This window comes from Ochotona princeps, chromosome 2, assembly GCF_030435755.1.
Source record: "Ochotona princeps isolate mOchPri1 chromosome 2, mOchPri1.hap1, whole genome shotgun sequence".
Classification (NCBI taxonomy): domain Eukaryota; kingdom Metazoa; phylum Chordata; class Mammalia; order Lagomorpha; family Ochotonidae; genus Ochotona; species Ochotona princeps.
The window spans coordinates 33366654-33499567 of record NC_080833.1 but is presented as its reverse complement, the minus strand read 5'-3'; the positions used below and the strand labels follow the sequence as shown (position 1 = coordinate 33499567).

Sequence of the window (132914 nt, the reverse complement as noted above, 5' to 3'; positions counted from 1 at the left end):
AGCCCAACACCGTGGCAAGGCTGGGGTTTGAACTTCTGATCAGGTTTTATTTTCTTGGCACTGGTTGCCCTGTCGGCTGCATTTGAAGCTGACTGAGGGACACATGGGGAGTAAGTAGGCTGCATGGCTAGGCCTCAGCGCATTGTCTGCCTGTAATATACCTAGTCTGTCCCTGGGTGCTGGGGCTGTACAAATTATCCCTGAAGAAGCACTGGCTTTGGAAGGCTGCAGTGCCTGGCAGTTGTCCCGGCCCCTTGGCAAAGCCCCCTGAGTCCCGGGGACCTCGCCTCCGCTGCACACTGGAGACACACCTCTCCCTGCCCTGGCACTCATTGCTAGCCTCTTGTCACCCCTGGCAGTTCCCAGAATAGAACACGACCTATGCCTGCAGAGTGTCTGCAGGGAAGCTCCTGCAGAGAACAGGGAAGGAGCCAGCGGTGTCCTGCTGCCCTGGGAATGAGCTGATGGGGTCAGGGGGAGGTCTGGTACCGGCGTGTGTGACTTGAGTCTGGAAGTCAGCAGCTTGGCTCTGGGGCTGGGACATCTGTGTCTTCCCAGGTGAAAGCCAAGTTTTCTTCTGGATTTACTAGGTTCAAATTCGCTTTCCTGGGGAAGTTGGGCTCCTATCCTAGACACTCCTAAAGGTCCCAGGAGAGGCTTTGATGCCTGAAGGAACATGAGAAACGACCATTCATTTATTTTTAAAATTAGAGTTATAAAGAGAGAGGGAGAGATAGAGATCTTCCATCTGTTCCTTCACTCCCCAGATGGGCTCAATAGCCAGGGATGCATCAGGCCAAAGCCAGGATTCAGGGGCTTCGTCTGGGTCTCCTATGTGCATGGCAAGGCCCAAACACTTGGGCATCTTCTGCTTTTCCTAGCTCACTAGCAGGGAGCTAAATGAGAAATGGAGCAGCTGGGACATGGATACATTCCCATATGGGCTGCCAGTATTGCAGGCAGCAGCTCTACCTGCTATGTCACAACACTGGCTCAACTTTGGGACAGTTTTAATTCGACAGATAAAATGAGATGTCCAGAGAGTTCTCATGGACTGCACACACAGTTCCTCCACTGTCAATATTTAACATGGGATAGCTGTCACCGTTAACACACCAATATGGATATAGTATCACCAAGTCTGTGGTGTATTTACATGTCATTGACTTTCTTTTTTTTTTTTTTAAAGATTTATTTTATTTTTATTACAAAGTCAGATATACTAAGAGGAGGAGAGATAGAGAGGAAGTGGAGCTGCCGGGATTAGAATCAGCGGCCATATGGGATCAAGGCGAGGACCTTAGCCACCAGGCCACGCTGCCAAGCCCATGTCATTGACTTTCACCCAAGTCTCTTTCTATTCCAAGGGTCCATCTACAGACATCACATTACGTTCAATTGCGTAACTCCTAAGGCCCTTCTTTGCTGTGACTGTTTCTTAGCATTTTTTTTTGTTTAATGACCTTGATAGTTTTGATGAATACTAGCTAACTATTTTGTCAGATGACTTTTTGTCAGTTTGCCTGATGTGTAGACTGAGGTTATAGATTCTGTAGAGGAAGACCAGAGAGGCAAGGTGCCATTTTTCTCTCAACGTATCAAGGGCACATAGTGTTAACACAATGTATCACTGTTGACACTGACCTTCATCATCCAGCTGAGGCAGTAGTCATCAAATTTCGCCACTGTCACTATTACTATTTCTTGATCATTGTATGGCTTGAAGGGAAGTCACTAGACACAGCCCCTACCGAAGGAGTGCGGATTCGTGATTCCCTTCCTCAAAGGCAGAGCATCTAAAAGAAGCACTTGGAATTTTTCTAAAAGGAAGATTTGGCTCTCTTCTTCCAGACTTGTTTATCCAGTTCATTATTTGTCTATGTCACTGTGGACTCACAGATATTTATTTCAGACATTGGGTTACAACTCAATAGTACCTTAGTTTGCTGTTCAAATTGTTGGCCATTGGAGCTCTTCCACTTGGCTCCTGTATCTTTCAGTAAACTCCACCAGTGTGGAGTCTACTGTTGTCTGTATGCAGCATTTCCCTAATTCCTGGCACCAACAGGAGGCTCCAGAATTATCTGGCGTATTCTTTTCCCTTTCTTTCCCTTCTCTTTTTCTTTCTTTATTTGTTTGTTCCTTTCTCTCTCTCTCTCTCTCTCTCTCTCTCTCTCTCTTTGTTTTTCTAACATTTACTTTGAGTTATACACACACAGAGATCTTCAATTTACTTATTTATTTCCCCGATGGTCTCAATGGCCAGAGTGGGCCAGGATCCAGAAGCTTTATCTAGGTCTCCAACATGGGTAGCAGTGCTCCCCAAACTTGGACCATCTTCATCACTTCTCCCAGGCTGTTAGTAAGTCATTCAATGGGAAATTGAGCAGCTGAAACATCAACCAGCACCCATATGGGATGCTGATATCACAGGTGGAGGCTGTATCTGTCATACTACAACATCAGTTCCCATCTGGTATATTTTCTGCTTCAGTCCCAGGAACAGCCTTTTCTGCAAGGAGCCCTGGTTTCCTGTGTTTGACAATGGTGTCAGAAACCCAAATCTGATGTGGTGTGTGTTTCGTGTAGCACTTAGAAGCTACTTGAAATGCCCACATTTCATAGGAGTGCCTAGGATTACATTTCTGCTCTGCTTCCAATCTACTTTCCAACTAATGTGCACTCTGGAGGTAGTATGATGGATCAAGTACTCGAGTCCCCGCCATCCACATGGGACACCTGGATGGAGTTCTGGGCTACCGGCTTCAGCTTGGCCCAACCCTAACTATTGTGGCCATTTAAGAAGTGAAACTAATGGACAGCATCTCTCTCTCTCTCTCTCTCTCAATGTCTCTCTTTCAAATAAACAAATTTATATGTATGTATATATAACCAGCGTGATTGTCTAAAGTTTCTGGCAAAATCTGGGCATCAAATCTACTCATTGTTATGAGGGAATAGCTGCTCTTAGGAGCCATCCGTAAGCACAGCAAGGAAATAAATGTGTTATGCAAACTCATGTGTACCCATATTAACAAATATTTTCATATGCAGTTATTTGTATTTTTATCAATCTAAGTACATAAGCATGACTCAACTCTAATCCATTACCATGTTGGTCAGGGTAGTGCTTCTTCTCTGATAATCACCCTAATCTTACATTGGATACAAACAGCATTATTCCTATTTTTAAATTTTATTTTATTTTAATTTGAAAGGCAGAGTTACAGAGAGAAGAGAGACAGACAGAGAGATCCTCCATCTGCTGGTTCACTCTTCAAATGGTGACAACAGATGGAACTGAGCCGATCTGAAGCCAGGAACCAGGAGCTTCTTTCAGATCTCCCACATGCGTGCAGGGAACCAATGACTTGAGACATCTGCTTCTCAGGCCATAACCAGGGAGCTGGGTTGGAAGTGGAGCAGCTGAGTCATGAACTAGTGCCCGTATGGGAGGTAGGCTCTATAGGCAAAGACTTAGCTTGCTATGCCATGTGCCAACCTCTTTTTTTTTTTTTTAAACAAAATTCTCAGTGTCAGGCTCTTGGCCTCATGCTAAGCCTTTGGCTGGGAGGCCCACAAACTCCATCCAAATGCCTGGGTTCAGGTCTCAGTTCTACTCCCAGTTTCAACGTCCTGCTGATGGGCATCTTGAGAGGCAGTGGTGATGACTCAAGTATTTGGGCCTCTGCCACCCACATGGGACATTTGAAAGAAGTTCCTGGCACCTGGCTTTGGCCTACCCTAGCCCTGGATGTTTGCTAAGTCAATATGCTAAGTCAAGCATTTGGTAAGTCAATTAGAAGATTGGAGGTCTCCGTATGACTCTATCCATATTCAAAATTAAAAAGGTAATGGGAAGTGGAATTAAAAAGTGTTTATAGGGCCTGGCATGTTACCTAGTGACTAAAGCTCTCACCTTGCACGTGCCGGAATCCCATATGGGCGCCAGCATGTGTCCCAGTGGCTCTGCTTCCCATCCAGCTCCCTACTTGTAGCCTGGGAAAGCAGTTGAGGACGGCCCAGGGTCTTGGGACCCTGCACCTGCATGGAAAACGAGGAAGAAGCTCCCAGCTCCTGGCTTCTGATCAGCTCAACTCCAGCCACTGCAGCCACTTGGGGAGTGAATCAACGGATGGAAGATCCTCCTCTCTGTTTCTCCTCTTCTCTCTGTATATCTGACTTTCCAATAAAAATAAATAAATCTTTTTAAAAAGGTGTTTATAAAAATATATTTTCAGGAGGCTGGTATTGTTAAACCACCACCTGTGAGAGTGCATCCCATATGCGTGCCTGTTTGATTACTGGCTGTTCAATTTCCCATCAATTACCTTGCTAATGCACCTAGAAAAGCAGCAGATGGTCCAAGTGCTTAGTCCCCTCTCACTCATGAGGGAGAGTCAGTTGGAGTTCTGGGCTTCTAATTTTAGCCTGGCCGAGGCCTAGTCAGTCATTTGGGGAGTGAACTAGCAGTCAGAAGATCTCTCTCTCTCTTACTCTCTCTCTCCGTGTGTGTGTGTGTGTATCTCCTTCTAAGTCAAACAAATAAATACTTTTAAATAGATCTATCTTTAAAAATAAATAAATAAAAATAGATATGTTTTTTCAGGGGCCCACATTGTGACACAACAGGTTAAGCTGCTAGATGTTGACTTTCCATATCAGAATGTCAATTGGAGTCTCAGCTACTCCACTTCTGATCCAGCTCCTTGCTAATGCACCTGGGAGTGAAGCAGCAGAGGATGACTCAAGTGCTTGAATCCCTGGCACACACATGGGAGACCTAGCTGGACATGCTGGTTCCTGGCTTTGGCATGGCCCAGCCTCCGCTTCTGAGGTCATTTAGGCGAGTGAATCAGCAAATAGGGTATCTCTCTTGCTTTGTATTACTGCCTAGAAAGAAATAAATCTTATACATATATTATAAATGCATGTATATTTCAGAAGTGAGTCACATATGATAGTGGGAACTTATCCATGATCAGAACTAAATGTACTTTATTAATATAATTAAAATTGACACACGATTAGTGGATTCACTTTTAGCATTAGGTTTCCAAACAGGTTAGTTGAAAGAACAAAGTATAGGGGACGGTGTTGTAGTGTAGCAGGCACCAGTATGGGCTCGAGTCCTGGCTGCCACACTTGTGAGCCAGCTCCCTGCTAATGTGCTTAGGAAAGCAGTGGCGGAGGGCCCAAGTCCTTGGACCCTTACATCCATGTAGGAGACTGGGAACAAATTCCCCAGGTTCGGACCAGCCAAGTTTTGACAGTTGTAGTCATATGGGGAGTGAACCAGTGGATGGAACATGTTTCTGTCTCTCCTCTGTCTATAAATTTCAAGTAAATATAAATAAATCATAAAAAAAGACCAGAGTGTAGCTCTGGTACTAGGGCTAGGGAAACTGGTTTGCCGAAGATCAGCAAAGGTGCGCCACTCCTGACAGAAAGGACAGAGAAGGCTGACTGCCTTTTCCCAAATTGGCTACTACAATATCTCCCCTTGCAGGTGTTCTCACCATGTGACTGAGCTCGGCATTTGGCCCACGGAGCCGTGGGCTTCTGTCTGCTCTCCTGCGATTTCGAAGGGATGACTCACTTGGAACCGAAAGAAGGCGGAGGCTAGGATGCTGTGTAGGTGAGGTCCGAAAAGCTGGGGCAGCTTGCTCATGTCGTGCTCACCTAGGCACCTGAGCTATAAACTGGGACTGCCAGGCAAAGAGACTGGCTGTGGAAGTCCAAACTAGCGCATGCGCAGACCAAGTGAGGAAAGCTTGGGGCCCATGCGCACAAACAGGTGCTTGATCGCCCCCAGAGCTCTCCGCCAGCCCTGTTAATAGTTCCTATCTGACGATTAGGTCTCGTCTCATTGGCGTTGAATAAGTGGGATCCACCTAGCTAAGACAGCCCAATTTCCTGACTCAGAGAAGGTGTGAGATATCACAAAAACAATTATTGTTATAGGTGCTTCACTGGAGTGATTTATTTCGTGGCGATATTTGATAGGACCTGAAATACATCTAAAATCTCAGTCATTAAAATCATGTGGAATCAACAGATGCATAGAACAGCAGAGGAAATTTTAGAAAGGGTCTGGCCCAGCGCCAGGTCATTGTAATCATGTTGAGAATGAACCAGCAGATGGAGGATCTCTGTTTCTGAACACTGGCCTTCCAAATAAACAAAATCAATCTAAAAAAAAAAAAGGAAAGAAAGAGATCCAATGCATGCAGGAATTCGCATGTCAAAGCAGCGAGAAAAGCAAGACAGTTTAACAAATGATGTTACAACAACTGGGTAACTATCTGTAAAGAAAATAAGTTGGGTTTCTGTTACATCACATATCAAGATAAACTCAAAGTGAGTCAAAGGTTTAGAGATCAAAAAATCAAGCCCACAGGCTGGTGTTGTGACATTCTGCCTCAGTCTCGGCATCCCATATTGGAATCCAGGTTGTTCTTCCAGTTCCTTGCTGAGGCCCAAGTGCTTGGGTCCGTTGCCACCCATGTGGGGGACACAGATGGAGTTCCAACTGCTTGCTTGCTTTCGTTGTGACCCAGCTGCTGTTTAGGGAGTAAATCAATGAATGGAAGATCTCTTTCTCTGTCTTCCCCTTTGAATCACTCCACCTTTCAAACAAGATAGAATAAATTTTTAAAAAAAGAGTAATATTGAATAAAACTGTAGCTACCATTTTCATCTATCAGTTTGGCAAAAATTCATGAGTTCTAGAGCACTTTATCTTGGTAAGGTTATGGGGAAGCAGCATACTCCTATGCAATGTGTGTTGGGATAAATCTCATGGGGACAGTTTAGGATGATCTATCAAATTCATAAATATCCTTTATTATTTATTTATTTGCATTTGAAAGCCGAGAGAGAGAGAGAGAGAGAGAATACCGTCCATTTCCTGGTTTACTCCTCAAATTTCTATAACCACCAGGGCTTGGTTGGGCCCAGGTCAGGAGACTGGAGCTCAGTCTAGGTATTCCACACGCGTATCAAAGATCCATGTCCTAGGATCCATAACTTGGTGCTTCCCAGGGTGTGTGTAAGCAGGAGACTGGATTAGAAGCAGAGCCAGGCACTCTGACACAGGATAGAGGCATCCCAGGCTTCATCTTTAATGCAGGGTCAGATGCCCAAACCCTTGATTTAATCTTCTATGTAGACAAAATCTGTATTTTGCAGCAATGGTGGTACAATTGGGAACTATTTGGGTGAAATGGTTAGGTCATCATCACACACACAAAACTGGTGAAATTCAGGGCTGAACCAACAGAGGTTGTGTTCAGAGAAGTGAGTGAATCTCTCCAACTTGGCCCTACCTCCCCCAAATCACATTAAAACCATTCCTTAAAGTGTCCCATCTGCTTTCTTCTGCCCAAGGAAGAGGTCTCCCAAGTAAACCTGCCAGACTGGGGTGGGTTACCTTGGTGTCTGTGTAATTATTTTTCAGAATAAATTGAGTGAGAGCCCTGTCTTTACTTCTTGGATTTAAGTCAAGCTATTGTATATAAACTCTGTAAGGTCAGTATGTGAAGTTGAATGCTGCTTTGTTTTGCTCAGTGATTTTAAAGGAAATGAATAGCTACAATATGCCTTTTCCCCCTCCAAATTACATTCCTATGTCCTCCAAAAGCATGCCCTTGTGTCTTAGCTCCCAGAATATTTTGTAAAGTATTTAAGATATTTCTTTGCTATGTGCAACCCCAAAGGCTAATGCCTTTGTATATTCCTTGTAAGTGCCTTAACTCTATTATTTGTCAAACTTGCTTTGTATAACCTAATAAATGTTGCCCAAACAACATTAGGAATTTTCTTTTTTGGTTAAAGTAAGTAGTACATTAACCATATTTTAAAATTCTGTCTTTTCCTGAAATCAAAGAATAATATACCATTCTTCAGCAAAGGAAAAGCATCTTTTCTGCCTAAAGAAAAAGAAAAACTGATTTGTTTTTTAGATCAGTAGTTGGTGAAATCTATACTTTCATTTAATTTCCACAATGAATAAGCCGTATTATCGATTGAAAAATAATTTTTTTGTTGTTCTTTCAGCAATTATCTTGGAAGCAAGAGGTCAAACTTATGAACAACAGGCTGAGGCTATTCTAGATATTTGCAAGTGAGGGTGTGTGTGTGTTCACTCTGGTCTGAAAAAATGTGCCAAGTGTTTGTGACAAGTTGTGATGAGGACAGTAGATTACTTGGAATCTATTGTGTTTTTTCCCTGTTGAAAAAAGAAAGCCTCTAAAAACAAGCACCGATTTAAAGGAAGGCCCAGTTAATTCAATGGAGGCTTTGAATGCAGTCCTTTTTACACAAACTGCATGACAAAGGACATTTGGTCTGAGTCTTGGGAGGCCCAAAGCTGGAATCTACACCCTGGCACAAGGCAAAGGTAGTTTGAAGCATAGGACTTAACTTGAAGCATAACAAATGGTTACTGACCTTGGCGAGAATGAAATTTACCCAGTAATGCAAACAGAGCCGGTTTCTGGACCCAGAACAATCCTCAGTAACAGTGGCCAACCGTGAAAGAACATTTCCAGGTACCAGGCAGGAAAAAAATCGCTGAATACACCTCACCGATTCTCAGACTTGTTACTGTCCTTTTGCTTTATGGAGCTCAGCTTTAATCCCAGTTTGATGCACAGCAGAAAGGTTATTTGTACCAGGTCTGTTAGGCTGTGCTACCTACATGGGAAGTTGGCTGAATGTTCCTGCTGGCATTGTGGGCACAGTGGAGTAAGTCACTGCCTATGCTACTACCACTCCACCATCCTACAGCGGAGCATTGGAATCCAAGCTGCTCTGCCTCTGATCCAGGCCCCTGCAAATATGCCTGTAAAGGAAGTAGAAGATGGCCAAAGGAGACTAAGGTGAATTCCTGGCTCCTGGCTCAGTCAGCCCAGCCCCATCTGGAGGAATCACTTGGTGGAGTGATCCAGCAGATGGAAGATTCTCTCTCTTTCTCTCTTTTCTTCCCTCTCCCTCTCAGGCATTCTGATTTCCAAATGAATAAATTATTTTTCCCTAACTCCCTTTCAGCACACACTGGAGGACACTGCCATCTACACACGTCACTCCCTCCGGTCTTAGAAAGTGATACAAGAAGCCCAGTTCTTGTGTACTTAGAAAGCATCCGTGATTTCATTCTGGGGAAACAACGAACTCAGCTCTGTGCTGTGTTAGGATGGAGTGGGGCCCTTTAAAAGCCAAGATCAGATCAGGCAGGGATTTTCAGGGCATCCTGCCTGTCAGTTTCATCAGGTCCCTGTGAAATCCTACAGCCAACAGCGCACCCCATAGCTGGAGCCACAAGTGACTCACTGTCCTTCTGCCTCCAAAAACAGCAAGCCTACTTAGCATACAAAGCACATTTTATGAGGGAAAGTTGCTCTGCAGGCTGCGGGAGGTAGGGGATTGCTCTCTGCTTGTTCCAGTTACCTCCAATAGTGGTTTGAAGATAGGAGATTGTAACAACGCAAGTCCATTAGCTCTCAGAATTTATTTCGAGGTTGCACAGGGATGATGATAAGGTTTGAAAGCAGCTTCTCAACTCTACCCTTTCCTTAACCCTTTGTCCCTGAGTGCTTTGCCAGCATCACCCTTGCCCAGCCCTGGGGAACCTGCCTACATGCTGTTGGAACAAGGCATGTGTGGGCTTCCTGCTTCCTGGGGGGAGAAGTCACTTCCAAGTGGCACCTGTCACTAGATTGCTACATGGGAGCTGTTCCAATCCCTGGGAGTACAAATGGGCACTAGCCATCCTCCGCTCACCTTCCTAATGGGTCTACATGAAAAACGAGAATGTAACCAGCCCTACTATACAAAGTTCTGGGAAGCAGTGTGGTGGGCAGTTCTGTCCAGCTGGTCTGCCACTTCTGGCTATTTGCATTGGACAAGACATTGCTCAGAACTGGGGGCAGCAATCCCTCCTGTGTCTGGCTGCCTCAGAGATAATGAGCCACGGAGGGCCACAGACTACTGTGTGGCTGCACAGTGTGGGGGTGATGTCTAATTACCTTTACCTAACAGCTGAGGCAAGTGGAGCTGGTGACTGGGAAGACCTGTCCTCTGAGCCTGGCTGTTGGTTCTCATGTGGCATCACTAGGAGGTAATGCCACTGACATTTCAGGGGCTGTGAGAGGCTGTGTACTCTCTTCCCCAGGGCTTTGGGGAACACCACAAAGATAGGTTCGGCTCCCTTGGGGAAACCGGGAGACCCAAGAAGCGGCAATCTCAAAAACCCTTGCTTAGTCTCAGGTTTCCTAGGAAACCCACTGTGGATGCATGCATGCTTATCTTGCTGAGCTGCAGTGTCCCAGTGTGCTGAACCTCAGGTTACTGGCTTCCGCGGCCCTTCACCGACTCTCACAATGCTGGAGTCCCAGCAGTAACAGTTGAGGAGCGAGGAAAGGCCAGCCTTCAGGGGAAGTGGAGGTTGACTGGAACAGGAAAGATGTGGAGTCCTCCTCTTGAGGACACAGCTATCACCCAGGGAAAGGCTGAGTCTTCCGTGGGAGAACAGAAGTGACCAGAAGCCAGAAATGTATAGCCTCCTTCCTCTGGAGGAAGGCTTTGTAGAAGAAGGTGTCCTTTCTTGGTTCGAAGGGAACATCACTTCATAGTGGAACAATCTCCCCGCACAGAGAGGAAAGGGTTAACACTAGTTCTGCTCTTGGAAGGAGCAAGTGCGCCCCCTGGAATTCCAACTATTCTTAGGAGCATCTGTTAGTACCAGGCTGGTCCGGTTTACAGGTGCATTTTCCTGCAAATGCAACCACAGTAAGACCTCTGGATTAGAAGCACAGTCTGATGCAGGAAGAGCTGGGACTGATGGAGGTATCTGGTGTGGGTGGGGATGAAGGCACCTAACATTTTTGCGTGCTCAGCTTCCATTCCCTGTTTTTCTGGTGGCAGAACTCCCTGTCCTTTGGGAGTGAGTTTCCTCTGGGATACATAAGTGACTCAGCAAGGAAGTGGTTGCTACCAAGCACTCCAAATGACTGTGAGGAATTGAACACCTGATAGTATTACTCACAGGAGCCAAGAGATGTGCCTGCAACAGATCTGAAAAGATGCTGGAACTAGGGTCAGAGGCTGGATTTGAATCTTTAGTGCTTCCAATTGTCGATGGAGCATTGACAATATCATTGCTAGGGGCTGGCACCACAGTGTAGTAGGATAAGCTTCCACCTGCAACACTGGTATCACATAGGGACAGCAGTTAGGGTCCCAGCTAATCCATTTTCAATTCAGTTTCGCGCTACAGTTTGGGAAAGCAGTGGAGGATGGCTCAAAGCCTTGGGCCCCTGCACCCATGTGGGAGACCCAGAAGAAGCTCCTGGCTCCCGGCTTTGGAGCGATGTTGCCCTCAACATTTGCAGTCATCTGGGGAGACCTATTGTGGGCTAAGGAGTTGATTAGTGCTGGTTGCAATGGGTATGAACAGGAACTGGGCTTGTGGCTAAAAACACCTAGACTAACTGGACTCATCTGTATCCAATATCCTGCTAAATGAGGATGTGGGGGGAGAGTATATAAGGAGAGGTGAAGGAGCAATAAAGCAAGACTTCGCAGAGACCATCACTGGTCTTCTGTGGGTGCTTTATCCCCAGACCCTCTCCCTGTCCACATTACTGGCTCTGCTGGCCGGAGCAGGCAGTGAATCAGCACCTGGATGCTCTCCCTCTGTTTTTCTATCTGTAATTCTGCCTTTCAGATAAAGATAAAATAAACCTTCAAAAAGCAGTAACAACATCAAAAGTGTCATCATTATAACTCTAAAGGCTGAATTAGTCACATACTTCCGATATAACAGAACCACCATTGATCTGTAGGTCCCTGATCTGAATCATGCTGGAGTTTGTACCCCAGAACTTGTCTTTACTATGAACCTCCCTCCCTGGGGAACCCCACTTTGCTGCTGTCTGCCCACTACCTTCTATTTTTTCCTCTTCTCTAGTACACCAGCAATTGAGTCTCCGATCCACACCACCTTTCCTGGGTTCCACATCCCTGTCCCCACTTGCCTCTGTGGCCCATCATTGCAATGACTCCCTTACCTACAGCTCAGTTATCTTCTCACTTTAGAACATGGCTCAGGGCCCGGCGGCGTGGCCTAGTGGCTAAGTCCTCGCCTTGAACGCACTGGGATCCCATATGGGCACTGGTTCTCATCCCAGCAGCTTCACTTCCCATCTAGCTCCCTGCTTGTGGCCTGGGAAAGCAGTCGAGGATAGCCCAAAGCCTTGGGCCCCTGCACCCATGTGGGAGACCTGGAGGAAGTTCCAGGTTCCTGGCTCCTGGCTCCAGATCAGCGCAGCACCGGCCGTTGCAGCCACTTGGGAGTGAATCATCGGATGGAAGATCTTCCTCTCTGTCTCTCCTTCTCTCTGTATATCTGACTTTGTAATAAAAATAAATAAATCTTAAAAAAAAAAAAAAAAAAAAGGAACACGGCTCAGCATCCCAACCAGTTAAATCTCTTTCCATCTTCCCCCACTGTGCACTTGGAGCGGTTGGAAGCAAATTTACTTTACTATCCCATCTGATGTTGTCTATTCACCCCAAGGGGTAAATTGATGCTGCCCGCCAAGCCTATTGCCTGGGGCCCCTTCTTGTTCCCATGCTCTGGGATGATGATTTTACATGGTCTCTTCTCTTCTCAGGTCACAGCACCCTCTCCCCGCCCCTTGCGCTCAACTGAGGACACTGCTTGGCACTGCTCTGGAACACTTTCTAAGACGCTTATCTCAGACCTGATGCCTCTTACCTGTAGAGGCTGCCTTCCTCCTGTGACTCAGAGGGACTCTCCCACTCCTGTCCAGGGCCACCCTCCCCCATGTACTTGACTCCACCTTTTGGAGTTCTTAAGGACTTCGTACTTTCCAGTTCCTCCTCTTTTCCTTCTGTGTCATCAAATTCCTGTTTCTTTTGTAGATTAAAAAAATTTTAATTTGAAAGGTAGAGGCAGAAGCACAGAGGTTTTCTGTCTGCTGGTTCACTCCCCGAGTATCCACAGCAGCTAGGGCTGGACCAAGCCCAAGCCAGGAGTCCAGAACTCAATGTGGGTCTCCCACATGGGTCACAGGGACTTGTACACTTCAGCCATCATCTGCCACCCTTCAGCGTATGCACTAGCAGGAAGCTGGATTGAAAAAGCAGCTGAAACTTGAACTGTGCACTCCAGTAAGGGATGTTACCCCAAGTAAAGACTTCACCAGGGCGTCACAGGTCCACTGCTCTCCTGAAGTGGGTAAACACACGGACTAAGCTCCTATAACCTCCCTTATCCCACACCATGCTCCAGCCTTCACCCTTTAATAATGTCATTCCTTAGATCTTTGGTCTCTGGGTCCTCTGTATTCTGGTTCAATACTCAAGCATAGCTACAGGTGGGCATTTGTTGCCACCTATATATTATTCCTATCATATTAGATTATTTATATTACATATCTTTGGTCCCCAGCAGAACTAATTTTGTCAAGGTTGCTGCTGCTGACCTCTGCTTTGCTGATTTCAAAGGTCAGTGCTCTATCTCAGTTGACCTGTCTACAGCATTTGGCGCAGCTGACCAAGCCCTTGCCCTTGAAACCATTCTCCTGGCAGGGGCCTCGATCACTTGAAAGCCTCTCCCACACTGTCCACACCCCGACTCCTTTCCGGCATTTCTGTCCCTCCCTGACCTCACTGCAGGTACATCCAGGCCACTGCTTGTCTTCCACTTCTTGAGAATCTCACTCTGATGCCTGGCTGTAAACCTATCAGAGTTTACAGCCTGGTGTGGTAGCCTAGTGGCTAAAGTCCTCACCTTGCATGTTCCGGGATCCCATATGGTTACCAGTTCATGTCCCGGCTGCTCCCTTGTCATCTAGCTCCCTGCTTGTTGCCTGGGAAAGGAGTCGAACACAGACCAAGGACTTGGAACCCTGCATAATTTTGGGAAGAGGCTCCCTGGCTCCTGGCTTCGGATTGGCTCAGCTCTGGCCATTGTGGCCACTTGGGGAGTGAACCAGAAGATCTTTCTCCCTGTATCTCCTTTCTCCCTGTATCTCCAAACACAAAAGTTTAATTTAAAAAAAGAAAATTAAAAAAATACAAACAAACCTGGGGCTGGCTGAAGTCCTCACCTTGCACACGCTGGGATCCTATATGCATGCCAGTTCATGTCCTAGTGGCCCCGCTCCCTATCCAGTTCCCTGCCGTTGGCCTGGGAAGGCAGTCAAGGATGGCCCAAAGACTTGGGATCCTGTACCCAAAGAGCTGGAGGAAGCGCCTGCTTCCTGGCTTTGGATTAGCTCAGCTCTGGCTATTGTGGTCACTTGGGGAGTGAATCAGCAGACAGAAGATCTTCCTCTCTGTATATTTGACTTTCCAATAAAAATAATTAAAAACAAAAAACCTATCTGAGTTTGTAGTTCCCACATTTCTGTTTCTAGCCTTCCCCCCTGCTGTATGCTAACTGCTGGGAGTGCCTCTCCATGTGTGTCTCACAGGCCCCTAACATGTCCGAGTCCTAACTTCTATCTCCGTCAGTTCCAGAGTCTTCCATCTTCAGAAGTGACAATACCAGGGCTGGCGCTGTGACACAGTCTCTTGTAGCACTGGCATCTCATATCAGTGCTTGTTGGTGCTCTGCTCCACTTCAGATCCAGCGGAGGATGGCCAAGTGCTTGGGCCTCTGCACCCATGAGGGAAACCTGGAGGAAATTTCTGGCTCCTGATTTGGGCCACGGACTCGGTCCTTGCCTTTGTGGCCACTTGAAGAGTGAACCAACAGATGGAAGATTCTTTGTGTAACACTGTCTTTCGAATAAATAAATTTTAGAGAAACAATGCTCTAAAAAATGACAGTTGAAGCTTCCAATTGCTTTGGAGTTATTTACTCTTTTTTTTTCCCCCTTAAATCTGACATCCAGTTCACAAGTTATGTTGGCCTCTGCTTCAAAGGCCATCTAGAATTAGAGCAGTTCTCCCATGTCCTCCTGGCTTCTCCGTAGCCACATCTCTGCCTGGATAACTACAACAGCCTCCCATCTGGTCACCTTAGCTCCACCCCAGCACCTCTACCTCCGGGTCATTCCTCAAACAGTTGACCCAGAGGGAAAGAAAATGACACCCCCTTGATGAAACTGACAGACCCTGCGGTGGCTCCTCCCTCCTCCCTTACTGACAGGGCCTGATATGGCTCTTCCCATTGCCCTTGCTGACTTTGTCCTACTGTCCCAGAACCTCCATGTGTGGGGACTGCCTCTGGCTGTTTTTCCTGGCTGTTCTTCCCTCCACCAGACATTGGCATGGTGGCTGTCCCACTCTTACTCCTAGCCAGGTCTCTGCTCCAACGTGCCCTCTGCGGGAGTTTCCTTCTTTTCTGACAAATCTAAAGTAACAGCCTGCTCTCATGCTCACAAAAGGCTGTTTTAGTTTTTTTTCACAGCACTTAACGTTATCTGAAACAATCTTGCTTATTCCTTTAGCTAGGCACTGTCCCTCATTCACATCAGAATGAAAACCTTATGGTGGCACCACCTTTCCTTGATAGCTGGCACAGAGCCTGTCACCTGGCTGCCAGGGCTGCCGGGGAAGGTTGTAGAGGTTGTTTCCTACGTCAGAGCTCCCGCCTGAGGGGCAGGCAGGAGTGACACCTAGCTCTCTGCTCGCCACACTGTGGGGGTGGGCTATCAGCAGGTTGCCATAGGGACCGGTGAGACTCTGCAATGGGCATTCAATACATAAACACTCATTGAATAAATCTGCCTGACAGATACAAGACTCCGGAGACCAGGAGTTCTCTGAAGTGAAAGGAGTTTATTGAGCCATTATCGATGCCGGCCAGCAGGGACGAACCAGTCCCAGAACAAGTTCCCAAGGCATAGCAAAGCTAGATCGCAGTGGGAGCTCAAGAGCCAAGGGACTGGGGCTGGCACCACGAGGTAGCATGGGCCCTGCACCTGTGTGGGAGATCCGGAGGAAGCTCCTGGCTCCTGGCATCAGACTGGCTCAGCTTTGGCAGTTGTGGCTATTTGGGGAGTGAATCACTGGATGAAGATTTTTCTCTCTTTTTGTCTCCCTTCTCTGTTAAGCTGCCTTTCAAAGAAAAAAATAAATAAATCTTAAAAATATAAAAGCTGGGACTTCAGCAGGAAAATTTTAGGGAGATTCTTCCTGTCGTGAGCCATGTAATAGTTGGGGGACAGGAGCCCCGGAGGCAGGGAAGGCTTTGGGATTTGAGAATGGTCTATCTGGAGCAGCACTCATGTCTCGCAGTTGGCTGGGCTGTAAGCAGGATGTGGTGGCACCCAGGACGCTGTTATATAGGAGCTGGGCTGGTGTGTTGACACAGAGTGGAGCATGTCACACCGGCTTCTGCTGCCTTTGGCCTGTGGCTAGTTACTGATGAGTGGTTACTCATTCCTCCCAGCCCATGGGGATTCACCTGAGGACAGCTCAGGCGTTCCCCCTCATGGGCGTGCAGACCTTTTCCTGGCTCGCTGTTGCCACCTTCTCACAGCCTCCTTCCCTTCATCTGGAAAGGGCATCACTAACCTCTATGTGGTAGCACAGTCACGAGGAGCCAGTGAAATTGGAAGCAGCCGCACATACCTTTATATCGAATGTGCATAATAGGCAAATCCTTTACTGGCTGCTGGAGTCTGAGAGGGCTGAGAGAATGGGTACAGTGGGTTAAGCTGCTTGGTGGGCCAGGGGCATCCTTTTGGGATAATGAATTGATTGAGGTCTTGAGTGGCAGTTGCGTAGTCTTCTGGATGGACTCACTTCTACTGCACTGTATGCTTAAAAATGACTGGCACAGTGAATTTGATGTGACTTTGATTGTGATACGCGAACAGTGCAATTTTAGAGAGCCCAGCATGGTGCCTGGGACACGTGTTCTGTGGACGTCAGCTGAATCCTGTGATTTCCTCTTCAGCTAGGAAAGTCACCGCCCCCCTCCTTGGCGCTTGATTGCCCAACCAGGCTTGTGAGCATTTCTCTCGTCTTCATTGATTCTAGCAGTATCTACTGTCACCATTTGATTAGATTTTACTTTTTTGTTGTCACCATTTTAGACCTTTGGGGGTCGACGGCAATTAGACGACACAAGCCCTCACCTCCAGGGTTGGGCTCATAGAGGGAATGATCACATGGTCAGGGCTATGGGGGAGAACCGGCAAGATCGCCCAAGCTGGTCCTGATAAAGAGGCCCCTGAGCTGGGCCTGAGAGGCGAAAGCTGGAGTTGTGGGGGGAGGGTTTGTAGGTAAGAGGAGAAGCAGGGGTCCCACAAAAGGGGAGCAAAGCATATAAAGCTTAGAGGGTGAGAGAGCTTGTAGGGTGTGTGTGGGGTGGGGTGTTCCAAGAAGAGAAACTAGTTTGGGGCTGACCCTGTGACATAGTAGGCTAAGCCTCTGTTGGCGGGGCTAGCATCCCTTCTGGGCACAGTTCATGTTCCTGCTGTTCCACTTCCCATCCAGCTCTCTGACTATGACCTGGGAGAGCATCGGAGGTTGGCCCAAGGCCTTGGGACCCTGCACCCGTGTGGGAGACCTGGAAGAAGTTCTGGCTCTGGCTTCAGATCAGCTCATCTCTGTTGTTGTGGCCATTTGGGGAGTGAACCAGCAGATGTGGGATCTGTCTGTCTTTCCTTTTCTCTCTGTAATGGATTCTTTCAAATAACAATAAGATACATCGTTAGAGAGAGGGAGAGAGAGACCCGTTTGAAGGGGCTGGAGCCCCGTGAAGGCATTGGTGCCAGAAGAGATGGGAGAGGTGAGAAGGGGCTGTGAGAGGCAGTGTTCAGATGCCATTCAAAGAGGCGCAGGGCTTTGCAATGAACCAGCCTCTGCGTCCCAGTGCAGGCCACGTGATCCCACTTGCAGCCCCTCTCTCTGCTGCCCTGGTTCCAGCCCTGCCTGGTGGCCCGTGAGAATGAAATGGAAGGCTCCCCTGCTGTTCCCTGAGAGCTGCCCTGTGACTGGCATGGGGCTCTGCTCAGTGCTCTGACGCCAGAGACTGTCACACAGGGCTCCATGCTGCAAGGACTCCCAGCCTAAGGGGCAAGGCAGTGCAGAACGCAGCCATAGCAAGTGCTCTGGCCTTGGGAGAGGCGGCCAGCTGGGGCAGAGCGCCAGTGCAGCGAAGGTGACTCCTAAACCGGATCTGAAGGACAAGGACGCACCAGGCCCTTGGAGGAAGACTAAGGTCAAAGGACAGGAGAGGCTGCTGCTGGGGTCCTGCTAGACCCACGTGGTCTCACACACGTGTTTACATTTAATTCTGGAGTGCCCTTCGCCCCTCCTTGGATCTGCCTGGGAGAAATGCCCGCCCCTTCTCCTCCCGGTTCCGGCCCACCGGCTTCACAGGCTTACAAAGCTCCCACTTCCACTCTGGACTTTGCTCCGGAAATTCGCCTGTTTATCAGGGCCACTAGCCCGAGCAGCTGCCTGCTGAGACTTACACCGTTTAGGGGTGGCTGGACCCTCTCCGGATGCGACACTGGGGGTGGGGGTGGATGGGGTGGGGCCTGCAACCAGAAGGTTCTACGCAAAACCCCAGGAGGACATAGGATGAGTTGTTCTCCCAGCTGCAGGCGCTTCTGGCTGCCAGCCCTCTCCCGCCCCAGCAGCCTCAGCCCCGCCCACCGTCTCCCCAGGTGAGTCAAGGCACAGCGCTGGCCCGCCCACCTGCCCAGGTTCTGCCGGCCCAGCCGGAAGCCACCTCCACGGACTGTGCACAGTTCCTAAGGTGGGAGCAGAGGGGAGGACATTGTGGGGAGGGGACGGCGGTGAAGCGGGGTGCCAGACCCTACACAGATTCCCCCACGGGTGTCTGGGAGCAGGAAAGAGGCTACAGATGGGTGTATTGGGGGGTGGGTGTCTGTCCGTGAAGGAATATGTGACCTGGGGGTGGGGTGACGGAGTGTGTGTGGAGAGGGGGAGGGCAGGTTGAAGGACTGAAACCTTAGGCCTTTTGGGGGAGGACATGGTGTCCTTGAATGTTGTCTTGGACGTGTGTGTGTACGCGCACACGCGCATGTGCATGTGTGTGCATAAGTCCATGACCATGTCCTTGAGAGGAACTCACAGGGACAGTGCAAATATGAAAGGAGTAGAAATAAAATTTTAGAATCACCAGATTGAGTTTAAGTCCTTTGCAGTGTAAGAAATTCTCACTGAAAAGTATTAACTGATTCATCTATTAATTAGGAAGGCAGAGAGAGACAGATCTACAGAATGCATGCTCCTGTCAGCTGCTTCATTCCGCAAACTCTGCAGTAGCCAGGGCTGGTACAGGCCAAATCCAGGAGCCAGGAGCTCTGTCTGGGCCTCTCACGTGGGTGGCAGGGACCCAAGTACTTGAGCCATCACTTGTCACCTCCTTCCGTGGGCTTTGGCGGGAAGCTGGGATTGGAAGCAGAGAAGGGACTCGAACAGAGGAACTCTGATATGAGAGTGCCAAACAGGTATCTTTAAGAAAAAAATGATTGAAGGAGAGAGAGACTTTCCATTTGATTCATTCCCTGAATGGCTAAGTTGGCCTGGCCAGGAGCCCAGAATTCTATTATTTCAGTCTCCCATGTGGGCGGCAGGGGCCCAAGGACTTGGGCTGTCTTCCACTGCTTTCTCAGGTGTGGTAACGGGGAACTGGCTCTGAAGTGGAGCAGCCAGGACTCCAGCTGGGGCTCTTACAGAAGGCTGGTATTGCCTGTGGCTCCTTAACCCACTGTTGCTGCAGCAACGCAGTGCATCCACCATTCGCCCTCCCTCCCACCCCCGGTTTTTGAGCACTTAGGGGGCAGGGGAGGTCCACCAGGTGCGTGCTTGCCAATGAATGAGTGACAGCTTATGTCTCCTTCCTAATCCCTTCTGCTTCCGTATATGCTTCTGTTTATTCACCTTCTTCTCCCCCCACCCCCATTCATCTCACAAATCTGGTTTTGATTGGGACCAACTGGGGGATCCTGGAACAACCTTACAGGCAAAACAGCCTGCCTGACTTGGCCTTGAAGGTTGGAAACAGACCGAGGAGGGGGGGTGATGTCTGGAGGGTTTGTGTGTGTGTGTGTGTGTGTGTGTGTACTGTGGGGTGACCCTATGGAGAGGTGGAAGACTTTGAGAATTCTGCTAAGGCCATGTGCTCAATTGCATTTCCTTGAGGCATCGTAGCTCTTGCGAAATTTAAACTCAGAGCCATGATGCTCTGAGAGTTAGAAGAGTCAGAGCCTGGGTACGAAATGCAGATGGTTGGACTCAGCAGGGGATCTTGTCATTCTAGAGAAGCGTGGAGGGGCCCACGATGAGGGAGCTTGACAACCTGCAGGGAGTAGCTGCCTGAAGAATGCGTTCTCTCGTAGGTGCTTCCCCTACTCGGCTACTCCACCCCCAGGACTCCTCTGAGTCAGGTGTTGCACCTGCACTTCCTCCCAGGCTGCACCCCTCCGCCAGGTATTTCTGTGCCCTTGCACTCTTCCAGGTATTCTTTCCCCTTCCCCCATTCAGATACACCTTCTCCGGGTGGTGCTTGTCCCAGAAAATTTCCTAATCCAGGAATCGTGTTTGCCTGGTGTGCCTTGCCCCTGGTGTGACTGCCTCCCTCTAGAGGCAGAGTGTGGGCCTCCAGAACACTCAGGAGAATGACCAGGCGTGGCAGTGCCAGTTACTGTCTCAGGAGCAGAGGCCAGGGTGGCGCCGGCTGCGTCTGGGGCTCCTGCCCTGGGTGGGGACCTGCACTGGCCTCTGTTGTGTGATCCCTGCTGGCTGAGGCTGAGTGCCTCTGAACAATGCTCTCCGCTGGCCTCTGGGGGCCGGGGCCTGCCTCCACCCCATGGCTCTGGGCTGTGGTGTCAGAGACTTGGGTTTGAATCCTGGAATCTTTCTGGGCCTCGGATCCCTCCTGTAGAATGTGGGAATAATGTTTCCACCCACCTTGTGGGGGTTTTGTGAGTGTCTGACCCGGCCCCGGCCTCTAGAATTTATTATTCCTTAGCAGCTTCTAGGGGCGCTGTAGCAGTCCCTTACAAATGCACAATTAACTGCTTGTCTCTCTTCTGTGGGTAGGAGGTGAGAGTCCTGGGGTTCAGTTGTCTGGTCCCCAGCGACTGTGCAGTGCTGTGCTGTGTGCCTGTGGCCATCGATGACACCTGCACCCGTGTGGTTTTTCCCCCCTAGGAATTGTCCTCTGGGTCTGCCTGGCCTACTGGGAGGTCTCCTTGGAACCAGGGATCTTTCTGGCAGAGGCCAAGGTTACTGGTATCCTCAAGCCTTTCCATGAATGAGGCAAACCAAAGTGAGTAACAGTGGAGGGTGGCTAAGGAGGGACAAGTTCCCCTTAGCTGCTGGGAGTGTGGGAAGGACCCTGTTGGTAATGCTGAGCCTTTCTCTGCAGCTCAGGTGGGGCCCTCAGAGTTCCCCACAGTGACAGCCACAGCCCCTGGCCCGGGCTCTGGAGGCCGGGCATGGCCTGTGCTGGTCGGAGTTCTGCTAGGTGCTGTGGTTATCTCTGTCCTCATTGCACTTGCTGCCAAATGCCACCTCTGCCGCCGCTACCGTGCCAGCTACCAGCACCACCCACTGCCCGAGACAAGGAGAGACCACCACCTGGAAGTGGGAGAAATCGAGGATGATGATGGCTTCATTGAGGACAATTACATTCAGCCAGGGGCTGGCGAGCTGGGGACAGAGGGCAGCAGGGACCACTTCTCCCTCTGACCTCTGAATTTCGGACACTCTCTCTTCCTTCCGTGCCTGACCATCTAAGGGTAGAGGATACTGTGGATGCCATTGGGGCAGGAGCCTCAAGCCTCAGGAACAGAGGTGACCAGGGCTCAAAGGCAGGCCGGGGTAGAGCAGCCTGCCCTTTCTGCACTCTGGCCACCAAAGTGATGATGCTTCTGTCCTTTCCCACTGTTCTCAGGGTGAGACCAGCAGGTGTTGGAGGAGACCTCTGTTGCTGGCTTCCCTCCCAGCTTAGCTGTCTTCACACTCTCCTGCCCCTCCCCTGCAGTGTTGCCACGTTGCTCTGCTCTCCCTGTCCTCCTGTCCACACTACCCTTTTCCCACATCCTCTCTGACCATGATGAAACCTTGTTTACAGGCGCCGTGTGGCCTGCTGACCTGCCTGCATTGCAAATGTGCCTGGGTGACATGTTTGCGCAGGTGCAAGCTGGCGCCAGGTTTTCTTCTGGCAACCGTTTCCTGTCAGTGAAGTGGGTCATCTGGCTGTGTTTCTCAGAGGGGTTGATACATCTGTTTTCATTTTGATTGGAAATAAAACGGTGTTGTTCATGTGTATTTGTCTTAGACTGGAACTTGTCACTTATTGCTAGAACACAGCCACTCAGGCATCCCCACCTCCTGGAAGCCTTCCACAAGTTCTTCTGTTATTATTTTATGTAAGGATTTGCTTATTGGAAAGGCAGAGTGACAGAGAGAAAGGGAAAGACACATTTAGAGAAGTCTTCCATGCACTGGGTAAGTACCCATATGCTAGTAGCAGCAGGCACTTGGTGGGGCAGGAGCAGCAGGAACTGCAGCTGTGGTAGTTAAGATCCCAGGCACTTGAACAGTCTTCTGTTGCCATGCCAGAGCATCAGCATGGACCTGGGTCACAGGCAGAGCAGTTGGGACTCCAACAGGCATCTGAAAGGAGATGCGAGTGTCCAAGTAGAGGCTTAACTCCCTGAGCCACAGTGCTGGCTCTTTGCCCTGTCTTTTCATCTTTATTACAATTTGCACTATCGCTTATGGTGGCTGTCCCCACAGCTAGACTGGATCACAGAGACCCCAGCCTTTGCCTGATTCTGTATCTTCAGAGTCTCACACAATTCTCAATACCCCCGTTGAGACCTCTGTATCCAGGAGTTTCACATCTATGGATTCAACTAATCACCAGTCAAAAATTATGGGGGAAACATTCTAGAAAGTTCTCAAACGTAAAATTTAAATTTGCCTTGTGTTGAGTACTACACTGTATCCATGCAAATAAAACGGTGTGTGGGCATTGTATTGGGTGTTGTGAATAATCACAGGAGGTTTAATAGACACACAGGAAAGGTGCCCCAGGGTTACATGGAAAAACTGCTTCAGCGTTTACTTGGGCATCTGGGGAATTTTATATCCACCAGGGAACTGGAAGCAACCCTCCTTGGATACTGGGGTCAGCCACGTTTGTTGAGTTACTTTGGGCTGAGGAGTGGGTGAAGGACAGGTGGAGAAGTGGAGATGAATGCAAGACTTTGTCAAGGACCTCCTGGGAGAGGGTGTTAGCCGCTGGTGGGGAGATTGAGCGAGCAAGGCAGATTCAAGAGGGGAGAGGCTTGAGCTCAGCACAGTAGCCTAATAGCTAAAGTCCTTACCATGCATGCACCAGGGATCCCATGTGGGCACCGTTCTGATCCCAGCAGCCTGCTTCCTGTCCATCTCCCTGCTTGTGGCCTAGGAAAGCAGTAGAGGATGGCCTACAGCCTTAGGAACCTGCACCCTTGTGGGAGCCCTGGGAGAAGCTCCTGGCTTTGGATCGGCTCAGTTGTGGTTGTTTTGGCTACCTGGGGAGTGAACCAATGGATAGAAGATTTTTGCCTCTCCTTCTCTCTGTAGATGTGCCTTTCCAGTTAAAAACATCTTAAGAGAGAGGTTTGGGGAGTCCTGGCTGCTGAGTTGCCTGACTTGACAGGGCAGGAAGCCACTGTTCCTGCAGCTGGAGGTCAGACGTGGCACCTCTGGTGTTTTGTCCTTCAATGAGACTCTTCTTGCCGAGCACTCCAAACCTGCAGGTGAGAGAATGCCACTGACCCACTAGGTTGTATGTCCACCACGGGCCTGGTGAGCTCTGACTGCAGGCCACATGTAGCATGGGAAGCCAGCCTACCTGTTCTTGGTCTTCATGAGCCAGGGGACTAGCACAGCTGTGTCTACTTAGATGAAGCATCTGGTTTTGAGAGAAGTCAGCAGAACAGGAACACGAGGGGATGGCTGTTGGAGTTAGGTGCTTGAGTAGAAGGCAGGGAGTCCAGGGGCACTGGAGCTGGCAGTTTGAGTAGTAGCCAAGGCAATGACAAGCTGAAGAGTAGACCAGGTCAGCTGGGACTTTGCAAGCTGAGAGAGAGCTCTTCCTGTAGCTTGAGAACAACCGAGGCCGTAGACAGTTTGGGTAAGAGCCTGATGTAATCACTGTAGAAAAGTCGCTCATGTTGCTGAGCAAAGACAGGTTGAAGGGAAGTGATGTGACCGAAGGTGTGGCACGGTGACAGAGGTCCCAGAGATGGACAGGAGGTGAGGTTGTCAGGTCTGGATAACTTGGGGTACAGGGAACAGAGAGGCATCAGCAGTGCTGTCCTAGGTTCTGGCCTGGTGTCTGCACGCACCCCTTGAAGAGCAAGATGGGGTTTCAATGTCAGGTGTGGAGTTTCCAGGTGGAGATGCCCAGGGAGAGTGAATCTCAGGTTCAAGTCCAATGTGCAGGCGTGGGTTTGGGGATGTTCAGCTGTGTGGTCATTGAGAGTGGGAGAGGGAGAGGAGGCGCTGAGGGAGCACTCCTCTCCACTCTCTAATCCACAGTAGGGAGCAAGCTCTGGGTCCCAACTAACATCTCTGCCACCCCCCAGGCCAATAGTTCCGCTCAACAAGTCCATTAGTCCTTGCCAAGGCTCCTCCCTTCTCACCATGAAAAATTTGTTTTCCAGGACACAGGGGAGCAGAGGACCTCGATCAGAACTTCTGATGCCAGGGCCTGGATGACAACACCTGTGGCATCTGCCCTAGGCCTGGTATCCTGTCTAGTACTTCTTTACAATAGCCCTGCCAACAAGGCAGCCTCGCCTTATAGAACAGCAGGTTGAGGCGTTGGCAGTTAACCTCACCCAGCAGTGATGTTCTTGTCTCATCTGGAAGATTCAGTAGAACAGAGAAGTGGCCTCTTTGTTGTTGGGTGTTGGATCCACTCCCACCTTGCTGGGGCTGTCTTCCCTCTATAACTCCCCATCCCAACTCCAGGAGTCTAGAGGCTTGGGGCTATAGGTTCCAGGTTTGAGAGAGCAGGCTATGAAAGCGCAAATGGGGTATACCTTGTTTGTGACCCCCTCTCCGCCAAGCCCCTGGGGTGACCTATGTCTGCGAGGATCTCATGGCTCTGGGGAACAGTCAAGGAGGCAGTCCCTGTCCTGGGCAGGAAGTTGAGCATGAGGAGGCTTGTGCAGATCCCATGGCGCCTAGGGAGGGTCCTTTAGGGACACCTGAGCGTCCCTTGGAATCCCATGGTCTCAGATAGGAGGTGCCTGGAAGTGACATGAGGTTGCTGGGGCTCCAGGGTGCAGGTCTCCAGGTGCCATGGCAGGGAAGCTCCCAGGAGGGACAGTAGGAACCTTGACATTTAGATCACTCTGTCTCTTCATCAGCCTCTTTTCTCTTTTTTTTTTTTTTTTTTTTTAAAGATTTTATTATTTTTGGAAAGCCGGATATACAGAGAGGAGGAGAGACAGACAGGAAGATCTTCCATCCGATGTTTCACTCCCCAAGTGAGCCGCAACGGGCCGGTACGCGCCGATCTGAAGCCGGGAACCAGGAACCTCTTCCGGGTCTCCCACGCGGGTGCAGTGTCCCAAAGCTTTGGGCCGTCCTCCACTGCTTTCCCAGGCCACAAGCAGGGAGCTGGATGGGAAGTGGAGCTGCTGGGATTAGAACCGGCGCCCATATGGGGTCCCGGGGCTTTCAAGGTGAGGACTTTAGCCGCTAGGCCACGCCGCCGGGCCCAGCCTCTTTTCTCTTCACCCAATTCCAGCTTAGAGTTCAGGGTCCAGTATGCCTATCTCCCCCTGGCCAAACCCTCAACATCCCTGCCCTGTCTTCTCACCATCTCATGTTCCCAGTGACCTCCAGCCTGAGACCAGCTGGAGAGTCAGGGGTTGGTGCCCTGCCCTCCGTGTGTTGCTGAGAAAGCCCTGTTGACTCTGGGTGATGCCTCCAGCTTATAGGTGCAGTGGAATTTCCTCTAGAACCCCGCTGTTTTGTTGGTCAGATCCCTCACCCATATCTGGCCAACCTTTGTTTCTTTCCTTTTTTTTTTTTTTTTTAAGATTTATCTATTTTTATTGAAAAGTCAGATCTACAGAGAGAAGGAGAAAAGAGAGAGGATGAGCTTCCGTCCATTGAGTCACTCCCCAAGCAGCTGCAATGGCTGGAGCTATGCTGATCAGAAGCCAGGAGCCAGGAGCCTCTTCCGGGTCCCCTACTTGGGTGCTGGGTCCCAAGGCTTTGGACCATCCTCTACTGCTTTCCCAGGCCACAACCAGGGAGCTGGATGGGAAGTGGGCTGCCAGGATTAGAATCGGCACCCATATATCTGATCATGGCATATGCAAGGTGAGGACTTTAGCTGCTAGGTTACCGTGATGGGCTCCTGACCACTCTTTCAAACTGCTTCCACTTTGCAGAGAGACTAGCTGGTCAGGTTCTGCCCCAGTTTCCTGCTGCAAAACCCACATCTCTCCCTCTTTTCTATTAAAATGGAACTGCAAGGAATATTGACCTTGTGGCAAAGCAGCTATAGTGCCAGCATCCCTCATGGGTGCTGGATCATGTCCTGGAGGCTCCACTTTTTCTTTAAGATTTATTTATTTTTATTGGAAAGGTAGAGTATACTGAGAGGAGGAGAGACAAAGAGGAAGATCTTCCTTCTGATGATTCACTCCCCAAGTGACCGCAAAGGCTGGTGCAGCGACGATCCGGAGCCAGGAGCCAGGAACTACTTACTGGGTCTCCCACACCGGGTGCAGGGTCTCAAGGCTTTGGGCCATCCGTGACTGCTTTCCCAGCCACAGGCAGGGAGCTGGATGGGAAGTGGAGCCACCAGGATTAGAACCAGCGTCCATATGGGATCCTGGTGCGTTCAAGGCAAGGACTTTAGCTGTTAGGCCACGCCGCCGGGCCCCCGAGGCTCCACTTCTGATCCAGTTCCCTGCTAATGTGCCTGGGAAAGCAGTGGAGGATACCCAAGTCCTTGGGCCCTCGCACCCATGTAAGAGATCCGGAAGGAGCTCCAGGGTCCTGGATTCATCCTGGCCCATTGCTGGCTATTGTGGCCATCTGGGGAATAAACCAGTGAATGGAAGATTCTAATGTTGACTTTCAAAATAAATAAATCATTAAATAAACAAACAAACCCCCTTTTAAAAAAAATGTAACCCAACTCCTCCATTTCGCCCCTTCCCACCCCCTACCCTATACATTTGCACTAAGATTGATTTTTTCTACCCTCTATAGCTTTAACCTTTTTCCCCCAAGTTACCCAAACATTTAATGAACCACATCTCTCCCATCTTTAAAAAAAGTACATTTGTTTATTGCTTTATTTCAAAGGCATCGGGGAAACAGACACAAAGGACAACCTTCCATATAATGGTTCACTCCCCAAATGCCCACAACAACTCAGGCAAGAATCCAATCCAGTGCTCCCACAAGGGTCGCCGTTACCCAGACACTTGAGCCATCTTCTGGTGACTCTCAGGGTGTATATGAACAGAAAGCTGAACTGGAAATGGAGTGGAGACTCAAACCAGGCATCCTGATGTGGGGTGTGGGTGTTTCTTGGGGCGTCTGAACTGCTGACCCAGTTGCCTGTCCCATTCCTATCTCAGAAAGCTTCTCTGGCCCCACCTTCTGCATTTTCAGTCAATTCATTCTCTTTGATTTTTTTTTTAAAAGAACTTTTGAAATTTTTATTTGAAAGACAGGTTTACACAGAGAAAAGGAGAGGCAGAGAGAGAGAGAGAGATCTTGCATTCATTGGCTCCAAATCCAGGAGCTTGGAGCTCTGTCTGGGTCTCTCATGTAGGTGGTAGGGGTCCATGCACTTGAACCGCCCTCTGCTATTTTCCAATGTGCCTTAGCAGGGAGCTGGATTGGACATGGAGCAGCCGGGACTTGGACTGGCACCCATATGGTATGCCACCACTGCAGGCAGAGGCTTAACTGGCTATACCAGAGCCCCGCTCTTTGACTTCTGTCTCCTAGTCCAGCCACCCCTTGCCTAAGCCTCCCTGACTCACACCTGGTTTATTTATTAATTCTTCCACTCATTTCCTTGATTTCCCTCTGAGGCAGGCAGTGATCACCTAAACACACAAGTCTGAACAGCCCATTCCTTGCTGACAACCCTTCACGGATTTCTTCTGGGCCTTGAGAAACAGCCCCATCTGCTGCCCACTCCGGGGCCCTGGGACTGGCCAAGGGCTGCTGGCAGCTTCCCCTCACCTCTTCCCTCCCACTCCTGCTCGGTTCTGCCAAAGAGCTTTGTCTTTTGTTTGTAGTATTTATTTATTCTCATTTTATTTGAAAGCGGGGAGATGCAGAGAGCAAGTGAGCTTTCCCCCGCTGGTTAACTTCCCAAACGCTGAAGCCAGGAGCCTGAAACTCAAGCCAGAAGAGCGTGTGGATTAGGAACATGGGTGTCCCAAAGCAGCTTTTTAACTGCTGCTGCAAGCACCTGCCCTGGCCAGGGTCCTCACATCTCTGAACCCTTGGTGCCATTCTCTTCCCTCCAGCCTTCCCTTTGCAGCCCCTCCTGCCTGCCCAGGTGCCTCACATCGCTCAGGGACCAGGCCTTTCTGGGGGCTGTGGGGCTGTTTCTTTCTATTCTCCCTGGGGCCAATCCTCATCTCTACACAGCTGCAGGCATGACCCCATCCTGCTCTGGCCACAGCACTGCCTGTGCTTCCAGCGTCCCGAGGACAAAGTACAAATTCCCCAGCTGGGCTGGCAAGGCTGTAGGACAAACAAGAACAAGGAGGAACGGTGGGTGGCTGCCAGGGGAGAGGGCCCCTCCCGTACTCTGTTTTCCCATGAAGTGGGGGCTCACCCAGCTGTCAAGCGGTGGGGAGTGGGGGTTAGCTGAGTGGAGATAATTCATGATGGGGTCAGGAGCTAGCCTGGGTGGGTAGGTGGGAACACAGTGTGACCTGGCTGAGGTTGGCAATGAAGAGTTCCCGGTGACCCTGGGCTGTGTAGGTGGATTTCTGTAAGAGCTACACACTGTGACAGCAGGTGCAGTGAAGGTAGTTGAGGGAATTCATCCGTGGAGGAGTTTGCTGGGAGCAAACGGCAGGGACAAAAGGACTGAGAAGTGGGTCAGGGGGTGGATAAGATGGAGGGCCAAGGAAATATGACCCTGAGGGAGAAAGCTGCCCCATCAGTTGTGGCTGCAGGATGCCACCAAGGGTCCTGGGGCCCTGCTTTCCTTTTGTTTTTAAGAGAGATTCTGAGAAAGAATCTCATCCATGCCACAGGAAGAAGGGTGCTCGGAGGCCCTTTGACAGCCTGGGACTTGGGAGACTAGAAGAGAGTTTCTGGAGTTGAGAGTGCAGGACCTCAGGAACAACAGACCAGGATCTATAGCAGGCAGCGGTCAGCTTCTTGATGCTCCCCAATTAAAGGAGGGTTCTTGTTGTGACCAAGTCTGAGTCCTCTCTCCACCCGACAAAGGACCCACCCGGTGTCAGGCTTGTGTTGGGTGCTGGGGATCCACGCTGAGTAAGAGCCAAGCCTCAATGGGATGAGCTCACCTCCTGATTCAGAGCCAAGAATAGCCGGTTGAGGTCCACAGTGGGGTGCTATGGGCCCAGATAAGGCAGTGCTCGCTGGCATAAGGTGTCGGGGTATTAGGGAGGACTCCCCAGAGAGGATAAGAAGATGAAGAGAAGGAACACAGCCTGGGAAGGCAGGAGCAAGTGGCAGTGGTACCGGGGCTCAGTGGGGTTGGCTCCCGGTGCTCATTAAGGGCAGAATGATGTTAAGAAACCTGTGAGAAGCTTGGAGCTGCTGTTTGACTTTCAGGCAGGTTTCAGTTTTCATTTGGGAGAAGTGTGGCAGGAGGAGAGGAGGGAGCACGGAGAGGGATAGTGATAAGGGGCTGTTCACCCACAGGCTGAGATACAGATAGGCAAGATAGGGAGCCAGAGAGCTCCTCAGGCCATGAATATTCTGCAAGGTTACCAGACCCATCCCTCACCCCAGGGCTGCTAACCTGGGTGTTGGGTCTAGGTCAAGAGCAGGAGATTCAAGTCTGTGTCTGTGTGATTCACTCAGGGAGAGCAGGGGTTTCGGGGTCTAAAGTGTTCTGGGACCTGCCTATCCTCTGGGCCTGACCAGGCCACCCTCCCTCTCTGTGCCTCCCCCACCGTCTGCCCCGTCTCTGTGAGGGGCGCTCACCCTTGCCTGTCCGAGCCTCTGAGGCTCTAAGGAGGCGTCCCTTAGGGAAGGGGCTCCTTTCCTGCCTCCCCAGGTGTCTCCTGTGGGCTGTGTGTAACTGCTTCTGGAAAGCAGAAAGTGAAGGTGTTGTTGTGCACAGCTTCCTACAGGGCAGAATATTACAGCCCACCCCAGGGAGGGCACTGCCAACCCAGGAGGGAGCCAAGCCTCTCCGGTGCCCAGGAACCCAGGCGCGGCCAGAGCAGTGATCTCGACAGGCACAGTGTGTCTAGGCTTACAGGCAAGACTCAGCTGAAGGGGGACCAGGAGGAGGTGCCATCCCCAGAGGAGCCAGCTGCTCACATCCAGCAGTCGGACAGCCCAAAGTAAGGGTGGAGGATCCTGGTTTCTGCCTCCTTCTCCCAGAGGGGAGCATCCATTCAACTGGTGCCAGAAGCCTGGGGGCTGGCTGAGGGGTCCTTCACAGCACGGAGTGTGGGGGTGGCAGGTGTGGGGCAAGGGTGAGGTCCAGATGCTAAGGACGATGGCGGTGGTTGTCATTTTATTGCACACCTGCCATGAGCCCGGTCCTTCCATTGGCCTGGCACTTGGCCTCATGGTCAGCGACCACAGCCCTATAGTCCCACACCTATGAGCTGGGCCAAGCCCCCAGCTGTTAGGCGCCAGACCCAGTTCTGTCCCATTCTGAGACCCCTGAGCTTTTCATGCTGCCCCAGTCATTTCCTCCTGTGCCGTCACTGGGCCAGCTTTGGAGGTGGGCAAGAGTCCTCTGGGGAGGTCCCAGGCAGCTGCCTCAGTGCAGGGTTGGCAAAGTCCAGAACCTTCAGGTATGGCAGATGTATCTCTGCCAAAGAACCCCTGACCCAGACAGGTGCCTGGCATCTCCGCAGACACAAGCATCTGGTGCCAAGAGGCACACGCTCACCTCCCACCTGGTCTTGATGACACACAGGCCCACAGGAGAGCTGATGCAGCCCCGGGGTGCGTCGATAAGCACATGCACACACATGAACGTTGCCCTGGGTAGGCTCGGGGACGCCAAGGCAGTGGTGGCAAACAGGGCTGAGGCCCTGTCAGAGGAGGTTGGCGATGCTGGAGGTAGTCCCCTGGCGCTGGCCGGCAGACAACTGTCCTGAGACACTGAAGATGCTGCCACTGCCGCCGTGTCCACTGTGGGTGGGAGGTGCAGTCACGCCAATGGGGGGACAGTACCCACTCACGCCCACCTCATACAGCAGCAAGCCCAGCAGCAGGAGTGCACCCAAGGCAGCCAGGGCAATGCCTACAGACAGCATGGCGGCGAGCGGCCGGGCAGGAGCAGGGGCGGCGGCCAGTCCAGCCAGGGTCAGGCCCGTGACCAGCAGCACCAGGCCACTTAGCAGCACCACGAGGGCATCGGCGCCCCCGCCACTGCGCAGCAGGGCCACATGGTGGGCCTGGCGGATGCAGTTCATGTCTTGGACGGCTGAGCTCATCAGCTGCTTCACCAGAACTAGCAGGGCCAGCAGACAGAGCACAGTGCCTGCTGCCAGACGCCATTCACCGGAACGGCTGCTGGTGGAGGAAAGCAGCACCACACCACCTGCCCCACAGCCCGCCACGAGGCCCACGGCCACGGCGAAGCAGAGCGCTGAGCGTCGCGGCTGCTGGGACCACCATAGTTCCACCTGCTCTGCCAGCACCTCTGGGGGCAGCTCCTGGGTCCTTGGGGCTTGGGCCTCTTGTCTAGACATGGCTTGCTCTGGCAGATCAGGGCAGAAGGTCAGTGTCAGGGTTCAGAGGGTGCAGATCCTGTCCTGGCAGCTGGGGGCCCGGAGTTCCACTCCTCTCACGGTCCGGGGTGAAGGCATCATCACCTGCTAGACAAGAGTCACCATGCCAGCTTCCCAGCCACCTGCCCCACAGTCTCACCAGGGAGCCTGGGGGCAGGTGCCTGCAATCCAACCCCTTTCCCTGGCTTTCCATGACCCCCAGGGGAGCTCCCTCCCCCCCACCCCCCTCCCCCAATCAGGGCATCCCCCTGTCCGGCCCCTGACCTCTTTGGCTCCGGCTCTCTTAGTCGCCTGTCCCATCCATGCTGGCCTGAGGGAGCTGCTGCCACAGTGGACGATGGGACTGACAGCGGAGATAAAGCCTCATTCAGGGTCCAACTCACATGGCCTCAGCTGTCACCGCTGGCTCCTGGGTAGGGAGGGGGGAGGGGGCTTAGGATTTAACCCCTCTGGAACTGGCCCAAGCCAGCAGTCTTTTCTCTCTGAGGCGTGCTTCTGTGGATTAGAATCTGACCCGTAACACCATCCCATGACTTACACTCCAGCCAGTGCCACAGCCACCGATTTGCCAGTGTGAGATGTTGGCTTCCAAATCCCCCTCTCTCCAAAGCCAATGATCATTGTGATGTCCTGCAGTCAACCTGCCTGCCAGGCTCTGTCCTGTGTCCCCCACCCCGCCCCAGCTGGTTCCCCCAGCCTCTAAACCTCCCCAGACCAGGCCCCTGCCCTCCTCCCTCACTCCGCTGCAGCAGCATCTGCACCTGCCCCCATCTCCCCACTGCCCTCCCTGGTTTCTCGGAAGCATTCAGGAGGGCAAGGGAGGGTTCTGGGGGATCCTGGGTGGCAGATGCAACAGAGTCCCCTTTTCAACTTCCTGGAGCAGCTGGGAACCAAAGCAATGAGCTGCAGGGGCAGAGGACCGAGAGCAGGGCCTGTGCTGCGCTAGGAGTGGCAGTGCCCGCAGGAGCAGGGTCTGGGACGCTGCCTGAGGTCACAGGCAGAGCCTGGGGCTCCTCACCGGGTGGGGCCAGCATGTGAGGGTTGGGGGCCTATCTTGGGGCATCTTCACTGTGGTATTGCAGTGGCGTCTGCAGCCTGCCAGGGCACCGAAGCATGTGCTTTGAATGAGTGAACCCCATGCAGCCCCTCCACTTTAGGACAGGACGCAGGACCTGAGTATCAGGTCACCCCAGGAGTAGGACAAGGTGGCCAGACACACAGGATCACACTCTGATCCCTCCTCCACGGCACACCTGAGTGGATGGCACAGGAGTTAGTATCCCCAAGCAGGTGGGGGAGGGGCTGTGGGCGGGGCCACGGAATCCGTTCCAGCGTTCCGTGGGCTGTGGCTTCAGGTTGAAAGTGCTTGCACAGGTGTGCTGGCACCGAGGGGCAGGGCTGGGGGTAGGGTGCGGCTCTCAGGGGAAAGGCTAGTGGGAGGAGGTGGGGGCGCCATGGGCAGAGGGGCAGTGGGGACTGTGGGGACTCACAAGAAGCCTGGAAGTGCCGGATCCGAGCCATGCAGGTAGGGCCGGGCAGGTGGGGCGCTCTAGCTCCGTTTCCGGGGAGGACACTTCACCTGCTTAACCTGTGCTCTGGTGAGCTTGGGGGTGGGGGAAGGATTAACAGGTGTTGTTTCCAGGGCAGGGCCTGAGCTGATTGGCTGACGTGTCGCAGCTCCTAGCGCTGGGCCGAGGCATTCCTGGGAAGGGAGGGGCCCCTCTCTGTTGCAGGCCCGGCTCCACACAGCCCGGGATCCCCAACCTCCTGTGGCTGGAATGCTGTCCTTCTGCACCGAAGCCGGTTTCCAACCCATCTCCCCACCCGCTGCCGAGCCCAACTTAGCTCCATCCTCAAGTCCTAACCCTGGCTGCAGCCTCAGCTCCAAATCCTAACGTGAGCTGCTGGTCCCAGTTCTGTTTCCAAATCCAGTTCCTCAGTCTTTTCCAAACCCAGTCCTGCCTTCGGCTTTGAAATTCAGCTCCACCTACATTGTATCTTCAGCCCAAATGCTGGACTTGGGTCCCATGATCACCAACCTCAAGCCCAGTTCTGGCCCCGGAATGCAGGACCACCCGATTCCCAAACACAGCTCCAGGGCCTCCATCCTATGCCGCTTCCATGGACTGGAGCCCCCACCTCCAGCCCCTTGCTTTTTTTTTTCCTTCAAAGCCTCAGCTGTGCCTGCCTAGCTAGGTCTGCCCCACCTCTTGGGGAGGTGGGGAGTCATGGTAGGGAATAGCAGTTCCAGAGCCAACGCTCAAGAGGAAATGCCTGCTCCTGGGGCTCACCAAGTTCCTGCTGTCTACCTAGACTGGCCATTGCCCCCTGGCACCTTGCCCTCCAGTCAAAACAAGTCTTGTTCAGCTCTGCTTGCTCTGCCTTCCCCTTTGCCCTTCCTGTGTGGGATCTGAGTACTCTCTGCCTGGGGTAGTTGTCACTTCCCAGCCTCAGGCTAGCCAAGTCTCCTCTTCCAGGAAGCCCTCGCTAATCTGCAGTCTGGTGTAGGCGCCTCTTGGGTGCATCCTTGTGTAACACCCACAGAGTGTGCTTCCTGCAATGTGCTTGACTGCCCTTCACTTATTCCCTTCACCCCCAATTTGTGGCTTCCAGGAAGGACTGGGAGAATGCCTGTTGTTAATTGTCACCACTGAAGTACCCAGCTCCGGGGAAGTAATCAATAAGTATTTGTTGACTGACTGGCTAAATCAATGAAAATGTGTAAGCAGAGAGGTGTATGGGGTGGTGATGGTGTGTGTGGGGGGTTGTGCAGGGGGCACAGGAGGCAAAGCTGGAAAGGCAAGTTTGGCCCAGGCTGTGGATGGTGCTCTGGGTGTCGTGTGCCAGCGTACTGCTGACCAGCGAGGCTGGGGCCTCACATGCCACGCTGCTGAGAGGGAATGGCAGCTTGGAGAGGCTACAGGCTGTCAGCCGTGCCCTGGGCCCTGCAATGCACACGCTCTTAGTCCGTTGTGTAAGACACGGAAAGGAAACATGGAGGCCAGTCCTGTGATGCAGTGGATGACGCTGTTACCTGTGGCACTGGTGAGACACCTGCTGCTCGGCTCCCCTTCGGGTCCAGACTCCTGACTCCAGTCTAACCAAGACCATTGTGGGACAAGAGGAGTGAACTTGAGGTGGAAGACTTTTCTGTTGCTGTGTCTTTCAAACAAACACACTTTAAAAAAAATTCTTATTTATTTTTATTTTTGATGATTTTAACATAATTGATAGGGTGATAAGGGCCAAGAGCTACAGGAAGGTGGGTGAGATCCCCATTTCCACATTCTCTCTTTTTTTTCCTTCCTGTATCTAGGGGTAGGGGGTGACAAGTACAGAAGCCACACCCAGCCTCCCAACCATTCCAGGGTCCGCGATGTGGGGCATGCTCTGAGAGTTCTGCTCAAATGGTTTTGATAGTTCAACAGTTCTGTATTGCTGCCGATCTTGCCACTCCAATCACAATGAAATCTCTCCAGACTCCACTGGCTGATATAGTTCACCTTAGGGTCTCTGTTTATCCAGGTATTCACTACTGACACTTGGCTGGGGAAGTTGCGGTACCAGGAAACACACACATCATAAAGAAACAGATTCAAGGATATGTTTCGATTGAGATTTTCTGTACATCCACACACAGCCTCTGCGCTTCTCTCTCTGTGGAGACAGCTGGGAAAAGTCATGACCCCACAGCAGTGCTGGCCCCGGAATCAGAACATGCGTTCTGGGGACCAGACTTTCTAACAGCCATGTGACTGACAATGAAGAAGAGACAGGTGAAATCAATTGAGGGGAAGGAATACATTTTGTACACAGGCCACTTATGCACGATTAGACAGTTCTGAGTTTGTACAAAGCCTTGACAAGCTGGTGTGTCATTCATACCTACAGGTGTGTCTCAGCCTGGATGAGCCATGCTTGCTGGTGGCTGTAACCTTTCTGGCTGGCATGGCTCTGCTGGCCTCAAGAATCCCTTAGATCAGACTGACCATGGACAGGGAAACAGCATGGGGCCCTGCACACACTGATCCTGCCCTTTCTCAGAGGAGCTGATGAATGGGGACCTGGCAGGGCTGACTGGCTATGACCCCTGCACATGTCTAGCATTGGTCTACCGTGCTGGCTGTGGTGGGAAGTGGGTGCAACCTCAGCCCAGCACAGCAGTCCCTGGAGAAGGAGCTGGAACAAGGCATCCCGAGAGGCCCCCCTCTGTTTTGCCTTCCCTTGTGGGTCTGACGTTGGTGGGGGCAAGCCTGGAAGCTTCCTCAGCTTCAACTTTGTCCTGGATCTGGGTCTTATCAAACGACGAAGAGCTGAAGTGGAGAGGCCGGCTCTGTCCAGGACGTCTAAACTCTGTCCCCAAAGTGGAGGCTGATAGGGTAGCTCAGCTGGGCACAGGTGATGGTGGGAGGGGGCAGCAGTGGGCGCAGAGGGGAGCTGTGGTTTCCAGCAGCTTCCCATGCATGGGGCGGGGTGGGAGTGCGGAGGGGTACCCTGCCAGGCTGGGGGTGGCTCTCTCTCTTCTGCTGTGCTCCTGTCTCTGACTTAGCTGGGAGTTGTAAGCCAGGTGCTGCAGGGAACTTGCTCTCGGGAGTAGGCAACATCCCTGCTCTGTCTGGGTCCCCCAGTGCTCTGCCTCACACAGGTGGTGACAGACCTATATGCTATGGCCTCATTCCTGCTGCTCAGGCTTCTGTCTGCCCCTGTTGCTTCCTCTGCCTGGGATGTGTTTGTTCCCCATGGATTCTTCAAGAATGTCCCCAGATGTCCCCTTCTTGGTGGGATTTTCTTGCCACCTTTGCTATAATTGTGACCTCTCCTAGCACGTACTTCCTGCCTTCCATTCATTGCTTTCATCCCGTGTTTCTCCGTAGCACTCCCACCTCTCTATGGGGCTAATGCTTCACTCCCATGTTGGGAGTGTGGTCTGTCTACCCTGCTAGCAGGCAGCAACGCACAGGGAAGGGTTTGGCTCTGTTTGCCAAGTCCCAACTCCCAGCACGAGCCTGGCATAATGCAGGTGCTCAGGGAGTGTTCTGGAATGAGTGGTGAGCAGAAAGAGGGCTCATGTGGGAACTGGGCAGATCTTGAGGAGGGTCACATCCTGGTTGCCTCACCTCCATGGCTCTCAGCCTCTTTGTTTGCAAAATGGGTACAGCACTAGACACAGTCTGAAAGGCCTTATGTGTGTGTGATAAATAATGTAATTTGTTTATCCAGCATGCATTTATTACATCTTTTCTCTGGCCCAGGTATTTTTTCCCTAAGATTTATTTATTTATTTGAAAGGCAGAGTGAGGGTGAGAGAGATAAGGAGAGAGATCTTCTGAATCATTACCCAAATGGCTGCAACAGCCAGTCCTGGCCGGTTGGAGCTAAAAGCTCAGGACTGCATCCAGGTCTCCCATGTGGGTGGCAAGGGCCCAAGCACCTGAGCCATCTCCTCTGCTTTTCCAGGTGCATTATCAGGCCACTGGATCAGAAGCAGAGCAACCGAGACTTGAACTGGTGACAGCACGATACCGGTGTTGCAGGAGGTGGCTTGACTTACTGCATCACAACAATGGCCCTGGCCGAGGCCTTGTGCAGGTGCAGAAGGTGTGGTGGTGGTCATTGTGCACCTGCCCTGGGACACTGGAGAAGCCTATGGGTTTTCAGTGAGGGATGCGTCTCCACATGGACACCCTTCAGAGTATGCAGCACACTCCCACGGAGCAGCCCCACCACAGGGAAGAGTCCAGCAGCCAGGGATGTGTGCTGTGACTCCCATTAGTAGGGGTGCCAGAGCACGGGTGAGGTCTAGACTCAAGCTAAGCCCCAAGCTCCCTCTGAACAACTGAAAATTGTTCCGTGCTGCATGTCCATTTGGCAGTTTCTAAAAAGGGAAGGTTTTTTATTATTATTATTTTTTAAAAGATTTATTTTATTTTAATTACAAAGTCAGATATACAGAGAGGGGGAGAGACAGAGAGGAAGATCTTCCGTCCAATGATTCACTCCCCAGGTGAGTGCAAAGGCCGGTGCAGCAACGATCTGAAGCCAGGAGCCAAGAACTTCTTCTAGGTCTCCCACACGGGTGCAGGGTCCCAAGGCTTTGGGCCGTGCTTGACCGCTTTCCCAGGCCACAAGCAGGGAGCTGGATGGGAAGTGGAGCTGCCGGGATTAGAACCAGCGTCCATGTGGGATTCTAGCGCATTCAAGGAGAGGACTTTGGGCCACGGTGCCGGGCCCAAAAGGGAAGGTTTTTTTTTTTTTCTTTTAAAGATTTATTCATTTTATTACAGCCAGATATACAGAGAGGAGGAGAGACAGAGAGGAAGATCTTCTGTCCGATGATTCACTCCCCAAGTGAGCCACAACGGGCCGGTGCGCGCCGATCCGAAGCCAGGAACCTGGAACCTCTTCCGGGTCTCCCACGCGGGTGCAGGGTCCCAATGCATTGGGCCGTCTTCAACTGCTTTCCCAGGCCACAAGCAGGGAGCTGGATGGGAAGTGGAGCTGCCGGGATTAGAACTGGCGCCTATATGGGATCCCGGGGTTTTCAAGGCTAGGCCACGCCGCCGGGCCCAAAAGGGAAGGTTTTAAGGCACCCTTTCTGTTGTCTGAACTGGCCTGGGAGGCTGTGCTGCAGGGAGGGGTGACAAGTCAGGGCTCTAGGCCCTGCGTCAGGTCTTTGAGGCCATGCACTTCCCCAGAGCTGCATGATACATTCTCCTTTTCTGATTAAATGGCTGAAGCTGATTTCCATCACTTGCAGCCCAAGAGAGGCACCCACGGTTCCTCTGCTCAGAGCTGGAAGCTCATGGTCTACATTTGCATGCCTTTAATGTAGGAGAGAGGCTCAGAAAGTGCCAGTCCAGAGGCACTGCCCCTGCCCAGGCCCAGCATGTACTGGATGAGTGATCCATGCACATTCATAAACACTAGTGGTTTGGGTTATCAGCCCAAGGCAGTCTCTCCTGGCATGCAGCAGTTTCTTGCCCTGTCTCTCTGTCTGCATTCTAGCACAGCTCTGCATGTTCTGGCTGTGTCTCACACATGCTCAGGGAGAATGGAGGCCACGCCAGGCCCCAAGATGCCTTTCCCGTCACTCCATAGCATCGACAGAAAGGGTACTCTACTTGGGTACATAGATATTCCCAGGTCCACATGGGAACAACCGGCTGGAAATGGCAGGAGGCAAATGGCTAGTCATGCTCTTTGTGAGAGGCAGTAGGGGGGAAGGCTGGTGTACGGCAGGGTCTTGGAAGCTGAGAGAACTAGATGGCAGAGGACGTTCACACTGGTGACCATGGCAAAGGTCAGCACTCCAGAACGAGGCAAAGAGGCCCAGAAAATTTTTGAGGTCTAAGAGAGAGTCTGGAGACTTGTATGCTTAGATGGCAGACCAGTATGGAGTGAGTCCCTGGAGGTCAGCAACGGATGGCAGCAGAATGGCAAGCGTGGAGTCCATTGCCCAAAGCCCCATTGCTTGGGTGACTGTAGGAGAAGTGACCATCGGGTTCACTGTGCCAATGAGGGGTCAGCTGGCTGAAGAGGCTTCAGGAAGGCGGAAGTGATACTAGTTGGGGAAGCACTTCCAACCTCTTCCCAGGGGCCAGGATGGACACGGTGGAGAGAAGTCTCGGATGCAGAAGCACAAGACCAAAGCCAGTTCTCTGACTTGGGAGATGTCAACATGCTGGTGCCCCTGGCCCTGTTGTCATTAGCACCGAGCAGTGTTTGCCCTGGGCAGTCAAGGAACACCCTGCTGTCTACAGGTCGAGGTGCCAGGCTCTGTTGGGTGGGGCTTTTCATTGGCCTGGACTTCCTCCTCCTCCTCCTCTTCACCTGTTGGCTGCCAGGTTCAAGTCAGGCGTGGGTTAGCTTGGCCTGGGACTTTTCAACTCTTCACCTGGTTCAGGCTCTCTGGGAGTCACGGTCCCATGCCCTCCACCCTCTGCTGTAGCACTGCCTTTGGATGTTTCTGCAGAAAGAGGCCTGAGAGCAATGGTCTTGCAGTTCCTCGGGCAGGCTGGGCAGCTGCCCTGGCTCCACCTATGCCAGGGACTCTATCTCTCATTGGGTGCAGGGACCCAAGCTCTGGCACCATTTGCTGTCTTCCCAGGAGCATTAGCAGACAGCGGTACTGGAAACAGAGCAGCCACGACTTTGACTGGCACTCTGGCTTTGCCAGCACAACTTAACCCACTGTACCACAATACTGGCCTCAACTAGCTACTTCCCAGTTGACAAATGTATCATCCTGGCTGTAGGGAATTTTTCTCCTCACTCTCAGGAAAGCTCCAGTGTCTTCATCTCTCTTCTCTTTCACGTTTGACCAAATCCCACCAGCCTGTAAGTCAGAAGAGTTCACTCCTCTCTCTGCCCAGGACACAGTCCTCCCATGCCTGGACACCCACCACCTCCACAGATACCCGAGTGACTACTGAAAGCAGCCCCAACTCTTGCCCTCATGAAGCTGTCCCTATAGGAGAGGTATGTGTGAGCCAGCCATGAAAGAAAACAATATGGTGGGTGTGATTTAGGTGGGGGTGGAGGGTAGTGGTCAGGGCCAGCCTTGCAGAGGGCATGGCTTCCAAGCTCAGATCTGCAGGGTAAGCAGTGTTAAGTGTGGGCTAACAGCCACAAACAGAGGAAACAAAGATGTGGAAAGACTCAGAGGCAGGAAAGATCTTGGCCTGTCTCAGGGACTGAAACGAGGCCAGCGTGGCAGGGGTTTGCAAAATAGGAGTGGTGATTCATGGACATTTGGCCCTGGACTCTGGACCGTCCTGTGTCTTTCACGCACCTTTAGGGCCACAAACCCTCTATCCTTGCTGATCCATCTACGCAACTCACTTTTGTTTGCTTGTTTGTTTGTTTGTTTGTTTACATCTTCCATCTGCCTGTCCACTCCCTAAATGCTCACAATAGCTGGGGTTGGGCCAAATCCAGGATCCATCTTGGTCTCCCACATGGATGGCAGGGGCCCAAGGACTTGAGGGATTGTCTGCTGCACCCAGGGCACATTAGAAGGAAGCTGGATCGGAAGTGGAGCAGCAGACTGAAACCAGGTGCTTCAATGTGGGATGTGAGCATCCAAGCAACAGCTGGCCTGCTGTCACCCTCTCCAGTCTCATTTTGGGGCAGTTTCTTCTGCAAAGGCAAAGTCCAGATGCCAGCTGGGAATGAGAGAGCTGGGAGTCCAGAAGAACCCATTACTTTTTTAAAAAAAAGTGTTTTTTCATTATTTATTTTTATTTGAAAGGCAGATTTACAGAGAAGGAGATACAGAGAGAAAGATCTTCCATCTGCTGGTTTACCCAACAAGTGGCTGCAAAGGCTGGAGCTGAGCTGATCCAAAGCCAGGAGTCAGGAGCTTCTTCTTGGCCTCCCATGCGGGTGCAGAGTTCCAAGGTTTTGGGCCATCCTCTACTGCTTTCTCAGGTCATAAGCAGAGAACAGGAGAAGAGGTGGAGCAGCTGGGACATGAACTGGCACCCATATGGGATCCCTGAGCATGCTAGGCGAGGATTTAGCCACTGAGCCATCATGCTGGGATGGAAAAGCCCATTTCTTTGGAAACTGTCTCCAAGTTTGAGCCTCTCGACAGTACCTGCTACCAGATCCTGTCTCCTGAGAGAGGGCTATGGATGGAGATAAGCTGGTGGCCCTGGCAGGGGGTGGACAGTCACCAAGCAGAGACCTTGCGAGGCATTGGGCTTCGTGATCTCTGCCATGCACCTTCCCCGTGTTACCCTTCTGCCTTAGGAGAGCCTTGCCCAGTGGAACAGCTGGGTCTGGGCTCTCACTGTGAAAACTAACCCTGGAGCAGCCAAAGTGTCAGCAGGGCAAGTTGGGGTAAGACAGCCAATGCTGTGGAGGGGCCAGGATTAGAACAGCCAGAGGGGAAAGCAGGGGCCAAAGGCCTAAACATGTGTTTGGGTATTAGGTGATGTTGGCATCTGTGGTGGAAGGCAAGGACTCTTGCGTTTATTCCTTCTTTCTTTAGTACATAAAGAATAATCTTTCCTGGTACCTACAGGTGGCTGACTGTCCCAGAATGGGGTCTGAAAAGATTACCAGGGGGAGAAAAGCTCCTCAGAAATACAGGATTTGGGTAAGGCCCTATAGAACAAACATGACCAGGCTAGGGAAACGTGAAAGCAAAAGAAATAAGGACAGAACCTGTCATCCTAAGAACAATATTAAGAACTGGGTGCCGTTCTTGGAAGTTTGCCAAATTCTTCATTCATTGTTTTCATCTCCCTAATGTTCCTTTTTTTTTCTTTAAAGACTTATTTGAAAGGCAGTTCTAGAGAGAGATGGGGGAGAGAGAGAAAGAGAGACAGAATCTTTCATATGCAGGTGCACCCTCCAAATGGTTGCAATGGCCAGGCAGGAGCCAGGAGTCTGGAAGTCCATCCAGGCCTCCCACACGGGTGGCTGGGCACCAAGTACTTGAGCCATCTTGTATTGCCTCCCCAGGTGTATTGGCAGGGAACTACATGGGAAGTGGAGCAGCAGCCAGCATCCCAGGTGGTGACCTAACCTGAGGCAACATAACACCTGTCCTCTTTCCCTCATCTTTACACAGCTATTAAAACAAAACATCTTCATTTCGCAAAGAAGAGAATGTAGGAGCCTCTGGCTGGTCCTGACTTGGCTGGCAGAGGTGGAAGCCAGGTGAGCAGGCAGCCCAGGCTGGGGCAGGTCTGTTGTGAGCTCTGCAGTGCCAGGCAGCCCTGTGCCCCAACAGGGACCTTGCATGAGCTGGGGGCTCCCTCTGCACCCTCCAGGCCTTGGCTAAGTAGGACAAGGGTCTGAGCAAACACCTTTTATTCTGAACACATTCCCAGGTCTTTGCAGTGAGAGGAAGAAGCTGCTGGGTAGGGTGAGGGCTGCAGGGACCCCAGCTGGAGTCAGCTCAGGGACATGCGTGGAACTTCTGCTGGTTGTGGTTGGAGATGTCTCTCCAGAGGGCATCACTGGGTCTCCACCTCAAAGTCCACCTCCGAACTGAGGGAAGGAAGCCGAATTCCAGCGAGGGTGTGGAGCCCCGGAACCTGCTCCTGCTCTTGGATTTGGTCCCGGAGACGCTGGATTTCAAGGCGCTGCATCTCAATGATTCTCCCAGTCTCTTCCTGTTCGTTCAGTCTCACGGTGGGGGAGACACTGAGCGTGTCCTTGCTGGGCACTGTAGGGGACAGAGCATGACCATGGGAACCTGTTTTGGGATCACCTGCAGTCTTTCCACCCCTTTCTCTCCCCTCGAACATTTACTAGACACCAATTCAGGATGGGGGTGGACATACTCAATTTCAGATGCTGGGGATGCAGGCACAAGTCAGCCACCGTGATGTGCAGCAGGTGAACACGGGGGTCATGGAGAGACACAGCTTGGAGTGACATGGCCCATGCTGAGCAGGACCCCAGCCAGGTCCCTCTCCTGAGCCTCCTGGTGGCCTGCCCTAAGGCCCCTCCTCCCTCACCTCAGGCAGGTGGCACTGCCCTGTTGACCTGTGAAGCCTTCCTCCTCAGCAGAAGCCCCTGTCCCTGCTCGAGTAGCTGCTTACCTTTGTTCTTGAGGATGCTCCTTCGACACTCAGTTATCCTTACTGTCTCAGGGTCAGCAGACATCTGGGGCAAGGTCAGGGTCCAGAGGGACCTCATGAGCAGGAGTTCATCCTGCTCCCCAGCATCCCAAGCCTTTGGCCAAATGCTGGTGACTTGGCTTCTATTTCATAGTGGTCCATGTTCCCTGATGCATCTCCTTTCCTGCCATGTCTAGGCTCCTGGACCTCACAGCATTTCTTTCTTTTTTTAAAAAAATATTTATTTATTTTCATTGGAAAGTCAGATATACAGAGAGGAGGAGAAACAGAGAGGAAGATCTCCTGTCTGCTGATTTACTCCCCAAATGTCCTCAACAGTTAGAGCTTTGTCGATCTGAAGCCAGGAGCCCATAGCCTCTTCTGGGTCTCCCAGGCGTGTTCAGGGTCCCCAAGGCTTTGGGCCATCCCCTACTGCTTTCCCAGGCCACAACCAGGGAGCTGGGTGGGAAGCAGGGCTGCTGGGATTAGAACAGGCACCTATCGGATCCTGGCGCATGCTAGACTATTGCGCTGGGCTTGTAGCATTTCTTTTATTCCTGGGTCTTGATCTTTCACTCTGTCCTTGGTGCTGGTTGCCCTGGTAACCATTGCTCAGTCAAGCTGTGCCCTGGCTCTGGGGCTTTGGGGTCAGATACAATATGCACAAACCTCCACGCATATCCACCTTCTAGGGGATGCCCTGCTCTCACCTCTTTCTGGTTTTGCTCACCTACCCACCTGCTCCCTTGGCCACTTCCTTTCTCCTGAGCATTAAAGTATGCTCCCCTTTGCATCAGGCTTTATACAAGGCACAGCTCCTTAGTCCACGGACTGCGTGGGCAGGCTCTTCCCACACATCGAGAGCCACAGGCAGCCCAGGGGCCACAGACTGCGGAAATTTACTTTGCTTCAATCTGTCTATGGAGTTTATAATTACAAACATTTTTTAATTTCCAGAAGTATCTGCTGGGGTCCGTGCAGTAGGTGTGGATGGCACGAAGGTGTGAAGAGAACAGCTCCCCTGCTTGGCAGGGCCTGGGGGAGCTTCCAGCTGTTTAGCAGGGCCTGGCGGATTTCTCTCTGACCACCTTGAAGCAGGCTCACCACCTTTTTGCATGGAAACTCAAGCACCCCACTAAGAATTCTGTAATCTGTTGAGGCATTGTTTGCCCCTGTGAGATGGCTTTTGCCACCAACCTGAGCTTGAGAGTTAATGTCACTGATAATGTCTTGGTGAGTGGGCTTTTGACAGTTTACACACGGGAGTACAATTAAGCCCATGCCATTTTTGGACACCTTATTGGGTACTTAACCATTGCCTCAGAATTTGGTCCAGACATGTAGCACTCCTTCTGGGAAGGGGCTTGAAAATATCCTAAGTATTAACGTAAGTGATGGGAGTGAGAGCTGAAACTGCTACGGCAGTAAATATAGTTATTGTGATCTCAAAGGCTAGCCTGTCTTTGCAATTTTTTGGAGCATAGAAAATGTAACTGTTTTAGCCGCTTTTATAATTTTTAACTAGAGGAATTAAGGATGCTTTTATTAAAGAAAAATGCTTTTGATTATTGTTTCATTGTTTATGGGGTTGTAGAGTTTATAGTTGTAGGGGGATTTAATATTTGTAACTTTCGTTTTTAGATTTCTATTTTTTTCCTTGTAAACTATTTTCCCATTGAATAATGGGCAAATTGTAGAAATAGAAATGTGGTAGGAATGTACTACTGATTAGCAGGTAATAGCATGTGCCTTGGCCTTGGACTCCTGGCTGCTGCTCCATGGCTACTGTTGAAGAATGAATAATGGCTTGCTTTGAAGAATATGAATACAGTGTTTTAAAGAATTATCTCTAGGGACACCTGCTTAGCCTTGAAGTGCGGACAGAGTGACCAAATGTCTGTACATGCCCCCTTAGTCTTGAAGTAAAAATAGAATAATTAGTTGCTTGTGCAGAAGCTTGTGAGGTTTTGAGTAAATAAAAAGGACAGCTTTTTCTTGGGCTGTTGTGAGAACGCAACAAGTCGTCAGTGTCTGTGTCTCTTTATCGCCGACTCCACGCACCCTTCCCGAGCTCCGAACTCTCGGCTGGAGCTGGACTCCGGCAAGTATCTTTTTTTTTTCTTCAAACTTGCCTATACAGTTTTTGGAAATTTGTTCTTTTCTTGTTTTATTTTCAAATTCCTTTTTTTTTTCTTTCAAAAACATTGAACCTTCTTCTAGGAATCCGACTAGCCTTGTTTTTTGTTGGCTTTATTCTGTAGCACTTGCTGTCCTCATTCATGGTGCTGTATTTTCTCTTCTTAGTGCTTCCTGGTTGTATGCCTGTGTTCTGTGGTACATTAGCTGTGGGAATTCATCAAAGTTTGGGTATCAAATGTACTTTTTTTCAGAGAGAATTAGCATTTACTTCTGCTTGAAACTTAGGGTCATTTGAAATTAAATTGTCAGCTTGGTTTGGTTGGGTTGAGTTGCCGGAGTGTGGGTTTAGGCTACAAATTCTCAAGCAGAGCTCTGTCCTGCGCTGTCCTTCCTCCCTCCAGGGGCAAGGCTGACCTTACACTTACCCCCCTGTCTTCCTGTGCGAGAGATCTTTGCCCCGCTAGCTACATGTCAGTGTCCTATTCCATTCTATGTTGATTTGACTGTATTTTTCTCTTCCTGGTAGGAAACTGGAAGGCAAGTATGCTTTTCCTAATATATTTTGTTTATTTAAGAATTATTATTTGTCAAAGTTATATATGGCCATGATTTAGAGTCAAATAACCCTTAAAGTCTTACTACAAATAACAATAACCTCACATTCCATATTTGAGTTCCTTTCTCAGGCCTCAGGGACAGTAAGTTCGATGACTTTAGCTAATTCTTCTGTTATTTATTTCCAAACCCAGCTGTCTTTGATGGATGTGCTTGTATTTCCTCATTTTCAGGCCCTTTCTGTGGACTCCTCCTCATGAAAGATGAGTATATCACTTTTTTTCAGTTCCCTTCCTGGCCCAGTGTGGAGTTCCCACCCTGCCATTCCTTGAATTTTGAGTGGATCAATGCTCAGATCAGAATTTACACTGTAATGATTTATGTAACTGTTGCTTACAGCTGAGCCATATGATACACACTAACTCCTTTTTCTTCTTTGCAAAATTTGCTTGCCCTGGAGCTCATTGTTTTATTTTTTTGTATCTGCCTCACTTGATGTGTACACATTGCCAATTCTTGTAGTGGTGTAAATCTTCTCACTAGATGTTTAGATTCCATCATATTCCACCAGCTTCATCTTTTCCAAGCGCCTTTTCAACTGCTCCTTCTAGACTGGCCGCTCTGTACCCCTCTGGCCAGCTGGCATCTTCCTTCACTATCGTCAGAGATTCCCCCGTGTCACTCCTGTTTGAATGCTGTGGCTTTTTTCTTGGTTTACTGCCTTCGTTGGGTGAAGAGTATCCATCAGTAGTAGCTCCTTGAGAAAGTGTGCACCAGAGGTACATTTCTTGAGGCCCTTGTATTACTGAAAATGCTTTAATTCTGCCCTCTCCCTTGGTGGGCTGTTTGGCTAGTATAGACAGCTGAATTGGGAATCACTTTGGAAGATGAAAGGCACTGGGCCATGCCTTCTGGTTTCCAGCTGGCTTCTAGCAAACAGCCATTTGTGGTGAACTTCAACACAACTGAGAGTCTGCGTTGTTGCTGATTCTTTTGTATCTTTGAATGCCAAAGGATAAAAGAGAAATCATTTTCCGGCAGTGCTATTTGGGTGATCACAGAATTATACTTTTTTTCAAATTAAAAAGAAATAAAAGATGATAATAAAATACATGTAACAGGAAATTTACTGTCTACTGTGTACAGTTTTGTGGCTTTAAGCACACTCTGATTGTTGTACAACAATTATCACCATCCATCTCTGGAACATTTCCATCTTACCCAACTAATCCTCTGTACTCATTAAACCCTACTCCTTCCTCTGTACTCCTCACCGCCTGGAAATGACCACTCCACTTTTGATCTCTGTGAACTTCAGTGCACTTCCGTGAAATTATACAATGTTTTCCTTTTGCTATTGGTTTATTGTTTTTTCTTTAAGATGTATCTATATATGAAAGGCAGAGAGAGGGAGAGACAGGAGAGATTTTGCATTCCCCAGCCAAGGTTAAAGACAGGAACTCTGGGGGGGGGTCTCCCGTATGAGTGGGAGGGGCCCTAGAACTTGGGTCATCTTTTGCTGCTTTCCCAGGTGCATTAGCAGGGAGCTGCACTGGAAATGCAGCAGACTCCAAATGGTGTCTGTTCGGGATGATGATGTTGTAGGAGGTGGCGTAATCCATTGCGCCATATGCTGACCACTTGTTCCTGGCTTATTAAGACATTAGTAGAGGCATGAGCATTTGGTACAGCAGTTAAAATATTGATTGATGCCGGATCCCATCCTAGAGTGTCTAGGTTTGAGTGCACTTCTGATTCCAGCTTCTTGCTAAGGCACACCTTGGGAAAAAGCAGACGGTAGAGCCAGAGGATCAGTCCCAGCTACTGATAGAGGAGATCTGAACTGAGATTTGGGCTTTTGTTTGGGTCTCACCACATCCTGGATGTAGCAGCACTCAGGGAATGAGCCAGCATATGTGAGATATCTCTCTACTTCAAGTTGAAAAACATCCAAATAAATAAGAGCATTTTAGAAGGACATTAGTTCCAGGATTCATCCTTCATGTAGCTTATGTCAGAATTTTCCCTCATTGTAAGGTTTAGTAATATCCCACTATACAAAAAGGTCGTTTGAAAGAGAAAATCATCCTTTGGTTCATTCCCCGGATGATTGCCAACAGCTAGGGTTGGGTCAGACCAAAATCAGGAGCAAGGAGCTTCTTCCGGATCTTCCACAAGTGCAAGTGCCCATACTCTTAGGCCATCACCCACTGTGTTTTCCAGTAAGGAGCTGAATTAGAAGAGGAGCAGTCGGGACAAGAAATGGTGTCCACAGGGATGTTGGTGTCGTATGTAACTTTAACCACTATGCCACAATGTCCATTTATCAATGGCCATATGGGTACGTCCATCTTTTGGCAGTTGTGAACAGTCCTTTGTGAACATGACATATACATGTATCTCTAAGTTCCCCGCCTTTCAATGTTTTTGGGTATATATTCAGAAGTGGAGTTGCTGCATCACACGGTCATCCTATTTTTTTATTTTTCTAGGAACTGTGGTGCTGTTTTCTTTTTCTTTTTTTTTTTAAGATTTATTTTATTTTTATTACAAAGTCAGATACACTGAGAGGAGAGACAGAGAGGAAGTGGAGCTGCCGGGATTAGAACCAGTGGCCACATGGGATCAAGGCGAGGACCTTAGCCACTAGGCCACGCCGCAGAGCCCCTGCGGTGCTGTTTTCCATCGCAGCTGTTTCATTTTTCATCCCTATCAACCCCTTTCTTACATTTGCTATTTTCTAATTTTTTACGACAGCCTTTTTTTGTTTTTTAAAGATTTATTTTATTTGTATTGGAATGGCAGATTTTACAGAGAGAAGGAAAGACAGACAGAAAGATCTTCTACTCACTGGTGCACTCTCCAAGTGACTGCAACAACTACAGCTGAACTGATCTGAAGACAGGAGCCAGGAGCTTCCTCTGGGTCTCCCATGCAATTGTAGGGTTCCAGGGCTTTGGACCATCCTCAACTGCTTTTCCAGGCCACAAGCAGGGAGCTGGATGGGAAGAGGAGCATCCACGATATGAACCAGTGTCCATATGGGATGCTGGCACATACAAGGCGAGGATTTAACCACCAAGCCATCGTGCAGAGCCCTGTGATGGCCATCTTTCAGTAAATAGTAGTATCTTCTTGTGGACTTGATTTATAGTTTCCTACTATCTTTTCATGTGCTTATCGGCCATCTATATATTCTCCTTGGAGAAATGTTTCAAGACTCTTGTTCAGTTTTATCTTTTGTTTTTGATGGTGAGTTTTTAAACTCATATTTCTCTGAGTATCAATTCTTTATTAGACATATATCCATAAGTTTTTCTTTTCTTTTTTTGTTGCATTTTGATGCTGTGCGTTTGGTGTCATCATCTACCAATGAAATAACTGCCAAGTCCTGATGCCTTTCCTCTGTTTTCTTTTGGGGATTTTAAGGCTTTAGTTCTCACATGCAGATCTTTGATATATTTTGAATTATCTTGAGTATCGTGCAAGCATAGGGTTCACTCTCCTCCCTTAGCATGCACATATTTAGTTTTTTGACACAACTTGTTGAAAAGACTTTCCAGCTGTCACTGAATGGTCCTGCCACCTTTGCTGACAATCAGAATTTTTTTCTGGATCTCAGTTCTATTACCTTGGTGTATTCGTTTTTCTTTATGCCAGTACCACACTGTTTGGATTACTGTAACTTCACTGTAATTTTTGAAACCAGGAAGTATAAGACATCCAACTTTGTACTTTTAAAAACTGCTTTGGCTGCTTAGAACAGTTTGGGCATTTTAGGATGGGTTTTTCTGCTTCTGTCAAAATGTCATTAGAATTTTGGTAGTGATTGCATTGGATCTGTACATCAGTTTGAGTAGTACTGGTATCACAAATATTAAGTCTTCTAAGTAGTGAATACAGATATCTCTCCATTTATGATGTTTTATCTCAGCAATGTTTTGTAGTTTTCATTCTTTTCCCTTCTTGGTTAAATTTATTTCTAAGTATTTTATTCTTTCGGGTGTAATAACATCCAAATGTAATTGCTGTTCTTTTCCATTTTTGTATTATTTACTGTTACGTATAAAAGATGTGGGTCTGTAGTTTCTTAAAAAAGATATATTTATGTGAAAGGCAAACTTACAGAAAGGAACAAAGGGAGTTGGTGAAGGGGTGAGGAGACACACACACACACATAAAGAGAGATCTATTGGCTGGCCACTCCTCAAATAGCCACAACAGCCAGAGCTGGGCCAGGCTGGTACAAAGAGCCTAGAATTCCATCTGGATCTCTCATTCGGGCGGCAGGCACCCTAAGCATACGGGCCATCTTCCACTGCTTTCTCAGCTGTATTAGCAGGGAGCTGGTTCAGCAGTGGAGCATCCGGGGCTTGAACTGGCCATTGATGGTGGCCGCAGGAGGGCGGAGCTTGCTTCTAACCTAGCAGTCATTCTGACTTCAGACTGGAACCCGGAAAGGACAGCAGAAATCCGCATACCCCTGAGGCAGCAGAGCCACTGCTGCACCGACACGGACACAAGCCGATATTCCTCACCTAATAAGGACCAAAGCGACACCTGCTTCAGCTTCCGTGTCAAGAGGGCTTTAAAACTCCCTCACGTTCCTTTCCTCGCTTTTCTGTTCCTCTGTAGTTCCCTTCTCCACATCTTCCTTTCCACTACACGGAGAAGAAAGGCCCAAGAACAGAGTTTCCTTGAATAAAGGCCATCTACATTCTTTCTACGCTTGGCTGATGTGTTCCTTTACAGGTGGTCATTGAATCTAACAGCCATCATATGCAATGCTGGCCTTGCAGGCAGTAGTTTAAGATGCTAAGCCCAATTCTGTTTCTGGGGACTGTTTTTTTTTTTTTAAATTAATTAATTATTTATTTTTACCGGAAAGGTAGCCTTTACAGATAGGAGATAGAAAGATCTTCTGCTCACTGGTTCATTCCCCAAGTGACTGCAACGGCTTGAGCTGAGCTGATCCATAGCCAGGAGCCAGGAACCTTTCCTGGGTCTCCCACATGGGTACAGGGTCCCAAGACTTTGAGACATCCTCGACTGCCTTCCTAGGCCACAAGCTGAACGGGAAGGGAGGCAGCCAGGATATGAACCGGTGCTCATAAGGGATGCCGGCACCAGGCCTGGGACTGGTTTTAAATATTCTATCGGATATGCAGTGCGCCCAAAAGCTTCTTATACAGATTTTCCTTACTTGTCCTTCTCTTTTCAACCCTCACCTACCTCTACTTCATGCCTGCCATGGGGAATTCCCGGGACCATGGGGCCTTGGGGGTCTCCATCAGGTTTCTCTTAGATTCTCCATTTTTAGTTTCCTGGCTTCTCAGTTTTATAGTTAGTTACTATGTACTCACCCATTTTCCAGCTTTCAAACTTTCTTGTCTTCTACTCCTTTAGTGGTCTTGGAATTCCTGTGGCTTACCTACGCCATTTTAGCAGCTTTTCATTTAGCTGCCTTTCATCAGCCAGTTCTAACGGTGTGGTTTTTGTCACTGCCAGTCAAGCAGGGGCAGCCATTAGATCTGTCAGCTCATCACTAAGTTTATGGAACCTTAATAACAAAGCCACTAAGGCCAAAATGGCGGCTTGGGGAATGACACTCTGTCTCATCCAAAGACAGAATGCTGGAAAGCTAGGCAAGCTGGCCAGTTCCCTTAACAAATGAAAGATTGAGCTGATTTGTTTTGGCGGCCGCGAGTTCCCAATCAGAGGTCAGACTCCAGTTTTTTGCGATCCCAGCAGAAAAGTGGTCATGCTCATCTCTGATTGTTATAAATGAAATCCTCCTGAACATTCAGTGCTTTGCTCCAGTACGAGCCATGGTGAGTGCAAGGAAATCACGGATCAAACAAGATGACAGAAGTTGACACTTGTGGAAGCCAGAGGATGCTTCCTGGCATTTCGTGTGTCTCAGCTTCTGGACGTGCCCATAAAGGAACAAAGGACCTGGCTGGGTCACACAGCAGCAGGGGAGGTCCCACCTGTTCCTCAGGGCGTGGGGGTGTGGGTTTTGAGTCGCAGTTAAGGGTTGTTTCGCAATTGTTCATGGGTCATCTGGGCTCTACCTCTGCGGTTTCACCTCCGCAAAGCCAAGTGTCTAAGTAATACAAGCCGTGTCTTCCTGTGGGGTCTGGAGGCTTCATGTTGCATTTTTGCCACTACTCAAAGGCGTTGATGTCTCAACTCCAACCCTTCCCAGAGGCAGCACAGTTATGTGCACACACGTGTGCACGCATGCACACCCCCCCACACACACCGTTTTGTAATAGTTTAAGATGTGCGAGAGGGTCTTGTGGGCTCCTCAGCTGCCTTCCCTCAGTGGTCACACCTTACATGACTACAAACCTCAGGCATGTGGGACTCCTGGTCCACAGCCCCAACAGAGGTTTCTGTTCAGAGGCCCCCAGGCCGTATTCCCACCTGTACACCCCTGGAAGACAAACTCCTGCAGCCACATTTTTGGCTTACGTCTCTGCAGGAATGTCTTGCACTCTTGGGTTTTGTTGCCTGTGCAGATAAGAGGTGGACACCTGAAGAATGTTTTTCATTGCCAGCAGGACTGTGGCTACAGTCTGTCCGTGGTTATGCAACACTTCTTTCTTAAGAAACCATGTGATAAGCTTCTCATAAAATTTAGTGCCAGGAAAAGGTCTGATTCTCCAGAAAAAAAAAAAAAAAAAAAAGAAAAGAAAGGAAAGAGACACTTGCTTTGTCACAAGATGAGTACCAAGTAGAAGATCTTTGATTCCCTTTTGCCCTGGCCATCAGAAATCCAGTACTCACTATTTTTTTAAGTAATCCTTGTCTCTCTCCCTTTAAACAGCTTCTCATTTTCCTTTTTGTCTTTCTGTAATTGGACAGGTCCACAACCCCTACTCCATAATTCCAAAATGCAAAAAATTCTAAAAATGGAACATTTTTAAAAAATTCATGGAGTGCTTCATGAATATTCATGTAAGTACTGAATACTAATGAGTTTGATTTCAGGGTGCTGTCCCAAACCCCTCTGGGGATGTTACATAACACACAGCACAGTAAGCTCTTCCTAAAATTGTAAGGATTCTGAATTCTGAGTGGTTCTAACCCTGAGGTCTGGAGGCAGGGGACTGAGGACTTAGGAGAGTCTGCAAGCACTCAGGTCTTCGGGAAGGTCATGTGGCCTGCAGAGGCTCTAAGCAGGCCATGGGGGGCATGACTTGATGGAGGTCACTGGTGATATTACCTGCCTCTGGAGCATCCTGTGGTCGGACTTTCTTGGTCAATTTCAGAGCTGCTTCAAGGTCATAGACTTGGGAGCGGGTGAACTTCAGCTCTCTGCGTAGCTCATTAATTTCCTTGATCAGAGAGACATTTTCCTAAAGGAAAGAGAGGGAGTGTGAATGGATGAGTGATGGGTGGACACAGGGCCCGTCCTCCTGGGGCTGGGGATCTGGCCAGGACCCATTGTTGGATCTTTATTCTTCTCACTGCTCAGCCTCTTGAGACACCAGGCATCATACTTCGAGTGGCCTCTGTGCCATTTTCATTCATCCACGCTGTTTCCAACACCAACGGTAGTGCTTTCTTGAGCACTTTCAAAATATGGACTATATGCATTTATGCAACCCAGTCACTTGATGGCTAGAGTCTATTATAATCGACTTTACAGAAGAGGGACCCGAGGCACACAGGCTATGTAACTTGTTCACATTACATAGCTAGCAAGTGGCAGGTCCAAGATCCCAGCTGAAAAGTTTGAAAGTACTATGCTACACTGTATTCATTTTCTTGGTCCAGTTCACTTATTAGACCTATATTTACAAGGTTTCCACTCAGCCCTGAGAATGAAGACAGATGTAAGCATGGGTCCTGCCCTCAACACGCTGTTTAGTGACACAGAACAGCAAACAGATAATCAATTTCCGCTATATCCAGCTGAGGTTATCTTATCTATTGGATGAAGATTCATCCCTCCCTTCCATAAATATGTGCATATGCTTTTAATGGTTTGTGGAAAATGGAATTAAACGATTAGTTTATTTCAGTGCAAACGTTCTTTTGAAATTCAAGCCTAGTTTTTTCGTAACATTTATTTTTCAAGAACCTCTGGAAGATTCCTTGTATAAATGGGTTCCACACATTTTTGCACCCTGGGACCAAGTGAGCCCTTTTCAAACATCTGCCTTTCACTTCACGCACAGCGCCAGGGCCCCAAGCTGGCACTTGGGGGTGCCGGTCCCTGTGGGCCCGTACTCAGCCCTTCCACCACGAGGCTTTGCTTCTGACCGTGCAAATGAACACCAGCACTTCCCATTCACGGAGTTTTCGAACTCAGTAGGTCCACAGTGGGTCCTGGGAATCTGCATGTCTGACCAGCTCCTGAGAGAGGCTGCTGTTGGTCCTCAGGCAGGACCAAAGCCCTTGAAGGCTGAGCCCCCCGAGCAGGCAAAGGCAAAACAGATGGATGCAGGACCAGCTTTGCACCAGGAGCTTTCCCTTGGGCCGTTGCCTCAGGAGCCGCAGTGTGGACAGGATGATCTCCTGTCTGAGTGGTGACCATGGACACATGGGCTGGGGACTCCCGAGACTCTTCCACTAAGCGTGGGTCTGTCCCTCTAGAGGTCTAATGTGTGGCTTCATTTCGTAAGGAAAAGCTTCTCTCGCTGCCTGTGAGATGCCCAATCCTTCTCACCACTCATTCTCCGAGCTAGGTTTTGAGCCTGTGGTTCTAGGAGTCCCTAGTTTTCCTTCTGTTGTCTCATCTGTGAACACCAACCTGCACCTTACCTTTCCAGATGCTAGCTCTCTGCTGGTTTCCTTTCCAGAAGCTTCTCCATGCTCATTCTGTCAGGAATGACACCATGGACTCAGTACCTGTGTACCAGGGGCAGGAACTGTGGACCCTTTCATGTAAGAAGTGCTCCATCCACAGATAAGGGATGGATGAGCAGATGAGTAACAATGCAACGGATGCCGAGCTGAGGTCAGATGCAATTCTTCACAGGGAAATTAGACTGAGGGGAAGGGAGGGGCGGATGCCCTCCCAAGAGCAGAGGGAGCCCCCAGAGAGCCACGAGGAACTCCTGGCAATTTAGCCAAGTGGCTCTTGCTCCACTCTTCCTGTTTGTCGGCTCCACTTCTCCTGCTTCATTCAATAAAGTCATAATACGATAAAGACGGGAAGCTCCAGCTCCCAGTGCTGCCCTTCGGCACTCTCCATTTGCATCTGCAGTCATTTTCTCTTCGGCGTCCTCTCCAAGGCTGTGTGACTGGATCCCACGGAGCTGGTGCTGGCGCTGGGTCTCTGGCTCAGCCTGCTTGCTGTGACTAGGAATCAGCCCGCAGCTTTTCTCCTTTTTCTCCTTCTTGGCCCCAGAATCTCTGTCCTGGTGGCTTCCCATCCATCCCGATCCTCAATTTCCAGGTGTTGGTTCCCTCTGTCGTGACATCTCCATGATACTTCATCAACTAAAGGGGCTCTCAGGGTACGATTTGCTTCTTAGTGGGACAAGATTGAAACCTCTGACTCAAGACCACCTTGTTTTCTGATTGGTCATCTTCCCACCACCTGTGGACCAGTGCTTGAAGGCTTCCTACTGTTACAGTATGGACATGAGAGGGCCTGCTTGGCTCTGGAGCACAGAAATACCCGGAGACTCTGAATCTGGGGCCCAACCCAATGTGAGGAAGGCTCCCGGGGGAGACAGAAGATGGAGAAAAGTCTTCCAGGCCTGGGGCCAAGTGTTCCAGGCAGTACATCAGATGCTAATAGCTGGATGATGAGAATAACGAGTAATAAATTATAAGTGTGAGGATAGATTGGATTCCTGCAAGATGGACAGCCCTGGGCACACATCACCTCACTTCTTTGTCTAACAACCTTATGGAAAACATATTACTTGAGTGATTTTATCTGAGGACACTTGGGACGGTGCACAGACCCTGCAGCGGGGGATGGTGGCTGCGTCCAGGGCATCTTGCTTCTCTGTGATGGTTGCCTTCTGCACTCTGCTTTCTCCCTTCCCACTCATGCCACCTCCATTCTGGGTTCTCCCTGCATGTTTTCTGGAGGGGCCTGTGTTCAGAAGTATCCAAAGGTCATGGTGAGGTCACCTGCATATGCTTTTAGTATCTCTGAGATTGAAAAATGCGAATGAACGTGGGCAGCTCTTTGGCATGGCAGTTAAGTCACCTGTTGGGACCCCTGCATCCGATGTCAGGGTGGGCTTGGCTCTCCATGGCTCCACTCCTGATTCCTGCCTTCTGCTGATGCTGACCCTGGAGGATAGCAAGTGATGGTTCAAGTAGATGGCTTCCTGCCACCCACAAGGGAGGCCTGGGCTGAATCAGCCATTCCTGGCTTTAGCTTGGCTCAGGCCCAGCCATTGTGGGCATCTGAGGAGTGAACTAAAGAATGGATACATGCTGTGTCTCAAGTTAAAACAGACAAGTAGATTAAACTTTGTGTTCCTGATCTCTCCATCCCATCCAGCTAATGGGCTATGGGGAAAAATCTGACCTGAGGTTGATCAAGTGGTCTGTCTTGGAAACGTGGAGCTCACGGCCGGGGTTCTAAACCAGGGCCTGTGTGCTATGTCGGGGCAGCTCTGGGCTTTCTTTCCCTGGCTGAGCTGTCACACACATGTGGTGGGCAGAGAAGAGAAAGGAATGCCTGTAGCACCCTCTACTGGCCTGCCCTGAGTTGACACCTGTGCCTCGCAATGTGGAAAAGCCAGCCAGCAGGGCCAGAACTTGGAGGTCTTGCCCCACTGGCGTCTGTCTGGACTCACTTAATGGGACTGTCAGCCACCTACCTGCACAAATGAGCCACCCGCGAATTCTTCTCCATCCTTCCTGCTTCCCTTCCATGCCCAACCTGACATTTCTGTTGGTCCCAATGTTACCTGTTTCTATCGCCTTTCCCTCTTCCCTTATCCTCAACTTGTCTGTCATCTCCCAGCAGGTGTTTCTGCCACATGCCCCATCCACCCTGCCAACTGAGTTCACTCTGTGAAACAAAAATTACACCATACGTACGTCAAACCTTGGGTGGTGCTGATGTATGGGGGCAAACTATGTACCTTGCCTGGCACAGAGAAGCCTTTACAACATGTCCCTCATCCTCCAACTGTCCACAAAGCCCCGAGGTGCACTCTGGATCTGCAGCCCCGTGACAGCCTCGCCCTCTGCTGTTTTGTTTCATTTCGCTTCCTTTCCTTTCCTTCCTTCCTTGTCTTTTCTAAGATTTATTTATTTTTAGTGGAAAGGCAGATTTATAGAGACAGAAGGAAAGACAGAAACATCTTCTATTCACTGTTTCACTGCCCAAGTGGCCACAATGGCTGAAGCTGAGCCAGTCTGAAGCCTGGAGCCAGGAACTTCCTCCAGGTCTCCCACATGAGTGCAGGGCCCCAGGCTTTGGGCTGTCCTCGACTGCTTTCCCAGGCCACAATCAGGGAGCTGGGTGGAAACTGGAGCAGCCAGGACATGAATTGGAGCCCATATGGGATTCCAGCACTTGCAGGCAGAGGATGAGCCAATGGAGCCATCATTCAGCCCTCTCCTCTGCTTACTCTGAGGCTGTCCACTGTCCACTTGTTCCCCGAGTCCCCTTTGCTGACCCTGGAGCCCAGTTCAAATGCCACTTCCCCCTCGGAAGTCTTTTGTGGTAGCAGAAGGCTACCTTCCCTTGGGAGCGCCCCGGCACTGGACGGAGCAGGTGCTGTTTGTGTCCGATGAGCTGGCTGAGGGGAGGGGCACTCTCACATTCATCCGGAATTCTCTATGGCTCAGAGTGCTGTGTGAGAAGCACCCTGGTACAATGTGGACTGAATGAATGAGATATGTCCCACATGTCTGTATGTCACAACCCGTCCTATTTCCAGTTCTGCTGTGTGCTCAGGAATGCAAGGGGGTGGCCCTGGGCTCCTATCTGAATACACAGATGAGGCAGTGGCCTCATTTTCTGTTATCTCCTAAGGAGTTGCTCTGGGATGCCACAGCCACCCCGACCCTCCACGGCCTTCCTGGATTGAAGCACTGGGACCTGCCACGTGTAGATACTGCTCCACCCAGTTCCTGACCGACATGTGCTAAGGTAGCAGGAGCCTGGAGCTGCCTGCAGGGGTGCCATGTAACTCCCTGGACCCCCAGGCCACGGACACCCCCTGGTCCATGCTCCCCCACAGGATTTCCATCTGGGTTCCTGATAAGTCCCTTGTGTGGAGAAAGAGCAGGCCAGGGCTGTGCTGAGCGGCCATGTGCACGCAGCCAGCATCCACAGCAGGGAGCGGCTCCTGGGAAAGTTAAGGCACCCCCCTCCCCAAGCCTCCTGGCAAATGAGCAGCTGAAGCAGCACAAGCTGGGTGCACAGCCCTGTATCCAGGTTTGCCTGCACTGGCCCTGCCACCTGGCCTGGCCCTGGGCCAGCCCATCTAGTGAGTTCAGGATCAAAGACGGAAATGGTTTTTATCAGCCACATCCCACCCACTCCCCGCCCCCAGGAGCAGGAGGATGTGTGTATGTGTGATGTTGTTGGACACTTTTTTTTAAAAAATCTTCCTAACTTCTTGCAAACAAAGTTCTTACATACACAGCCGCTCTGTGATGTCTCTGGCTGAGGAGGCGGGGAGCCACAGCTCTGTCCCCTGGGAACTTCTGTGGAGCCACAGGACCCCTGGCCCCCAGCCCAGCATACCAGCGCACAATGCTGCAGTACAGAAGCTCCCCCAGGATTCTCCTGTGGATGGGGGCTGTCTGCCAGCCACCAGGGCCTTCCTTCTCCCAGCCCAGCCCAGCACCCACTAGGGAGACCTGACGCCTACCCCAAGCAGCCTCGTGTGGCTGCCTGCACCCTCCTCCTGGCCTGTGGTCTTCCCTCAGTTCCTTCCTTTCCTCCTCCAACGGAGTTGGCTTCTGGACATCTGTTTGGCATGGACAGAGAGGCAGCCCTTGGTGGACCCCTTGGGCCTGTGCTCCAGTGGCAGGACACAGAAGACAGCTCAGTCGTGTCCCTGTGATGCCCACTCAGGCTGTCACTCTGCTCCACACCCAGCCTGTTGTATCCCAGAGGTCCGGCGGAGCTTGCTGGGATCCAGACCCTTGAGCACCTTAGCAAAGGCTCTGTGTGGGTGTTGGAGCCTAACAGGGTGCCACCCAGAAGGCCTGCTCCCGTGTGCTCCCAGCTGCTTCCATGGCTCAGGCACGGGGCAGTGAGCCAATGGAGGGGCAGCTTGCTGGCGAGGATGCACAGAACTCTGGTGGGAGAATCCAAGGGGCAATCCTGAGAACAGGTCCCCGTGGAGGTGGGAGTGAGGGCTCATTAAGTCAGAGTGAGGCCTACTCAGGCTGGGTGTGGCCAACTCAGGACCCAAAAGATAAGGGTGGGGAGGGTGGAGACAGGCGTGCCCCAGCAAGTGTGAAAAGCAGAACAAAAGCAGAAAAACACAGGTAGATGAGCTACGTTGGAAGCTCAAGTGCCATGGATGGAGATCTCCAGGGACCAAAGGCCGAGGAGAGGAGCGAAACAGGATGCTGGCGTGCCTCGATCGAGCTCGGTCAGAGCAAAGAGCACAGGAATCTGGTGAAGTAGGGGGCCTAGGTGGGGTGTGGGTGGCCATGCAGGTACTTAGAAAACCTCTTTGGTGGGGCTGGCATTGTGGTGTAGCACATAAAGTCTCTGCCTGTGATGCTGGCATTCCATATGGGCACTGGCTTGTGTCCTGGCTGCTTTACTTCCCATCCAGCTTCCTGCTAATGGCCTGAGGAAAAGCAGTAGAAGATGGCCCTGGTGCTTGGGCCCCTGCCACCCACGTGGGAGACCCTCATGATGCTCTTGCCTCTAGTGTGGTTCAGACCTGACCATTGAGGGTCACCTAGGGAGTGAACTCTGACTTTAAAATAAATAACATACATTTTAAAAAGAAACCTCATTGGTGGGAGGTGGCTCTTGGCCACCGTCACAGTCTAGAGATCGGGAGATTCAGAAGTGAGGAGCTGAAAGAAGCACTAGGGGAGGCTGCTGGGTTCCCGATGGGCAGACGCACAGATGGGAGCCTGGGCTGAGGGTCCAGCCAGGCGCAGCGTGGCACGCGGTACCTGCATGATGCGCACGTAGTCAGTGCGGTGCAGCTCGCCCTCCTTGACTACCTTCTTCTTCAGCGTGGCCAGGCTCCGCTCCAGGTGCTCCCGCTGGCGGGCGTACTCCTGCTGCAGGTCTGTGTTCAGCCCTGCGATCTCCACCTGATGGGTTGAGGGAGCTCTCAGCGAAGGGGGCGGGGAGCGGAGCCTGTGCAAGGAAGCGTGGGGCAGGGTCAGGCCAGGTGGCTGTTGGGGGTTGGGGAGCTCCAACTCACCATGTCTGCCCGCTGCACATACTTCTCAAAGAGACCCCGGACCTTTTCCTTCAGCAACCGGGGCTCCTGGATGTAGGCCACGCAGTTGTGAAGGTCCGTCTTAAACCGCTTGACCAAGGCCTCCAAGTCTCGCTCCTGCAATTAGAGACAAACAGGGTGGTTGGTGGCTGTGAGTGGGGGCTAAGGGCACAGAAAGGGACAACAGCCGCCTCATGTGGAACCTTCTGCTGTCAGGGACCACATTGGGCAGGAAGCCAGAGATGGGCTCAAGGCCAAGGGATAGAAGCCCTGAGACTTGAACACTCAGCTCCCTTCAATCCCCCCAGGAGGGGCACCTCACCTGTGGGAAGCTCCCTCTATGGGCCCTGGGCTTCCTTCAGGACCCCAGGCCTTTGGAGATGAGGACCCATGGCCACCCCTGTTCCTTTGGAGCCAGGGTAGGTGGCCATGTTTCTTCGTGGCAGCCTGATCCCCACCCCCCAGCCACTCACCTAGCGGTGTATCGTTCTTGGCAGCAGGAGTGCTGCTGGGGGTGGGTGGTGAGCCCCCTCCCCTCCCTACAACTCAGGCACTCAGGTTGGCCCACACTTGGGCTGGATGCCCTCCTTTCTCCATGCTGCGTCTGATACCTGCAGCTGCACCTTGAGCTAGACACAAGGCCTCTCCTTTCTCTTCATTCCCCTGGCCTTTTATCCACATTCTGTGGTTTCTGCCTTGAATCCTAAAAGACCGTGGATGGGCCTCAAATCCCCGTCAGTGGTGAAGGACCTCTTGGTTGGTGCTGGTAGCTCTGCCACTTCTAGCATGACCCAGGGCCGGGCCAGTGCTTGGCATGGAAGCTGGGAACATCCACCTTGATACTGAGAGGGAAGAAGGATGCAAAACCAAGTCCTGGCCAGGGGTTGCAAGACCTAGTTTCCAGGACTAGCTCTGTGCGTACTACCTAGCTGTGGGCACTGGGGGAAGGTCTTTAGCTTCCGAGTTTCTCTGGCCTTCCTTTCCTGACTCACGATGCCAACAGGCCATCCACCTTGGGTGTGTTCTGGTGACCATGGCCTTGAGCCACTGGTCACAGATGACCTCTCTGAGCACGTGCTTCCGTGGGGTGGACGGGACAAAGGCTACGGGTGTTCCCGTGAACCTTCCCTCGATCGTGTGACCCAGTGTCATTTCGGAGTTTCAGGTGGATGTAGTCACGTCCGTTTGCACGGGTCTGCCTGAGATCAGGCAGCACTGTCCGCAAGGAAAGAAGATGGGTTACAGCAGGAAGGATGTCCCTGCCATGGCCTGGTTTCGCCCCTGTCCCGCTGGACCTGGAAGGCGCCCACACCTTCTGTCTCTCTCTGCGCATTTCCTGGTCCGTGGCCCTGAGCTTCTGCCACAGTTCCGTGATGTTCAGCTCCAGCTGCGTGTTCTGCTTATGAAAGTGCTCCAGCTCGGCTTCCATCTACAGAGAACGAAGGGGGGGAGTCATGGTCAGGCGAGGAGGAGAACGGAACTGGCCTTGAGAGCTGGTGTCTTCCAATGGGAACACTTCCCCTGACTGCTTTCCAGTTCCCATCTGTGTTCTCTGGGCTGAAATCTTTCTTCTTGCTCTCACTCTCTCAACAGCTTCGGCCTGGGACAGGTGTTTGGTGTGGTGGTTAAGACACTCCCAGGAATGCCCGCATCCCATACCTAGCTTCAAACTCTGGCTTGCCTCCCATTGAGCTTCCTGCTTCTGAGCACCTTAGAAAGCAGCAGGGGATGGTACAAGTACTCAGGTCCCTGCCAGACTTGTGGCAGATGGCGACTGAGATCAGCTCCATCTGGGGAATGAACCAGTGGATCGAAGATTTTCTGTCTCACTCTTTGAAACTCTGCCATTCAAATAAATGAGATAAACCGTGAAAAGAAAATGAAAGCAGTAGAGTTGGGGCTCACACCCAGGTGCTCTAACAGGGGATGTGGGTATCCCGAGCGGTGTCCTCAGTGTCGTGCCAAGCACGGGGCTTTACCATGGCTGTATTTGTGTTAACCAAGGACGTATGAATGAGCTGGGGAGCTTCTGATCAGGAGAAAGCTGAGGATGAGCTCCCGGTGGATGCAACTCTGGCCAAAGCAAAGGAGGGATGTTCCACTTCCCTCCACATTCTTGATAACAGGGAAGCGTGCTGGCAATTTGTGGGGGAATGGGAAGTTCAGTGTGTCCTCGCATGGCTAGGTGGAGCAATCCCTGAGACCCTTTGGTCAGATTTCACAGTTCTTGGCAACCTCCCAGTGCACCAGGAGGCCCTAACGGGCCTCATCCCTATCCTGGGGCAGTCTTTCATTGTCTGTTAAAACACCCCCTTGACATTGACACCTGGCATGAAGGCAGCACTCAAAATGTGCTAATGAACAAATCGATGAGTCAATGGCTGTGCAGTGCATGTAGTGGGTGAAGGGAGGGCAGCGAGGGGTGTGAGCAGGGGCGGGAACAACCTGCCTCTGGGAGATAAAGATGGGCAGGTAGTGGCAGTGGAGCTGGCCAGAGCAGTTGGGCACACACAGCAAGTATGGGTGCTTGGGTGGCTACAGAAAGAATGTACCCATTATATAGGGCATCCAGCTGTCACAGGCTCAGAGGCGTGACTGTGATGGAGAGGCCATCTGTATCCTTAAGAAGCCTCCATTGTTTGTTGGGGCGGGGGAGAAGTCAGAGTTATGTGATGACTCAGTTGGCTAGTCCTCCCCTTCAAGTGCTGGGATCCCATATGGGCGCTGGTTTGTGTCCCAGTTAGTTCTTTCTCCCCATCTCTCCTTCTGTCTGTAAATCTGCCTTGCCAATAAACATACATAAATCTTAAAAAAGAAGAGAGACTATAAGATCACCTGTGCAGCCGGTAGAAAGCAGCCTGTGTGAGCACGGGGAGACATGTGGGCAGCACCCAGGGAAGCGCTGCTGCAGGCAGGTTCTGTGACAGGAGTGAGTAGCAGAGGACAAAAGGGACAGGAGACTTGCAGGCAGGGAGGAGAGAGAAAGCCAGAGGCATGGCAGCCTGGGCCTCCCTGCTGGCTCCCAGGGATGCAGGGTGGCTGTGCCAGGGTGCGCTGAGGACGGAGGCAAGGGAAGGGACTGCAGAGGGCATCAGCTGAGCTGTGTACGTCCCATGGAACACAAGGGCAGAAGGGTCGGAAGTTTGCCCTGAGTGCTGAAATCAAGTGCACGGGGCCCCAAGGGGTTTCCCAGGAGTAGGGTGATTGCACCTGCATCTCAAGGAGACTGATGCAGAGGGCTTGGTACGCAGGGCATGATGGCAGCCAGGCAGACCAGTCAGGAGGCTGCGCTCTGGCCTCCTGAGACCAGGCAGCCAACAGCTGCAAGATGGAAAGGCAGGTCTGAACGCTTACAGCCAGCCGAGTGCGCCCTTCTCTGGCCTTGCTGGGGGCAACAGCGGCAGGTTAGGTCAGAGTGGAAGAGGGACAGAAGTCTCTCCTCTTTTGCTCTGGTTTTTAGGTCAAACTTCAAACTTCTCTGACAAGAATAATCTGTTTCTGGTGTCCAGACTTCTGGCACAGGGAGTCACGTTGCCTGAGTGCTGGTTTGGTTTCCTGCTGCTGCACCTCTGATCTAGCCTCATGGCAAAGTGTCTGCGAAAGCAGAAGAGGATGGCCCCAATACGTGGGTCCCTGCACCCAAGTGGGAGAACTGGGTGGAGTTCCAGGCTTCCGGCTTTGGCCTCGCTCAGTCCTGGCTGACGTGGCTACCTGGGGAAGGAACCGGTGGATGGTAGCTGGCTTATAGTCTCTCTCTCTGTGTCTCTCCCACTCTCTATGTAGCTGCCTTCCAAGCCAACAAACTTTTTAAAAAACAATAATCTATTTTAGAGAAAAATTAAGAAATATGTCAAATGTAGGTGACAGGCTATACAGCCGGCGTCCCTTTCTGGGGTGCAGAGTCTGCCTCCTTTCCCCTGGGTGTTTATCACACTCAGGCATTCTCAGTGGGCTGGGCTGCAATGTCCCTGGCAGAAGGTGCTTCTGGCATCCAGTGGGCAGAGACAAGGAGACTGCTCCCACCCTACAACTCACAGGACAGACACCCGACTGTAGAAGACTGCCCACTCCCATATGTCACTGGTGCTGAGGCTGAGGAACCCTGTGCTAGGTGAAAGAACGCATGATGTGTTCTGGAAACCTCTCCCCTAGGAAGGAAGGGAAGACCCCTGAGTCAGCGGAGGACGCTGGACAAGTCCCTACAGAAGGGTACCTAGATCTCTGCTCCCCACAACAGTGGGGGCTTGAAGCATCCCTTCTATAGGAAAGGACACTGAGGGTCCTTGATTTCTGCCCCCCGCAGAAGGCACCAGGCCCAGCTATCAGCCTTGGCAGCAAGTGGCACCAGGGACAGGAGTGGGAAGCCTCTGTCAGAATCACTGCCAAGGGGCAGGCACTGTCTCTGCTGAGCATGAAGGCTGTGGAGACCCATCACTGCTGGACTGACACAGGTGTCGGGAGAGACATGTCAGTGTTTGGAAACCACCAGCCCAGCCTTAATCCCGATGGCAGATGTCGAATGAGCTGTGCTTTCCAGGGCCCTGAAGTACAAGGGCCTTCCAGATGGGTAGGCCTCTGCGCTTCCTTGTTTTTAAAAAGAGGTATTTATTCTATTTGAAAGGCAATTAGAGACAGAGAGACAGTCAAACAGCTTCCACAGCCGGGGCTGGGACATCGCTGGGGGCATTCACTCGGGCCTGTCTGTGAGTGCCCTGGAGGCCTGAGTGAGTCCAGGCAGCAAACGAGGAGGCCTGGCTGGGGGATGGCAGGATAGAGGAGCATGGGATTGACTTTCTTTAAAAAACTGGTCAGACAGGCATTGGCCAAGATCTGGATAACAGGGGCCAAGTTAGGAATCAACAAAGATTTCTGTGTTTCTACTTTGTCTCATATCAACTGTGGGCCCTACTGTCCTGTCAGCTGTTTTTTTTTTTTTTTTTTTTTGACCCAGTGAGAAAAGGTTGACAGGTGAATACACTGTAAGAAAATGCAAGGTGTGTGGGGGTGCCCGGGGGGCAAAGGGGACACACTTGTACATCATCGGAGACTCAGGGACCCTTGCGACTCACCCTGCTTTTCACCTCGCTCCTTTCTGACGTCCTGTTCACCTCCCAGACCACTTTCTTACTAACGCCGCCCGCCTGGCTTCTCATTCCTTCTCAGACAAAGCCCAAACACCACGGCCTTAGCCAGGGCCCGGACGGACACTTCCAGGTGGAATAAAAATATTGCTGAGTGGAGTTGTGTGCTTTGTGGCGATGACAGGCTAAAGGTCACACGGGTCTCCTCTGGCCCAGGGCCCAGCCACTGCAGCTTCCCTGTAAGGGCCTGGAACATTGCACCCTGAGGCGAAGGGAGGACCAGAGCCTGGCCCAGGCCTCTAGAGAGTGAGATCCTGAAGCCTTTGGCTTCCGAACAGCTGAGGCCCCGGCTGCCCATCTCTGCATCATTCTGATAGGTAGCGGCCGCACACAGCCGGGGCAAAGGGGAGTTGTGGGCAGAGCTCTCACCTCCTCAGGCCAGCCAAGAGCCCTGCAGGAGGCACAGCAGGTGCCGAACGGCTCTCACCTCCTCAGGCCAGCCAAGAGCCCTGCAGGAGGCACAGCAGGTACCGAATGGCTCTCACCTCCTCAGGCCAGCCAGGAGCCCTGCAGGAGGCACAGCAGGTGCCCAATGGCTCTCACCTCCTCAGGCCAGCCAGGAGCCCTGCAGGAGGCACAGCAGGTGCCCAATGGCTCTCACCTCCTCAGGCCAGCCAGGAGCCCTGCAGGAGGCACAGCAGGTACCAATGGCTCTCACCTCCTCAGGCCAGCCAGGAGCCCTGCAGGAGGCACAGCAGGTACCAATGGCTCTCACCTCCTCAGGCCAGCCAGGAGCCCTGCAGGAGGCACAGCAGGTGCCCAATGGCTCTCACCTCCTCAGGCCAGCCAGGAGCCCTGCAGGAGGCACAGCAGGTGCCCAATGGCTCTCACCTCCTCAGGCCAGCCAGGAGCCCTGCAGGAGGCACAGCAGGTACCAATGGTTCTCACCTCCTCAGGCCAGCCAGGAGCCCTGCAGGAGGCACAGCAGGTACCAATGGCTCTCACCTCCTCAGGCCAGCCAGGAGCCCTGCAGGAGGCACAGCAGGTGCCCAATGGCTCTCACCTCCTCAGGCCAGCCAGGAGCCCTGCAGGAGGCACAGCAGGTGCCCAATGGCTCTCACCTCCTCAGGCCAGCCAGGAGCCCTGCAGGAGGCACAGCAGGTGCCCAATGGCTCTCACCTCCTCAGGCCAGCCAGGAGCCCTGCAGAAGGCCCAGCAGGTACCAATGGCTCTCACCTCCTCAGGCCAGCCAGGAGCCCTGCAGGAGGCACAGCAGGTGCCCAATGGCTCTCACCTCCTCAGGCCAGCCAGGAGCCCTGCAGGAGGCACAGCAGGTGCCCAATGGCTCTCACCTCCTCAGGCCAGCCAGGAGCCCTGCAGGAGGCACAGCAGGTGCCGAATGGCTCTCACCTCCTGAATCTGCTCCTTCATCACCTTGATCTCATTCTCTCGGGGTTCTATCTGTTTCTTCAACTCCTTTATTTTGTAGTCCAGCACAAACTTGAATTTCTCTAGCTCTTGATTTTTCTTTTTCAGATCGTAAATTCGCTTCTCCTGGGGTGGGATGAGAGACAGAAGTGAGCGAGGTCACAAGCAAGAGCCCAGGGTGTGCAGCCCTGGGACTCCTGCTGGGGGATACCAAGGCTGCCCTCCCGCTGCCAGGCTGTAGCACCAGCCCCTGAGTGTCTGTATCAGCAAGTTCACTCACTCACTCATTCACACACAGGATGGGCTCAGCAGCATCTCCCAGCCTGCACTGCGGCTCCTTTACGATGTGGCCTCGGCCACACTGCCAGGAGGCAGGTTAAGTTCCCTTCTCTTGCTTCTGGCTGCACACAGGACAGGCTTCCTGGGGCTAGGACGGAAAAGCCAAGCAGCTTCCACCTGGGATGTGCGCTCTGTGTAAACATGTAGCTGCACTGAGACCTCCAGGCGAGAGGAGGAGACCTACCCAGCAGAGTCCCAGCTTGCTGGTCCCCCCACTGAGGGGCTGTGTGTGGGGGAGCAGCAGCCTGGCTCCCAGCCTGGCTCCCGGCATGCAGCTGTTTGAGTCCCACTCAGTGTCCTCAGGGGAGGCTCAGGACATTGCGGGAAGAGACAGGACACGCTGTCACATCTGAACCACAGAACGCATAAGCACAACAAGCTAGCTGTTGCTTCCAATCATTAAGATGCTTGGCAAAGTGAACGGAACACGGGTGTAGCCATCTGTCTAGTGGCTACTGAGTGAAGATCTTTGGCCGTGTGTTGGGATTTTATCCCGTGCCCTTAAGGAAGAAACATCAGCTTGGAAAGCAAGTTGTAAGCACATGTAAGCGTCAAATATGGTAAATGGTAGGTACTGAGGGGGGAAGCCAGGAGCGAGGCTGGAGGAAGCAGAGGGGGAAGGCCCTCCTGAACTGAACTGAAAGGGTTCAGTCGACACTCCGGGGCTTGAGGGCCCGAGGCTGGCTGCTCTGGTTAACTTGTACTGGACTAAAGCCCAGCTTTGGTTTTTGGGTGGGTGCCCCTGTGGCTGCAGGGAGACCAAGTGGAGGAGAGGCCAAGTCCCCACCCAGCCCTTTATAGAAGACTCTGCTGCCCCCTGCTGTAGGCAGTGGGGAGCTGCGGAAGCGAAGGGAGCTGACTAAAACACTGCTTGCTGGCTCTTGGGCAGCCCTGGTGGGGTGGGGGTCAGGGGTCGGGGAGGCCCTTGGGCCAGTTAGGAGGCTGCTGCACATCCAGAGCAGGCAGCCTTCCTCTTTCTCTGGTCAATATCCTCTTTGGAGAATCTGAAGACAGCTTTGACAACGCTTCTCTGCTGAAACCTAACCAAAACAAAGAGCCGGGGTATATACAAAAATACCTGCAGAAGTGACATTGGGTAACAGGCCAAATGCTCCTCCCAAGCCCCGTGAGGGGAATATCATCAAAGACTTTGCAAAGTTGGCTGGTCTGTGGAAGGGCCTGGTGCTGAAGTCCATGTGAGTCATGGGGGAGTCCTGCCCAGCCCAGGGAGCAGTGGCAGAGGGATGGACCAGGGAGGGCACACACCTTAGACAACTTCCTTTTCATCCTGAAGCTTTTTCTCAGAGCTGGTGTGCCCTGTAAAATGTGTCTTGGTCTTTTGAGTTCTCTGTGCAAAAAGGCATTCTAAAAAGCGGTACCAGCTGGCTAGGGCATGCTGCAGACACAGGGCAGGGCAAACCCAGGGGTCCCTTCTTTGGGCAGGAAGCCCTAGTGGGCAATGTGGCAGGCGATCGGTCCCCAATCCATGGAGATGTAGCCTTCTAGCATGCTTGGGGCAATGGGCCGGGGCCTTGGAGTTAGCTGCCTCAGCCTCTTATCCCTACAGATTGTGTGATCTTGGGTCTCAGCGTCCAATGCCATCACAGTGGGTTGCTCCTGTTCCTGGGGCTGCTGGCAGAACTTACCAGGATATGCTGTCGGTATTTAGCTCAGGACTAAGCTTACAATGGGCACTTCATCAACGGCTGGTCCTCACCAAGTTAAATGGATATGCCTCAGGAAGCCAGGGAGCCTCCCTCTCCCACTGCCACAGCTTGGGGGAGGCAGGGAGGCGAGTCCTCACCTTATCTTGAATGGTCTCATCTCGTTCCTGGATCTCTCGCTTGTGGCCTTGGATGTCCTTCTCCAGGGACTTAATGACTCCCTGCAGCTTCACCTGCTCTCCCTTCAGGAGGTCAATGTCATTGGTTCTCTCTTCAATATCCTTCTGCAGGCTGCTGAACTAAACACACACACGCCCCCCAACAAGGCTACTGAAGGTTCGGAACGCCTCTCCATGCTTCCCGACTGTCTCAATGTAAACAGCTCCCTGGTGCTGACCAGCTGGGGGCCAGCACTGCACCGCCCTTCTGGGAGAACGCCCAGCACTCAGCCCTTGGGAGGAGTGCTGGTTTGGAGGATGAAGGATGGCTTAGGGAACTTCCTAGGCCAAGTGAGTGAGGTGGTAATCCCGTCCACAACACGCAAGTGAGGATGGACTACTTGTGCGTCAGAGGCCCCAAGAGTGGTCCCTTAGTGGACCCAAAGTCCTCTGTGACCACACAGACCTTGAAGCATTGGGATCCATGGCCCATCAGGGTCATTGGATCCAACAGAGGAGCCATCTTAGCCACATTCACAAGGGGGCAGAGCCAAGTGCTCTCTGGATTTACCAGTACTGTGATTTCTAACAGCAAGGAACAGGAGTTTGTTTTGAGCTTGGCTCTTTCAGGGCTAAACGTTTTAGGGAGCTGTGTGACAATTCTATAAGGATCTGTGGACCAGATGCTCCACATTTCAGCCATCAGTGAACTAAAACAGCTGCCCCCACTACCTCTGTGAACAGAGCATCTTACATCCCACGCCCTCTTCCACCTGTTGGCTGGAGCTACCCATGGGTGCCCAAGAGCCCCTCTAGGCCAAGAGTTGGTCTCATCTTCAGAAGACCTTTTCTCCCCATTTCTATCAGAGGTTTAGCTCTGACATCTTGACTACTTCCCTTTTTCCAATAAGCAGGAGTCCCAAGGGTACCTCTCAGTGCACAGGGGTGTATCCACGCCCCTTGGGAAAGGAAAGGGATGGGGTTTGCCAGCCAGCAGTCCTCCCAGGGAACGCTCTGGAGTCTGCCTGGGTGTGCAGTGGTCATGGCTCTGCCCCTGTGATGAGGATGTTTGGGAGGGTCCTATGCTGGGGTCACCTGGCTGCTGACCCCCAGCTTGCTCTGCCATACTGCCCTTGCCCACCGCAGGTCTCTCGGGTTACCTTCTTCCTCATGATGCCTGTCTCCCCTTTGAGCCGGAGGTTGGCTTCCTTTTCATCCCGCAGCTTTTTCTCATACTTGGTTTTGATATCTTGGATTTCTCGGTCTTCATCTTCTTCAATCTGCTTCTTGGTCTCTTCAAACTCCCGCAGCTGCTGCCGGACATCTTCCTGTGCCTGGCTCAGAAAGAGGCCGGGGTTGGGGGCAGACTGAGGACCAGGGCACAGGGACCCGTGGTAACTCAGCGCTAAGGAGGTCTGGGAGTAGACGAGCTGCTGAGTCCTCTCGGGGGAACCTTATTGCAGAAATGCGAAGTGAGGTCAGGGATGCCTTCAGCTGCACACTGTCTTCCTGTAGGTCCTTCTGTGTGTCTTCCCATCTGCCTTTTCTCCCTCAGTACGTTAGACGTCAGGCTCCATCACTCCAACCACCTGCTCACCACGCCCCCCGCCTGGCTCTGCTGTTGCTGCTCCTCACAGGGACGCGCGGGCTTCCTGCAGGCGTCCCTTACAGAAGCCGCGATAGCTGCAATGTCACTTGTTAAAGCACGTGCTTGCCTCTCCCATTAGGCAGAAGCTGCGAGGGGAAGAAGCTGGCCTCTAGTGCCCACCACCAAGTTCCCAGTGGACAAGCCGCTTTGGCACACAGCACCTGCTTAATGAGACGCTGAATGAATGGATCAAGTCTGCTCGCGTTTTCCCAGGTCACCCACCCCTGCCCTTTCTGCTGGGCAAAGGGGAGGCAGAGGCTGAGCTGGGCTTGCTGTGGGTACCTCTTCCAGAAGGGTGGTTTTCTCTTGCAGTTTGGCCTCGTAAAATTCAGTCAGCTCCTCCAGGGCCTGGCTCTTGGTCTCATCGTTGTCCCGAAGCTGCTTTTCATATTCTTCCTGCATCCTCTGAGACTTGAGTTGCAGCTCCTGGTATTTCTCGTATTCAAGAAGCAACTTTTGATTGTTGGAACTTTCTGGAGAGAGGCAAGCAGGGCAGGTGGGTGAGGAGCACAAGCCTCGGAGACTCCCGGGAGCTGTGGGGACCTTCCCATCGCCCCCAGTGCCTGTCAGGGAAGCTGCCATGAGAGCCAAGGTTCAAGAGCCCTGTTCGGCTTTCTCACTTCCACCTACTATCATCTTATCTGGTGACCAAGCCCAGCCCCTCCTCCTCTGGGCACAAAGGTTTTCAGGAAGGCCCTCACATGCGTGCTTTAGGGTTCAGAGTCAGGGAGCGCATCCTAACTAGGAAAAGTATAAGGTAAACTGAGGCTCAGTAATGTCCAACGACTCCCTAGAGTACTGCAGGTGAGGAGTGTGCCTGGCAGTCCTGTTAGTCTACCAGGCTTGGAATCTGACTTCTCTCTATCTCCCACTGGCATGCAGTAGGGGCTTGCCATGCCTGAACGAATGAGTAGGAATCCAGGGATGATCTCAGACAAAGCCGTATTCCCTGGAATGTTGGTTGTGTCTGGGGGACCGTCAGGAGCGTTTGCTCCTAACCCACGTCTTCCAGTCCCGACCAGCCTGCCCCTCGGCCCACCCAACTTTTCCGGGAGGCTCACCCAGATCTTGCAGCTCTCGGCTTTGTTTGTCCAGTAGGTCCTCTACGTGCTCACGATGAAACACATCTTGCTTCTCTTTCTCTGTCTTTAAAACCTGAAAGGCAGAGCCACATCATCTCCTTTTTACACATCTCCACGTTATCCAGGGCAGGAACTGTCACAAGGACCACCTGTCTTCATTTGCAAGCAGTTATTTTGCACCAAGTGTTGCCCAATAAAGCAACAGCGACACTGTCACCTTTTGTTTCCATTCTGCTTTGACCTGGAGTTCCACACTCTCCCCACGTACAGCCTTGCCATTAAGTGGGGCTGTCAATGATGAGGTCAGTTTTGCACTTGGATCAAGTGGATGCTGGGATGACAAGGTGGGGTTCCCTTGAGACCTGTGTCAGTGTGTGTGTGTTATTGTTAGGGAGAACTTTGGGTGAGCTGCTGTGTGGGCTGCTAAGGAAATTCATTGCAGCCTGCGGAGATGGCAGCCCCAGGGCCTGATTTTGTACTTGGCTTAGGTTGGGCACCAAGTAAAGTCTGTTGACTGTATCAGTGAAATTACAAATCAATTAATTAGGGGCCAGCATTGCAGTATAGGAGGCTAAGCCTCCGCCTGTGATGACAGCATCCCATATGGATGCTGCTTTGAGTCCCAGCTGCTCCACTTCTTCTTCTTCTTTTGTTTTTTTAAGATGATTTATTTTTATTGGAAAGGTGGATATACAGAGAGGAGGAGAGACAAGAGGAAGATCTTCCATCTAATGGTTCACTCCCCAGGTGGCTGCAATGGCTGGAGCTGAACCAATCTGAAGACAGAAGACTGGAGCCTCTTCCGGGTCTCCCACGTGGGTGCAGGGTCCCAAAGCTTTGGGCCGTCCTCGACTGCTTTCCCAGGCCACAAGCAGGGAGCTGGATGGGAAGCGGGGCCGGTGGGATTAGAACCGGGGACCATATGGAATCCTGGCATGTTCAAAGTGAGGACTTTAGCCACTAGGGTATTGTGCCAGACCCTGCTCCATTTCTGATCTAGCTCCCTACTAATGCGCCTGGGAAAGCAGTAAAGGATGGCTCAAGTGCTAGTCCCCCGCCTCTGTGGGAGACTCAAAAGAAGCTCTTAGGCTCCTGGCTTCAGATTAGCCCAGCTCTGGAGTGAGCTAGCAGATGGAAGATCTCTCTCTCTCCCTCTCTCTCTCTAACTCTGCCTTTCAAATAATAAACAAATAAATATTAAAAACTGCTAAATGAATGAATTGATAAGACTAATAGGGATTTTTTTAAGTCAAATTCTTTGACTTAGGGGAATAATGCAAAGTAACACCCCTTGTGCAAAAAATTAGGGATTTTGCATGACAGCCCAGATCTGAGGAGAACAGGGGAAAGAGTGAGGGAGAACCTGGACAAGCGCATCTAACATACAGACTGAATTAACTTTATTTAACGTTCTCATAACGTAGAAATCAGCGATTCTGCCAGTTCTTCCCATTCTACTGTTTTTCTTGTTGTTATCTCATTTTGCTTTAAAATAAGCTTTTTTTCCAGATCACAAAAGTAACAGTCTCATTGTACGGATGATGGAAATTACAGAAAAGTATTAAAGAACATTTAAACTATCCATAATTAAAATTTACAGAGGCAATTACCCTTCCTTTAGTTGATTTTCTCTGTTTTTATTTCACCCAATTCATGCCATTCACTACAGTTTTACATTCCACCTTTACATTTAGCCCTCTGCTGTAAGCATTTCTGATGTCTTTGCTGTGCTTCAAAGTCCAATGTCATCACCAAGCGACTTACGGCATGAGCACAGCGTGGGCAGCCTGAGTTTATGCCAGTCTCATCTTGGGCAAGGTGGCAACTTTACATGTGTAGCTGTCGGCTCAAACAGACCTGGTTTTTGGTTTTCAGGGACTCCATTTCCTGGACAAACTTGTCCGTCAGCTCCTTCATCTTCTCAGTATAGTTCATATCCTTTAATCGAAGTTGATACTCATTCTCCATTTTCAGTTCTTCCACACGCGTCTTCAGCTCCAACATGATCTGAGCCTGTAGGGGAAGGCACAGCACAGAACTGAGAACATTAACAGTGTGGGTGACTTGGCTTCCTGACACCTGTGGCTTTGACCTGAGACCTGCGGCTCCACTGAGCACTGGACTACATGGATCTCAACTGGAACTCGTCGCCTCACGTTCACAAGACACCAGGCTAAATATGAGTGGACGCAATGAGCTTCCTCCTCTAGCCTCATAACAGGCATGTTCAGTGAGCCTGCCTGTGTGCTATGCATTGGGCCGAGACCTCTCTCATCTCCTTCGAATTGGCTCACAGGCCACTGTCTCCAAGGGGCCTCCTTGGATTCACTATTTAATCCTGGTCCCATTCCCAGCACTCACACTCTCCCCCTATCAAGCTTACTCTGCTCTACTTTTTACTATTTAATTTTTTTCCCAAAGGTTTACTTATTTGAGATAAACAGAAAGACAAGAGTTGGGGGAGGGAGGACTAGAGGGTGAAGAGTGAGGGAGGGAGAGAGAGAGACAGGGTGAGATATAGAAACTTTCATCCATTGGTTCACTCCCCAGATGGCTGCAAACAGCCACAGCTGGGCCGGGATGGAGCCTGCATCCAGGAGCGTCATCCAGGTCTCTCGTGTGGGTGGCAGGGACTCAAATACTTGGGCCATCTTCTGCTGCCTTTCCTAGCCATTAGCAGAGGGCTGAGTCAGAAGTGGAGCAGCAGGGACAGAAGCAGCACCCATAAGAGATGCTGGTGTCACAGCCAGACGTTTTACTTGCTATGCTACAACAACAGCCATTATTATTTCTTTATATCTTGGAACTTTCTAATATGAAGGGGTCTTCAAATGACTCATAGAAACTATACATTATGAAAGAACTGTGCAAGGGTTTCAACATTTTTCTGTATCAAAATAAAGCTTTGAATTCCATGGTCTATGGACTTGCTGAAGTACCCTTCACTACGATATGATTTGCTATTGATTTTGTCTGTTTCTCTCATTAGAACTTGAACTCAGAACCTTTGTTGGTTTTGCTCATTAATGTATTGCAAGTATTCATAGCAGTGCAAACAGTAGGCACTCAAAAAATAGATGCTGAATTGCAATTCCTGCCACCATGGAGCTTGCAGTTTACTGAGGTGGCAGAATAAATGTGTATCTAAAAATCGTGACAGCTGCCCAGAGCCGGGTGGTCCTCTGTCCTGGCAGCACGTCCTGCGCGAGGTCCAGTACGCCTGCACTGGCCTCACTGTCACTAGACCCTGGCTCTCCCGTCCTGTTGGCTTCCGTGTCTGGTGGCTCCCTCCTCCATTGTACTCACTGACAATGAGGCCTTCAGAAGACTGTAACACATACTCCCTCCCCTTCCTAACAGTGTTAATGAGAATCCAGGGCTTTCTTCTTTCTCCCTTGTGGTTACTCCCCCTCCCCACACTCCTTGCTGTCCTTTCTACCTACCTCCCCTACTGCCCACGAATGGCTGCTGTGCCTCCTGGCCAGTGGACGTCAGCACACGGGAAGGAGTGAGGTGACAGCGGAGCACACAGTGAGTGCCCAGTCAGGGAGGTGAGAGCGCGGGGTGCCAGCCAGGAGGTTGCATTGGGGTGGGCAGGAAGCAGCGGGAGAGCAGATGCAGACTAGGTCAGACGCCAAGGTCCCTGCAGGCCATGTGGGGGGCTTGAATTGTACCCTAGGTGGTCTCCGATGGTCCTCATCTTGGCAGGCTGAGCTGACTTCAGGGTTATAAGGACCTCTCCAATGGTAGAGCAGGACTGTTGGAGGTGGTGGGGATGACCATAGCCCAGGTGAGAGAATGGGAAGGGCTTCAGCTGAGGCGGGGCAGGGGAGCAGAAAGGATTAGAAAGACTGGAAGGAGCTAGAGAAAGGGGTGAGGGTGCGGGGGAGAAGACAGCAGGTGGAACCCTCTCCCTGGCTGAGTGGGCCGATCCCTGAGGGTTGGGCTGAGCCTGTCTGGCTGCCCTGCATTGTCCTCACAGCCTTATATGGGGCCAGGAACACATTGAGCACTAATAATACTCCTCAGATAGACAAACCAGCCAGGGATCTGCCTGGAGCCTGTGCGATCCCCTGCGGCTGCTGACAGGTCATGGGGGACTAGCTTATCACCTTTCCTCACCCCACTCTCCACACTGCTGCATGGTCCTCTCCTCTCGCCAAGGTGCGAACCCTACCCAGCCATTCCCTGCCTGAGTCTAGCAACGGGGACCCAAGAGCAGTGGTCACCTCTCTCCAGCTCCAGTCCTGCCTGGCACAGCCAACCGGGAGGTCTTCCTGATGGCATGGGCTCTTCTCCCTCTGCGCACTCTCAGTGTAAAAGGCCACTGGCCCTTTGTTCTGCAAGGCTCTGCACCAGGCTGCCTTCATCACCAGGTCTGGGCTCCTACAGCCTCTTCTTTGAGAGATCACTCTGCACACCTCTTTAAATGTACCAAGTCACCCTCCCAAAGCTACAAGCTTAATGACTTAAGTCTTTTAGCTCTGAAATCTCAGAGAATTTGGCAGTCCGGTAAGGGATCCCCATGCCCCAAGTGGCCTCCTCCAGTGCGTCTTACTCTTACCTTCTCTTCCATGTCTGTTTTGGTCACAAGCACCTCTCCTGCAAAGCCCACCTCCCGCTCTCGCTTGATTCCCCGGCCGTCCTTATCAAAGACCTTCCACGTGAACAGGCAGCCGTCATCAGCGGCAGTCAGCAGGAACTGGTCATCAAAGGTGAGCAACATCTGTGAGAAAAAAGGCCACACAGACAGAGGATGTTTCTGAAGCCACAGGTGACTAGGAGGCCATTATTCTGCAAGACCGCTCTCTGTGCGCAGCCTTGTAGGTAGGTGAACCTGGTCCTGAATGAGACAAGAAGCCCTCAAACAGTGGGAAGAAGCAGTGCTAGAGAGAGAGAATGGAGTCTTGAGAATCAATTCGTATCTAGAATGAATAAAGAAGTCTCAAAACCCAGCAGCAAGAAAACCAAGCAGTCGAGTCAAACAACGGATGGGGGCCAGTGCTGCGACACAGTGAGGGGAAGGCTCTTTACAAGGCCAGTTGAAGTCCTGGCTGTATTGCCTCCAACTCAGCCTCCTACTAAGGGGAAGGCAGCTGTTGATGGTCCAAGTACTTCTGCCTGTGCTACCCACGTGGGAGACCAGCATGGAATGCCTGGATCCTGGCCTGGACTAACCATAACAAGCAATCATTTGGGCAGTGAAACAATGAATGCAAAATCTCTCTCTCTGAGGCTCTGACTTTTAATTAAGTGAATAAATCTTTAAAAAATGTTTTTAAAAAGAAAATAGGTGAAGCCACATGTTGCACTTCAGCAAACTGAGCTGCCAGCTGCCATGCTGAAGTCCTGTGTGGTATGATCCCATCAGTCTGAGTCCTGGCTGCTCTGCTTCCCATCCAGCTCTCTGCCGACACACCTAGGAAAGCAGGAAAAGATGGCCCTAGGGCTTGGGCTCCTGCCACCATATAGGAGATGCAGATGGAATTCTTGGCTTTTGGCTTTGGTCTGGCCTAGCCCTGGTGACTGAGGCCATTCTGGGAGTGAACCAGCACATGTTCCTCTTTGCTTCCCTTCCTTCCTTCCTCTCTTTCTTTACCTTTCTCTTCCTTCCTTCCTTAGGTTTATTTATTTTTATTGAAGTCAGATTTATAGAGAGAAGGAGAGACAGGGAGAGAAAGATCTTCCATCTGCTGGTTCACTCCCCAAGTGGCCACAATGACCGGAGCTCAGCCAATCCAAATCCAGGAGCTAGGAAATTTCTCTGGGTCTCCCATGTGAGTGCAGTGTCCCAAGGCTTTGGGCCATCCTCTGCTGCATCCCCAGGCTACAAGCAGGGAGCTGGATGGGAAGCAGAACTGAGCTGATCTGAAGTTGGTTGCCAAGAGCCTCTTCCGGGTCTCTCATGTGGGTGCAGGGCCCCAAGGACTTGGACTATCCTCTGCTGCTTTCCCAGGCCATAAGCAGGCTGGATAGGAAGTGGGGCAGCTGGGATATGTATTAGTGCTCATATGGGATGTTGGCGCTTACAGGTGGAGGATTAGCTTGTTGAGCCACCATCACCCTCCCTCTTCCCCTGCTCAAACAGTATCTTAATGGCTGTATCCAATATTTGCCTCAATTTTGTAAACAATAATACATACATTTACCCTATTCTTGACAATCATACTCTGGGACATTTATCACAGAAAATCCTGTCCATGACAGCTTTAACTGTAATGGCCAAAAAATGGGGAGGGAGGAAGGGGGGAGCAAAACACTCCCCAAACGGTAAAGGGTTAGATGAGCAGTGAACGTTGACAGTGCGTTGCCATGGAATACTACTTGATGATAAGAACAGTTAAGCGATGCATACAGAAGACTATCCGGATGGTCTGTAGGCATTATGGTGACTGACAAAAGTCACTGTCCGTCAGAAGGTCACACACTGATTTCCTTTACACAAAACTCTCCAAACAGTGGTCTCCAGGGATTAGAGATGAAGGGGAGGGGAGGAGTACGTGTGACCACAGCTGGGTGTCATGAAGGCAACCTTTGTGGTGATAGGACAGCTTTCTGGTAGTACAGGTGACATAAACTATGCATGTGGTAAAATGACAAGCAAACGGACACAGTTCACCAGGTTTATGGTTTGATATTGTACTGTAGTTACACAAAAGGCACTGAATTATTGGGGGATAGTAGGTGAAGAGCATACACGAATTCTGTGTCATCTTTAAAGTTTTCTGTAATATAGGGACTGAGTTCTGGGCTCCCGGCCTTGGCCTGGCCCAGTACCACCTGTCGCAGGTATTTGGTTGGTGAACCAGTTCACTTCCCAGATGGCTACAGTGCCCAGGACAAAAAAGAGCAGCTGGGACTCGAACGAGCATCTGTATGGGATGCCAACATCACAGGCAGTGGCTTAACCCACTGCACCACAATGCTAGTTTCAAGGAGTATTATTTTTAAAAACAAGCATGTGTTAGTTTTATAGTAAGTGTTTTAGTCACAACACTTAGTAGATGTACAGGAAAGAGACCATGTTGTAATATTTACTTTGGACCCGAGGCCAGGTTCAGTACTGGAATGTTCTGTTTTATACTGAAAAACTCTTTCTTAGCAAGGATAGTATTTGCAGGCAAGACAGGATAATTTGGGACATAATTAACTTCAGGTGCTCATGCCAACCTGCAATAAGGAAGGCGCGAGAGAGGAGGCGTTTTCCCAGTGCGTGCTTGACAACGGCTCTGTTTAAACACAGATACTATTCTTTTTTTTGAAAAGATTTATTTTTTTTATTGCAAAGTCAGATATACAGAGAGGAGAGACAGAGAGGAAGATCTTCCATCCTTTGATTCACTCCCCAAGCAGCTGCAATGGCTGGAGTTGAGCCAATCTGAAGCCAGGAGTCCGGAGTCTCTTTTAGGTTTCCCACGTGGGTGCAGGGTCCCCAGTGTTTGTGCTGTCCCTGACTGCTTTCCCAGGCCACAAGCAGGGAGCTGGATGGGAAGTGGGGCTGCTGGGATTAGAACCAGTGCCCATATGGGATCCTGCCATGTTCACGGCAAGGACTTTAGCCACTAGGCTATGGCGCTGGACTGCAGGCCCTATTCTTGCACTTCATTAGACTATCAGTAACCTTTAACTGACTATTTACTGGTTATGAATTCTTGGCAACCACTTGGTGTGCCAGAGAATTCTTTGAAAAAGTTCTTATCATGGTAAAATCTACAGAACACAAAGATGATCACTACAATTGCTGTAAGTGTACATATCAGTAGCACTAAATATCTTGGTGATGTTTTGTAACCATCACCACCGCCATCTTCATGGAAATTCTGCATCATCTGAAATCCAAATTCTGCACTCATTAGGGCACAGCTCTCTCAAGCCCTTGGCAACAACCTCGCTGCCTTCTGTCTCTGTGAGCTGACTACCCTGAGTATCTCGTGAAGCAGAATCCTACAGTATTTGCCCCTGGTGACTAGCCTGTTTCACTTTGCATGACATCCTTGAGGCTCATCCCCGCTGCAGCACATGGCAGAACTGTCTTCCTATTTAAGGCTGGCACGGGTCCAGTGTGCAGGTACACCACATTATGCTTATCCTCCACCTGCTGACAGACATCTGGGTTGATTCCCCCATGTAGCTATTGAACACAGACACTACTTATTGAGAAGAAGGAATGGAAGGACAGTTTACAAATGTGTGCTCACGCTTTTGTCCCCAGAGGTGGCCTTGTGCATCCTTGGGGAGGGAAGGGAGAGAATCTCCTGGGCTATGACTCCTTCTAGTCCAGGTCAGTTTTCTGGAGAAGGGCCCAGCTGTGGTTCATGAGCAGCCAACACAGCAGCTGGGAGGTGTAATGGTGACTGGGTGTGTGTGTGCATTTATAGTGTGACATATTATTATGCATAACACTACGGTGAACTGTTATGTACATAAGCCTGCAGATATATTTTTGACTTTAAAAAAAATTCCTAGAAGTGTCTAGACAAAGAGTATTGACAGTCAACAGGTTGTTACTGGATGGATGGTGACGAGTAAAGAAGGAGAGAGAGACTGAACACAAGACATTGGGAGGTTGAGGGGATGAAGCTGTGATGCAATGGGCAGGATCAGGGACAGAGCCCACGCTCACCTTGGTGATAGGGCCAGCATGGGCTTGGTACTCGTTGAATTCTTTCTGCAGAGGTAGAGGGTACTTCATGGCACGAACGGTTCCTATAGAGGTGCCCACAAACATCATGCGCCCAGAATGGGAGATGACAATAGCTGTATAAACGACATCAAAGGCTGACATCTCTCGAAGAACCTGGAACACAGACAGCTCTGCTCAGTGTGAGATGCTGGCAGGTGCCTGTGGCATCCTGAAGTATTCCTCTCCTCTAATGGCACCCTTATGGGTCTGTATTACCAGTAAGCAAGCAAATAAATAAAGATTTTTCAGGGCAGGCATTTGATCTAGTGGTTAAGATGCTTACATTCTGGGGTCCATGCCATGGCACAGCCGGCTAACATTCCTCCTATGGTGCCTGCATCTCGTACAGGCACTGGTTCAAGTCCTGGCAGTTCCACTTATGATCTAGCTCCCTGCTAATGGCCTGAAAAGAAGTGGAGAATGGCCCACCTCCTTGGGCTCCTATACTCATGTAGGAGACCCAGAAGAAGTTCCTGACTCCTGGGTTCAGAATGGCCCAGCTCTGGCTGTTGGGGAGTGAACCAATGGGTGGAGCATTTCTCTTTCTCTCTCTCTCTCCTCTGTAATTCTGCCCTTCAAATAAAAACAAATGAATCTTAAAAAAAGATGTTCACATGCTACATCAAAGCCATTGCCTGGCTTTGACATCCAGCTCCAATTTCTGATTCCAGCTTCCTACCAGTGCAAACCCTGGGAGGCAGAGGTTATAGCTAATGTTAACTGGGTGCCTGGCACCCACCTGGGAGACCTGGCATGCATTCCTCTTGCTTAGCTTCAGCCCAATCCATTTAGCCACTGCAGGCATTTGGGGGGTGAACCAGGAGATAAGAACTCCATTTCTCAAATAAATACTACTAGAAAATGAAAAATGTTTTCCTAGTACTGAAGGCAGCTGGCACAGTACCTAACACATAAAGACATGGCATATTTCTTGCCTGCTTGACTGATGAATACAAAGTTCTAGGCATTGGGGACACTACCTAAGAAACTATCCCTTCCTGTGTGCATGCTGTAACTCACTCAATGCCTAAACCCTCTGATGTCATTACTGTTTTCTATATGTTTCTATTTTCAAGTTTTATTTTACTTATTTGAAAGGAAAAATGTCAGCAAGAGAGAAAGAAACAGATCTTTTATCTGCTGGTTCACTCCCCCAATGGCTGCACTGGTCAGAGCTGGCCAAAGCCAGGAGCCCAGAATTTCATCCTGGTATCCCATGCATGCAGCAGGAGCCCAGGCATTTGAGCTATTCTCCACTGCCTTCCCAGACACACGATCAGGGAGCTGCATAACAAGTGCAGTAGTCAGAACTGAACCAGCAGCCAATATGCGATACTGTGGGATGCTACTATCCCAGGTGGCAGCTTCACTCTGGTAGTCACAGCGCTGCTTCCTTTTCTAAAACATGTTCCCTCCTCCCCTTAGGATTTATGTGTATTTAAAAGGTACAGTGGCAGAGCGAAAGGCAGGTGCAGAGAAAGAGATCTTCAGTCTACTTATTCACTCCCCAAGTGGCTGCAATGGTAGGAGCTGGGAAGAAGCAAGGAACTCCACTTTGGTTTTGTAGGGGCCCAAGTACTTAGGTCACTCTCTATTGCCTTTCCAAGCGCATTAGCAGGAAGCTAGATCAGAAACAGTACAGCTGGGACTTGAACTCATGCTCTGATGATGGGATATTGACAGCGCAGGCAATGGCTTAACCTGACGTGCCACAATGCTGGCCCGTTATCTCTGCTTTAATGAGGATGACACACATGAGTTCAGAGATGGCAGTGAACCACCTCAACCCACACTCAGTGAGTGGGATTCTGGCTTGTTGCTGCTCTTGAGTGCTATGCTGTTAAACATCACAATGTGAGGATGAGATGATGGTTACAAATGTATTCAGAAAACTTTCATTAGCGCCCATTATATAAATAAAACTGTACTGTCAGAGAATCCATTAATTCCTTCATTTAAAAAGATTTAAATTTTTTAAAAAAGATTTGTTTATTTATATTGGAAAGTCAGATAGGAGGAGAGACAGAGAGGAAGATCTTCCGCACGACGATTCACTCCCCAAGTGACCACAATGGTCGATGCTGTGCCAATCCAAAGCCAGGATCCAGGAACTTTCTCCAGGTCCCCCACGCAGATGCAGGGTCCCAAGGCCTTGCGCTGTCCTTGACTGTTTTTCCAGGCCACAAGCAGGGAGCTGGATGGGAAACGGGGCCACAGGAACTAGGAATTGGTTCCCATATGGGATTCTGGTACCTTCAAGGTGAGGACTTTAGCCGCCAGGCTACCACACTGGGCCCTAATTCCTCTTATTAGTACACCATCTACTCAAGCACCCATGCACTGACTGAATGCTTGTTGTGGGTTATGCAGTGTCTCAGCTGGCTGAGATGTCAACAGCAGTGACACACAGCCCCGCCCTGAAGGATCTGTGTCCTGGTACAGAGCTGTGAAAGCTACCACAGAATGAAGACCAGGAGACTTGGGGGGTCTGTGGTGAGCTGCCATGTGCTGGGCTGGGCTTAGGCCAGGGGACACGGGGCCTGAGGTCCGAGGCTGCCCTGCTGTCTGTGCACTTGGTCGGACACCAGGCCCATCAGGGTGACAGTCACTGAGGAACGCCAGAGAAGCAGATGAGGAGAAGCTGCCACTAGGATCCAGAGAAGGACCCATCATGTTTCTCAAAAAAGATTTTATTTATTTTTATTGTAAAGGTAGATTTCTAGAGAGAAGGAGAGACAGAAAGATCTTTTATCCACTTGTTATTATCTCCCCAAGTGGCTGCAAAGGCCAGAGCTGAGCCGATCCAAAGCCAGGAACCAGAAGCTACTTCTGGGTCTCCCACATGGGCTCAGGGCCCCAAGGCTTTGGGTCATTCTCTTCTGCTTTCCCAGGCCACAAGCAAGGAGCTGGATGGGAAGTGAAGCAGCTGGGACATGAACTGGTGTCCATAAGGAATCCTGGCACTTGAAGGTAGGGGATCAGCCAATTGAGCCAATGGGCCAGGCCCATGAAGTATCCTTGCTAAATGCATTCTTCCCTTAACCACAGGGGGCCACATATCACCACTCTAAAACAGCAAAGTTCAGAGATTTAAAAAAAAAAATACAATGGCAAGACTAGGTGACATTAGTTAACTCCAGGCACTGGCCAAGAATGAGAGGGCAGGTGAGAGACCTTGTTGAATCTCCTGCCCAGAGGGTGGATGAGAGGTCAGAGAACAGGTGAAGCGGAAATGGAAGGGGAAATAAAAGGATGGTCAAAGAGGCACTGGGCAGAAAATCCAACAGGGAGGAGCCGCATGGCAGCCCACGAGCAAGGTGCCGTGTCCTCCCAGGAGCTCTGTGCAAGCATTCCTCCGGCACTCAGCACAGGAGCCTGTCTTCCACTTACCGAAGAATCCGCAATCTCTTTGAGGGTCTGGTCTGATCCCACAGCAAAGATAATCTTGGAATCAGGGGAGATGGTGACACAGTGGTAGCTGCAGGACTTGAGCACGCATTCTGTCTCCCTCTTCCCCGAGGACAGACTCCATTCGTACACAGCGCCATCTGTGCCACCGGAAATCAATTTACTGTCATCTGTGCTCCACACGACTGAACGGACCTGCAGGGAGGAAGACATGGTCAAGTGTGCAAGCACGCACACACACGCGTGCGCACACACACACACACACATACACACACACATACACACACACAGGAAAGGGGCGGCATTCTCCAGATGCTCCAAAGTCTGGGACTGCATGGCCATCCCTGGTACGGCCCTTCTGTAAGCACAAAACACAGTGTTTTGGGAATGCGGATATTGTGTTTTTGCATATGCCTGTAAAATTCTAAAGCTGAAACACTCCCACTTCTTTCTTTATGAACATGTGGACAAATTATAACTGTTTCTTCGTGCTACAATGCACTGTTGCTGCTTTCTTTCAAAACATTTGTATTTGGAAATAATTATGTGTTCACAGAAAGTTGCATAGCATAGAGGAAGTGGACTACTGGAAAGGCACACTAAAGACCTCAGTTGAGGGCCTGGTGCATAGCCTAGTGGATAAAGTCCTTGCCTTGCCTGCCCAGGATCCCATATGGGCACTGATTCATATCCTGGTTGCTCTATTTTCCATCCAGTTCCCAGCTTGTGGCCTGGGAAAGAAGCAGAGGACAGCCTGGGCACAGTGGTCTAGCAGCTGAGTCCTCGCCTTGAACACTGCCAGGATCCCAAAAGGGCGCTGGTTCTAATCCTGGCAGCCCCGCTTCCCAATTGAGCTCCCTGCTTGTGGCCTGGGAAAGCAGTTGAGGATGGCCCAAAGCCTTGGGACCCTGCACTCACATGGGAGACTTGGAAGAGGATCTGGGATCCTGGCTTTGGGTTGGCACAGCATCAGCTGTTGCAGTCACTTGGGGAGTGAATCATCGGACGGAAGATATTTCTCTCTGTCTCTCCTCCTCTCTGTATATATCTGACTTTGCAATAAAAATAAATAAATCTTAAAAACCAAAGAAATAGATGACAGCCCAAAGCCTTGGGACCCTGTTACCCATGTTGGAGATCTGGAAGAAGCTCTTTGCTCCTGGCTTTGGATCAACCCAGCTCTGGCTGTTTCCACCACTAGGGGAGTGAACCAGTGGATGGAAAATCTTTGTCTCTCCTTCTCTCTGTAAATCTGACTTTCCAATAAAAATAAATAAATCTTGAAAACAAAAAAAAGACCTCAGTCAATCCTCTCCCCAAAGGATCAAAGCAATCATTTAAGGTGTCTGTCCAGAAGGCCTACAATAAGTGGGGACACATTCAGGACAAGAAGTCCAGTCTTGGTAGGAACAGCATGTGGCACTGGAGTCACGACTCCCACCATTCCTGGTCCAGCCTCAGAAACTTCACTGCTGGGTTCTCTGGGAGGGCTTGGCCATGGCAATGATACCCCCTTTCCCTGTAGCACCCGTTTCTGGGCTATGGCCTCCCCCAGTTAAGAGCAAGTTACTGGTATTTCTTATCCTTACTCTTGCCAGATGTTGCACAAATTCTATTCCCAGCAGGCATAACCAAAGGAACCAGATCTCCCTTGGCCTGGCCAGCCTCTCATTTATTGGCAGGAACTCTGCTCAGAGCATAGCAGGCAAAAAAAACAGTGCTTCCCAAGTGCTTTTGCCTCAGTCTGCACATGGTGGGGATGCTCCACACTCTGGGGAGTGAGGTGCAAAGACCATGGGCTTCCATTTACCAACCCCTGTCTATCCTGGACACACCACTGCTGCAGTGGGGATGTCATTTCTGGTAAGGCAGGTCCCTCACTCTGACTGGAGCAGTCTGTGGCTATCATGCCTCAAGACAAACGTCAGTCTCTCTCTCTCTCTCTTGCTTTCCTTCAGGGAAACCTGGAACAGAACATGGAAAAGTTAATGCCTATGGGCAGTGAACGTAACAATGCAGATCTTGCGAGAGAGTAGCTCTGCGTTACAAGCAAGATGGCAGAGCAGCAAAATTTTAATATAGTACTTGGGAAAGACTTTTCAAGCTCACAGACAACTCCGGGCTGAAGGCTGTGTGCAGGTGCCAGGCTATACCAGCCAGGAGCAGCCATGTGTGATACGAAAAATAACATGAGAGTATCTCCTAGCTGGTGAAGACCCCTTGATGCAGGATGGAGCCTGGGTGGCACAAACGGGTTTAAATGCAGCATCTGATCAAACTTCCAGGAGCGCTTGTGACCAGGACCACATCCTAGGAGGCTAGGATTAAACATAAATCACTCCTCCCCCGCAGCTAGCAGACAGCAGCCATGACCAAGGCCGCCCCTTCTCAGGGACAGAGAGGGAATCGCCAACATAGCAGCCCCTGGCTGAATGTGGAGAACAAAGCACAGACTTCCTGAATCGTCACAGCTGCCTCCGAGGCACAGCTGGCTAAGGGGTTTACGTAAGACCTGTGACTAGTAAGCAGCCTAGGCTGTGCAGGAGGAATCTCCATGACTAAAACACAAAAAAAGAAACAGTCATCATTGGCCAGGGGAAATAACTTCACAGAATCAATTCAGCAAAATCACTAAACAAATAAAAGCCAAACAAATAACCACCATCACCATCCTTTGGGAGCACATACCCAGAACTGCTATAATAGATTGTCCAGTCAACAAAAAAACATGAAATTTACAATTTCTATTTTTCTTCCTGTTGCTGATTTTGTTTTGTGGCTTTTCATTTAAGGGGATGTATAGTAACTGTGTAACGGAGACTCTCATATCCAGATGTGAGGATACAATGCAGTATGTGTTTCTACTTTCAGACAAACATGGACTCCCAACGAAACTGTTAACTATATCTTGATACTAGGATGCTGGACTCTCTGCCATTGTCCATGCCTGCAATGATGAACATAGGAGTGTGTATGAAGAACTATACTATAATAATGATATAGGGGAACTCAGTGAGGGGGAAAGGAATTGGGGAGGGGATAAAAGAAATCCCAGGGCTTACGGAACTGTGTCATAAAATGACAATAAAAAGAAGTAAAAAACCATGAAAAATACAAAGAAACAAACGATAAGCAAACTCCAAAACCTAACAAGGTAGTGTGACCAATAAGAAAATACAAACAAAACAGCAACAGAACTGACTTGAAGGCATCCAAGTGGTAAATTCGGCAGATAAAGATGTGTACAGTGAACAAAAGGAAAAATGCTTAAATAATTAAAGGAAGGCAATGAGCTTTTGGTGTAGTGGTTCAATTACCACTTAAGACAGCCATATCACACATCAGAATGCCTGGTTCGAGTCCTGGCTCCTCTCCTTCTAATCCAGCTTCCCATAATGTTCAAATAGCAGAAGACGACTTAAGTACTTAGGTACCTGCCAAGGCTAATGGCCAGGAAAGGCAACAGCGGAGGGCCCAAGCCCTGGACCCCTTGTGCCCATGTGTAAGACTGGAACAAGCTTCTGGCTCCTGGCTTTAGACTGGCCCAGCTCTAGCCATTGCTGCCATTTGGGGAGTGAACCAGTAGGTGGTAGGTCTCTGTTTCTTCTTCTCTCTCTGTAATTTTGCCTTTTATATAAAAATAAATAAATGTTAAAAAAAGAAAGAAAAATTGGGGCTGGTGTGATGGCTCAATTGGCTAATCCTCTGCATGCAATGAAATTTTCTGTCTTTCATCTCCACTATCAAAGCTATGCTTAGTTCCCAGCCTACCTTGCATCCACACTTCCTAGCTGGTCTCTATCACTCCATTTTTCTTCCCCTCTAACCCATCTTCAATACTGATTACAGAATTACCTTTCTAATCATATGAATTCCTCTTTTAAGTCCTTTCAATTGTTGTTGTCTTATAATCAGTTTATTCTGATATCTATTAATTGTATTGTCTCAATAGCTTTTGAATCCATCTCCTTCATTCCAGCTCCACCATGCTCCAAAAAAAAAAAAAAAAAAATACTATCATTGATTATGTAAGCATCACAGACTCCTACCTTTGGGGCCGGAACAATGGCCCAATTGGGCAATTTTCCACATCCAAGTACTGGGATCCCATAGGGATACCAGTTTGTGCCCAGGGTACTTCACTTCCCATCCAGTTCCCTGCCTGTGGCCTGGGAAAGCAGTTGAGGATGGCCCAGTACCTTGGGCTCCCTGCACCCATGTGGGAGACCCAGAAAAAGCTCCTCACTCCTAGTTTTGGATTAGCTCAGCTCTGGTCTTTGTAGTCATCTCAGGAGTGAACCAGTGGATACAAAATATTTCTCTCTGTCTCTTTTCTCTGTAAATCTGTCTTTCCAATGAAAATAAATCAATATTAAAAAAATATACTCTTGTTTCTTTCAACATATTCTTTTTTTTTTTTTTATTGTTAATTATTTTGCATTATGTGACAGTTTCATAGGCTCTGGGAATCCCCCCCTCCCTCCCCCTCCCCTCCCCCCGGTGGATTCCTCCACTTTGATGCAGTATTACAGTTCAAATTCAATCAAGATTCTTTCATTGCAAACATATACCAAGCATAGAGTCCAGCTACTTATTGTCCAGATTGGTTGAACAGTTTCTTGGGGAGACCTTTTCTGGTCTGAAGTTTGAGCTGGCAGAATATCATCACAGTCAATTAAGAGTCCCAATATAACATCAACAGCAATTTGCAATGTTATGGAGTTGACATGGTTTTGAGTAACCAGTGTATTAAAAAGAAAAAAAATAAATTAAAAAAAAAAAAAAAAAAAAAAGGAAAACAAGTCCTAGCCACAACCTATGATTAGCTCATTGACATTTCAATTTAGTTCATATACAGGACCGGCTGCTCTATACCTTAAAATGGCCATAAGGCACCATTCAGCTGTTTCGTGTCCATTTCATCTTAGTATTTAGCCAGTTGTTGTGTTGAAGTAAAATTTTGCTGATCTTGACAGATTTTAGGATAATCCAGACTGGCTTGTAACTCTAACAAGATATATGTCAACATTTTAGGTGCAGAACATTTTTTTTTTGGGGGGGGGGTGTGCAGGAAAATCCCCAACATCATGGTGAGGAGTAAAACTAATCTTTGTGACCCACCCAGCGAGGCATGAGCCAATCCATGCCAGCTCTTTCCTGTCAGATTTCAAGTTCTACTTTCTGTTGTTTATTTATTTTAGGTTTTTTTTTTTTATTTTTTTTTTATTTTGTATGATTGTGTGTTTGCTGTGAGGGGTTTTCGAAGTGATCCCGATGGTCATTGCGAGGGAGGAGGGGTCCAGAGGTGGAGCCAGGCTCGGACCAGAGAAAGCTCTCCTCCCTGGTCCCGAAGGACGTTTATTGTTCTTCTGTTTCTGCAGACCACTCAGGGCTTCTGGTTGTCTTTCCGATGACGTTGGTTTCTGCACGGTAGTGTTTGGACTTCTTCCATCCCCTGTGGAAGCTCCGGTTGGGGGTGGGTGACCTCAGAGTACTCGGCCTCCGAGGGCATCCAATTCCCTGTGGCCTCCTTGGCAGTTGGGATATAGTCCTTGTTGCTCGTATTAATAGTTTGTGGTGAAGGTCTGGGAGTCTTCATGGTTGGAGAAGATCTTCGCACACGACATAGGTGATAGAGGGCTAATCTCAAGAATATACAAAGATCTCCAGAGAAACCAAAACACCAGAACAAACTGCTCAAGAAATGGGCACGGGAAATGGGCAAACACTTCACAAAAGAACAAACCCAAATGGCAAACAAGCATATGAAAAAATGCTCAAGTTCCCTGGCAATAAGGGAAATCCAAATGAAGACAACAATGAGGTACCACCTAACTCCAGTAAGGATGGCACACATACATAATACCACCAACACTTGCTGGCGAGGATGTGGGGAAAAGGGAACCCTTCTCCACTGCTGGTGGGAGTGCAGACTTGTACAGCCTCTATGGGAATCAGTTTGGCGAATACTCAAACAACTGAAAATCAACATACCATATGATCCAGCAATAGCACTCCTTGGGATATATCCAAAACATCTTCTACTCAAGAAACCAACATGCACGCCTATGTTCATAGCAGCACAATCTACGATCGCAAAAACCTGGAAGCAGCCAAAATGCCCATCAGTGGAAGACTGGCTAAGAAAGCTATGGTTCATCTACTCCATGGAATACTACTCAGCTATTAAAAAAAACGAAATGCAATTCTTTGTGGACAAATGGGCCCGACTGGAATCCATCATGCTAAGAGAAATGAACCAATCCCAAAAGGTTAAATACCACATGTTTGCCTTAATCTGAGATGAAAAGAGAACAACTTGGAAAATAGTACCTGTATATTGTAATATTAGTGCAATCTCTAACAACCTGTATCCAATGCAATAAGATAAGGCGATATAATCTATAAACCAACAATTAATGTCAGAATACTTAAGATCTACATCGAAAATCTGTAAAACCTACTATACCCTCAATACGCTATGTTAACCTGTAATGGGGGGGAGTGCAGGGAAATCTTTCAGGACCATAAAAAGAGTGAGAAAAAAGTATAATATAGCCTATCAAGATCAAATCTGGTAATTCATAGATAACAGACTCAAAGCGGCACTAAACAACACTAAAACTACTATACCAATGCATGAGGGGGGAATCGGGTGCGATCCTGACAACCTCTTAACAGGAGGTCATGTGCGTGGAGCAGGGGAGCACTCCAGAGTGGAGCAGGTGGTAAGGAGGAAGCTTGGATCTCAACATATTCTTTACCCTGCAGCCAAATTAGTCTCGGAAGACTAATGCAAATCTTATCATTTCCTATTTTGAAAGTCCTCAGTAATTCTGCTGGTATGGGCAGGCTTGTGAGAGTCTAGGAGTGTGGGCTTGTAGGGGACCTTCGGTTAGTGCCGGCTGTGGCATGTGGGGACCTGGGGATTTGCTCCCAGGCAGGTAGAATGAACCTGGGTAATTCTGCACGTGCTTGATCCCAAGTGGGGTTGGGGAGAAGGGAGAGCCCTAGGTTAGCATGCTAGCACGGTGTGCTTGTGGGCTGGGTTGGGGGAACTGTGAACCCAATTGGATCTTGGGTGGGCAGAGGGGTAGGGTCTACCTCAGGCCAGCACATATGCCAAGGGCTTGAGTCCCTGGGGGGCAGGCAGAACTCCAGGTCAACACACCACCCTACTGGAAGACTGGGCTTCAGAACATTGGGCTGGGGAACCCACGTGCTCTTGGTGCAAGGAATGTGGCTTGCTCAGGTAGGAGGCTATGGAGATGTGTGGGAGGGAGGACTGCTGAATAAGTATGTTGTAGGTGAGGAGTAACTTCTGTGGGTCTTCCACAGATAAGACCACTGTACTTGTAGCTAATCTAGGGGGCTAAGACCCAGTGGTTTGGAGGAGGGAACCTGGAGGAACTTTTTGGGTTAGATTGATGCACACACTGGGAGACCTGAGCTGGGATAGTTAGCACTGACCACCGCTGACCATCACCTACCAGTGCACACTGAAGCTGGGGCTGGGGGCCTGCCTGGCAGGGCTAGATCACAGTACTTACCAGTGAGTGCTAGAACAGGAGAAGGTTAATGTTAGGGACATCAACCAGCACCTTAGAGAACCAGGTCTGGGTACAGATTCTGTGGGGGCATACGTAGGCTTACCCATGCAGAATTGCAATATCAGCTGGTTTGCTCAAGAACTGGGGGTGGTGACAGGCTGAGCTAGGCATGATCATGAAATCCTTCGACACTCATGGGACCTGGGGTTGGGAATAGGCCAGGCTGGTTGAGACTATAGCACCCATAGTTGTACCCAAGAATAGGGTGTGGTGTGGATTGGCCTGCAATACCCACCAGCTCACACAAAGGCCAAGACAGAAGAGGAATACTGTGGTGGGTAAGGGCCTAGCACCCATTAGCACATGTGAGATATGGGTCTGGGAGTGGGCCAGATTTGGGCACTTGGGGAACTCCCCTGGTGGGCTATAGTTTTTGCTGGTAAGTCTGACAGAGGCCTGGGTGGTGGTCAGGCTGGGCAAGCAAGCTCCACTCGTCAGCAAGTGTGTGCGCTGGTTCTAGGGGGAGAGGGAAGACCAGGCAGGACTGGGCCAAATAGTAGCACCATGACATGTGCAGGAGTCAGGATGGGTGTGGGCCACGCTGGGCTGGGCTAGGCTGTCATACCCACCAGTTTTCATGAAAGCCAGGGATGGGGGCAGACTAGGCAGGGCTAGGCTGCAGCACAACACCACTGAGAGTTGGGAAAAGGTGGCTGGGATGGGCCAGGCTGCAGCATCTGATGGCAAAGGCCAAGACAAGGGATGGGCTATGCCAGACTGGGTCAGAGCAATTACCAGCATGTGCAAAATCTATGACTGAATAGTTCCCACTGGTGAGTGCAAGAGCTGGAATGGGGGTGGTCAAGTAGGTTGGACATGACTGCAGTGTGTCTTGGCAAGGGTGTGGACTGGGTCTGAGGTGTGTCAAACTGGGATAGACTCCAGCACCTGCTGCTGCTCACAAGAGCCAGGGTGGGTATAGGATGGGCTGGGTTAGGTCTTGGCACCTGCTAAACCATGTGAGAGCTGGATCTGAGGGTGGACCAGGAGTGGCTGAGCCATAGCACTCAAAAGAGCTGGAATGGGTATGAGCCAGTTGGGCAAGGCCACTGTTCCTGCCAGTACAGAAGGTGAGCCAATTCAAGATGGACTAATGACCCAGCAATGTGCATGAGATCTGCCATTGGGAGGTGATCTGATAGAGACGTTTGGGAAACTCCTCTGTCAGGACACAGTCCCTGCAGGTAAGCACCAGAACCAAGACTGGGAGCAGCTCAGACTAGGCCAAGTTATAGTACCCACCAGTACATGTGTGGGTCAGGTCTGGGGGTAGGCCAGGCTAGGCTAGTTCATGACACCCACTGGCAGATCTGAGAACCAGGACAGGGTTCAGGACAGGCTGGGTTGGGCCACAACCCCAGCCAGTTCAAATTAGGGCTGGGACTGGGGGCTCTCTAGGTAGGGCTAGGCTGTGGCACCCAGCAGCATGACCTGGAACTGGGGGCAGGCTGGTCGAACTGCACCCACTGGAGAATGCTGTGGTGAGATGGGCCATGTCAGATTGGGTCACAGCACCCACCAGCACACATGTAAGAACCAGGGTGGCGTTGTGAGCCCAGTAGGGGGCAGTGAGATTCCCTTGCTGGGCCATTGCTCCTGCTGTTAAGCATGAAAACGGTGACTGGGGCAAACAACTGCATGTGAGGTGCTTTAGAGTAGAGCCAGGATGGGCTAAGTGATTGTAACTACTAGTCCATGCATGAGGCAGAGTAAGTGTAGGCTGGTTGGGCTTTGCCGCAGGATCAGCCAACAAGTGCTGGGACTGGGGGCAGGTACTGTCAAACTAGACTACAGAACCACCTGGAAAGTGCAAGATCTAGGGCTGGGAGTAGAAACTGTGGCACCTTTCTGATGGGCTGCAGCTCCTACGGGTGAGCATGAGAACCTGGGCTGGGGGTGGACTTGGTTGGATAGGCAGTAGCACCCACCAGCATATGTGTGGGCTGGATGGTGGGATTGGTTGGCCTGGCTAAGCTGTAGCATCCATGGTGTGTACAAAAGCTGAACAGGATGTGGGACAGATCAGACAAGTCTGCTGCACATACCATCACGTGCAGGAACCAGGACTGGGTATGGGCCTGGTAAGGTTATTGGGGGTTTCCATGAATGGGCTACAGTTTCCACTGGTGTATTTGAGGGCTGAATGTGCAGTTGGCAGAGTTAGGCTGGGTCACAGTATTCATTGGTTTGTATGAGATGGGGCTGGAGACAGAACTGACCAAGCAACTGCAACCACTAGTGTGTGGGGGGCTGATGTGGGTGAAGGACTGAGTCGAACCTTGTATTGGCTTAACACACACAGGAGTCACATTTGGGGTCATCTCAGATGAGGTTTCTTTGAGGATTCCCCCAACTGAACTGCTAGACTCAGAACTTGAACCATGGGGAATATTGCAGGATCTGTGGTCTGACTGTGGAGTGTGTGTGTCAGAACTGGGCCTCCTTGATTGTTGAAGACAATGCAGTGGACAGTATGCCCAGATGCACAAGGGGATATGGGGCCTGTAGATGACATCTAGTACCATAGAAGATGGAGAGCAGAATCAATCGGACAACTCTCCCAGCCAAGTGTTGGTAGTTAGTATCTGGGTGAATGGAGACTAAGGTGGACTGTGTCAGCCAATGCACCTGGGAAGGACTTCCTCAGCCTTAGAACAATGAAATCAAGAGCATCTGACTATTAAACCCACTTGGGCAAAACCCGTGCAGCATGCTCCACATCAGGGACCCTGGGATGACATTAGGTGGCCATTTCCTATCCCTGGGTACTAAAGCGTTTAGGATGCTGGGTGTGGCTTCTTCCTTTATCTCCCCTTTTCCCCAGACACAGGAAGAAGAAAAAGAAAATTGGAAACAATGGTCTCATCTACTTTTCTCTATTCCTCAACTCTTCCCACTCTAATCAGTGGTCTATGTAGGCATGCATCCTTCTCAACTATATAAACATCATCAAAAATAAAATAAAAAGTCCTCAATTACTTCAATGAAGGACCATAACATATAAAGCTCTTATAGGGCTAAAAAGGTTCCATTTAGCTAGGGTCATGTGAACTTTCCCAATCTCAGCTCACACTATGCTTTCTTCTGAGACCTCTGTCTAGACTCACAGACCCTTCTGTTTCACCTGCTAGCCTCAGATCCCCATCCACAAGGATTCTCTCCACCAACCCTGACTGACAAATTCCTATTCATTCCTCCAGAACCAAGCCTTTGCAAATACATCTTCATTACTTCTAATAAGTCCTCATGTCTTTTTTCTTCATTGAATTAATTACAATTTGTAATTAAATTTGTGCAACTGTTTGATTGTTTCTTTCTTCAAGTAGACATCGAACCCTATGAGGAAAGGAATCATTTCTCTTTTGTTCCCTGGTAGCCCACAGCTGGCGCAGCGCTGGGTTCAGTGCCCTTACTGTGTGGGCCTGTTCATTCACTCACCTTCCCTGTGTGGCCCTTCAGGTTGGAGATGTTCTCCAGGCTCGTGGTGGTAAAAATGTGGATCACATTTCCATTGACGGCGGCAAACAGGTGGCCTCCGTTACTGAAGCAGCACTACAGTGAGAGCAAGCAAGCATGACAGCAAGGGCAGGTCATGATCAAGGGTGGTGGCAGAGGGAAGGAACCCCAGAAATCCCATGGAACCTCATGTATAATTTTTCAAAATATGCACTATTCACAAACTTGTTGTAGATCTCTCATACGCATTGATTTCCAACTGTCTTGCACCACAACAACGGTTATCTCCTAATTCTATTTCCATGTCCTTTTTGGCATCCTTCCTGAGGACTGAGAACCGGAAGGCGTTTTCAGGTACTCTGACTATTCTCGAAGCTCACAGGAGCTGAGATGCTGACACTGCCTTGCCCACCGAGCATGAAGCGGCCTGGACAGCAGAGTACCTGTTCAACCTGCAGATTTACTGATTCAGAGTAGGGAGCAGAGTCCCGAGATCATGGTGTGTTCCTGCAGGTTGAGATCTCGAGTGTGATGTGATGGGCTGCTCATTGCCTCTCACTGGTGATGCTTATTTGCCGCCCTTAATCTCAATTTCATCTTCCTAGTGGTGACTCTGATTCTGAAATGACTTGTACTTACATATTTTTTAAAAAGATGTATTTATTTTATTTGGGAATCAGAGTTGCAGAGAGAAAAGGACAGAGATCTTCTATTTACTGGTTCAAGCCTCAAACAGCCGCAATAACCAGAGCTGGGCTGATCCAAAGCTGGGAACCAGGAGCTTCTTCTGGGTCGTCCACATGGCCGTAGGGGGTCAAGACTTTGAACCATCCTCTGCTGCTTTCCAAGGCCATTAGCAGGAGCCGGATCAGAAGTAGAGCAGCCAGGACTCAAACTGGTGCCCAGGCGCAGAATTAGTCTGCAGCACCATCACAGCAGCCCCATGACTTTTATTTTTCCATATCAGTCAATATTCCATAGCCACAGGGAGGATATTGTCACAGTGAGATCTCATAAGGTTTGGGTTTCCATAAAATACTTTGGTGGGTAAACGGTAATGGGAATAGGGGGCAGCATTGTGGTACAGTGGGTTAAGCTGCTGCTTATGACACCAGCACCCCAAATTAGAGTGTCAGTGCAAGTGCCAGCTGCTCTGCTTCTGATCTGGCTTCCTACTAAAGTGCTTAGGAAGTCAACGGATGATGACCCAGGCACTTGGGCCCCTCTCACCCACTTGGGAACCCTTGATGGGATTCCTGGATCCTGGTCCCAGACTGGCCCAGCCCTGGTTTTTGTGGCCATTTGCGAGAATCAACCAGTGGGCAGAAAAAAAAATCTCTTACTCTTCCTTTCTGTCACTCTGCCTTTCAAGTACAGAATGAATCGAAAGAAGGAAAGAAAGAAAGAAAGAAAGAAGGAAAGAAAGAAAGAAAGAAAGAAAGAAAGAAAGAAAATGCAAATAGAACTGGATATTTGATGAGTTTATAGGAGAAGAATTAGATTTTTTTTGTTTGTTTTGGAAACTACTAAAGTTTCCAAACTGCTACAGGTCCTCTGACCTACAGTGTGTTAATTCTTTTTATGAACTGGATGCTCATCCCCAGTGGTCCTTACCTCTTTGCATCCTCTAACAGAGTATTCTTTGAAAGAGCGGATATCATCAATGAGTAGGTTCATAAGGCGGAGTTTGTCAGCAAACCCTACTACAACGTAGTGCCCAGATGGGTGAAGGCTGATAGAATAAGCTTCTTCTTGGTATTCCTTAAACAGTTCTAGGGTGCTGTGAAGAAGATCAACTCTTCAGTTACGAGCCCAGCCCATTGTATCCTCTGAGTCCTCTGCTGTATCTGGTATATATTGCTGCCATAGCATTTGGATACTTTATTGCTTGCAATGCTTGATTTCTCTGTTTTCTAGATGCTGTTTACTTAACGATAATGTCCAACACTGAGTATGAGAACCAGTGCTGTTCAATGATGGCAGAGACCCAGCTGTTGACATTCTAAAAACCACAAGTTGTGTACAGACATTTTTTTCCAGCAGCCCTTGAAACGGTACACAGGAATAAAACAAAAACCAGTGTGGGGCTGATAGACAGTGTTAGGGGCCAGGAGGACAAAATCACCAGGGAGCTAGAGGGGGCTGGAGTATTGACTGATGAGGAGGAATAAAAGGTCTGAGTTCCAAGGTGCAAAAACCATATTGGGGGGGCGGGGTTGAGAGGACAGGAGAGCCGGAAGGACGTGGGAGTTGATCTTTATGTCCTTAATATCTAGGACAGCGTCTGGCATGCAGAACGTATTTAAGAAGACCACAAAGTTATTTTCCAGCTCATACAAGATAAATCAAGTAGTAGACTGGCTGACTTGAATTTTAAAAATTTTATCATTCTTCTTCTTACTATTATTATTTGGAAGAGTTTGAGAGAGAGGAGAGACATACAGAGAGATCTTCCATCCACTGGTTCACTCCCTAAATGGCTGTAACAGCTGGAGATAGACTGATCTGAAGGCAGGGGCCAGGAGCTTCTTCCAGGTCACCCATGTGATAGTGGGGGACCCAAGGACTTGAGCCATCCTCTGCTGCTTTCCCAGTCCATTAGCAGAGAGCAAGATCAGAAAGTGGAGCAGCTGCAACCAAAACCTGTGCCCATATGGAATTTCGGCATTGTAGACAGAGGCTTAGCATATTATACTACGGCACTGGCCAGTGACTTGAAAAAGTACTTTTCTATTTATAGCTTCCAAGTAATTAAGTTATTTATTTATTTTAACGATAAAATAAAGAGAACATATTTTAGGTATTTTGAAGATGCAATTCTAATAACACAATGTTTTCCTTCCTCTTTCTGTTAACTTTTAAACCCCTTTAATTAAGGGCAGGCATCATGGTGTGGGAGGTTTAGCCACTGCTTAGGTTGTCAGCATCCTCTATAACCACATTGGTTCAAGTTTCAGTTATTTTGCTTCCAAATCAGCTTCTGTGGCTGGGAAAGCAACAGATTAATGATTCAAGTGGCTGAGTCCCTGCAACCCCTGTGAGAGACTCGGGTGGAATTCTGGGCTTTTGATGGGGCCTGGCCCAGGACTGGCTGTTGCAAGCATTTGGGGAGTGTTTTGATGGGGCCTGGCCCAGGACTGGCTGTAGCAAGCATTTGGGGAGTGAAGCAAAAGAGGGATGACCTCTCATCCCCTCTCTGACATGCTGCCTTTCAAATAATAATACAAAACAATTCACCAAATTTAACTGAACTCCTGTATCCTACAGCAGCAAAGTCTTTTATTCCTTACTTTGATTCATAATTCCAGATGCGAATGGAGCGGTCCAGAGAACAGGTGGCAATGAGGGGTTTGCGGATGCAGGTAGCTAGACCAGTGATGGATGCTGAGTGTAACGGATACATCAGATACTCAAAGTGAGCGGGCTCCCCCTAGAGAAATCATACAGAATGAATTTGAGCAGAGTCATCACAAGGCTGGCTTGTCCTCCAGCACTAATTAACAGCTGTTAATATTCATTAGCCTGGGGACACAGATACTAGGCTATGGAAAACTGTTTTTGCATTATGCATGTTTTCCTATGCCGCTATTCTTTTCATGACAGTAAAACATTTTATTCTTTGGCTAGCCTAGAAGTAAACTTAACCATTGCTCTACTGTGGGACCATTTAAGTGATTTCCACTTTTTCTTTAGAAGTAACCTAACACCCTTGCATCCTTTGTGTCTCGATTACTTCCTTAGCACACATTTCTGCAAGTGGCATACTGGGTAAAATGGTAGGAATCATTTTAAAGATCTTCATAGGTGATGTCCATTTTTTTCTCCAAAGAGACTGTACTAATTAGCACCAGCAGCGAATGACAGCTGGGCGAGTGACCTGAAATTGAGGGGCTCCAGAGCATACCTGAACTGGCAGAAGGCATGTACTTGAAAGATTAATTAAGGCTGTGCAAGCTGAAGAGCAGGAATACAAACGGATACAGAAAAGATGAAGAGAGTCTCAGATAAAGGATGAACCTCACGAAGAACATCAATTTCTGTATAAAGGGATCAGGAGAGGAAAAAGAGGAAGAACCCCCCAAAGTGCTGCAGTAAATATTGCCTGAAAACATTCTAAATTTGTTGAAAAAACACTACTGCATACTACATTTTACAGGAAGCTCAATAAACTCAAAGTAAGAAAAGCATAAAAGAGATTCACAAGTGTTTACATTATAGCAAAAACTATGAGAAAAAGAATCATGAGCTATCACTTTACTTCCACCAGGATGACTGTATTCATAATAGTCAAGAGACGTGAACAACTCAAAAGTCCAAAGTCAGTTTTCAGACAGACAAATGTTTAATATATTCATACAATGGGATGTTTGGCTAGAAAAAGGAATGAAGTGCAGGCATATGCTCCAATATGGCTGAATCTTGAAATCATACACATATTTGCTGTACGATTCCATTTATGTGAAATGTCCAGAAAAGGCAAATCTATGGAGACATAAGGAAGATGAGCCGTTGCCTAGGGCTGGGGCAGGTGGGTGCACTGGAGAAGAGAGAGAAGAGCTAAAGAGTATGTGTTGGGTTTTTTTTTAATGACAAAAATATTCTAAAAATGAATCTGGTAATGGCTATGCGCCACTGCAAATGTACTAAAAACTCATTAAGTTATATACCATTGATACATAAATTGTATAACTCATAATCATAAAATTGTAACTCAATAAAGCTATTATTACTATGAATGTATTAAAACTCATTAAGTTGTACACTGCTAATATATAAGTTGTATAACTCATAAAATTATAAAATTGTAACTGAATCAAGCTATTAAACTAGACCATGAATGCAAAACACACTGAGATTCTACCATGATTGTAGGCGGATTCCTTTCCCTGTTGTTCTGCCAGCTATTGTCTTCATCTTCTGAATCCAAGCTTTTAGGTACATGCAAACTTAAATCACAGTATCTCATTGTTAAAGTGACCCTGAAGTACAAAGTGATCTTTGCTTTAATGTTTTTGGTTGTGACCTCTGCAATGTGTTTGCTATTCCAAAACAAACAAAAGCAGCAATAAGCTTTTTGTGCGCATGTCTTTGTGCACACAAATGAAGCAGTAGCTTAAATGCCTCAAAGTGTAATTGAATTGCAGGATTTAAATTCAGTAAGACAATGCCAGTGTGACCCCAAAGAGGCTGCAGCAAGCACAGCCTCGCTGAGTGCCTAGTACATCTGCACGAACACCTTAGAGTTTCTTTTGCTCTGTTAGGAAGCAGGTGAAGTATCTCACCCCTAGCTAATCTTTCTCAAAATTGACCCAGTGGGTGACCAGCCCTGTAGCAGGTGCACAGGCCAGGTGTGGGAGGAGGTGCTGCTGGAGCAAACTCACCTTGCTGATCTCTGTCAGAGACATGGTGATGCTGTAGAGTTGGTTCTTGCTAGTGCTGGCGACCAGGGTCTCCTCCGAGGGGCTGAAGCTCATGCAGAGAATGTCCTGTTTATCAGACTGACTCGGGTCGTTGCTCTGTGGGTCCATAGGGATCTGGCCGAGATGTAAAGCAGCATCAGTACTGCCCCTGCAGCATCGGTGTGGCTAAAGGCTTTCGGGGTTTTCAGCTGGCTTACAGACCCTTAGACCAAGGTGCTTCCAGGAGCCTCCGCAGGTGTGGAGAAGGCAGAGCCTGTCACCTCTGTGAGTTCTTAACACTACCATATGTCCTCCACAAAGTGACAAGTGTCCAAATGATAGGACAACAGCAAATGTGACAATGACTAATGTATACATCTCAATTAGAGATCTCCCAAACTCAAAATGAGCATTTAAACCCCACTCTCAGGGTGGGCATCTGTTCCTGTGTGAGATGTCCACATCTCATATTACAATGCTGGTTCGAGTCCTGGCTATTCCGCTTCTGATCCAGTTCCTGCTAACCCACTCCCCAGAAAGGAGCAGATGAGGCTCAAGTAGCTGAATCCCTGTGGGGCACCTGGATTGAGTTATTGGCTCCAGGCTTTACCCTGGCCCTGCCCTGGTTGCTGTAAGCATCTGAGGAAAAAAACAATGGATGGAAGATCTTGCATGTGTTCTCCCTCCCCTTCTATTTCTAATGAAATGAAAAAAATAATAATAATTTAAAAATCGACCTATCTCGGGCTCGGCGACGTGGCCTAGTGGCTAAGGTCCTCGCCTTGATCCCATATGGCCGCTGGTTCTAATCCCGGCAGCTCCACTTCCTATCTATCTCTCCTCCTCTCAGTATATCTGACTTTGTAATAAAAATAAAATAAATCTTAAAAAAAAAAAATCGACCTATCTCATTGCTGCCTACCTGTTGGAAGCTTCGGGCACAGGTCACCTTGCCCTGGGATATAAAAGCACATTGCAGGCCAGCAGAGGGCTCTGTGACAGCCATTCACCCATGTGGGGTGGGCGACAGGGCAGAGGAAAGAGAAGGGGTCTTCTAGCTCCTCCCAGCAGTTCCTGTTTCAATAACGTTTCATAGTGTTCTCAAGCAGATGTTATACAATTATATTTTCTTGGGGCCAGTGCTGTGGCTCACTGGCTGATCCTCCACCTCCAAGTACCATCATCCCGTTGGTGGGCTGGATGTGGGTAGTCCTGAGATGCACCCATGGCTGTCAGGTCTGCCACACTGGGCAGAGTGGGCACCCTCAGACCACAGACCTTGTCCATTCTGACTGCAGAGTGCCATGCATATAGTCATTGTCTCCAGAAACATGAACTGCTATGGGAAGAGACCATGTCTGACTTCTATCTCAGGCGCCAAGCATGGGTTCTGTGCCACGGAAGGTACATGATGGACGCATGGTGAATGAGTGGGTGAATGAACCATCACTACTTCTCAGTATCTTCTGCTGGATTCCCTTCCTGTATCAGGGGCTGAATTAGGAAATTCAAGTCTTATACTCGGGCCTTTTCCACCTAATCAGTGATTTTGATCTTTCAGTGATTTTAATTAATATGAATATTCCAAGGAAAACAATGCCAAGTAGCAATAATTATAATGATAAACACTCAAAATAATAAAAATCAAACATTAGCTATGCAGCAGCCACACGCTAGGCACTCTGTGTGTGTGTGTGTGTGTGTGTGTGTGTACTGATCCCATTCCTAAACCAGAAATCCCCATCAAGTACTGCACCTGAGCTGGGTCTCTGCAAAAAGGTCCACTTTTCACCATTCTTTTTCTTTTTCTGTTTTTAAAGATTTGTTTATTTATTTGAAAGGCACAGTTCTAGGAGACAGAGGGAAAGATCTTGCATCTACCAGTTTACTCCTGAAATGACCACAACTGCTAGAGTTAGCCCAGGCTGAAGCCAGGAGCTTCATCCGGGTCTCCCAGGCAGGTGCAGGGACCTGAGAATTTGGGCCATTTTTTCACTGCCATCCCAGGTGTATCAGCAGAGTTGGATGGGAACTGGAACATCCATGACTCAAACTGACAATCATATGGGATGCTGCTATCACACGGAGCAGCTTACCCTGAGGTGGCACAACTCCGGCTAGCTTTTTGGTTGAGCTCTAAGCATCCACCACACCTAAGCCTTTGCACTACATTTAAACACCATGAGCTCCCAGCATCTACCACGGAGCTTGGCATTTGATAAATAATAAATATTTGGTAAATGAATAAACAAACAAAAGAATGAATTCTTTTGTGAGCAAAGTAAAGTGACATCGCTTCTGTCCTTTTCCCTTGGGTCCCACCTACTGCTCTTACCACCTTCCTATGTCTGGTCCCTTCCCCAGACATCAGCCTCAATTGCTGGGCATCACCTCTAAGTATTCCTTGCTTCTGACCTCCCATATCCACTCAGGGAAAGTCCTAGAGACTGAACCTCCACAAAGGCACTCCACCTTCCCCATATCCCTACCTGATCTTAGCCTTTATTTGCTTTCGGCTTCATTAAAAAGACTCTCTTCACCAGTTCCTAACAGCAGCATCATAATTTCTAATCATTCTCTGAGCAGCAAGTGGCCAAGCCCTGCCCTTGGTGGGGGAACTGGGCTGACCTTCACCCTGTTGCTAACAGGAAGATGGGTTATTTGTTCAAGGTACTGTTAGGTCCAGCCCCTTAACCCCAGTCTGGCTCACCTGCTGTTTCTATCCATGTCAAGCCCATTACCCCCAGAATCACCTCTGCTAACTACAGGGCGAAGGTTCCTTCTCTTGTATTTTTGCCTTTCTACTCAAAAACCTTGCAGGTTGCCTGTTAATTCCACACACAGCCCTTGAGCTGGCCCCCAAGATCTTTCACGAGCCCCAGCTCTCTTCTTCCGCTTTCAGGTGACTTTAGTCCCTGTCCACTGGGGAACAGAACATTTCCCAAACATACCACCTGTTACCCCTCAGTGGTGACAATGCTTAAGCTGTTCCCTCCATTGTGAGTTCCTAATTGTTTTATTTTTAATTTTTTAAAAAGATTTATTTATATTTCTTGGAAAGGCAGATTTACAGAGAGGACAGAGAAAAAGAACTTTCATCTGCTGGTTCATTTCATCTGCTGATTCAAATGCCCACAGCAGCTGGAGCTGAGCCGATCCAAAGGCAGGAGCCAGGATCTTCTTCTGGGTCTCCCACATGGCTACAGGGTCCCAAGGCTGTGAGCCATCCTCCTCTGTATTCCCAGGCCACAAGCAGGGAGCTGGGTGGGAAGTGGAGTAGCTAGGATACAAACTGGTGCCCTATGCGATCCCAGTGAATGCAAGGTGAGGATTTAGCCACTGGGCCATCGTGCCAGGCCCCTTAATTGGTTTCTTGCTGCCTCATGTTCTCAGCCTTCCATGATTCTCCCTTAAACACTGTTATCAAACACAGGGAAGCCTTCCTGCTCCTTCCTAAGCAGATCCTCCCACCCCGCCCCACCGCCTCTATACCACCCTGTGGATCTCTGTTCCACACCCATTTGCTGAAGGCTGACTGTGTGCCAAGAGGTCTGTTGGCCACTAAACATGCACACAGGTCATAACAGGGAGGCTGTGGAAACTCTAAAGTTCAAGAGGAAACACAATTTGTCTAAGTTCTCTCCCAGGATTCAGACTCAGATCTTCCTCCTTTAAACTCCAAATGTGAGGTCAGAGTTGAGGCGCAGTGGGTTAAGCTATGGCTCACAATGTTGGCATCTCACACTGTAATGTCAGTTTGAGAACCAGCTGTTCTGCTTCCCATCCAGCTCCCTGCTGCTGCAGCCTAGAAAGGCAGGAGGTGATGGACCAAGTGCTTGAGTTCCTGCTGCTCACATGGGAGACCCAGATGGAGTTCCTGGTCCCTGGCTTCAGCCTGGCATGACTCAGCTGTTAGGGAGTGAACCAGCATATGCTTCTCTCTCATGCTCTTTTTTTTTTTTTAAAGATTTATTTTATTTTTTTTTTATTACAAAGTCAGACATACTGAGAGGAGGAGAGACAGAGAGGAATTGGAGCTGCCAGGACTAGAACCAGCGGCCACATGGGATCAAGGCGAGGACCTTAGCCACCAGGTCACGCCGCCAAGCCCTCCCATGCTCTTTTAAATAGGTAACTCTTCAAAGGAAAAAAGAAAGAAAACCTACATCCTAATACCTCCCTCAGGAGGGACCCCACAAGTCACCACCCGTGTGCAGCCCTCTGCCCCACTGCAGTGTCTTGCCACAACACTTGCTGCTAGACAGCCAACGACGTAGGGGCCACCCTGGTTGGACATCTTTTCTCTCTTCCCTCCTTACCCGGATTTCCCTGCTCTCCCGGTAGAAATCCTTCTCTTCTATCTTCTCAAATAGCAGAACTCTCCCTGGCCCAGCAGAGCAGGCAAAGCCCTTGGAGTAGGTGGCAATGGCAAACACCTGGGGCATGGTGAGCTGGCTGTAGTTGCTGGCTGTCTTGACCTGCTCATAGGATGGGACTGGGGAACTGGCAGGCGGGAAGTCGATCAGGCTGCAGAAGGAAAACAGCATCCATGGCTTCCAGAGCCAATTTCAAGGAGCAAGATGGAGGGCTGCCCCTGGGTGGATTTGAGAAACTACTTAGTGATCCTCACTCCTACAGCCAGTTGCTGTCCTTAGGCCTGCAGGTGCCACCATTGAGAAGAGGAGCCTGGGAGGCTACTCATTCACGTACAAGGGTCACACCCTGCGTGGCCGTGGCAATGGCGGCCATGATCATAAGTGTTGTCACGTTGCTGGAGGATGGTTATCCTCACTGAACTTGAAGAGATGGTTCCGAGTGGTTTTACCAACATCACACAACCACCAAGTAGCAGGGCTGAGATCTGAATCCAGGTCTCTGTTTTCTTTTGTTTACATGTTGAATTTTTGTATTTATTTCTAAATATTTATTTGGCGTTTGACTGTTCACAGCTCTGGAAAATAATGGTCAATAAGCCTCTTCAGAAGCTTACAGTCCAAGGGCAGGTATGCTATAGGGCATAGCTGAGTGCAAAGGTGGACAGCTGGTCAGCAGGTAACAGGGATGCAATAGGTGTACGTTTCTGAGATGAGCTCGGGCTATGAGCTGGGACCCACAGGATGGGGTGGGAGCCATGGGGAACAGCAAGCACCTGGCCAAGCCTGGAAGCAAGATGGTACACAGAGTGCATGCAGGGACAGAGGTGAGAGCAGATGTTCCTTGTAGAAAGACGGGTGAGAGCAGCAGGCATGTGTGGGTTAAGCTAAAACAGGGGACCTGTATTCTGGGACCACTATTCAGCATGAACCAGAGGGCACAGGGACTATATAATCACAACCCAAAAGGGAATATAGGGGAACATAGCAAAGAATGCACAACTGGGAAGTTACTGAGGAAGGATCTGTGGGATGCCATTGGGTGGAGGGCCCAGGGTGTAGGGTCAGCTAGACCTGGGTTCGACTACCGAGTCCTCTGTAAAAACAGCACTGTGATCTTGGGTGAGTCGCTTAACCTCTGAGTTTGTTTCTTTGTCTATAAAACAGACCTAGATCCCTGGTACTCAGCAAGACGCCCTGTTTGGTGTACAACCTATATAATCAACAAAGTAGCTGCGCCAGCTACTAGAAAACATTGTTTTGAAAACCTATAATTTTCGAAGATCAGTCCTATTACAATGGTTACGAGCCTGGATCTTAAAAATTAAAAGACTCGCATCCAGGCTAAGGTCCTACCAAGGCTGTGCTCGAATATGGAGGAATAATAGAGAGGAAGAGGGAAACTGAACACACAGCAGACAGAAGGGTGGTGAGTGGGTTTTTTTTTTTTTTTTCCAAACATAGCTTTCTGGATAAAGCTGTTAGTACAGTGAGTGTGTGGGGGCCAGCACAGGGTGGTACCCTTACCTCTCTGATTCCTGAATGATGTCTAGGTTCTTCGAGCCACTGGTGGTCTCCTTCACCATTATATTTGTCTCCCAGCGCAGATCTCCGGATTCAAAGAGGAAGAGCTTGCCCATGTCGGTGCCAACAATAATCCTGTCCTCAGACACCCAGGCGTGGGCTAGATAGTTTTGTGGTTCTCCTCTCTGAAAATTGGTCTGCTTTAGAGTTCCTTCAGCAAAACGGAGCAGCTTAAATATCCCACTTCCAGTGACACAAACCTGTGTGTTATCCTGGGGATTGAAGCTCACCTGTAAGACGTGAATGAATAAACAAACAAACAAAAAAAGATTAATCTTGATGGAATGTTTTCCCACTCTACTCATAAACATTTATTTCAAGTGGCTCACAAATCCCTTTAGAGATTATAAGAGCATATAATTTTATACCACATTTAATAAGGACACACACCTATAACCACTGTATTTAGTTAGCTTATCCCTACAGCAAATATGTGGGCAAAGCTATTTATCAAAGAAGGAAGTAGCTTATTTTGGCTCATGGTTTAGGAGGCTCATGGTCCAATAGTGTTCATGTCCTCCTGGCTTGAGAGACCGTGATGGCAGGGCGTGTGCAGAGAAAGGATCCATGGTAAGCCAGCAAGAGAGAAGGATGAGTCTTGACTTGGGGGAGTATAACCAAACCTCTTGCAACAACTATTTTCCAAGAGCATGGCCCCAAACACCCAAGGACTTCCCATCACCTCCTAATTATGTTTCCTCCCTCATAGCATCATCCATTTCTGACTCTGGAAATTAGCTATCCATGTGAGTTTGGGGGCCAATATCCTGTTCAGACCACAGCGGGCTTCCCAGTCTTAAAAGGGGAAATCTTACAGATTTCTGCCAAAAATCACAGAATGAACAGGTTTCTGTTCTAAGAAAATTCACAAAAAATTCAGCTACAGAAGCAAACAGAAAACAGAGGGCTGGCAGGTTTACACAGTCCTGTATAATCGAAGGAAACCACAGGTCAGAGGTACCATGTGCTCTTGCATCAAATGAGCTGCTTCAGCCTCCAACCTTATCCCAGTGTACAGTGAGGGCCAGGCAACCTGCTGTCCCCTACAAGGGGGCGCTGTGGCTTTTTCATCCACATATTTCCACTGCTGACCTCACAATAGGCATCCTGTAAAGTGGTTGTTCAATCTACTTCGGAGGAGGTACTCTCTGTTTCCAATGAGGTTGCTTCATTCACTTTGTCATGGCCTGGGTAGAACAGCCTTTCATTTCCATCGGATTTCTGTGATCACCTTCTGATTGCTTAAGAGGTGATCCTGATCACCAGGAAGGGAATTCACAGGACCATTGACGTGTGTTCTGGTTCAGATGTACTTGTTTCCCTGTCAACCTTACAGGAGCTGAAGACTGAGTTTGTGCCTGCAGCACGGATTAACTAGGTTCTCTGAATGTGAACAGAACTGGGTGGCTGGACACGCAGAACCGAGTACTAGATCCTAGCCTGGGGTGACTCTACCATGAGAAAGCCTCCCTTAGACCTCCTGCCGAAGCAGTCCAACAGAAGTCTTCATGTTGCCCTCAAACCACAATAGGAAATGCTTCTTCCCATAATAATTACAACTTCATCAATATCTTCCTGAAGACCTGGCATTTTACACTACATTCCTGGAACCTTCCCACTGCCCAGAAATACCTCTGGAAAGAGGCCAGGGCTAGACAAAGAGAGAGAGAGAGAGAGAGAGCGAGCAAGCGTTATTCATCTACCTCTGGGTCCACCCTGTGATCCCAAAACACTTGTGGGTCACAGGAAAGAGGTTAGAATGAATCAGGGAATTCCTGGCTCTGCGCATTGCCTCTTGGAACTTGGGCGAGCTACTGTATCTCTTGGAGCCCCAGTTCCCTCTTCCGTGAAATGGGATAATAATAATCAACACTTTACGTGGTTAATCAACACTTTATGTGGTTACTGCAAGAGTAACTGCTAAAATGCAAGTAATAAATTAATGGGACCCAGATGAAGGTCAATAAAAGACAGCTCCTGCCAACTTTTCATACTTGGCATGGATGTTTGGTTAAGAGGTACCTGATAGATGGGGTTGTTCTGAACGTCGGTTCTAACAATGGCCATGACTTTCTGCTTTCCCCACAGCCAATAGACAAGGTTCGACTCTGGAGGTGATGTCTGAGTCAGTAGGTATTTGGAGTCTGGGGAAAAAGCCATACTAGTAAACTTCTGAACCGGGAAATCAAAATTGTTAAGGACTTTGCGTTTCCGGCAGGGGATGGATGATAGTTCATAAATGGTGACGGTGGGCTTTTCTTGCACAGTTTCGGAGATGGCCAGGTATCGCCGGTTCGGACTGATGGCCAAGGCCAGCATGCCTTGGCTCTTGTCTGAGCCTGCAAACAACAGGTGAAAGGGGATTATGAGGGTCGATCAGGCTAGCACTACATTCAACATGAGCCTGGTGCCACAAAGAAAGGCACACAGGTGGTACATATCAGTTCATGGCAGTGTCTTGGCATGATGATGACCAGGATGGGTAATCCCTGGAGGCTGAGGTGGGAGGAGGCAGGAAAGCCTGAGTCAAGCGTGGATGCTGTAACAGGTACAGCACAGTGGGAGAATCACATGGTAGGCAATGGTGCTGCCCATGTCAGGTGGCTCTCTGATCTTGCCTGGAGCGGGCAATAACAGCCCCTCCGAGAGGCCTTTTTGCTATGACTGGCCAACTGCCCACATGCTTCTTCTGTTCCTTGTGAACTTTCCTCAGGTAGGTGATTTGTAGGACAATGGGCAAGTCTTGGCCAGGAGAAGGAGACAGAGGGCTGCTGCAATGGTTGTATGAAGCCTGTGGTCTCCTGCAAACCGAGAACAGAAGCCCTCGGTGCCCTCTTTTCTGGGATATACAGGTGTTGTCTGGAGACAAGGCAGTTTTTGTCATCCATTAAGTAGAGCCTGGGGCAAGGATGGAAGTGCAATCGGGATGCTGTTGATTCTGGTGCTCCCTGGGCACTTTGGCTTTTATGGACCCCATTACTCATTATTAAAATTGATTGGTTGGTTTAAAAGGTAAAGAAAAAAAAGAAAGGGAGGGAGTGAGAGGCAGGGGCACTGGGACTGCAGAGGGGAGGAGTGGAGAGTAGGGACCATTTGGTAATAAGTGAGGAAGAGGAATGACTCTTAAAATAGAATGCAGGCTGGGGAAGTTAGGAGCAAAAGTGAAGATCACACCCATTGTCTTTTGGTTAAAATGACTCATCCAGGGGTTGAGGTAGTAGGCATGCCAGCATCCCACAGGAGCAAAGGTTAAGTCCAGGGTGCTCCACTTCCAACCCAGCTCCCTGCTAAGGCACCAGGGAAGGCAACAGATGACTCAAGTACTGGGGCCACTGCTACCCATGTGGGAGACCTTGATGGAGCAATGGACTTCTGATTTCAGCTTGGGTGTTGTATCTGGATAGTGAATCAGTGGATGGAAGATCTCTGTCTCTGTAACTCTGCCTTTCAAATAAATACATAAACCTTTAAAAAAATAACCCATCTGTCCAGTGCAATGGCCCAATTGGTTAATCTTTCACCTTCAAGCACAGGTAACCTGTATGGGTCTCAGTTCATGTTCTGTCTGCCCCACTTCCCATCCAGCTCCTTGTTGTGTCCTGGGAGAGCAGTGGAAGATACACATGGGAGAACCAGGAGAGGCTCTGGCTCCCAGCTTGGGATCGGCTCAGTCCCGGCTATTGAGGCCATTTGGGGGAGTGAACCAAAGGATGAAAGATCTTTCTCTCTGTAAATCTTTCCAATAAAAATAAATAAATCTGGGCCCAGCGGCGTGGCCTAGTGGCTAACGTCCTCGGCTTGAACGTCCCGGGATCCCATATGGGAGCCGGTTCTAATCCCGGCAGCTCCACTTCCCATCCAGCTCCCTGCTTGTGGCCTGGGAAAGCAGTCCAGGACGGCCCAATGCATTGGGACCCTGCACCCATGTGGGAGACCTGAAAGACGTTCCTGGTTCATGGCTTCAGATTGGCACAGAACCAGCCACTACGCTCACTTGGGGAGTGAATCATCGGATGGAAGATCTTCCTCTCTGTCTCTCCTCCTCTCTGTATATCTGACTTTGTAATAAAAATAAATAAATCTTTAAAAAAATCCTAAAAAAGAATTTGCTAATAAAAATAAACTTTAAAAATTATTCAGCTCGCTCAAAGGTGTCAATTTTGTGTATTTGCTTCTAATATGATTTGATTTGTTCTAAAAAGATTTATTTGAAATGTAGAAAAAGAGAGAAAGAGAGACAGACTTCTTCCATTTCTTCTGTCTTCTAGTTCACTTCCCAGGTGCCCACAACTGCCACAACTGGGTCCGCCTGAAGCCAGGTGCCAGGAATTCCACTTGACCTCTCATGTGGGAGGCAGGAACTCCACACTTGTCCATCTTCTGTTGCCTCTCAGGCACGTTAGCAAGAGACTGGATTCTGATCCTGGCGGCCCTGTTTCCCATCCAGCTCCCCGTCTGTGGCCTGGAAAAGCAGTCCAGGAGGGCCCAAAGTGAGGCATGGTTGAACCAGGGACTCTTATATGGGATGTTAGCCTCCTAAGCAGGGAATCAACTTGTGCCATAGGGCCCTCCCCAGTTTGATTTGAGAATTTTCTCATTTATTATTATTGTTTTTTGTTTGCAAAGCAGAGAGACCCAGACTTCTATCCTCTGGCTCACTCCCTAAATGCCTGCAGGAGCTGGGAACCCAGAACTCAGTCTGAGTGTCCTACACGGATGACAGATCCCCAAGTACTTAAGGCACCATGTGCTGCCTGGATGATGTACAGTAACAGGAAGTGAGATCACAAGCGCACGAGCTGGGATTCAGACCAGGCACTCTAATATGGGTTATGAGCCTCCCAAGGGAGCAACTCAACTGCATTGTCAACAGACTACCCTGTGGTTTAATTTCTTTTAAATAGAAGTCTTTACCTTGGGTTCACAACAGTGGAAGGCATAAAGTAAGGATCTAAATTGATTCCAATTTCCCAAATGCCTTGTTAGTTGTCCCAGAGCAATTACAAACACGACATTTATGACACTGAGAAGTTATATATTTACATTCATTCGATTTACTGAGGTTTCTGTACAAGGGACACAATGCTTTTTTGTAATCCTTCTTGTGCTTGGAAACCTGGCAAGATGATCATAAGGAAACAGGAGGAGGAAATGAAAATGATAAATTCTATTTTTTGGTATCTGGTGGGAAGGACATATGGCGAGACTTTCTGATAAAGATGTCTGGAGCTGGATGTGATTGTAGGGGTAGTGGGAGTGACTGACACAGGGAGGGAAAGGGTTCTCCAAAAAGATAAAACGGAGCATGGGCTTGCCTACAGGAGGCAAAGGAGAACGGCTGGTTGCTCCTCCTGTGCTCTGTGCCAAGCTGCTAACTAGCATGCCCTCCTTGCTGATGTGGTGTGAATGCACCTGTCTCCACAATGATGCTGAGGGCTCCTGTGAGGCACAGCCTGCAGCTTTCCTGCCCTCTCAAGCACCAGCTCAGTAGGTACTTCCCCTATGTTGATGGCGTTCTATGAAATGTTTTCTGTTTTACCCGGCTGATGGCTTTCTCTGTGAAGTCTTTTCTCCTCTCCCATGGATCTCCTCCAGCCTTCCTGGAAACTCCTTCAGAGCTTCTTGTGCTCATTCTCTGGTCTGCTTCTCTCTGTGAACATGCTCACTCCCTGGGGGACTCTCACCTTTTCATTTCTTCTTTATGCTGGTGACTTCCAAATGCTCATTTCCAGCCAGGACCTCTCCCGTTGGAGCCTAGACTGGGAAATCACACTGTTTACTTCTCCCCATGTGAACACCTACCTGGTAGGTGTCTCAGTCTCAACACATCCACAACCCAACTGTTTCTTTTTTTAGTCTTAGTCTTCTCCTATCAACAGTGACTCCATCCTTCTGGATGCCTGGCACAAAAGCCTGCTCCTTTTTCTTATCTACTCCATACTGGTCTACAGAGAAATCCTGCCTTCAACAGAAAGCCAGGCTTTTATTTCATCTCTCTTTACTGCCCATCCAAACCTTGCTCTCAGCACCCTTTTCCCTCACCTGGATTACAGCAAGTACTGCTCCCCACTTCCTCCTTTAGCTCTCCTCAAGTTTATTCTCTGCACAGTAGCCAGCAGATCCTCATCATGTCCCTGTGCTCAACACCTGAATGGCTTCTCATTTCACTTACAGTAAACTGGACAGTCCTAGATGCTGCTGCTCCCTATTATTTCTTTGGGCCATCTTCTGCTGTTTTCCTAGGCACATTAGCAGGGAGCTGGACTGGAAATGGAGCAGCCAAGACTCGAACCAGCGCTTGTATTGGAACACCAGCAAGGAAGGTGGTGGTTGAATTTGCTGCACCACAATGCCAGTCTCTCACAGGATGTTCTTAAGAAAATTTTGTTGAGTGAACAAATGAGTATGTCTTAACCTCATCCTGACTCTGGGCCGAGCAAGCAAGGCACGGTCTCCATTGCATGTGTGAGGAGAGTGAGCCTCTATTAAGCTCATAAAATGGAGAGCTAGATCAAATTTAGATCTCATGATTTCATGATCATCATATTCTTTAATTCAGCTCTTTCAGATGCCACCCTCTGTGTCCAGGATCTGGAATTCTCTGTCCAAATGGTACAGAGTCTGGTAACAAACTCAGCACCAGCTTGTTCCAATAGGTCTGTATCTACCTTTGGCCTAGGCCTGAAGGTTGGTCAAAAGGTATTTGTTTATTGAGCATGTGAGTGGAACTGGAATCTATGGATGGGGAGGAGCTGCACGCATGCAGGCATGTGATGGAGTTCCCTGCATAAGGAAAATGGTCCAGGAAGAAAAGTGTGAGACCATGGGCACAACTGGACCAGGATCTTATTGGATCCATTAAGCAGCAGGTCAGATACAGCTGAAGAGACAATCCGAGAACTGAGATGAAGGTAAAGGAATGACCTGGGATGCAACAGAGAGGCTAAGAGTTGGAAAAATCAAGTAAGTAAAACACATGGAGGAGCGAAGATGGAATTGAGCTGGTGAGGAGTTTCAGGTGACAACAAAAAAGATTCTATATTTCAAGTAACAATTACTAAACATTTCCTAGAATCATTGAGCAACATTTTCTAGGATCACTGAATCCCAAAGAATGCTTAGGAGGATAGAAACAGAAAAAAACCCCACCTTCTGTGACCACCTCATTGACATTTCAATTTTGGTTTATACACAACATATAACATACATAACATAACATGTTATACATAACATCATATCATCTTAAATTAAGGCAAACATGGTATTTAACCTTTTGGGATTGGCTCATTTCATGGTGGGAGGGTTTGGGGAGGGGTGGGGAGAATCCAAGCACCTATGAAACTGTGTCACATAATACAATGTAATTAATGAATTAAAAAGAAAAAACCCCACATATTCATAAATGTGTGTCTAAAAATAGACAGAATTCTTAAAATAATTGAGAAAAAAAGAAGACCAGAAGACTTCAATGGCTAATATCTTAACATGGTGACAAAAGACAAGGCAAAGCAAGCAAACCATAGAATATGATCTATAATGTGATGATAAACATTGTATACTTGGGCAAGTTATCTTTTTAAAATGAGAAGGAATAAGGCCATTTTCAGACAAACTACAACAGAGAGCATTTACCATTAACACACTATTACTAAATGCAGAGGAAAAATGACCTCAGCTGGAACAATTGATTTGTAAAGAGTAATGGCAGGCAAAGGGTTTAGTCAAGATGAGATCAAATACAAACAAATGAAAACACATATAATTAGGACCCAGTGCAGTGGCCTAGCAGCTAAAGTCCTTGCCTTGGACACGTCAGGATCCCATATGGGTGCCAGGTCTAATCCCAGCAGTCCTGCTTTCCATCCAGCTCCCTGCTTGTGACCTGGGAAAGCAGCTGAGGATGGTCCAAATTCTTGGGACCCTGTACCTGCGCGTGGGAGACCCGAAGAGGCCCTGGCTCCCGGCTTCGGATCAGCTCAGCTCCAGCCATTGTGGTCACTTGGGGAGTGAATCATCAGACGGAAGATCTTCCTCTCTGTCTCTCCTCCTCTCTATATATATCTGACTTTGCAATAAAAATAAATAAATCTTAAAAAAAAAGAAAATAGATGTAATAAAATCCAGTATATATTTGGGGGGGTGCAGCATAGCAAATCACAAAGGAAAGGAATTGCTTAGCCTGGTAAGTACATTGAGCAACAACCACAGGGAACATCCTTCCCTTTGAGATCAGAAACACAAGAGGCGCTGCTCATTTTCCTTGTCCCTGGAGGTATTCACCAGTACATCAACACAAGAAAGAAGCAATAACACTATCATTATTTATACATGATGTGGCAGTCTGTGTCAAAAACTCCACAGAATCTCCCGAAAAGTAATCAGAATTAATAGCAGCTTAGCAAATATGTTGGATGTAAAAATCAAAAAATAAAATTCCACTGCATTCAATACGGTTTATTCCAACAGAATATTACACGTTGTTTTTTATAAACTTGACCTTATCAACAGTAAAATATTCTGTCCATCAAAAGACTCCACATGGACATGAATATATGTTAATTAAAACCAATTTTAAAATAGTGCTAAATTAAAAAATAAAACAGAGACAGAAAAATCAAGGCCGAAAGTACTAGGCTAAGTTATTTGCAACTCACAAATGTGACAAATGTTGGTATATAGAATATTTAAAGTGTGCCCCAAGAATTCATAAGGAAATTAATAACTTCTGCCACCAAACAGAAAAACAAGACTTACAAAAGGCAGTTAACATAGGTCTACATAGAAGTCCATAAACATGTAAAAATATATTTTCTCATTAGTAATACAGAAATACAATTTAAAGCACCATGTCTTTTCTCAGCTCCTAGATTAGCAATGTATCAGGAAATTGTATGGCAGTAGGGGACGGTGGGCTTGTGCTAGAATGGAGACCTTTCTGTACTTCTGGCAGGAGTGTGTGGTGGCTGTGCATCCCAGGGCACCTGGGCACATGTGGACACACATACAAGAATGAGTAGAAACGAATACAGGTAAGTGTGCAGTAGTATGGTTCATGACGACAAAAGGCATTTCAGAAATGTCCTCCACCATTAGAACGATGATAAACTATTCAGGGCATTACACTCATGCGATGGAGCACGATACAACAACAGACTGAACTCAGCTTTATGATTCAAGATGTATGAATGTCAGGGCTGGCATTGTGAGTCTGTGATAGTGGACTCCCACGTGGGCCCTGGTTTGTGTCTTAGATGCTCTACTTCTGACCCAGCTTCCTGCGAATGTTCTGGCCCAAGTGTTTGAGAGACCTGGAAGAAGTTCCTGGCTCCTGGCTTTGCATAGGCCCAGCCCTGGCCATTGCAGCCTTTTGGGGAGTGAACCAGCGGTAGATCTCTCTTTCTCTCTGTCTCTGTTAACTCAGCCTTTCAAATATAGAAACAACTCTTAAAAAACAAAACAAAACAAAACCAAAAAAATCACCAGACTTCACTGTAGCGATGGCTTAATGACTAAATCCTCACTCTGCGTGTGCTGGGATCCCATGTCAGTGCTGCTTCGTGTCCTGGGGCACTCCACTGCTGACATAAAACCACACTGAAGATGCATGAAAAAAGATTCTTCATATTCTTGTGAAATTACAATAAAAATGTATTTTAAAGTTAGCACTATTTTATATGCTGGGTGTGGTCGACCATGATTAAACGATGCAAGCCGACATTCACAATACTGTCCCTCCACATTCACAGAGCTGCATATACCTTCAAACAGGCCAACAGCCAATTTTTCAAGGATGGAAAGGGCTTTACCTGGAATGAATTTTTGCCATTTCTGATCCACATTGTACTTCACGCAGTGGTTTCCTGAAGGAAACATAACAGTCTGCTCGTCGAAGAAGAAGATATTGTTGGCTACGTGAGATCGAAGGCCAAAAACATGCAGCGACTGGGCTACCACGCTGGACATGGTTTCTAGTCAGAGCTCTGCTGAACACAGCACACAGGTAAAGTATGGAAGCGCTCCGCCCACCCGGACAAGCCCCGCCCCATGACACGCCCATCGCTGGCCCACACGCCCCGCCCAGGACGCGCCCCTCAGCACCTCACACACCCGTCCCAGGACACGCCCCGTCCCCGGGACACGCCCATCGCTGATCCACACGCCCCGCCCCCTAGGCGCCCTTCCCTCTTGCTCTTTCCGCCCTGACCCTGCTCCTTTTCCTGTTTCCTCCACTCCCTGGCGTTTTCCAACGTCTCCTCATGCTCCAGGCACTTCGTCCCACCTTTCGCTTCTCTCTGGGTCACCAGATCACGTGCTTATCCAGAAATCTTACCCTCCCGGATCTCATGCAACTCGGGCTCTTCCGAACGCGGAGGCGTTCCTATAGTAACGGCGTACCGGAAGTGCGGGCTCACGACCGGAACAGGAAGTTATGTTAAGAAAAAACCTTGCCGGCTAGAGTTGTGGGCGCTCAGGCGCCTCGCGTCCACGTGGAGCCACAGGTATTGTTGCTTTCCCCGGGCAGCCGCGTGTGCTGTGGCATGGACACTCCCCCGCTCTCAGGATCGGACTCGGACTCTGACGAATCCCTGGTCGCGGACCAGGAGGTAGGTGTCCGCCGAGGGGCCGGGCGCGGACGCGGGGACCTTCCCTGGCTGGTGCTGACCACCCTTGTACCCCGCAGTTGCAGGATGCGTTTTCCCGAGGACTCCTGAAACCAGGCCTCAACGTCGTACTGCAGGGGCCCAAGAAAGCCGTGAACAACGTGGTGAGTCCAGAGCCGGCTCGGAGGTGGGATGCGCTCCGGAACCGGATCGGGGGTACCCGGAGGTGGGGTGCGCTCTGGAATCAGATCGGGGGTACCCGGAGGCGGGGTGCGCTCTGGAAACGGATCGGGGGTATCGGGAGGTGGGGTGCATTCCAGAACTGGATCGGGGGTACCCGGAGGTGGGTGCTCTCCAGGACCATGGTTGTATCTGGGAGACAGTCTTGGTCTGGAAGGGTTGAGCCCCCCTGATGTGGAGGTGGTGTCAATGTTAGCGGACCTCCTTTCTGAGGGTTGGTTTCTTCACTAGAATGGCCTGAAACAGTGCTTGGCTGAATTCAGACGGGATCTGGAGTGGGTGGAGAGACTCGATGTGACCTTGGGGCCTGTGCCAGACACCAGCGGGTCGCAGGCAACACCTCCCAGCAAGGACCAGGCAGCCGTGAATCCCGAAGACGACTTCCAGCGGGAGATGACTTTGTATGTCGGTTTGCAAATGCGGGAGGTGTTGGGGTCCTTTGTGCTGGAGAGTTTGGGAGAGGGGAGGCAGTTGTGTGGGTTGTTCAGGTGTCCCAGGGGCTGTTGGCATTAGCCTGGGAATGGGACGGGGGAGGACTGCTGTTTTCTGTAATAAAGCTAGAATGGTCTCCCTGGCCAAGGCAAAGTCCAGCTGTGGGCAGTTTTGAAATGTCATTTACCATGTGTGTGTGTGTGTGTGTGTGTGTGCATTTGTACGTGCGCACTGCATGTATGCACTCAGTAATTCAAAGTGAATTGTAGGTTTGGCTGTGGACTTATATGTAGTGATTTCATAATTTATCCTTGGCGTTTGTATGTTGGTAGGTACCTATAGGGTGTTTGTTTTCCTAACATAATTAATTTTTGCAACACTTTTCCTTTGAAAGAATGACAGTGAAACTTCTAGATACCAAAATTGGTGAGGTGTTACTAGTTCTGGTTTGTTGGGGTGGAATGCCCCTCTGAGCTTGGGCAGTTCGTAGGAGGCGGTGAGAAGGAACGGAAGTCCCCTGTCTTCCCTGCCTGTTTCTCACTGTGTCCTGGCTTTCCAGCTACCGCCAGGCCCAGGCGGCGGTGCTGGCCATGTTACCTCGCCTCCACCAGCTGCAAATCCCCACCAAGAGGCCCGATGACTACTTTGCAGAGATGGCCAAGTCGGATCAGCAAATGCAAAAGGTAAATGGCATTTAGGAAAAGAACTGTGAGAAGTGAGCTGGGCTGGGCACGGTGTGGAGAGGACAGAAGAAACACGTCTGCTGTCATCTCACCATGGCCGGTGAGGAGTGCTGGGGCTGCCAGATGGCTACTTTTCTTTGGGCCTCAGTTTTCTCTCCTGTAAAAGCAAGGAGTTGATGTATGGGTCAGCTACAGTATAATTTACAGAGTTGGTGAACTTGGTTCTCATTTCACTCTGGGAGGAACAGAGTTGTCAGTGTCTGATTCAAGATCCATGGAGATAGTTCCCAAAGGCCTCCCACTGGGTTTTAGGAGCTCTTGTCACGGTGCTGCCCAGGGAAGGTAATATAGAGACGAGCTCAAGACACAGCTGTGCATTCACATGGATGGGTGCTTGTCTTTTAACTGGAGTGTGTGTGTGTGTGTGTTGGCAGAGGTCACATGCCTTCTATCTGCCTGGCATTTTTATCATGTTTGTGGTGTTGTAGAGAAGGGCACGGAGCTTGCATTGCTGTTTATCCCTCAGTTCAGAGACGGTCAGAAAGCTGGTGCTCTTGTAGGAGGTCAAGCTGTTAATGGAATAAATGGCATTGAGTGGGCAGGCAGCCTCCAAGTTGCAGCTCCACATAGACACTTTTCTTGGTGCCTTGCAAAGTGCTTGACTATAAACACATGTTGGAATAGCCGATTTATGCGTTTTGTGCTTGGCAGAGCTGGGAATGTCTTCCGCATACTGGTTGTCCCAGATTGAAATAACTGACAGGGTTTGCTGTTTTAGATTCGACAGAAGCTGCAGACAAAACAGGCCGCCATGGAGAAGTCCGAGAAGGCCAAGAGACTGCGAGCACTCCGGAAGTATGGGAAGAAGGTGAGAGTGCTGTGGGGACTTCCCAGGTTAGACTGCCCTGGTTGGATTGGGCTCCATGCCCATGTACCTGAGCAGGTGTTTATTGCTTCTAGTGGAGCGTGTGTGCTGGTGTCTGTGAGCAGAGTCGTACCCCGTCCCCAGGGGGCCCAGGAATCCTGTCACAGCAGGAGAGCCTGTGCTTCACCTCCTCTGGGCTTCAGCTGCCACACCTGTGTGGGAGAGCAACGCAGTAAGATCAGCGGTTTCCAGCAACATCCTTAGGGGAAATCTCCGACTCCCAGAGTTTCTAGGAATTTGTGTACATATCCCTTCCATCCCCCTAAAAACTCACCTGGTGATTCCAGACTGCATTTCCGGGATTCATAAGCCAAGCTGATCGTCACGTTTTTGAAGGAATTAACTGTGGACTGTATGAATGTGTGGCACCTGTGTGAATGATGAGTGACTGGGTGCTAATATGAAGCCATTTCTGGCGCACAGTAGAATTGCTCTTGGTTTCCCTTTACTCAGGCCCAGCGGCGTGGCCTAGTGGCTAAAGTCCTCGCCTTGAACGCGCACCGGGATCCCATATGGGCGCCAGTTCTTATCCCGGCAGCTCCACTTCCCATCCAGCTCCCTGCTTGTGGCCTGGGAAAGCAGTCGAGGACGGCCCAAAGCTTTGGGACCCTGCACCCACGTGGGAGACCCGGAAGAGGTTTCCCTTTACTTCATGGGCACCTGAAAAAGCAGACAGGAATTAAAGTTAGGATTTCAGGAAAAAATGAGTATGAGGAAAGTTAACCTGAGGGTTAAAACTGTGTCAACATTTTCTACATGAGCACCTGTATTGTGGGGTGTGGAGCTCTTGTCTCCATTTGGGGTCGCCTCACTGATGGTTTCCAGTGTAGAGTGGACCAGGGTCTTGTCCCCTGCATGAGGTCTCCTGTGGGTTTCTGATCTGGAGGTGGATGACTGGGAATATCTCAAAGACACCAGCTGTCAGTTGACACATTGTATTTTATCAGAAGCAAAGCTTAGATGTATTAGTTCTCAGTTGTTACTACTTATTATTTGAAAAGACTAACAGAGAAAGAGGGAGAGACCGGAATGTATCTGCTGATTCATTCCCCAAATGGCCACGATGGTTGGCACTGGGACAGGTTGAACTGGGGGGCCTGGAACTCCATCTCGGTTTTCCATGTGGTACAGGAGCCCAAGCACTTGGACCATGTTGGACTGCTTTTCCCAGGTGCCAGTATTAGGGAGCTGGATTGGAAGTGGAGCAACCAGGGCACCAGTTGGTGTCTGTATTGGATACTGATGTTGTGGGTGGTGGCTTCATTCACTGTGCCAGACACCAGCCACAGCTCAGCTTCTAAACTGAGGAAACCTTTGGGGCAGAGGTCTCAACTTGGGGGGATTGTCCTTTAGGGAATGCTTGCTACTGCAAGCCTTTTTGGTTGGTCACATTAGGGGATAGAGAGGATACTACTGGGATCCAGTGGCAGTACCCAGATCAGGCCTCTGTCCCTCCAGCAAAGAAGTATCCTGGTAGAATGTTGGCGTAGGTGAGAGCTAGAGCCCTGCTTGGCAGTCTTGAAGTGTTTTCTTCATCCTTAAAGCTTTGCTGTTTCTTGTTTGTTTCCTGGGAAGGTTATTTCTCTTCTATTTTGGTATTTTCATGCTCAGTAACATAATTAATGGAGAAAACTGGACATAGATCTAAACATGATTTGCTGGTTTTGTAGGCAGGGTTGTACAGTGAGATGGGAGTGCAGGCTGGGTATGAACCTGGATTCTGCACTTCTTTTTTTTTTTTTTTTTTTAAGATTTTATTATTATTATTGGAAAGCCAGATATACAGAGAGGAGGAAAGACAGAGAGGAAGATCTTCCATCTGATGTTTTCACTTCCCAAGTGAGCCGCAACAGGCCGGTGCACGCCGATCCGAAGCCGGGAACCAGGAACCTCTTCCGGGTCTCCCACGCGGGTGCAGGGTCCCAATGCATTGGGCCGTCCTCAACTGCTTTTCCAGGCCACAAACAGGAGCTGGATGTGAAGTGGAGCTGCCGGGATTAGACCCGGCGCCCATATGGGATCCCGGGGCTTTCAAGGCGAGGACTTTTAGCTGCTAGGCCATGCCGCTGGGCCCGATTCTGCACTTCTTAGGAACATGACTTGGGCAAGTTATTGTGCTTCAGAGTGGCGTATAATTTCAGCCTCACTGGGTAAGTCAAGAGGTAAACTAAGAATATACTTAGAATATAATAACAGTCTCCTCCCTGCAACATAGTATTACTGTCGTTATAAAAGAATACATTTGTAGTAAAGGTTTGGGACAGGTCTTACTGTCTGTGTGTCCCTAATGCAGGTGCAAACAGAGGTTCTTCAGAAGAGACAGCGGGAGAAAGCACACATGATGACTGCCATTAAGAAATACCAGAAAGGTCAGTATGTCTCTCAAGGATGTAAGGGAGCAGGGGACCAGGTACCAGGGAGTTTACTTGAACAGATAGAGAGCTTTAGAGCCTTCCCCACAGCTGTGTAACTATTGGACCTGCATTTTGGGAATGATGTAGGTAGTAGAAAGCTGTTTCTCTTAAAATCATTGTAGTAACTACCAGCCTCATTTTCGGGTTTAAACTTTCTTTTTTCACTAACAACAGTACTGATCAAAGTACTTCTTCACCAACAGGCTTCTCTGATAAACTGGATTTCCTGGAAGGAGATCAGAAACCTGCTGCCCGCGGCACACAGGCAGGCGCTAAGGGGGGCCAGCAGATGAGGAAAGGGTAAGGAGTTTTGGGTGTGGTTCTGTCCTGTGTTTGTTGGGCCAGCAATTTGTGAGCATGATTGGAGACCTCCAGCAGGAGCGGCCTCAGTCCACAGAGTGTGGCTGCTGCGGCCATGACTTCTGCACGTTGCCTGCTGGGCCTTTATGGCCACATCAGCCTTGGAGGGTGAAATCAGGCGCTTTGGGGTGGGCGTTTGCTGCAGGGAGTAAGATGCTGCTTGGGATGTTCACATCCCAAATCGAGAGTCTGAATTTGAATTCCTATTCCACTTCCAATCCAGCCTCCTACACTGCTTCCTGCTAGTATAGACTCTTGGGAGGGCGCATGTAGTCACACAGCTGCTTGGGTACCTGCCACCTGTGTTGGAGGCTCAGAAGGAATTCCTGGCTCCAGGCTTTGGCCTGGCTCAGCCCTAGCTGGTGTGGGCATTTGGACAATGAACCAGTTGGGTGTAGGATCTCTTGCTCTCTGCCTTTCAAATAAATAAAAATAAACTTCAAACAAAATGTACTGTTTTGGCACACTTTAAGTGAATGTTGAGTCACTGTGGTTCCGTCACCCATGTGATGGTTCAGGGTGCGGCTGGAGGTGCAGCCCCTGCTGCTGCTCAGGAGGAGACAGCTTTGAGCAGGTCACTGCCCGTTCTAAATGTTACTGCCTTATCTGCCAGAATGAGCAGGTAGTATGTGCCTCCTCATACTGTGAAGATTAGCAGTGTTGGCAGTTTAGTCCTTTAGTCCCTAAGAGACAAAAGCAACTGAAGTCCCTCCCTTTAGTCCACCTTGCTGTTTTGTGGACGCCAGGACTGGAAATAACACTGATTTCCATTTAATACAGAAAGTGCTATGATAGAAGCGTCTTAGGGACTAGTATGTAAGCATGTCTTAGAAATACCTGACAGTAGGGGCTAGTGTTGGCACAGGCAGTTATTTTTTTTTTTTAAACATATATTTTTATTGCATTTCCTTTTTTTTTTTTTAATTAATTACATTGTATTATGTGATAAATTTTTTTATATGCACTGGGATTCCCCCCGCCCCTCCCCAAACCCTCCCCCCATGGTGGATTGCTCCACCTTGTTGCATTTCCATAGTTCAAATTCAGTTGACATTCTTTCATTGGAGGTATTTACCAAGCATAAAGTCCAGCATCTTATTGTCCTGGTAAGTTCAATGGTTTCTTGGTGAGACCATCTCTGGTCTGAAGGTAGAGCCGGCAGAGTATCATCCCAATCAATCAAAAGCCCCAACATAGTATTTCCAACCATTTCCAACATTATGACACTCATTGACATGGTATTGATTAACCAATATGTTAATAGGAAAATGCAGGTTCTCAACCACAACCTGTGACTTCTTCATAGACATTTCAATTTTGGTTTACATTCAGCCGTGTTCTATACGCCTTAAAATGGCTTAGATTGCTGTTCAGCTGTCTCATGCCTATTTTAATTTTAGTCTTTAGCAGTTTATAGCATTGAAGCATGATTTCGCTGAACCTGGCTGTTTTTCGGGTGGTCTAACTCTATAATTCTAACAGGATACATGTCAACAGTTTAGGTGAGCATGTTTAGGAGGGGTGTGCAGAGAAATCTTCCATACCCCAGTGAGGAGTAACTAATCTTTGGCACAGGCAGTTAAGCTACAGGTTGTGATGCCGACATCTCATATCGGAGTACAGTTTCATTTCTGGCTGTTCCCTTTCTGACAGCCTGCTGCTAATCTGGGAAACAGTGGGTGAAGGCCCTGGTGCTTGGGTCTGGGAAGGCAGTGGGTGCAGGCCTAGGTGCTTGGGCCCTGGGAGACTGGATGCAGTTCTTGGCTCCTTGACTTCAGCCTATCCCAAACCTGGCTTTTTTTGGCTCTTTGGAGAATGAACTAGCAGATGGAAGATCTCTTTCTGGCTCCCTGTACTGCTCCTTCAAGTAAAGAAATGCAAAAAAAAAAAAAAAAAAAGGAAAAAGCAAAGAGAAGAAATACCTGCTGTAGTAGAGATGGCTTCCTAAGCTTAGTCTGAAGGATGAATAACAATCAGAGGAGAACAGAGGGTGGTTTGGTTTGGGGAGGAAGAAGAATATGAATGAGCAAAGACATAGAGAAGTAGAGCAGCAGGTATGTGTGAGGGAAGCTGGGAATGCAGTGTAGCTCGAGGAGTGGGGAGGTGTGGCTGGCAGGGGGGAGCTGGGCGGTTATTTGCCTGTGGGGGAGCTTGGGCTTTATCAGTGCCAGGGAGACACACGGATTTTACTAACATTAAGGGGCAGGTCTTATTGATGCTTTGACAAGGTTACCAAGCTGCTGCTTGTGTGGGTGACTTGAGGGAAGCAGGGAGAATGGCCAGGATACTTCCGCAGAAGTCCAGATAAGCAGTGATGGTGACTTGAAAATGGCAGTGGGGTGGGGAAGGCAAAAATGGATTGAAGAAACATTCAAGAGGTTGGATGAGGACTCAGTTTAGAGAGTGACTGCTGGGTTTTTTGGCCCAGGTGCTGGAGAGGTGGTATAGCCCCACCCTGCAGTGAGAGCTTGTGCTGAGGGGTGATAAATCCAGGTGGTTTTCATGTGCAAAATTTGAGGTTCCTCATTTGGGATGACAGGTTTTACACTTTATTACGTTTGTATGTTCACTCTAAGTGTATATCCTTGAGAGGAATAGAAACAGTACAGGGTCATTTAGCAAGATTTCCAAAGCTGCAAGTCACACGACACATGTACATCCTTGTCTGCTTGCCTCATTTTCCTCCCCAGTTGGTTAACACCAGGTAGAGATGATGTTTGCTTGGGGATTTTGTGATAATGAGCTGCTGAGTGACAGTAACACCCGTGGGACTACATTTTTACAGGCCTAATGCCAAGCGACGGTATAAAAACCAGAAGTTTGGTTTTGGTGGAAAGAAGAAAGGCTCCAAATGGAACACTCGTGAGAGCCACGATGATGTATCCAGCTTCCGGGCCAAAACGGCACATGGCAAGGGCCTCAAGAGGCCTGGAAAGAAAGGATCAAATGTAAGTGAGCCAGGTGGCCCAGGCCAGGGGCCAGCGAGGCTCCCCTCCAAGCTCCCCACTCCTCCCCTCTGTGCTTTTGCACGCTGCAGCAGAAAGTCACAGGCTGTATGATTAGATGTGCTGTTTCTTTCTCTGCAGAAGAGACCTGGAAAGAGAACAAGAGAGAAGATGAAGAGCAGAACACGCTAAACAGAGAACCAAGAAGACATGAAGACATTGACTTTCATATGATGGGTCCCTTCTATTTCTTTTTATAAAAAATGTCTTCAATAAAGAAAAAGCTTTTGAAGAACATATATCCTTGGTTGAAAACTCAGGACTAGGAGGCTGGCTTGTACAGTGGATTCAGCTGTTTGCCATGCCAAGTTCCCATTTTGAAATGCCAGTTTGATCTCAGGCTGCTTTGCGTCTGGTCCAGCTTCCTACTAATGCTTCAGGGAAGGCAGCAGATAATGGCCCAAGTACATCGGTCCCTTCCATATATCTGGGAGACCCAGATGAAGTTGCTGATTCCTGGCTTCAGCCTGGTCTAGACCTGGCAGTTGTGGTCATTTGGGGAGTGTACCCTTGGACTAAAAGATCTTTGGCTCTCTGCCTTTGAATTAAGTTTTAAAATAAAACTCAGGACTAGAAAGAAGGTTTAGAAGTTGGATTGATACTTTGAATGTTTTAAGTATTGCTATTTATTGATAATAATTTAAACTGAGTCCAAATTCCTTTATGTTAGATGGCTATTTAGTTAAACCTCCCTCACCCCTTAAGTTAATAAAATCATGATAAATCCCTGTACAGCTAGGTGAATTATAATAAACTTTGCTTATGGTACAGCTGCTGGTTTCCTTGGGTCATCATCACCTTATATTTTTCTTGTCTAATTTTCCTCCTGTATCCTTTTTTCCAGATACCGTTTTACCCACCTTACCGTTTTCTCTGAATCACATGTCAAAGTCTGCATTTTAGTTCTTTTGTGAGATTTTATTCTTTATTTTGTTGAAAACTTAAAATATTTTTGAGATATGAGAGCTGCTATATTTTTATTTCACTCTCCCAAAAGCCTGTGGTGACTGGAGCTGGGCTGAGGCCTAAGTTGGGAGCTGGAATTCCAACCCGGATATCCCATATGAGTTGGAAGAGCCCAGTCACGTGAGCCATCTGCTACCTCCTAGGATCTGCAATGTTGGGAAGCTGGAGTCCGGAACCAGGACTGGGACTTGAACTTAAGTACTCCAGTATGGTATGTGAGCCTCTTACCTTCTAGGCCAAGCACCTGGCCTTCTAATTATTCCATTGGATATGTATTTATTTTGGCTTTCATTTGACCTCTTGAGAGTTCTTTAATTCTCAACTTGTTCCCTTTTCATATGCTTTTAACCCTTATTCTGTAGGTTCAGTGTGTTAGCCATGTTTCTGTTGTGAACAGCCCTTTCCTTTGTGTGTGTTTTCCTCTGTTCGTCATCCGTTGCCTCAGCCTCCCATGCATCTTGGCCTCCTCCTCATGTTGAGCAGTGGTACACGATCAGTGTCAGCTGCTTGGCCCTGCTGCTGTCTTGCTGTTTGACCTTGGACAAGAATTTTTCTCTACCCTTTGTAACAAGCAGACTGAGTCAATCAAAAGCTTGGGTCACACAACTGCTTAGCAGTAGCCAGAATTCACACCAGGGTGAGCCTGGCTCCCTGCTGTGTCTTCTCAGCTGCCTGTGTGTATGTTGCCAGTGTGCTAGTGTTGAAGTGAAGGAGGCAGACTTACCAAAGGCCCCGAGTCCTATCCAGTTTCTTGAGTTCCAGTCTGTATCTCTTAAGTATTTCTTTTTTGTCCTTGGGCTGGGAGACGGAGGAAGGGATCAGGTTATGAGACCATCTTCCTGTGTTCTTTGTTCTGGCCATGTTGTCTCTGAGGGGTGCAATTTTCTGGCCTTGATGCAGGAATGTTTGGTCTTCCTGCTCATCTTCCAACAAACACGTTTAGCTCAGACTTAGACCCAGGACAGAGAACACTGAGTGGAATGCACATGGTCTGTGCTTTCTGGTAGCTGAAGGTCTTGGAGGGGTGGGGAAGGCAAATAGCAGTGGACATACAACATACATATACACATATACAGGTTTGCTCATGCCAGTAGACCCCATGGCGCCAACAGATAACGTTCAGGTTGTGGGGCGGTGAGTAGCCTTGGAGTATGTGAGCACAGGGGCTTCTGCTTTAGGAAGAAAGCAGCTCGGAATGGCAGGCAGGAGCCAGCAGTGGGAAGAGGCCAAGCAGGGAGCAGGAACCAAGCTGGGCATGTAATTGAGTTTGGCTGATGAATGAAACATGTGGGAAGATTCTAAGCCGGGTGGTCAAACCCTCTGTACTGAAGTAGCTATGTTTGCCAGCAATAGATTTATTTGTAGCCTCATAGCTGCTCGCCTTGTCAAGAAATCACTTGAGAGAGGCAGTTTGTCAAGGGAGTGAATTGGCCTTTGTAGTCAGCCCCTCCTGGCCCTGCCACTCACTACTGGCTTGTCAGGTGGCCAAACATCTGTCATTCCTCATCCATAAAATGAAAAATGCCTACCTTAGCAACATGACTGAGAACAGAATGAAGGAATCTTGTGGCATTGCACCTTGTGTATCCTAATGTAAGACTCAAGGCACTGAACACCTGCCTGACTGAAGACTCTTGTCATGGGCTGCTTTGGGGTTGCTGTAGTCCCCTGCTAGTACCCGCCCCCTCCACCCCCACTCTGCCTGGGAGAGGGCTTACACCTGACCTCGTGGGTGTGTTCCATCAGTCCGTTCTGTTTCCTATACCACCCCATTTCCCACCCGACCTCTTAGAGATCAGCCATACCCGACTTAGTATCACCCTGTATTCTTGCCCTGTGCTTGAGCACTGGCCAGGTTTCTCTGGTCCCACTCAGAACACACCTCTGGGGAGTCATGCAGATACTCCACTAAGTCACAGAGACATAGTGCAAGGATATGAGCCATCAGAAGAGAAAACCTGTTTCCACAAATGCCTGAAAATGAACCCAGGAATACAGGAAACAAGAACAAGGAAGGCAATATGACTCCCAGAAAGGAACAAAACAATATAAGGATGTGAAGATAGACTGATAAAATGAAATGAATTCAGAATAATGAGTGTTATTCAGAGACACATGCATGAAATAATACATTATAGGTAGGAAAAAATTTGCTGAGAGACTAAGATATTGAGAAATCATATTGAAATATTAGAAATGGTTCAAAATGTCAAAAATACTATAGAGGGCTGACATGGTGGCCTAAAGGATAATTCACCTTTAAGTGCTGTCATCCTGTATGGGGGCCTGTTCTAGTTCTGGCTGCTCCCCTGCTTATGGCCTGGGAAAGCAGTGGAGGATGTCTGGCCTAAGTGTTTGGGCTCCTGCACCCAGGAGACCAGGAACAGGATCCTGGCTCCAGTCTTCAAATTGGCTCAGCTCCAGCAGCTGCAGTCATTTGGGGAATGAAACAGTGAATGGAAGATCTTTCTGTCTCTGTACTTACTTCTGTAAATCTGTCTTTCGAATAAAAAGGAAATAGTGGGAAGCCTCAATAACAGACTTGGTGAGACAGAAGAAAAAACATCTGAGCTAGAAGACAAATCCTTGGAAATAAAGGGGAAAAAAAAGGGAAAAGAGAAACTGAAAATAGTGTTAGAGCATCATGGTATGCTATCAAATGACCAAAACACTTGTCTTAAGAGTTTCTAAAGGTGAAGGGAGACTGAATTAGAACGCATGTCCAATGAAAGCAGCAGAAAACTTCCCTAACAATTCCCCAGAACTACAATAAAACTCCATATTTTAGTTTGTAAATCAGTTCAATGGAATCTGCTATTCCCATTACGTTCAATTGTGGGCATCTGTTTTCTTTTTTTTTTTTTTTTTTAAGATTTTATTTTTATTGCGAAGTCAGACATACAGAGGAGGAGAGAGAAAGATCCTCCGTCTAGTGATTCACTCCCTAAGTGACCTCAAGGGCTGGAGCTGCGCCGCCTGAAGCCAGGAGTCAGGTACTTCCTCCAGGTCTCGCATGCAGGTGCAGTGTCCCGAGGCTCTGGGCTGTCCCCAACCACCCTCCCAGGCCACAAGCAGGGAGCTGGATGGAAAGTGGGGCTGCCAGGACTAGAACAGGCACCCATATGGGATCCCAGTGCGTTCAAGGAGGGGACTAGAGCCTCTAGGCCATGGCGCCGGACCCAGGCATTTTTTTTTAAAGATTTATTTACTTTTATTACAAAGTCAGATATACAGAGAGGAGGAGAGACAGAGAGGAAGATCTTCCGTCCGATGATTCACTCCCCAAGTGAGCCGCAACGGCCGGTGCTGCACCGATCCGAAGCTAGGAGCCAGGAACCTCTTCCAGGTCTGCCACGCGGGTGCAGAGTCCCAAAGCTTTGGGCCGTCCTCTTCTGCTTTCCCAGACCACAAGCAGGGAGCTGGATGTGAAGTGGAGCTGCCGGGATTAGAACCGGTGCCCATATGGGATCCCGGGGCGTTGAAGGCGAGGACTTTAGCTGCTAGGACACACCGCTGGGTTCACGGGCATTTGGTTTTGAACCAGCCAGTAGAAGAAACTGTTTTCTGTCTGTCTCCCTCTCTCATTTTCTGTTTTAAATAGTTATTAGCAAATAAGTGTTGTAACTGTCATATATTTAGTAGGGAAAGTTACTCTTTCTTTAAAAGGACATGTTATCCCCAAACGAACCTTAATGCCTTGGAAAGACAACTTGATTGGATGTAGGTCTAAATGCTGAGTAAATGCTTCTATAGACAGGACATTAGAGCAGTCCCTTTATACCCTTGGTGCTCAGATCTTCCCTTGGATTAGGTCACAGTATTTTATACTGTTAACATTTTCGGTAGATTTTTTTGTTCCAAACTCAGAGTAGATGTACAGAAGTTATTAGGCCAGAAATCATCATATATGTGCAGCAGCTGGGGTCACTTGCCCAGAATCAGCAGAAAGGTCAACTGGAACAGAACAAGAGTTTTATGCAAACTCGTCCCAGTTTCTAATTTCTTGGCATTCTGCTAGCAGAGTGATACCTACAAATGGCATGTTCTTGGAGGTCTGTGGAAATGACCGTTTCAACTCAGCGTAGCAAGTATTTATTCAGTGCTTGCACGTTCAACACTAAGACAGTTTCTGAGATTACCTGTGGGATCTATGCGATCGGCAAAAATGAACGGAATGACTTCATGTCAGTGGGAATAGAGTGAGGTTCTTGTGGCGGTGGCCATTCTTGGGGTTCTCAGGGATTGCATGCATGGTGTTTTCCAAGGCGAGACGTCCATCTGGAAAGCAAACAGTCAGCGTCAGATGTCTGGCACTGGCACACAATGTCACAGCATTTCAGAGACGGGACACATCACTGACAATCCAGAGGAACTGAAGCTTGCAGGGCACTGGAAAAGCAGACAAGGGTGAGGCCTCTTTACCTGGTGTTTTGATCTGTATGTCCCAGAGTTGTTAGGATGAGGTTTGTTTTCATCGTGTGAAATGCACGTCAGTTTGTCCTCACTCGATTTCAAGTATGATGAGAGCAGAAGCCACATCTGTCAGTATATCAGGAAACCGGTTGTAGGGCCCCAGTGGCGCAGCACCACAGACACCAAATCGTCTGCTGCTGATCCCTGGGAGTAGTGGTGTAATATCTACAATGTTTTCAATCATCTGTGTCTCACAATTACACGTGCAATGTAAATGTTCTGCAAACGTTTGTTTTCTGTATTGGGAAACAGTGGCAAGAGGAAAAGCTTGTCTGTTTTCAGGAAGATGTGATTTGTTCACAAGTACTTTCAATTGCTACTTGATTGAGTCTGCCCCATGGATACATAAGGCAACTGTGTAAGGCAGGAAAAATAAAAGAACCTAGAAATACCACTCCAAAGTCAGTTCAGGACCCTCAGTGAAGTGAGGAAGGTTTGTTTGTATTCCCATTCCAATACCTGAACCCCTAGCCCAATACCTGACCCTTTCAAGAACTTGGCAACTTGTAGGAGGACACTTCCACCTCCTCACATCCACTCTGCTGTGTACAGGGTTCTCATGTAATGAAGTGCCTCGCAGTTTTCCCATCAGAGACACTCACCCAGAGCTGCCTGGGGTTGATAGCAGTGCTGGTGGCTCTGTCCCTTCTCTGTTCCCTTAGCTTTCCTCCTCACACTCTCCCTGGCAGACTGCCCTCAGGACTTACACTTGCTCCCTGTCGTAGCACAGCAAGGTGCCCCTCTCCTCTGGCAGGCAGCTCCTTGGTCTCATCTTCCCACCTCAATGCCTGCTACTACGTGTCACTCTCCAGTGGATTCTTCCAAACCTGGCTACCTCTACCCTCAGGGGTCATCCTGCTGCCAGCTACTAAGGGACAGGGTTATTTCCCGACCTCCTTAAGAGGCACAAGGGCATCTGTGACTCTGAGTGTCCCTGGTGCTTTCAGGACTAGAGGAGAGAGTACAGGAAGTGCATGAAGACTTCTTGGTCCTTTTCAGGTGGTCTGTTCCTCTCTTCCAAGTCCACACAGCTTTTGCTGCCTGCATGGCTCCTGGGAGACACGTCTTTGCTGCCTTCTGTCTTCACCTGTCTGTTTATCTCCCAGACCAGATTTTTCACAGCCCAGAACAGCAGGCTTTGCTCATTCTTCCCCAGAATTCTCATGGTACCTCTCCCACTGCCTCATGCCTAACATGTTTCACTGGTTATTCTGTTGAGTCTCAACCTGCAGGAGTTGTAGTTTTTGTCTAATTTCACAATGCCTTCCCCAAATTTTCCCAGAAATGTTAGATTTTAGGTAGAGATTTGTTTAAATTAAGGATAGATATTTGGGTTGGCCTATTAAGATGCTGGAGTTTCACACTGGGTTGCTTGGTGGGATGCTGTTTTGGCTTCTGTTGATAGCTTTCTGCTAATGCATATCCTGAGACGCAGCAGTGCTGGCTCAGTTGGGTGCCTCCTGTCTGCATGGGTACCTGGACTGAGTTAAAGCATCCTAACCATAGCTTGGGTCAGCTGAAGTTATTACAGAAATTGGGGAAGTGAATCAGCATACTGGAGTACTCCCCCAATCTGTGCTTCAATTTGTGTATATCTTGAATAAATTTTACTAAATTTAAGTGATTCTAAGATGAACTGAGTGTTTAACCAATTTCCTTGCAATGGCTAAAGATGTTTATCTGTGATATGCCAAATGGGAGCTAGAGAAATGAACTTGCTTCAAGCACTCTTAGAGCCAAAGCTGTCTGCTGAATTTCCCACGACATTTTTTGAGGCAAGATTAGGCGATTTGCCAAAGGTCACTCGACTATAAGGAATGAATTGGCATTTTAACACAAGAACACCTAGCATCAAGACTCCAACCTTTTTTAAACTTCATTACACTTCAAGAATAGTAATGACCATTTAGATATATTCAGGTTCTTATTATTCGGAAGGGCAGCAGATACCGATTGAGATATAAACTAAGCATCTCATCCCAATCATCACAATTCCAGGAGTAGCAGGAAACTGACACTCTGAATTAAAAAAGTCTTTAATTTCTGAGTTTCATATTATTTACTCACATACACATAATATACAGAGTTGATGTCAACACTTTAAATAATATATAAATGCTACCTGGCAAGCAGTCTCTCTATCGGCTGGAATGAAATATTCACTTGTGTGTCTGGAAGTTGTTGCGTGATCACTGGAAATCTTCCTTTTCGTAAAATGGAAGTTGACATTCAGGTGTGACATTTAGATTCCCGCCATCATCGGTAGACACAGGAGGTAGTTAATTGAAGACTAGTC

The 132914-nt window shown here is 49.2% G+C and overlaps 4 protein-coding genes and 3 long non-coding RNA genes across 12 annotated transcripts in view; 3 read left to right on the top strand and 4 right to left on the bottom strand.

The window, feature by feature from the left end:
• The first annotated feature begins 20318 nt into the window (after positions 1 to 20318).
• C2H1orf210 (chromosome 2 C1orf210 homolog) lies at positions 20319 to 21841 on the top strand. Its single transcript, XM_004591503.2, has 3 exons — positions 20319 to 20451; positions 21175 to 21292; positions 21392 to 21841. Exons 2-3 carry the CDS (start codon positions 21274 to 21276, stop codon positions 21712 to 21714), a joined length of 342 nt encoding a protein of 113 aa, XP_004591560.2. The 5' UTR covers positions 20319 to 20451; positions 21175 to 21273; the 3' UTR covers positions 21715 to 21841.
• A 9384-nt stretch (positions 21842 to 31225) lies between these two features.
• On the bottom strand, positions 31226 to 33806 carry TMEM125 (transmembrane protein 125). 2 transcript variants are annotated; one of them, XM_058679950.1, is made up of 3 exons: positions 33467 to 33593; positions 32241 to 32385; positions 31226 to 32060 (listed from the first exon to the last, which is right to left on the bottom strand). In XM_058679950.1, the coding sequence occupies exon 3, from the start codon at positions 31935 to 31937 to the stop codon at positions 31278 to 31280; it is 660 nt and encodes a 219-aa protein (XP_058535933.1). In that variant the 5' UTR covers positions 31938 to 32060; positions 32241 to 32385; positions 33467 to 33593; the 3' UTR covers positions 31226 to 31277. The 2 variants fall into 2 exon arrangements, with proteins under 2 accessions (XP_058535933.1, XP_004591561.1); XM_004591504.2 differs by lacking the exon at positions 32241 to 32385 and having other exon boundaries at positions 33467 to 33806.
• Positions 33447 to 40613, top strand: LOC131483064 (uncharacterized). Its single transcript, XR_009247496.1, has 4 exons — positions 33447 to 33501; positions 34590 to 34709; positions 37434 to 37565; positions 40349 to 40613. It is a non-coding gene; the product is annotated as an uncharacterized LOC131483064 (long non-coding RNA).
• Positions 40614 to 42782: 2169 nt separating this feature from the next.
• Positions 42783 to 116982, bottom strand: CFAP57 (cilia and flagella associated protein 57). 5 transcript variants are annotated; one of them, XM_058679946.1, is made up of 23 exons: positions 116850 to 116982; positions 116326 to 116499; positions 108542 to 108858; positions 106463 to 106749; positions 104882 to 105089; positions 100545 to 100697; positions 98454 to 98593; positions 96778 to 96943; positions 95146 to 95259; positions 84080 to 84292; positions 80630 to 80803; positions 76571 to 76732; positions 73864 to 74019; positions 71986 to 72079; positions 71207 to 71397; positions 70437 to 70610; positions 69259 to 69417; positions 67098 to 67241; positions 61919 to 62035; positions 60589 to 60723; positions 60332 to 60475; positions 53478 to 53610; positions 42783 to 43155 (listed from the first exon to the last, which is right to left on the bottom strand). In XM_058679946.1, exons 2-23 carry the CDS (start codon positions 116480 to 116482, stop codon positions 42944 to 42946), a joined length of 3750 nt encoding a protein of 1249 aa, XP_058535929.1. In that variant the 5' UTR covers positions 116483 to 116499; positions 116850 to 116982; the 3' UTR covers positions 42783 to 42943. The 5 variants fall into 5 exon arrangements, with proteins under 5 accessions (XP_058535929.1, XP_058535928.1, XP_004591562.2 ...); XM_058679945.1 differs by having other exon boundaries at positions 116724 to 116938; XM_004591505.2 differs by having other exon boundaries at positions 116799 to 116920.
• On the top strand, positions 116956 to 125934 carry EBNA1BP2 (EBNA1 binding protein 2). The gene is made up of 9 exons (XM_004591668.3): positions 116956 to 117123; positions 117201 to 117284; positions 117592 to 117761; positions 118352 to 118475; positions 119254 to 119343; positions 121694 to 121769; positions 122018 to 122114; positions 124960 to 125122; positions 125261 to 125934. The coding sequence occupies exons 1-9, from the start codon at positions 117058 to 117060 to the stop codon at positions 125309 to 125311; spliced, it is 921 nt and encodes a 306-aa protein (XP_004591725.2). The 5' UTR covers positions 116956 to 117057; the 3' UTR covers positions 125312 to 125934.
• On the bottom strand, positions 118488 to 119837 carry LOC131483066 (uncharacterized). Its single transcript, XR_009247498.1, has 3 exons — positions 119675 to 119837; positions 119528 to 119552; positions 118488 to 118632 (listed from the first exon to the last, which is right to left on the bottom strand). It is a non-coding gene; the product is annotated as an uncharacterized LOC131483066 (long non-coding RNA).
• A 4809-nt stretch (positions 125935 to 130743) lies between the features above and the next one.
• Positions 130744 to 132914, bottom strand: part of LOC131479565 (uncharacterized) — a 6492-nt gene continuing 4321 nt past the window's right edge. Inside the window, exons 2-3 of the long non-coding RNA XR_009244972.1 lie at positions 132741 to 132914; positions 130744 to 130854 (exon numbers count right to left, since the gene is read on the bottom strand). The exon at positions 132741 to 132914 is cut by the window's right edge and continues 21 nt beyond it. This is a non-coding gene — a long non-coding RNA (uncharacterized LOC131479565). The remainder of the gene's footprint in view (positions 130855 to 132740) is intronic.

Bases quoted from the DNA above. Each gene is read 5' to 3' on its own strand.
- TMEM125 (XM_004591504.2), bottom strand. From the start codon at position 31,937: ATGTCTAGACAAGAGGCCCAAGCCCCAAGGACCCAGGAGCTGCCCCCA.
- CFAP57 (XM_058679946.1), bottom strand. From the start codon at position 116,482: ATGTCCAGCGTGGTAGCCCAGTCGCTGCATGTTTTTGGCCTTCGATCT. The intron at 106,750-108,541 runs GTACCTCTTAAC...CACGTCTTACAG, and splicing joins AGAACAACCCCATCTATCAG to GTGAGCTTCAATCCCCAGGA. The intron at 60,724-61,918 runs GTGTGGGCGCCT...CTCTAATTGCAG, and splicing joins TGCGCAGAGAGAGACAGAAG to GAGCGAGACTTGGAGGCCTT.
- EBNA1BP2 (XM_004591668.3), top strand. From the start codon at position 117,058: ATGGACACTCCCCCGCTCTCAGGATCGGACTCGGACTCTGACGAATCC. The intron at 122,115-124,959 runs GTAAGGAGTTTT...ACATTTTTACAG, and splicing joins GGCCAGCAGATGAGGAAAGG to GCCTAATGCCAAGCGACGGT. The intron at 125,123-125,260 runs GTAAGTGAGCCA...CTTTCTCTGCAG, and splicing joins CTGGAAAGAAAGGATCAAAT to AAGAGACCTGGAAAGAGAAC.